This window comes from Chlorocebus sabaeus, chromosome 7 (assembly GCF_047675955.1).
Source record: "Chlorocebus sabaeus isolate Y175 chromosome 7, mChlSab1.0.hap1, whole genome shotgun sequence".
Lineage (NCBI taxonomy): Eukaryota > Metazoa > Chordata > Mammalia > Primates > Cercopithecidae > Chlorocebus > Chlorocebus sabaeus.
This window is the reverse complement of record NC_132910.1, coordinates 38,761,040-38,882,753: the sequence shown is the minus strand read 5'-3', so window position 1 is coordinate 38,882,753 and position 121,714 is coordinate 38,761,040. Positions and strand designations below refer to the sequence as shown.

Sequence of the window (121,714 nt, the reverse complement as noted above, 5' to 3'; positions counted from 1 at the left end):
CTATTTGATCATCTTTTCTTTGATTCAATTGATACAGTGTTATCACCTTTAAAATACAGGGTACAACTTAGGCTTAATATTCCTAGTCAATAAAAAGATACTATGTTTTAAAGAATCTAGGCCAGGCGCAGTGGCTCACGCCTGTAATCCCAGCACTTTGGGAGGCCAAGGCAGGCAGTTCATGAGGTCAGGAGATTGAAACCATCCTGGCTAAACATGGTGAAACCCCATCTCTACTGAAAATACAAAACAAAATTAGCCGGGCTTTGTGGCGGGCCCCTGTATTCCCAACTACTCAGGAGGCTGAGGCAGGAGAATGGCGTGAACCTGGGAGGCAGAGCTTGCAGTGAGCCGAGAGTGCGCCACTGCACTCCAGTCTGGGAAACAGAGTGAGACTCTGTCTCAAAAACAAAAACATAAAAAAGAATCTAGAGGCAGGCATGGTAGCTCATACCTGTAATCCCAGCACTTTGGAAGGCCAAGGCAGGTGGATCACCTGAGGTCAGGAGTGGGAGACTAGCCTGGCCAAAATTGCAAAACCCCATCTCTACTGAAAATACAAAACTTAGCCAGGCGTGGTGGTGTGCACCTGTGGTCCCAGCTACTTGGGAGGCTGAGGCAGGAGAATCGCTTGAACCTAGGAGGCAGAGGTTGCAGTGAGCTGAGATCATGCCACTGCACTTCAGCCTGAGCAACAGAGCAAGACTCCCTTAAAAAAAAAAAAAAATCTAGGGAATAAAAGTTCAATTACCCTCCAAAATACTACTCAAATGGTATTCACTGCCCCATTATTGAGAAATATATTTAAATATCTTTTCTTAATAATTTACAAAAGAATTGTATGAAAAAGCTGAAGACTAAAGAAAAAGCATGATCCTGTAATACCCTCCACAGTAGGTGTGATTACAACATAAGGGGATGAATTTTGAACAAACTTGTCAGAAAGTATATGCTTCTTTCAAACAGCTTCCCAGGGGGGAGGTGCACTGTATCAGTAATGTTGCTCATACCACAAATGAGGACACTTCTGAGACCCAGTAAGGCTTGGATAAGTGATTCTCAAATGGGGGTTAAAATGAACCACAGGTAAAACGGAGCCCTCCCTAAGGAGAGATAACCAGGACCTCCAGCCCAATGTATAATTTGAAACAAACGCATATTAAAGATGAATATTCTTAATTATTATTCATATTAATGTCACAGGACCATTGAGTGTCACTTTTGCAGCCACAAACCTCTATGGTCAGTGGTGCCTTTGCCCAAGTTTTGCTCAGGCCCACTGGGCTTGGTAGGCTACACTCAGCTCACGCTACCAGCTTGGACCTCATGCCTTCCAAGGGTCAGCCAGGCACGGAGTGGTGAAGGGTGTGTGACTGAGTGTGGGGTCCAGCTACTGTGCACAGCCAGACACGCTGACTACAGTGGGGCGGGCAGCTCCAGGTGCCAGCACAGGCACTAGCTTCCTGTGAAATTGTGACCAAACCAGGAGTACTGTAAGCAGCTTCCACAGCTGGCACTGGGGAACGCGGTGGCACCCAGAAGCTTCGAGATGCCAGGAACCACAGAGCCCCAAAGAAGGAGTCACAGCCCTGGCTCAGGGAGCTCCTAGGTCTGGGATCTCTGAAGGGTCACAGCTCTTCTCTCCGTCTCTCTTCCCTCCTTCTCATCGCCTGCAACACAGTGAGCAAGGGACGTGTTTCAGCCCTACAATTTGGCAGGTCCTGAGTTCTTGTCCCACGTCCAGGAAGAAGGAGGCATATGGTCAAGCAGAGGGTGAGCAACGTGAAGAGGTGCTTTATTGAGTGACAGAACAGCTCAGAGGAGACCCACAGTGGGTAGCTCCTCTCCACAGGCAACAGGCAGGTTCATCCCAACATCTGTTCAGCTCTTAGCAGAGAAGAAACCTACAGTGGGTAGCTCCTCTCAGCAGGCAGGTTGTCCCAACATCTGCCCAAATCTGGCTGAGTCCAGGGTTTCTATGGGCTTCAGAGGGGAGGAGGTATGTGCTAATTGGTCCATGGATGGCCATGGGTGGGTCCATATAAAGCACCATAAGTTCTCACTCTGGTCCACAGAACTGGCAACATGGCCCCCAGGCCTCAGACCATCTGTGGCCTGAAGGTAGGGTTTCACCAGCGACCCGCCCCTTTCCACCCAGAAGCCTATCTGCCTCCTGCCAACATTAACCTGCTCTCCACAGTGCCCACAGTGCCCAGGTCGTTCATGCCGTGGGGTACCTACAGGTTAGCATCAAGCTGCCTTGAGCACGTGCTCCACCTGCCTCCCATGCTCATCAGCACCCAAAGTCTGGAGGGGACCAAGGTGGCAGGGGGCTGGCCTGTCAGCACTGCCCCAAGCATGCACACATCTGGGCGGGCTGTGATAGCACCGGGGCCGGGCCTCAACTTTGCTCCAAAATCAGAACAGGTGCCCGTAGTGGGGAGAGACCAGGCAGCAGGAGCATGCACTTCTGAGTCTGCTGAAGCATGGGGGCTTCCTGGGCCCCTGAGAGTGCAGGGATGCCCGGGTCCCCAGCTGCAGCTGGGCAGCTGCAGTTACAGGGGCTGCTGCCTGCTCCTGGCCCCCAAGAGAACAGGGATGCACAGGTCCAGAGCCGTGGCTGGGCAGCCACAGCTGCACTCGGAAGCACAAGACTCCAGCCCTGCCAACTCAGAAAGGGGATGGGGCTTCTGCCTGTTTCAGCTCCTGCCAGCTCCTTGAAGCACATAGCCCCAGTCACGCCTCCCTCGCTGTAGCCAGTGTGATGGCAGTGGCCACTCCAGAAAGGCCCCCACTGCCATTAATATCCAAATACATATTTAAACTAATTAGAATTAATTTTGTTTATTCATTTTTAATAATATTAAAGGAAAGCATGAAAAATTTTTTAAAAGTTTAATCAAAATGGCCATGTGTTAAATCTGCTAAATAGTCATTCCCAACCTGTAATATTAAAACTCAGTTTTTCTCCAATGGTGTATGCTAATAAACATAATTTAGTAGTATATTATAAATATTATTTAGGCTAATTTCAATGAAATAATTTAGTATTATAAATCAGATTGCTAGCCAGGCATGGTGGCTCATGTCTGTAATCCCAGCACTTTGGGGGGCTGAAGTGGGCAGATCACTTGAGGTCAGGAATTTGAGACCAGCCTGGCCAACATGGTGAAACCCCATAAATACAAAAATTAGGTGGGCATGTTAGCTCCCACCTGTAATCCCAGTTACTCCAGAGGCTGAGGCAAGAGAATCACTCAAACCTGGAAGGAGGAGGTTGCAGTGAGCCGCGATCACACCACTGTACTCCAGTCTGGGCAACAGAGTGAGACTACATCTCAAAAAATAATAATAAAATAAGAAGCAAAATAAATTAGATTGCTTACACAAAGGTATGTAACACTTTTTTTTTTTTTTTTTTTTAGAGTTTCACTCTTTCACCCAGGCTGGAGTGCTGTGTTGCAGTCTCAGCTCACTGCAAACTCCACCTCCTGGGTTCAAGTGATTCTCCTGCCTCAGCCTCCTAAGTAGCTGGGATTACAGGCACCTGCCACCACTCCCAGCTAGTTTTGTATTTTTAGTAGAGATGGAGTTTCACCAGGTTGGCCAGGTTGGTCTCAAACTCCTGACCTCAGGTAATCTGCCCGCCTTGGCCTCCTAAAGTGCTGGGATTACAGGCATGAGCCACTGTGCCTAGCCAATACATTTTTTAAACACGTTGAGATGGATAATACTAAAATTGCGGTTGTTGATTGGAGTGATATACAACAAATGTGTAGTTATTTATTGGATAATCTCATCATTAGAGCTCTGAGCATATTACTACTTGTAATAAATAAAAGAAAGTTCTTTATCACAGGTTTTAATTTTTTCTTAAAGTGGTATCACAGTTATTAATTTTCTAGGAAGTTATCATTGAAACATATGACATGTAATTTGGAAAAGTTATATCCAAACCCATATTTCAAGAACTTTCTCATCATATCTTCGATTCAGAAATAAAGATCCAATGAAAAGACCTCTTCTCTGTGTGGCTCTTCCTGAATACTTGGGCAGCTTCCACAGCTATGGACACCAAAGCAAAAAGTGGGCAACAGCCAGGTCATTTTACATGTTGGATTGATGTGATTTAGAGTACGGAGAGACTTGGGTGGGAGCAGAGGAGTCCTAAAGAAAACTGCCCATTATCCTAAATATTTATTGGATATTTATCTATTGATCATCTCTGTGGTTTTCTATTTGTTGGTTGGTTGGCTGGTTTTATGTTTGTTTTTTGAGTTTTTTTTTCTGTTTTCTCCAGATTCTAAGGTCTACTGACAAAAGGAGTGTTTGACTGAAAGAGGCCAACTAATATCCATTTAAGCTGGGTCTTCTCTCTAGTCTTTACAAATCCAAAGACATCTTAGAGGCCAAAAAAATGGGAGAGGGGAGGGACATTTCAAGAGTATAACCTCAGAGTCAGAGAGACCTAGATTCGCATATTATGAACCATAGAACATTCGACAAATGACAGGCATACCTTGTTTTACAGCACTTGATTTTATTGCATGTCACAGATATTGTGCTTTTTACAAATTGAAGCTTTATGGTAACCCTTCATTGAACAAGTCCATCCACACAATTTTCCTAAAGCTCGCTTCATGTCTCTGTGTCATATTTTGGTAATTCTCACAATATTTCGAACCTTTTCATTATTATTATATCTGTTCAGATGATCTGTGATCAGTGATCTTTGATGTTACTATTGTAATTGTTTTAGGACACCAAAAACCGCATATCTGAATAAAACAGCAAACTGAATCAATAAGCATCAAGTGTCTGACTGCTCCACCAACAGGTTGTCTCCCTACAACCCTCTCACCCGCTCCCCATAATCGAGCCTCCTGTTTCCTGAAACCCAGCAATATTCAAGTTAGGCCAATTAATAACCCTACAGTGGTCTCTGAGTGTTCAAGTGAAAAGAAGACTCAAATGTGTTTCACGTTAAATCAAAAGCTAGAAATGATTAAACTTAAGGCATGTTGAAAGCCAAGATAGGCTGAAAGCTAGGCCTCTTGCATCTACAGTTAGCCAAGTTGTGAATGCAAAGGAAACATTACTGAAAGAAATTAAAAGTTCTATGCCAATGAACACACAAATGATAAGAAAGTGAAACAGCCTTATTGTTGATATGAAGAAAGTTTTAGTCTGGATAAATCTAACCAGCCACAATATTCCCTTCAACCAAAGCCTAATCCAGTTCAAGACCGAACTCTCTTTAATTCTGTGAACGCTGAGAGAGGTGAGGAAGCTGCAGAAGAAAAGTTTGAAGCTAGTGGAAATTGGTTCCTGAGGTTTAAGGAAAGAAGTCAGCTCCATCAGATAAACAAGTGCAAGGTAAACTGGTTTCTTGAAATGGAATCTACTTCTAGTGAAGATGCCGGGAAGATATTTAAATGAAAACAAGGATTTAGAATATTCCATAAACTTAGTTTATAAAATAGCAGTAGGGTTTGAGAGCATTGACTCCAATTTTGAAAGTACTACTTTGAATTTATAGATTCATTATTGAAAAAAAAAAATGCGTCATTGCACACAAGCTAATGGCTAAATTTCCCCAGCTCTAAAATTCAGATTTTGGAGTCAAACTGGGAAGTCTTCTATCTCAGGATGACAAGAAAACTATGGGAAATACCACTGTTAGCAGGTGGGGCAATCATTTCTGTATATTTTTCCTCAGTATTCTTTAGAGTGAAAGTGAGCATTCTGCACTAGCCTGTGTAATTGCTAAGTGTCACGGTGGTCTTTCATTCCTAATCTGCTGGGATACTACAGAGTCAGCCTAACAAATTCAGGCCTCTTACTGATGACTGATTAACATATAGTAATGGCTGTCATTCACTAAGTATGTTTGTATGCAAGACGTGCTTTTATATATCTCATTTACTCTTGTGCTTTTTACTCTTATGAATGACTCTGTGCTTTATATATATCTCATTTACTCTTCAGAGCAACCAAGCTGCTATTACATCCATTTTACAGATGAGGTAACTGAGACCTCAGGAGAGGTTAAGTAATTAACCAAATACCACATAGCTCATTAAAAGCTTGGTAGGAATTCAAATGCCTTTTTTTTTTTTTTTAAACTATTATACTTTAAGTTCTAGGGTACATGTGCACAACGTGCAGGTTTGTTACATATGTATATATGTGCCATGTTGGTGTGCTGCACCCATTAACTCGTCATTTACATTAGGTATATCTCCTAATGCTATCCTTTCCCCCAACCCCCTCCCCACAATAGGACCCGGTGTGTGATGTTTCCCTTCCTGTGTCCAAGTGACCTCATTGTTCAGTTCCCACCTGGGAGTGAGAACATGTCAAACGCCTTCTTTTAGCAGCTGCAATCTATTGCCTGCTAATTAGGTATTTACCTAATTGTATGAAAGGGAAGTGTTATTAATGTTGTGATTCAAAATCAGGAGTTTTGATCTTTTTGAATTTATCTAATGGTTCAGAACTGATAGGCTTTTCTTTTTTGCCCTACGGAAGAAGAAGAAGGCTAATTGCTCTGGCTGGGACTCCCAGTTAAAAAAAAAAAAAAAAAAAAAGGTCGGTGATGACAGCCTAGGTTTAAATTCAACTCTACATTTACACTATGACCTCAAGTGGTTTGCTTAATTTCTCTTAATTCTTTATTTCTTCATTCATATAACATAGATTTCTATTGAACCTACTGCTTAAAGTTATTGAGAAGATAAAATGAAATGTGTTATGCGAAGCACTTAGCATATGCCTGGACATAGCAAGTGTTCAAGACATTGATGAAAGATCCCTATTCTTCTGGTTCAAGTTAGCGTTTTTGAACACTAAAAAAGAAAGAAAGAAAGAAAGACCCCTTTATCCTCATCTTTTTTTTTTTTTTTTTTTTTAATACTGTTTCAACTTCTGGGAAGGCTGCATGAAATTAAGATGTCCCACACAGGTTGGGTGCGGTAGCTCACACCTGTAATCCCAGCACTTTGGGAGGCCAAGGCTGGTGGATCGGTTGAGCCCATGAGTTCAAGACCAGCCTCTACCAGGGTAGGGAGACCCTGCCTCTACCAAAAATACAAAAATTCGCTAGTCTCATAATCCAGTCTCAAAATAAATAAAAATTTTTTTAAAAACAGATGTCCCAAGTACAAAATATTTTAAACCCTGCCAATGAAAGATATTTTTTAAAACCACAAATACATAAAATCACATAACCGTCAGATTAGAAGCTAATCTGTGTTCTGTGAACAATTTTAATTGTAAACATCTAGTGTATTGTTCACAAAATCATTCACGTTACAACCATCATTCACAAGACTATTCACATCACTCACATTCTATTAGTGTTAATTAAAATTTACGTAGAGTTGAATAGTTGATAAAGCAATGTGCTTTCTATTAACTCGTTTGAACTTCACAAGAATCCTGTAGGGTAAGTATTAGTTATCTCAATTTTACAAATTAAGAAACATGTTCAGAGAGATGAAGTCACACACACATAAGGGATTCAGGTATGACTGCTTCCAAATGCTGTGTTCTTTCCCTTAACCAATGAAACCTTTATCAACTGTAGGTTAAAACTACCAAGTTTTTTTTTTATTAATAGAACGGAATGAGAAATAGCATAGCCAGGCTGCGTGCGATGGCTCACGCCTGTAATCCCAGCACTTCCGGAGACCGAGGCAGGTGGAACACGAGATCAAGAGATTGAGACCATCCTGGCCAACATGGTGAAACCCCGTCTCTACTAACTACAAAAATTAGCTGGGTGTGGTGGCACATGCCTGTAGTCCCAGCTCCTCGGGAGGCTGAGGCAGGAGAATCACTCGAACCTGGGAGGTGGCGGTTGCAGTGAGCCAAGATTTCGCCACTGCACTCCAGCCTGGAGACAGAGTGAGACTCCTTCTCCAAAAAAAAAAGAAAAGAAAAGAAAAGAAAAAGAAATAGCATAGCCAGAGCCTCAATATATGAAAGTCAATATAGTTGAAACACTTCTTATACTAGATCACCATGTAAGATGTGTAATTTATTCCTGTAGGTGTTGAACAAAAAAAATTGATAAACACTGACCATATGTGTAGCCCCAGTTACACTTTTACTCGCTGTATAGACTTTAAAGTTGATCTAACAGATTTATTCATTTATAGTATGGGGTATAAATATATCCTTATTCTACTTTTCTTCTCTATTTCCTAGGAGGCTTTTCAAAATCAAATGAAATAATATATGTGGAAAAACACTTGGTAAACTTTCTATACAAGTGTTTCGTAAATTTGGATTTGGAGGCTATCCAAAAAACGTTGTAGATGATATTCTGAATTCAAAGAATTCCACAATAGAGCTCACATTTGTGAGGCTGCCACTATCCCTTCATCCCCTATAACAACGTATGGCTGCTTAAGTAAGAGGGACCATTGAGTATGAACTATTTGTGAACTTCGATTTTCTTTGTGATCTTTCTGGCTCTTAAATATAAAAGTTGACCACTGGCACACAACGAAGTCTCTTCCCAAGCACTGGCGTGTCTTGCGCAAAACCCACATTCAATGTCTGTGAAAAATGAATTGGAAAAAATTGCTTACAATACCATTATTAAGCTCTTACTGCACACAAGCCCTAGTTAGGTCTTTTCTTCCCTTAATCAATCTCTAGAATTTTTTCAAGTCACCAGTTAACATATACTGAACACCCATTTATATAGGCTACAAAACGAAATGTTACATAGGTAATCTTTAGGCTAAATGATTTGCTATTTATTTATTTATTCACTTGAATAAAGATAAAATTCCTAAAGTACAATGTATATTTTTTCTTTTCAAACTCTGATAGGTCAAGTGAAAAATGATTATTCAAATATACTCTTCTTTCTTGTGGAAACAGTCCCTTTAATACGGTAACAATTTTTCCAGGCGCTTGATTATAGCTGTCCTTGAACAGACAAAATTTCCCGTCTTCAGAAATCGTGCTTAGTTCAAACTAAAATGTGATGTAGCGTAATTTTTCAGCTGGAAGCAGAACGCTTGCTCTTTTCAAGATCCTTTAAGATAGGAATCTACATTTGCATCCTCTATCTAGTTTTTGTTTTTTAAGACAAAGTCTGGCCTTTTCACCCAGGTTGGAGTGCAGCGGTACGATCTTCGCGCACTGTAGCCTCGACCTCCTGGGCTCAAGCTATTCTCGTGCCTCAGTCTCGAGTAGCTGGAACTATATGCACGCGCCACTACTCCTGGCTAATTACCAAAAAAATAAAAAAATAAGAGACCACGGGTCTCCCTATGTTGTTCAGGCTGATCTCGAACTCCTGGGGTCAAGCGATTCTCCCTCCAGGGCTTCGCAAAGTGCCAGGATTACAGGCGAAAGCCGCCACGCCCAGCGGCACCCCTATCTAGCGATAAGCAACCTTCAACTTTGAAAGAAGCATCTGGTTTGCGGATACTGTCGGTTATCCTTGGAATTTATCCAGTTTAGGAAAACAAGTGAGCAGCTAACCCTCCACGGCCGGCTCACGACACCGGGAGAAAGTGGGTAAAAGATAGTCGCGGCCACACATCGTTTGGGGGCTGCGCGAAGCAGAACTAGGAAGCTTTGCTCGGGTCTGGACTTCGTCCCTCCCAGATCTCTGAGCGAGCAAGCACTGCAGCCCGAGCCAATTGCGAAAGACCAACAAAGCCCAGCCCAGCGGAAGGAACGGTTTCGGAGTTGTTTTTCTTTGATAGGGGAGCTCTTCCTTGCTCTCGCCCCTACTCTTTCTGGTGTTAGATCGAGCAACCCTCTAAAAGCAGTTTAGAGTGGTTGGAAAAGACACACCAAACGCTCCCAGCAACAAAAAGGATGAAATTCCTTCTGGACCTCCTCCTGCTTCTCCCCTTACTCATCGTCTGCTGCCTAGAGTCCTTCGTGAAGCTTTTTATTCCTAAGAGGAGAAAATCAGTCGCCGGTGAAATCGTGCTGATTACAGGAGCTGGGCATGGAATTGGGAGACTGACTGCCTATGAATTTGCTAAACTTAAAAGCAAGCTGGTTCTCTGGGATATAAATAAGGTAACAGTGCTTACTATGTTTTACTCTGTGGACATGTCTGCATTTTGCTGGCAACCACCCTTTACGGCATCTCTGTAAAGCAGGGAGGAAAAAAAAATTAGTATTGCCATTTTGCAGATGGGAGGGCATGAATTAATATGTTGTATGATCACATGATAAACAGACCTAGAGGTTATAAGAGTCCCAGTTACTGCCCCGTTGTAAATTGATCCCCATTTTTGCCCTAAGGATAACTCATAATTTTCTCCTGAACCTGATTTCATTGATCCCTCTATTTTAAACATAGGGAAAAAGTAATTGTTTTAGCTATATATTAAAAGACTAAGAAGCTTGTACCTATTAAGAGAAAGTCCTAGGCTACTTGCTGTTAATGAGATAAGTGGTTTAAAAGATTATACTCAACAGAAAGCAATGCTACATTGCCATAGTTATTGCCAAGAGTAATTTTCCGGGAGGCTGAGGTGGGAGGTTGCTTGAGCCTGGGAGGTGGAGGCTGCAGTGTAAACATCCCACTGCACTCCAGCCTGGGTGACAGAGTGAGACCCTGTCTCAAGTTTTTTTAAAAAGCATTTTTTATTGGCGCACGCCTCTAATCCCAGCACTTTGGGAAGCCCGAGGAGGGCGCATCATGAGGTCAGGAGATCGAGACCATCCTGGCTAACACAGTGAAACCCCGTCTCTACTAAAAATACAAAAAATTAGCCTGGCGTGTGACAGGCGCCTGTAGTCCCAGCTACTGGGGAGGCTGAGGCGGGAGAATGGCCTGATCCTGGGAAGCAGAGCTTGCGGTGAGCCGAGATCGGGCCACTGCACTCCAGCCTGGGGGACAGAGCAAGACTCCGTCTCAACAACAACAATAAAAAAGCATTTTTTAAAAATCACGTTTGACCTGTGATACTGAAGGAGTGGCGGGAAAGCAACTTTTAGTAAAAACAATAAATAGAAAAAAAACTTTCAATGTAATTTTTTATCCAGTACAAGTTTAGGTGTAGCTTAGGGAAGAGGACCTAGACTCTAACCTTTTATGTGACCTTTGGTAGATGAACAAAGGTGTTTCTGTAAGATACCTGATGGCCTGAAACATTACCCATTACACACTAGTTGACATGCAATGCTGTAAATAATAATTCAAAGGATGTGAAGTTAAATGAGAGTTAACCCAGTGAATGGCTGATTAAGACAGCAATCAACAAATACTGTCCACTGCTTAGACATTAGTGACAGAGTGACAAACAGAAAATAAGGTTCCATGACCTCAGTCTAGTAGGGAAAATTGACATTAAGTAATTACAAGTGCAGGCTGGACAGGGTGGCTCACATTTTTAATACCAGCACTTTTGGAGGCCGAGGCGGGCAGATCACCTGAGGTCATGAGTTCAAGACCAGCCTGGCTGACATGGTGACACCCATTTCTACTAAAAATACAAAAAGTTAGTTGAGCATGGTGGCATGCGCTTGTAATCCCAGCTACTCAGGAAGCTGAGGCAGGAGAATTGCTTGAATTTGGGAGGCGGAGGTTGCAGTGAGCCAAGATTACGCCATTGTGCTCCAGCTTGGGCAACAAGAGCGAAACTGCATCTCAAAAATAAATAAATAAATAAATAAATAAAATAAATAAAAAATAAGTAATTACAAGTGCAATGAAAAATACAACCTAGGCCCAGCCTGGACCAGCATGGTCAAGATCTGGCATGGTGATATAGTCAGACACATCTGCGTTCTCATTTTTTAATTAGGTAACTTACTCAACTTTTCCACAGCTTTAGTTCCTTTTCTGCAAAATGGATAAAATAACAATACCTACCTCAAAAGGCTGGGAGTGTGATAAGAGATAATGCACACAAAGCATTTAGCACAGTGGCCGGTATAAGGTAAACACTGGAGTGTTAGTTCTTACTGTTCCTTGACAAAGTAGTGGTTTAAGCTAAAATTTAAATATATGTAAGAGTTAGTTAGCTTAATGACTTCCAATGTCCAGTGCTGGTTTGTACAAAATTTTCTCTGATCTTCAGTGACATGTATTTATCCAACAAATGTTTATTGAGCATCTATTATCTGTTAGGCACTGTTCTGATGCAGAACTGAGGATATAGCACTGAGGAAGACATGAGCCTCATGAGCTAGGGGCAGTATGCCACACTGTATAATAAAATGTTTAATTGTTAGATGGTGTTAAGCATAAAGAAAAAAATAAAAGATATTTAGCAGATTAAAGACTGTATATGGTAGGGAGGGTAGGAGGGGAGTATTGACTTTACAGAGGTGGCCAGAAAGGCCCCACTGAAGTGGAGACAATTGAGTCAAGATCAGAAGAAGCTGAGAGCACAGTGAGTCCTGCAGGGAAGGATCAGCAAATACAAAGCCTGGCATACACTGAGGGAAGGGAGAGAAGCACAAGAAAGGTCTAGATCTACTCTGTGCAACACAATGGTAGGTAGTAACCCCTAACCTCCTGTGGCTCTTGAGCCTTTGAAAATGTGGCCAGTCTGAATTGAGATGGACTGTGGGTGGAAATACACACTGGATTGTGCAGACTTAGTATGAAGAAAAGAATGTAGAATTTGTGTTAAGAATTTTTATATAGATTACATGTTGAAATGATAATTACTTAGATACATTGGGTTAAATAAAATATGCCACTAGATTTCTTTCTTTTTTTTTTTTTTTTTTTGATGTGACTACTGGAAAGATTGAAATGATGTACATGGCTTACATTATATTTCTATGAGACAGTACTGGTCTAGAGATTTAGGGGGCTGGAGTTGCAGATGATAAAATTTCCTGTACTTTGGCATTTTACTCTGGGGAGTCAATGAAGGGTTTTGAGGGTAATTCCTATTGAAGAGGATCCTCTGGCTGCTGGGCTTAGAAGAGATGTAAGAGGAGAAAAGATGGAAGGAGCAAGTAAAGTAAGAGACGACTGTGATAATCCAGGCATGAGATGACATTATGGGGACTGTTGGACCAGGTTGGGAGCAGCAGAAATTGGGAGTAATGGTCAGAAAAATTGAGGACAATGTAGTGAGTTTTTATGAGGTTAAATTAGTTTAATTTAAATAATCTATCTTTTATTTTGAGATTATATCCTTCCTACTTTTTTGTGGGTAAAATATATATTTGTTAATGAAATTACAGTGATAACATATGAGGGTCATTTTGTTAGTTTTGAGGGTCCTTATTTGACCAAAAGTTTGGCAATCTTAGTTCAGTATACACACCCCACTCTATTTTTCTTGCCGTTTTATAGATTTGAAATTATAGAAGTCTAAGAACCACTAAACCTGATTGGGGAAGGACAGGGTGGGAGTTTGGAGCAGTCCAGGTAGCAGAAACTGGAGATGTGAAGCTCTTGGGCTGGTGAATACCTGGAGAATGAGGAAGAAGGTGGAGTGGTGTTTGATTGTTATGAGATCTAGCTGGAAGGGCAGGGAGGGGTCAAACGGAGGGCCCTTTCACCTAGAGTACAAAGACAATCCCTTAGATTTGTCCACGTAATAAGGATAGCAATGTCCACATGTACTAAATGTTAATTTAGGGAAGAATTAATGGTGGTGTCAGCTTTGTTGTTCCACTGAGACTGATACTGGGAGTTATTCATTCTGCTTTATGATAATCTATCACTTCTTGACTGTTCTCATTCCCATGCCTGGTTAGAATAGTTTGTAGCCAGGCATGGTGGCATGCTCCAGTAGCCCCAGCTACTCAGGAGGCTGAAGCAGCAGGATTGCTTGAGGCCAGGATTTCTGGACTGTGGTGCGCTCTGCATGTCCGCATAAGTTCACAATCAATATGGTAACCTCCTGGCAGTGGGCATGAAGGAGACCAAGTTGTCTAAGGAGGGGTGAACCCACCCAGGTTGGAAATGGAACAGGTCAGAGCTCCGGTGCTGTTCAGTAGTGGGATGAGGACTGTGAATAGCCACTGCACTCAACCTGGGCAACAAGGAGACCCTTTCTCCTAAAATACTAGTTTGGAAAGAAAAATTTACAGTAAGTGGTATGCATATAGTGTATGCTCAAAGACTGTTTATTGAATGAAAAACTGAATTAATGAATAACTGAAAAATTAATGGGAGGAATTTAAAAATTTTAGTAATCAAGATAATGGGTGTAAAGGTCTTAGTTGTAGCAATAGACAAACATATTTGAAAAACCAAGGGAAATCTTGAAGAGTTATGAGCGATTTTACTGTGCTGCAAAACATTTTAAAGGAAGAATTCATTTTTTCCTGAAGATCTGCTTATTTTTTATTTCTTACCAACTATCTACAGGGCATTGTCCAGAATTTTTTCTGGAGGAATTCAGAACTTAAATGTGTTGCACTGGCAAGGCACGGTGGCTCGTACCTATAATCCCAGCACTTTGGGAGGCCAAGATGGGTGGATCACTTGAGGCCAGGAGTTCAAGACCAGCCTGGGCAACATGGTAAAACCCTGTTTCTCCTAAGAATATAAAAATTAGACGGGTATGGTGGCGCATGCCTGTAATCCCAGCTACTAGGGAGGCTGAGGCAGGAGAATCACTTGAACCAGTGAGGCAGAGGCTGCAGTGAGCTGAGATCGCATGACTGCACTCCAGGCTGGGTAACAGAGCAAGACTCTATCTCAGAAAAAAAAAAAAAAAAAAAAAGGTTGCACAATTCAGAAGGTGTGGAAAGCAGACCAACCTAAATGAGGAAGACCAAGTAAACAGGGCAAAAGTGAGACAGCAGATGTGAAAGAAGGGTATCTTTGCCTCCACATAGTGGAGTGGTGGTTAGTCGCTTGGTGGTTACAGAAAGCCAGTCGGTAATAAGCAAATCTCTTATTAAATGGGAAATAAATTTTTATTTTAAAATTTGTTCATGTAGGGAAATATATTTGTCCAAAAAAGAGAAGACCCAATCAATACAATATACTTTTTTTTTTTTTTTTTTTTTGAGATGGAGTCTTGCACTATTGCCCAGGCTGGAGGGTAGTGGCAAAATCTCGGCTTGTTGCAACCTCTGCCTCCCCGGTGCAAGCGATTCTCCTGCCTCAGCCTCCCAAGTAGCTAGGATTACAGGTGCCCACCACCACACCCAGCTAATTTGTTATATTTTTAGTAGAGGCAGGGTTTCACTGTATTGGCCAAGCTGTTCCTGAACTCCTGACCTTGTGATCTGCCCGCCTCAGCCTCCCAAAGTGCTGGGATTACAGGTGTAAGCCACTGCGCCTGGCCAGTACAATATACTTTAAAAAAACTTTTTAAAATGTGGTAAAATATATGACATAACACACCATTTTAACCATTTGTGAGTGTACAGTTTAGTGGCCTTAAGTACCTTTACCTCATTATGCAGTGATCTCTTCTATTTCTCTCCAGAAATTTTTTGTCTCTTCCCAAGCTGAAACTCTACCCATTAAAATGATATATCTCCCCAGCCCTCTCTCTCCCCAGGGCCTGGCAACAATCATTCTATTTTCTGTCTGTATGAATATGATACTCTGGGTACTTCATGTAAGTACACTCATGTGGTATTTGTGTCCGGCTTATTTCATTTGGCATAATGTTCTCAAGGTTGACATGTAGCATGTGTCCGAAATTCATTCCATTTTAAGACTGAATAATATTCTATCATATGTGTATACAACATTAATAAAATGTACTTGTAAAAGGAAATGCTAAAAGCTGCTGGTAAAGTATAGGAGAGCAAAATAAACTTTACCTGAGATGTTGATGTGCCTTGAGGAATAAGAGTTCCTCATGAGAGTATACTACAGTTTGTGAGGGAGATTTCAGTAAAAGAAAAATTATCGGGGGAACCCGCTCCCAATATTTCAATGTAGGTTCTTTCTATTTTCCATAAGTGTCGGCCAGCTGAGAAATAAAGAGAGACAGTATAAAGAGAGGAATTTTACAGCTGGGCCACTGGGAGTGACATCACATATCAAAATTAGCTAATTTTTGATCTATGCCCTGTTGAGAATTCCACATTTGGGTGAAATTGGCTTGCCAATCATTAACAAAATGAGCCGTTTGAATAGATTGGTATAATGCCACTCCGGCAGTGGTGGCCAGTGCAGTGACTGTAATTAGGCCCATGATCACGGCGATTAAAGTGAAAACAAATCTCTTAGATCTTTTGAGAATTCATTGTAACACTTCATTAATTAAATGTACTGAGGGGGAAGATTCCCAAGGTCTGGGTAGAGTTACCAGTATCCAGATTCCTTCTCAAGCTCAAAGCAACATTACACTTTTCCTGGAGTCAAAACGGGAGTTAACGAAAGTGTATAAATGACAATTAATGCATTGGACAGTTTGATTGTTTGTCCAAATTTTGATATTTCCCACTAACAGCATGTAAGAAGGCATAACACAACTCTGTTAGGGATAGTCAGGCTGGAGGTAAACAAAGCAGAAGGTTTGAATCTACGTTGATGCTGAGGGAGGGAGCGGTGGTGGCAACACCTGATGTTCTCTGCCGTAAAGAAGCAATCCCAGGTGCCCATGGATGCCAAAGAGGCAGAGGGTCATACCTGGGTCGAGAAGAATTATCATAATGCCAATCAGAGTCCCATAAAGGTTGATCAGCATCATAAAGAGGAAGAGGGTTCAAAGGGGATTTATCATGGGATGCAGAATCATGGATGTGAGAGGTGGTAGTGGGGACAATAGACAGAAAAGTTTCCCCTTCCCACACTCACAGTCTGGACATGGGAATAGCCAATTTCCAAAGTTCTGGGTGTTCTGGGCTCAGAATGGGGAATATCATATGAGACCTGGGGCCGGGGAGAGTAATGACCTTTTCTTCCCATTTTAAGGGAAAGAATGAGCCGAACCTCCTATGTAAAGTAGGATGATGATCCTCATCCTCCCAATAAGAAATTAAAAAGTAGTCTCCAGGCATTCCCTTCCGCCAGAGGAGCAATTGTTTTTTAAATAGTCCTTTGGTGCCCAGTCTATTACTAAACCATATGAGCCATGTTTTAATACTACTGCATGTGAGTTAACGCCATCTTCCCAAATTAAAGTTTTAGATGGACCCTCAAAATTTTTAGAACATGGTTTATCCTACAGGTTTATATTGAAAGTATGGGGTATCTCCTATTACTCCCCTTTTCATTTGTCTTAAAGGAGAAAGGGAGAGGCTGGAGACCAAATGTCCTTATTCCCCTGTGTCTAATCTCTCTGGAAGATAAGCAGCCCAGACTTGAGTTTCTAGATGGATACAACCAGGTGCATGTCCGAGGCACAGAGGAGGGTATTTATAACCCATAGTAACATTGAATGCAGTGCCTTCTTCTCCTGGCTGAGCAGGGCAACGGTCATCTGTAGCTCTAGACATCCACACACTATCATTAGTATAGACTTCTGCAGGAGCATCCACCCAGGTGAGAGATCGAATAAGTGCAGGAAAAGGCACATAAGCTCAATAAGAATAATTTTGTGTAGCAGGTAAATCAATTTGAGGGGAAACTGGTGAGACAGAATGTATAATGAGGAGAATTATTAAATAAAACTTATTGTAAGCAAGATCCAGTGGTGAAGGAGGAAGAGAAGAACCAGGGGATGTTGTTTTCAGGCTAATAGAAATGGTGAGATTTTTAGGTTCGTAAGGAGAAAAAGGAAGGTAATTAGAAGTGAGATTAGTTAGAGGGGTCTCTGTTGCCATTAGGGAGGATTGAACCAGACCCATTTTGATTTGGCATGCCAGTTTCTGAGGAGTCAGCACAGATCTCACCAGGTATGAGGGCGGTCTCTGACATGGACATCTTTTCCCTGTGGTTTTCATTGTCAGTATTCACATGAAGTTTAAGTCTTCCAGTGGGCACCCAGATAGGGGATTGATGATCTCCTGGCAAAACACAAGCATACCCTCTTCCCCATGTTATAATTGTTCTGGGTTACCAGGTAGTGGTCTGGGAATTAAAGGCAAAGAATTAGGTAGTAAATTTAGAGGAATGGAACTACAGAGATTGACCGCCCCACCCCCTACTGTGGAGGTGGACAAGCATTGTACTGAGACAGAAGAAGAGGCTGGGACCCATCTGGGTTGACTGTAGGGAAATTTGTTTGTGCTGGGGGCTGTGTTGGGACTCCTTGAAGTGGAAACATAACATTGATCTGAGTCTGAGGTGTCCCATTTGATATCGGGGGCTGAGACTGGCCCCACTTCCCGTTTCCCTGGTTCTGTGGCAAGGGGTTTCCATCTATATCAGACTTAGAGCGGCAAGTACTTGCCCTATGTTTACCTTCACGACAACGAGGGCAAACAGTAGCAGGAGCATTTGGCCGTGTTTGTTGAGCCGGCTTGGCCACTTTTAAGTTTTTAACAGTGCAATTTTTTTGAGTATGACCAAGTTCACCACAATTAAAGCAGGCTCCAAGAAAAGAATCAGTCGAGCCAGTTTGATTGCCATCCTTCATGGCCTGTGCCCACAGAATAGCTTTGTGAGTCTCTAATTCAAAGCCTTCACAAGCTTTAATATATGCAGGCAACACCTCATAATCAGGTAAATTTTGTCGTTGGACGGAACACATGGCCATTTTACTCATGATTCGCATTCTCAAAAGCTAACATATGAAGGAGAATACCTTGAGTGTGCTCATCAGAGACAGAATTTTGAACAGCATCTTGTAATTTAGCCAAAAAATCAGATTATAATTCATTGTGACCCTGTTTAACAGTAGTAAAAGAAACAGGAACTTGGCCTGGGGCACATAATTTATCCAAAGCTCTCACTCATACATACCTTTTTTTACTTGTTCCATGGTGAGAGCATCAAAGCCTAATTGGGTAGTAGTGTCAGAGCGATGATCAGAGCCTGTGAGCTGAGCCTGAGTAATTAGAATGCCATCAGCCCGATTTAGCTGAGCCTGCAGACGGGCCTCCTCTGACCACCAGGTACAGAATTGTAAATGCTGAGATGAAGTTAGAACAGCTTTTGCCAAAAGGTCCCAGTCTAAAGGAAGCAAAATGACCTCAGTACAAAGAGTGTGTAAATTCATTTTAACATATGGAGAAGTAGGATCATGCTGAGTACAAGCATCCTTGAATTCTTTTAAAAAGGTAAAATTAAGCAGCACATATCAATGCACTTATACCCCTTGAGCATTAGGAGGTTCCAGCGTGACTGGATAATCCCACACCTCTAATCCGCTTGTTTCTTGTTTTGGCGTAATGAGCATTGCATGGAAGTTTCAACAACAGGCACATGAGACGGAGTCAGCATAGAAGTGACAGGAAAAGTATGTGTAGATAAGGGAAACTGAGGTTGAGGAGGTCAGACCAGTATGAGAGCATGAGAAAGGGGCATTGGGGGAGCAGAAGAGGCAGAAGTATACTGCTGATTATTGTCCCAATCCTGTGCAGCCAGAGTGGCAGGGCATCCATGCGTGAAGAAGGGTACAGAGAAGAAGGTTGAGTGGGTGGCAAAGTGACCGGTTGAGGGACCGAAATGACAAGAGGGTGAGGGGCTGAGGTAGATGGGGGAGGGCCTGCACAATTACAGGTAAATTGTAGTTTGGTCCCAGAGCCATTAGATGGCTCTGGAGGCAAAGACTGCAAAGGTTTAGAGAGGGAAGAGTTAGCATAGATATCGTCCCGGGCTGTCCGAGTTGGGGCCGTGGTAGCTACAAGTACCGGCTCTTCATGAAAAGAAATAAGATCATCAGGGGGTGACATTAAGCCAGAGTCACCAGAGTTAAATATTGAATTCTTAACATTGTCAGGTGGGGGAGGAGTAGACAAAGGGAGAGGCTGAGCAGATAACGAAGGCCAAATGGGACAGGAAAGCTGAAGAAGAGATAGTGGGTCACCAGATTCAGAAAATTGTGGTAACTGCAGGGGGTCACGGGATTGGTATGTCATTAGGACGGCACGTACCAAGGCCCAATCACCCCAGTGATGGGAACATTATTTCCTGTCGGGACCAGTTTCCAGAATTTTGTACCAACACAATCCCATAGTTCCAGGAAACCAAGGACAGTGTTCCTTCACTGCCCTGAATAGGGTGACCATATTTTCCATGGGCACTCGCACTCCCCCTGTTTTAACAGGAGTTTAATATAGCAGAGATAAGCATAATGTTTAGACAGCACGTGACCCAAAGTTACCCCGGACAATACACAGACAATTCACCAATCGTCAGGGAGCTGAACAAGCATTTCTGTGAACTGGACCGATGAATGTTTCTCCACACCTACCAAAGGGAATTGGGTTCCCACATGCTTAGGAAAAAGAAAACCATGTTGGCATGCCAGATATTGGGGGAACCTGCCCCCAATATTTCAACGTAGTTTCTTTCTATTTTCCATAAGTGTCGGCTGGCTGAGAAATAAAGAGAGACTGTATAAAGAGAGGAATTTTACAGCTGGGCCACCGGGGGTGACATCACATATTGGTAGGACCGTGATGCCCACCTGAGCTGCAAAACCAGCAAGTTTTTATTAAGAGTTTCAGGCCGGGCGCAGTGGCTCACGCCTGTAATCCCAGCACTTTGGGAAGCTGAGGCAGGCAGATCACGAGGTCAGGAGATCGAGACACGGTGAAACCCCGTCTCTACTAAAAATACAAAAAATTAGCCAGGCGTGGTGAAGGGCGCCTGTAGTCCCAGCTACTCGGGAGGCTGAGGCAGGAGAATGACGTGAACCTGGGAGGCGGAGCTTGCAGTGAGCCAAGATGATGCCACTTCATTCCAGCCTGGGCGACAGAGCCAGACTCCCTCTCAAAAAAAAAAAAAAAAAAAAAAAAAGGGGTTTCAAAAGGGGAGGGGCTGTAAGAACACAGAGTAGGTACTAAGATCACATGCTTCAAAGAGCAAAAAGCAGACCTACTGATAAGGATCTATGTTCAGCAGTGCACGTATTTTCTTGATAAACATCTTAAACAACAGAAAACAGGGTTTGAGAGCAGAGAACCCATCTGGCCACAAATTTACCAAGGTGGAGTTTTTCCCCATCCTAATAAGCCTGAGGGTACTGCAGGAGACCAGGGCGTATCTCAGTCCTTATCTCAACCTCCTAGGACAGACATTCCCACAGCAGCCATTTATAGACCTCCCCTGAGGAACGCATTCCTTTCCCAGGGTATTAATGTTAATATTCCTTGCTAGCAAAAGAATTTAGTGATGTCTCTCCTACTTGCACGTTGTTTATAGGCTCTCTGCAAGAAGAAAAATATGGCTCTTTTTGCCTGACCCTGCAGGCAGTCAGACCTTATGATTGTCTTCCCTTGTTCCCTAAAAATCGCTGTTATTCTGTTCTTTTTCAAGGTGCACTGATTTCATATTGTTCAAACATATATGTTTTATAATTAATTTGTACAGTTAACACAATTGTTACAGTGGTCCTGAGGTGATGTACATCCTCAACTTACGAAGATAACAGGATTAAGAGATTACAGGCATAAGAAATTATAGAAGTATTATTTGGGAACTGATAAATGTTCATCTTAAAATGAAATCTTTACAATTTATGTTCCTCTGCCGCAGCTCCAGCTGGTCCCTCCGTTCAGGGTCCCTGACTTCCCGCAACAGAAAAAGAACTTGTTTCCCTTTATTATGATAACAGGCTCACTATACAAGCTACTAATTCTCCCCACAGCTGTCCAGACTTGGCCTTTCTGCAACATGCTGTTTACAAATGTGTACACTGATTCACCATCCTCTCTGTGGATAAATGTACGAGTCCTCCTAGGATCTGCCCATTTGTGCATTAGCGGACAATTATTAGGTTGATGCAAAAGTAATTGCTGTTTTTGCCATTATTTTAATGGCAAATTAATACTTGGCCTGCAGAGTACACAAACTAGATCTTAATCCAAAATATCTTTTGAGACATTCTCTTAAAAGTTAAAAAAAAAAAAAAAAAAGACAAAAATTGGCCAAAGGCAAACAAAGATAACAACAACAACAACAAAACCCAATGGTATGATCCTAAACTTAAGTTGACTCAACATCAGTGCCCCAAATTGGACTCATCACCCCCTTTCCTCAAATTTGCTGTCATCTCTGTCTGACATGTGGCAGCGTGATCTTGCCAGCTACCAAAACTAGAAACCAAAGATGTCCGATGTGTCTCCTCCCCACCCTTCCTCATCTACTCACCAAGTCTTACTGATTTTACCTCCTAAACATTTTTTCTACTAGTGCCACAATTCAAGTTTGTGTCATCTATTACCTGAATCACTGTAACTGCCTCTCAGTTTTTTTCTTCCTCCAGTGTTGACCCCTAAAATCCAGCCTCCATACATCAGCCAGAATAATCAATACGACACATAAACCTGACTCTATAATTTAATCAGTGGCTCCCCATTCACTTTTTGATAAATCTTAATATGACATGTGGGATCTTAATCTGAACTTCTGCTGGCCTTGAACTTTATGATCCATCCAACAACAATGATCCTACTAGTGGTTTCCACATGACCAGTCTCCTCTCTGTCATTGCCCACACCCTGCCTGATGTGTCCTTTCACCCTGGGGAAAGTAAGTGAAAGGGCATGGCAAACCACTGCTAGAATTGTATTGTGTGCCCCTCTGTGTTCCCATAACTCCCTGTATTGAACTCTGTTGTGATACTCATCACAATGTATTAGGTTGAAACTGCCAATATTGAATCCTTTATTATCAAAACAATAACAGTATTATGTGGTCCCACTTAACTATGATACTTAGGTTTCTTTCTACTACCCCAAGGAGAACTCCTCCGGGTCAGTACTCTACTTCATTCATTTTTGTGTCAAGGTTTTTCTAAGCTCAGTGAATATGACTTTCACATTAAAATGCTAAAAGAATGAATGGTTTAATGAACTGTAGTTAACTCATTATTTATTTTGCAGCCAGTAAACCGACATCCATGAATAGTTTTTAATGACATGGAAAAAAGCTTAGTCTTATATTTTTTAAAAAACCTGATATGGAACACACACAGATACTGACATTCACAAAGTATTTAAAGTTCATAAATGTAAAAACTAGTATTTTAAGATTTTTATCTTCTTTTAAGAAGCTTGCCTTAAATTCAGTTCCAAGTAAAAGAAGCTAGTCAAAATACTAAAAGCAAAATGTGCCTGTATACCTGCCAAAAATGTGTTGTTACAATCTTGCCCAATTCAAATGGAAAAAATCTCACTACTTTTTAAAAATTATTTTTAATTATTTTCAGCTGTCGATACAATATGCTCATATCAATTATTACCTTGCCCTCTTTGTTGCTTTTTCTAGCATGGACTGGAGGAAACAGCTGCCAAATGCAAGGGACTGGGTGCCAAGGTTTATACCTTTGTGGTAGACTGCAGCAACCGAGAAGATATTTACAGCTCGGCAAAGAAGGTGAAATGTTGTGTTTAGTTAGAATCATATCATGTTAGAGCTAGGAGGTGTTTTGGAAATGATCCAGTCTGTACATGATATAGCTGAAGTAACTGAGAAATGTTATTTGACCAAGGTTATAGAACTAGCTCATAGCAAACCCAAAACTAGAACCGAAAGCTGAAGTTCTCAAATATTAGTATGTTCTGGAATTTTCTAGGGAATTGTTAAAAAAAATATACACTCTTGGGCTCCACTTCCAGAGGTTTCCTTTCAGTAGTTTGAGGGCAGGGCCTCAAATGTACCCTATCCACCCTCCATCCCATGCACCTTCACCTCACCCATGATTCTCGTATAGGTAACTATCCTTGGATGACACTTGCAGAATCGCTGACAGGATCTTTTGAAGCCCATTCATAGAATTGAGTTAGAAAGTTACAATAAAGCTATTCTTTATCAGGTTTTTAGTGTAGATAGATCTATTTCTTTTCTTTTCTCTTCTTTTTTTTTTTTTTGAGATGGGGGTCTCACTTTGTCACCCAGGTTGGAGTGCAGGGGCATGATCTTGTTTCATTGCAACCTCCACCTCCCAGAATCAAGCAATCCTCCCACCTCAGCCTCCCAAGTAGCGGGGTCCACGGGTGTGTGCCACCACGCCCAGCTAATATTTTGTATTTTTGGTAGAAAACGGAGGTTCACCATGTTGCCTAGGCTGATCTTGAACTCCTGAGCTCAGGGGATCCACCCACCACAGCCTCCCAAAGTGCTGGGATTATAGGCGTGAACCACACTCCCAGCAGATCTATTTCTATAAAGCATTATTTGCCTCTTCTAGATACAATTGAGAGGTGCTATATATAGTGGGGTTTCACTCTGAATGCATTCTCACTTGTACCTGTTAACTAAATACCTTAATGGGAGCAAGGTCATCAGAATTACCTGGGCTGATTCCTTAAAATACACATTCCTGGACCTTACCCCTGGATATTCTAATTCAGTGCAGTACAAAGAGTCTGATTCAGCCAGACGTGAGAACCTCTATGTTTATGGAATTTTAGATTTGAGTTCTTTTTTTTTTGAAATGGAGTCTCGCTCTGTCGCCCAGGCTGGAGTGCAGTGGCGTGATCCCAGCTCACTTCAAGCTCCACCTCGTGGGTTCACAAGCAATTCTCCTGCCTCAGTCTCCCAAGTAGCTGTGATTACAGGCACGTGCCATCGTGCCTGGCTAATTTTTGTGTTTTTGTAAAGATGGGGTTTCACTGTGTTGGCCAGGCTGGTCTGGTCTCGAACTCCTGACCTCAAGTGATCCACCCTCTTTGGCTTCCCAAAGTGCTGGGATTACAGGCATGAGCCACCACACCCGGCCTGAGTTCTTTTTCTTTTTCTTTTTCTTTTTTCTTTCTTTTTTTTTTTTTTTAGATAGAGTCTAGCTCTAGCTCTGTTGCCCAGGCTCAAGCTCCACCTCCCGGATTCACCCCATTCTCCTGCCTCAGCCTCCCAAGTAGCTGGGATTACAGGTGCCCATCACCATTCCTGGCTAATTTTTTTGTATTTTTAGTAGAGATAGGATTTCACCGTGTTAACTAGGATGGTCTTGATCTCCTGACCTTGTGATCCACCCGCCTCGGCCTCCGAAAGTGCTGGGATTACAGGCGTGAGCCACTGCACCTGGCCCATTTTCAGGTATTTTGAAGTAGCTATTTTGATGTGGCCATTTTAGTATCAGAACTTTTTTTCTTTTGGAGACAGTCTTGCTCTGTTGCCCAGGCTGGAGTGTAGTGGTATAATCTTGGCTCACTGCAACCTCTTCCTCCTGGGTTCATGCAATTCTCCTGCCTCAGCCTCTCGAGTAGCTGAGATTACAGGCGCCTGCCACAACACATGGCTAATTTTTGTATTTTTAGTAGAGAGGAGGTTTTACTGCCAGGCTGGTCTGGAACTTCTGACCTCAGGTGATCCACCCACCTTGGCCTCCCAAAGTGCTGGGATTACAGGCATGAGGCACTGCGCCCGGCCTATCAGAACATTTTTATGCCACCAAAAGAATTAAATTCTCAGCTTGCTTTCACTATTAAGAAATATACAAATCCCAGTGCTTTGGGAGGCCAAGGCGGGCAGGTCACCTGAAGTCAGGAGTTCAAGACCAGCCTGGCCAACATGATGAAACCCTGTCTCTATAAAAATACAAAAATTAGCTGGGCATGATGGCGGGTGCCTGTAATCCCAGCTACTTTGGAGGTTGAGGTGGGAGAATCACTTGAACCCGGGGGACAGAGGTTGTAGTGAGCTGAGATCACACCACTGCACTCCAGCCTGGATGACAGAGCAAGATCTCAAAAAAAAAAAAAAAATACATATATATATACACACACACACACACACACACACATATATACACACACACATACATATATATACACACAAAACATGTTCTTATTTGGGATAGCTAAAAATTAAAATAATTGAACCCTTGGAGATAGAGAGTAGAAGGATGGTTACCAGAGGCTGGGAAGGGTAGAGATGGTGTAGGGAAGAAGTAGGGATGGTTAATGGGTACCAAAAAATAGAACAAATAGGCTACTCTGGTTGCACTGCCTGTGAGTTAGCCCTGCTCTGCAAGGAGCAGCCATAAAGAATCTTTTGTTAGTAAAAAAAAATTAATAATAATAATTTAATTGTACATTTTAAAATAACTAAAAGAGTATACTTGTATTGTTTGTAACGCAAAGGATAAATGCTTGAGGGGATGGATACCTGATTTACCCTGATGTGATAATTATGTACTGCATGCCTGTATCAAAATGTCTCATGTAACCCTGAATATATACACTACTACGTACCCACAAAAATTTAAAAACAAAATTAATACAAAAAAAAAAAGAAATACAAAACAGACATTCATATCCTGGGGAGATAATAGGCAATGATGAAGAAAGGGTCAAGAGTGTCTGGGAAAATCCTTTGATAATATGAAATAGTATATAGGTATAAATGGTGTTGATCCGGGCTCAAAAAACTTAGCTTGACACTTCACTAATGTAAATATAATCTGACGAAATTCAATTCTGACTGTATATAGATGTGAGGCACCCTGCCCAGCCTACAAATAGTCTTTACAAATAGTCTTTACAATCCAGTGGATGCCTTCTATTGCTCTTAGCAGCTAGTCTTGTTCTTTTGTTTATATTTTCTCAGCTGAAATCATTTCACCAATGATAGCTGCAACAACCTTTGAAATCTGGCCATAAGGTTTTACATAAGCCCTTCCACATAACCATTTTAATTTCTCAAATGCTCTTTCTTCTGGATCAATACCAAAATAGAATTTTCAAGAGAAAACACACATAGCATGCATATATACCAGAAAAACACACGTATGTATTTTTATATTATTTACCTCATTTATATTTCTATATTTTGTTGTTTTGTTTTGTTTTTTGGGTTTTTTTTTTTTTTTTTTTGGAGACAAAATCTCGCTCTGTCACCCAGGCTGGAGTGCAGTGGCACAATCTCGGCTCACTGCAACCTCCACCTCCTGGGTTCAAGCGATTCTCCTGCCTCAGCCTCTTGAGTAGCTGGGATTACAGGCGGGCACCACCATGCCCGGCTAATTTTTGTATTTTTAGTAGAGATAGGGTTTCACCATGTGTTTCAGGCTGGTCTCCAATTCCTGACCTCAAATGCCTGCCTCGGCCTCCCAAATGCTGGAATTAGAGGCGTGAGCCACCTCAGTTGGCCAATATTTCTATATTAAGTACCCTCATAGACACCTGAGCAGGTCAAGAAGAGACCCTTAAATCATGTTACTTGTAGACAAGTATAAATGATTTTAAAATAATGATGATAGTAATAGCAGTTTACTGTGTGTATTAGATACAGTGTTAACTCCTTTACATGCATTATTTCATTTGTTTCCACAATGACTCACAAGGAACTTGTATTAGTATCTCTATTTTGCAGAGGAAGAATTGAAGTTTTAAGAGGTTAGGTAACTTGGTCAAGGTCCAACAGATAGTGAATGGCAGAGCCAAAACTCAAGGTTCAAGAAAACCACTCTTCACCCTTAAGCCTACTGCCACCTAATGGAGAGCAATTGAACAATAGAACAGAAAATAAATAGAAATAAAGAAATAGAAAATGTGGCCAGCCTAATAGTGTAATCAGTTTTCCACAATTCTTCACAGTAGTCCCTGATTTTGCCACGTTCATTTAACTTTTATTTTTTGAAACAGAGTTTTGCTCTTGTTGCCCAGGCCAGAGTGCAACGGCGCGATCTCGGCTCACCACAACTTCTGCCTCTCGGGTTCAAGTGATTCTCCTGCCTCAGCCTCCCGAGTAGCTGAGATTATAGGTGCCTGCCACCATGCCCAGCTAATTTTGTACTTTTAGCAGAGACAGGATTTCTCCATGTTGGTCATGCTGGTCTCGAACTCCCGACCTCAGGTGATCCACCCGCCTCAGCCTCCCAAAGTGCTGGGATTACAGGCGTGAGCCACCAGACCCGGCCTAATTTAACTTTTTTTGCTTACCTTTTGAAGTAATGTTTTTAAAAAAATGCTACTTAGCCAAATGCCTCTTGAACTATGGTCAACAGAACAAAGTCAAGAGACTAAATTGCAAAAGAAAATTTCCACCTGATACACTTGAAGATATATCTATTTTGGACATAAGTGCGTAAAATAAAAAGAATTTTTTCCCCTGTTGACACATGGATTACAAAATCACTTTTATCCAGATCTAGCAGAAAAATACATACTCCTTTAATAGTCATTGCATACAAGACCGGGAATGGTGATTCATGCCTGTTATCCCAGCACTTTGGGAGGCTGAGGCAGGCAGATCACTTGAGATCAGGAGTTCGAGACTAGCCTAGCCAACACGGTGAAATCCAATCTCTACTAAAAATACAAAAATTAGCCAGGTGTGGCGTGGTGGCATGCACCTTCAGTTCCTGCTATTCCGGAGACTGAGGCAGGAGAATTGCTTGAACCCGGGAGGTGGAGGTTGCAGTGAGCCAAGATTTTGGCCACTATACTGCACCCTGGGCAACAGAGCAAGAATCTGTCTTCAAAAAAAAAAAAAGCCGTTGTGTGTAAACTTACCCTCATACCTCTTAATTAATTTACTTTTCTTATTTTATTTTTTGAAGGTGAAGGCAGAAATTGGAGATGTTAGTATTTTAGTAAATAATGCTGGTGTAGTCTATACATCAGATTTATTTGCTACACAAGATGCTCAGATTGAAAAGACTTTTGAAGTTAATATACTTGCACATTTTTGGGTGAGTATGGTTTCTTTTACAAAAATATTCCTTTTGAAAATCCCAAAGATTAAAGTGGGGCTTTCAGCAGACATAAGGAAGTATTAAATCCATGCTCAAGTTTTCTCCAGGCACCAGGAATAACATTATACAAAGAGATCATTTTTCATGCTATCACCAAATTCTATCATTCTTCCTCACTTACAATATTAATAATAATAATAAATTAATAAGAAATGTCAGGTATTGTATAGGTTTTAATTCTAAGCTAGGTTCTCACATTTCTGTGTGATCCTATTTAGAGATAAAGAAAGGAGTTGAGGACCATCTGAGTCATTGTCTGTGATTTTATAAAGGTGAATCCAGTTTGCTTTTAGATTGTCCTTTTTCTTTTTTAGACAGGGTCTCACTCTGTTGCCAAGGCTGGAGTACAGTGATGCGATCTCATCTCACTGCAGCCCCAACTTCCCAGGCTCAAGTGATCCTCCCACCTCAGCACCCCCAAGTAGCTAGGACTACAGGCATTAACACGCCCAGCTAATTTTTGTATTTTTAGTAGAGATGGGGTTTCACCATGTTGCCCAGGCTGGTGTTGAACTCCTGGACTCAAGTGATCCACCTACCTCGGCCTCCCAAAGTGCTTGGATTACAGCATGAGCCACTCCCCCTGGCTTTCAGATTTGCATTAGGCTCAGGCCTCATGTTATTTCCTGGCCCTAAAATTGCAAACCTTATTGTGAACCTCACCATTGAAGGTCTTAAGTTATATATATGTACATATGCTGTGTGTGTTTCTGAAGTCTTCAAATATTGCCTAAATAGCCAGTTCTTAAAAAGGCCCCTCAAAGATTTCTTGGATGAGAGTTTGGGATGACTAATCTCAAAAGAATATTGGGATTGATAAAAATGCAGTATTATTGTATGTTAACATTCCCAAGTTTTTGACATATATCTTTATATGTTTGTGTTTGTTCAAATATAAGTTACTGTCTCTTTTGTTGTTGTTGTTGTTTTGAGACAGGGTCTCTCTGTGTTGCCCAGCCTGGAGTGCAGTGATGTGATTTTGGCTCACTGCAGCCTCAGCTTCCTGGGCTCAAATGATCTTCCCACCTTAGCCTCCCTAGTAGCTGGGACTACAGGCGTACACCACCATGCCCGGGAAGTTTTTGTATTTTTTGTGGCGATGAGGTTTTGCCATGTTGTACAGGCTGATCTTGAGCTCCTGGGTTCAAGCAGTCCTTCTGCCTCAGCCTCCCAAAGTGCTGGGATTACAGGTGTGAGCCACTGCACTTGGCTGGGTATTATCTTGTTTGTTTCTTCATCCCAAGCATCCATTACAAGAGGTAGAGGGCTGGGGAACATAAAAATTTAGAAATTTTTTTTTTTTTTTTTTAGACAGAGTCTCACTCTGTTGCCCAGGCCAGAGTGCAGTGGCATGATCTCGGCTCATTGCAACCTCCGCCACCCGGGTTCAAGTGATTCTCCTGCATCAGCCTCCCCAGTAGCTGGGATTACAGGCACCTGCCACCATGCCCAGCTAATTTTTGCATTTTTAGTAGAGATGGGGTTTCACCATGTTGGCCAGGCTGGTCTTGAACTCCTGACCTCAAGTGATCTGCCCGACTTGGCTTCCCAAAGTGCTGGAATTATAGGCATGAGCCACCACACCTGGCTGAATTTAGCAATTTAAATGAGATGGACTCTCAAAGCTTTCAGTGGCCATTGTTTTGCTCAGGTTTTCTAATGTGGGCATCATATCCAGTCCCCTTATTGTTGCTGCATTTGTCATTTAGTTTATGTTTTTTTCATTTATGCCAGGATTCATGTTAAAAAATATACTTCTGTTTCAAAGTATTCCCAAGGGCTCTGTGAGTCTGAAATACAGTATTTTTTTTTCTCTTTTAATAAAAACTATTTGTAGACTACAAAGGCATTTCTTCCTGCAATGATGAAGAATAACCATGGCCATGTTGTCACTGTGGCTTCGGCAGCTGGACATATTTCGGTCCCCTTCTTACTGGCTTACTGGTATGTGAACATGTGTTTCCTTCATTGGTTCTTATGCTTACCTTGTGTGTGATATTTCTTACCCTGTCTAATGAGAACTCTTTGTATAATCATAATAGACTTGAAATTGTCCAGTCTATTATTGAGAGTTGTCAAAAAACAAGCAGAAAGAGTTGCATAAAGTCTCTTGTCTAACAACATTATCAACCATTAATCCCCTTCTAGAAGACCCTGCTAGAGGTGGCAGCCAGAAATTTATTCAGTTATGAGCCAACCACTTTTAAAACATTTCTCGTCTCTTTTAACAGCAAGAAATTACAAAACAAGAACAATAATTAGTATTATTAACAATTGTAACAAAATTTAATATTAATAATTTTTAATATTAACAAAAATGGGTAAATTTTTGCAGAAATGAAATCAGAGTGAGAGAAAGAGAATATTAGGCATAGTTTGGTGATTTTTTTTTTTTTTTTGAGACGGAGTCTCACTCTGTCTCCCAGGCTGGAGTGCAGTGGTGCAATCTCGGCTCACTGCAAGCTCCGCCTCCCGGGTTCACGCCATTCTCCTGCCTCAGCCTCCCGAGTAGCTGGGACTGCAGGCGCCCGCCAACATGCCCGGCTACTTTTTTTGTATTTTTATAGAGACTGCGTTTCGCCGTGTTAGCCAGGATGGTCTGGATCTCCTGACCTCGTGATCCGCCCACCTTGGCCTCCCAAAGTGCTGGGATTACAGGCATGAGCCACCGCACCTGGCCCGGTGATTTGTTTCTATACAACTTGCATTTGCAAGGGTATATAACAAACTGTTTTACTCTAATCACACCTAAAAAGTGGTTATTCTTAGGTAATGACGAGACAAGTAATTAAGTGATCTTTATTTTGTTCTTTTTGCTCATCTATATTTTCTTTCTTCCTTCCTTTCCTTCTTTCTCTTTTTTTTTTCTGAACATATATTTTCAAATATTAGTTTTCTAATAGTGGGATTTTAAACATGGAAAGAATCCAAACAAGGGAATTGGTTTTTTTAAAAATTTTCATGATTATCCGTTTAAAAAACATGCTCTTGTAATAACTGAAAACTTGAAATAGCAGTTCACAGTGACCCTATACTTCACTGGGGAGATCAGTGAGGCCACTGTATCTAGGATGATTCTACTGGTTACACACACCTTACCAATTCTTGGCTGTATTTTATGTTTTATTGAACACTTATTGTATGTTTAAGCAAATAATAACTTTTAAAATGTTAAATGATTGTGTAAATATATATGCATATATAATGTAATGCTCAAATTTGTTTTCTCCTTTGGAATTAAATATCTAAATTCTAAAAACATGGATATAGTTGTATATGTAGCTATAGATATGTATACAAATATGTAGACACAGGCATAGGTGAGTAATTTGTTTTTATTCAACTTGCATTTGCAAGGATATATAACAAACTGTTTAATCACACCTAAAAAGTGGTTATTCTTAGGTAATGGCAAAACAAGTAATTAAGTGATTTTTATTTTTTTCCTTTTGCTTATCTATCTTTCCTTTCTTCCTTCCTTTCTTTCCTTCATTCTCTTTCTTTTCTTTCTGAACATGTATTTTCATATACTAGTTTTCTAATAGTTTTTAAAATAAATACAGACTTGGGATCGGGCATGGTGACTCGTGCCTATAATCCCAGCATTTTGGGGGGCCAAGAAGGGTAGATCACCTGGGGTCAGGAGTTCGAGACCAGCCTGGCCAACATGGTGAAACCCCTATCTACCCCCATCTCTACCAAAAAATACAAAAATTAGCTGGGTGTTTTGACATACACCTGTAGTCCCAGCTACTCGGGAGGCTGAAGCAGGAGAACTGCTTGAACCTGGGAGGCAGAGATTGCAGTGAGCTGAGATCGTGCCATTGCACTCCAGCCTGGGCGATAGAGTGAGACTCAGTCTCAAAAATAAATAAACAAATAATAAATATAGATTTGGACTGAATTTTCAGAAAAAAAAAAAAAAGATGAAATAACTGGTGAAGCAGTCACAGAACAGACCTATGGTGTCAAGATTGTATATTGTCTCTTTTAGAGCCAGTTTAAGTTAGGTGATTACCACCAGCTATCAAGGGCTAATAAAATATGACATTTATTTCAATTCCTTGATGAAAGATAGTTACAGGTGCTGTCACCCTCCCTCAATCCCAGCCCCTGCAACTACTACACAACACCCTCCCAGCTCACCCCCAGCCGCTTATCTTAGTTACCAGGCACTGAGATAGGCAAAGAGGATCAGAGAACCCTGCAGGGCAGTGAGCTCTGTCATGCTGCTTCTTCTGTTTGCATAATAAACACTATAACTCTTTGGGTTCAGCCTTCATTCTGTTTAACTGTGCGTTTCACATTGAAAACCAAGCGAAAAATGTGCTTTTTGTGAGAAAGAAATTTATCTTCGTGATTAGTGGTGATGTTTTCAGCAGAAATAAAGGTTTTCATAAGGTACTGTCAAAGCAGTGATGCCACACACAGTTGTGCAGATTGTGCACTACACAATTCTACCATGCCGTATTCATATTGGGGTCCTTCAGACTTGAAGGATTTTTCCAACGGATGGAGGTAAAATTGCTTGAGGAGCGAAGTGGCTTTTTTTTTTTTAAACAGTTTCGCGCTGTTGCCAGGCTTGAGTGCAGTGGCGTGATCTTGGCTCACTGCAACCTCCACCTCCCAGGTTCAAGCAATTCTCCTGCCTCAGCCTCCCGAGTAGCTGGGACTACAGGCACCCGCCACCACGCCTGGCCAATTTTTCTTAACTTTTTTTTTTTGTTTGTTTTTTGTTTTTTTAGTAGAGACAGGGTTTCACTGTGTTAGCCAGGATGGTCTGGATCTCCTGACCTCGTGATCCACCCACCTTGGCCTCCCAAAGTGCTGGGATTACCGGCGTGAGCCACCTTGCCCAGCCGAGAAGTGGCTTTTAAGAAACCACACAAGGGTGCCATTTGGGCTAACATGCAGGGTGGCAACCACAAAAGCGGTTTGTACACTTCCAGCTTTGTGACAGAGCTGTGCTTTGGTAGCCCTTAGAGAACTCCTCTTCAGAATGCTCAGCTATCACTGACCTGAATTATTGCAATCTGTGATCCTTACTGACCACAGTTATCTTCAACTCTGTCAGCTCTGGTTTTTGCTCAGCATCTAATCAATGATAGGACTTTTACAGAGATGTGCTAAAGATTACTGCCAGCAGAAAGCAGTGTTTATCAGATACTGTTATTAACAATTGGGCAATTAAACTGAGACACTGCTTTTTAAAACATTTAAACATTTTTTATTGACACATGACGTACATTTATAAGAATGAAGAAATCGGCCGGGCGCGGTGTCTCACGCCTATAATCCCAGCACTTTGGGAGGCCGAGGCAGGCGAATTACGAGGTCAGGAGATCCAGACCATCCTGGCTAACATGATGAAACCCCATCTCTACTAAAAACACAAAAAATTAGCCAGGCATGGTGGCAGGCACCTGTAGTCCCAGCTACTTGGGAGGCTGAGACAGGAGAATAGCGTGAACCCCAGAGGCAGAGCTGGCAGTGAGCCGAGATCGCGCCACTGCACTACAGCCTGGGCGACAGAGTGAGACTCTGTCTCAAAAAAAAAAAAAAAAAAAAAAAAAAGAGTGAAGAAATCATAAGTCTGCAGCTCAATGAGTTACTACAAAGTGGATACATCCATTTAACTACCATGCAGGTCAAAAAATTAGAACATTACAGGACCCCAGAACCCCCTCTTGAAATCCTTCCCAACCACCAATCTCTCCTTCCTTCCCAAAGGTAACCACCATGTTAACTTATAACACCTTAGATTAATTTTGCCTATTTTTGATCTTTATGTCCATGGAATCACAATATATTTGTGAGATTTAGCCATGTTGTGGTTAGTAGCTATAGTGTGATCATTTTCATGGCTGCATAGTGTTGTATCATGTGACCAATTTATTTGTCCATTCTATTATTTATGAACATTTGGGTTGTTTCCAGTAAAAATATTATTTCTGAATGGCATTATGAATGTTGACTCAATCACTCACCAGCTGTGTGACCTTAGACAAGTTACTCTACTCTGTGCTTCATTTGCCTCATCTGTAAAATAGGTTAATAATAATATCTAGGCCAGGTGCGGTGGCTCACGCTTGTAATCCCAGCACTTTGGGAGACTGAGGCGAGCAGATCACGTGGTCAAGCGATTGAGACCATCCTGGCCAACATAGTGAAACCCCGTCTCTACTAAAAAATACAAAAAAGATTAGCCGGGCGTGGTGGTGCATGCCTGTAGTCCCAGCTACTCGGGAGGCTGAGGCAGGGGAATCGCTAGAACCCAGGAGGCAGAGGTTACAGTAGGCTGAGATCGCACCACTGCACTCCAGCCTGGCGACAGAGCGAGACTTTGTCTCACAAAAATAAATAAATAAATAAATAAATAAATAAATAAATAATATCTAACTTATTAGAATGATGTAAGGTTTAAATCATACACTGTATTGGACTTAGCATAAAATCTGAAATCTTGCAAGTGTTCAATAACAGGAGGTTGCCTGTTGGTATTACGTTTCAATTCCACTTCCTGATATTCACACAAAACAGGGAGGTTCCACCTCTAATTTTAGCTTCCAGAATGCTTTGCCCCAATGGAATTCATCATATATGCTCTGACGCCTAATTGTTGGGATGAAATGAGAGGGAAAATAAGATTATTGATTATTTTCCCGGTAATTCAGCCCTCACATATCATTGTCCTGAGTTACTACAGCCACAGAAAATAATCTATTCTAGCTGTAGTCGCCTATCTTAGGAAAAAATATTTTAATTTCTTTTTAAAGTTATAGTTCAGCAGTTTTAATGATTATTATGAAGAATGCAAGATAAAAGAACTGCATGTATGGTGTGGGAGGGTGAATATTTTGATTCTATTCTAAGTTTTTTTTTGCTGCTTGCTAAGTAATTTGTTCACAAGTATTTTGATTTTCAAAAGAAAACAGTTAGCTGGCTAATATATTCTGTCAACCCAAATAGCCAGTTTATAAACATGAAAAGTTACCAGTATGGAAATGCTCAGCAAAACTGAGTCCTGAACATTAGCTTGTAATAAAATGTTATTTAAAAGAATAATTTGGGCCCAGGCATGGTGGCTCACACCTGTAATCCCCCAGGCTTTGGGAGACCAAAGCAGGAGGATCGCTTGAGCTCAGGAGTTCAAGACTAGCTTGGGTAACATAGCGAGATCTCATCTCTACAAAAAATATTTTAAATTAGCTAAGTGTGGTGGTGCGTGCTTGTAGTCCCAGCTACGCAGGAGGCTGAGGTGGGAGGATAGCTTGAGCCCAGGAATTGAAGGCAGCAGTGAGCCATGATTTCTCCACTGCACTCCAGCCTGGGCAACAAAGTAAGACCTCAACACAAAAAGAAAAAGAAAAAAGAAGAATTTGGAATAAGAAACACTAACTCAGACAATTTTTTTCAGCCCTCCAAGACATCTGAATAATTTAGACTATTTCTAATATGAAGGAATTTGATGTAATATTACAAAGTGCAGGGGGCAAAAATCTCACTTTTAGCTTTCATATATACATATACGTCTTTCTATATATAGGTACACCCTAAAGTTTAACAATATGTTATTCCTTTTACACACTCAAGAGCATTAACTCTGAGTTTCAATATATTCTTGCATTTTTGGTCACTTAAGTAAAATCAGAAAATACAGTTTAGTAAAAGAAAAAACTAAATTTATGGATAGTCTCACCATGCAGAAATGTTACCGCAAAGGAGTTCCGATCCAGACCCCGAGAGAGGGTTCTTGGATCTCACGCAAGAAAGAATTCAGGGTGAGTCCACAGTGCAAAGTGAAAGCAAGTTTATTAAGAAAGTAAAGGAATAAAAGAATGGCTACTCCATAGACAGAGCAGCCCTGAGGGCCACTGGTTGCCCATTTTTATGGTTATTTCTTGTTGATATGCTAAAAAAAGGGGTTCATTATTCATGCCTCCCCTTTTTAGACCATATAGGGTAACCTCCTGATGTTGCCATGGCATTTGTAAACTGTCATGCCCTGGTGGGAGTGTAGCAGTGAGGACAACCAGAGGTCACTCTCGTGGCCATTTTGGTTTTAGTGGGTTTTAGCCAGCTCCTTTACTGTAACCTGTTTTATCAGCAAGGTCTTTATGAACTGTATTTTGTACTGACCTCTTATCTCATCCTGTGACTTAGAATGCGTTAACTGTCTGGGAATGCAGTCCAGTAGGTTTCAGCTTCATTTTACCCAGCTCCTATTCAAGATGGAGTTGTTCTGGTTCACATGCCTCTGACATTTCCCCCTTCCCTTTTATAAGAGAACCCTTAATCCTAAGGGTTGCAGAGGGATGAAAATCCATCTTTTGTAACTTCTTCAGGCTGAATGGGGCCATGATATTCCTGCCTAACTATTAGGGCCTCTTGTGTTCAGGGTAGAAGAGCTTAGTCAGAAAGCATCAGTATGGCAAGGGCCATTCATGACTTGAGTTTTGACAAGAGGTGATATCTGGGAGATTAATAAGTATTTAGTTTAAGAAAAAATTTAGTAAGCCTGTCCTGTGTTCCTATACAAAGGGTATAATAGCAATATATTTCATAAGAGTAAAGCAAAATAAGTAGTTATTCCAAGTAAACTAAATTAGAGGGCTTTCCATGAACTGGGCAACTGTTGAGACGAAGCTGATGTGGGGTTGCTAGCTGATTGCAGTGTGCCTAGAATTTTTCATTACCCATCCCTCTTGTTTCTTCTGAGCAGCAGTTAGAGATTCCTGGTTGGTTTACAGGAATAAACAGGGTTAGCCTAAATTGCAGAAACAAACTTAAAAACAACTGAGACTAGAATTTAATAACAAGTGTACTATGGTTCTTGAAATATAATATTCTCTCTCCAGTTTCCCATTTGTATTAAAGACAAATTATGGTAAGACTGATTTGCTTTATTATACTTGGTCTGATTATTTGTATAAAGTGCAGTGAGAATATTTTTCACATAGACTTTTTAATTGGCTTTGATGGAACTCTGTTTTATAAGGAATCTCAGGTAAGACTTTTTAAAGCTGAGCCCTGCCATGGGTTTGTACCCTTAAATACCTATGAGTTGGGTAAAACACTTTCCTTTTGGGGTCCCAAGATAACTTGGGCCTCCTGGACCTGTGAGAAAGTGACATTCTTTACTTACTATAGGTCAGAAACCCTGTACAGGGACTGTGTAGGCAAGGTATGAGGCCAGTTTCCCATAGGGCTTTTATTGGCTTTACAAGTCAAGTTTGATTCCTTAAAGGAAAGCACACCATTCCAGTCAAAGCCTTGGTGAAATAACCAATTTCTCCAAGTGTCCTGTTACAAAAGAAAACAGATTTTTATTGCACTTATGCAAATAACTATACCATAAGTTAAGAATACTTACAATTAGTTTCCAAATTCTGGAGAAATCAGGTAGAGAGAAACAAATATGTTTCAAATTTTGTTCATAGGAGTATATTTTACTTAATTGCTACAAACTGTAAATAACTTAAAAGAAGTTTCTTTGACTTTGAAAAATAAAACAAAGGATCAGCAATATTTTAAGCAAAGTTTAAAAAATTAGTTTTATATTGGTTCAGTTAATTCAGTTAACTCCTATTCTACTTGTTATTCATGAATATTCTAGCTTTTTATGAGAGTTTTGAAAGTTGTTTTCTTTATTTTAATGTTACAATTTCTAAAGTTATTAGAAACCTGCATTTAAGAATACCTGCTAGAGTTCTATAGTTGATTATAAACCACCTTTTAAAGAGGATTAAAACAAGACAACAATTGTCTGTGGATGATAAAAAGCTTTAGGACAGCCACTATTAAAGCCACAATTGATAAGGAAATTTGGTTACTTTTGTGGCACACAAAATTTTCCATAACAATTATAATTATTAGTAACATACACTAAGTCATATTAGAATTAAAGGAGTTTCTTATAACTTTGGAACATATACCAATAACATATTTATGCAAATATAGTCCAAAGAAAGCAAAACACTGTTTCACATTTGATAATGCTTCCTGGATGATTTTTATACCAAATAAGTAAAATTTCACCTTTGCATTAATGTATTATTAATGTTAAACCCAATTTTTAATAAAACCTTAGAGACACATTAACCTAATTTTAATGTTTAATCATAAGGTAAGATTTTTATAAACCTTTATAACCCTTTACATTTTTTTGTGAAAGAGCAGATAAGTCCTTTAAGAAAAACCTGTTGTGCTTTCATTCCAATGTTTAATTTATGGAAAAACTGAATAATACCCCTTTAACTTTAGCCAATATGTTCATACACAGAATCTCTTACAATTAATTTTTGTAAACTTTCCACAAAGGCCAGGCGCAGTGGCTCACGCCTGTATATCCTGGTACTTTGGGAGGCCAAGCTGGATGGATCACCTGAGGTCAGGAGTTTGAGACCAGCCTGATCAACATGGAGAAACCCTGTCTCTACTAAAAATACAAAATTAGCCAGGCATGGTGGCACATGCCTGTAATCCCAGCTACTTGGGAAGCTGAGACAGAAGAATTGCTTGAACCCGGGAAGTGGAGGTTACGTTGAGTCAAGATGACGCCATTGCACTCCAGCCTGGGCAACAAGAGCGAAACTCCATCTAAAAAAAAGCCTTCCACAGCTTCTTTAAAAAAAATTTTTTTTCACTTAACACAATCTTTTAACACTTTAATCTAGGCAGAAAATTATCCACATTCCTATGCCTTCTTATAATTTTTTTTTCTTTACCAAAAACACATTTCACCTTTTTTATACACTTTGCATGTAAAACTGTTTCTTCAGTGGTCTTAATTACACCAGGCAGGACACACCAGGCAGAAGTGCAGATAAGGGCTGACTCTCCAGCATAGCCAGGGGGCATGGCTAATTCCACATGTCCTGGACGCCTTATCTAGAATCTGATGGCTTTAAGGTAGGTAAATAGAACAATTTTCAAAAGTTAAAGAAACAGTTTGACCTTAAAGGATTTAGCAAATCTGATATCTGACCTTAATTTAGACCAAATGTCTACATTTTTAAGACATTTTGTTTTACCAATAAACTTTAAAACTGTCTTTATTTTCAAAAGATTACTAAAGTCACATGAACAAAAAGGCATTAAAGTTTCTATTTTTCTGACAAAATATTTGATTTATGCACTTATTTTTCTAAGTCAATTAGAGCTTTTTAATATATAAACATACACTATAAATAGAAGATTCAGCACTTATATGGTTTTTCGTTTGCCAGTTTCTTTTCCTTTTTTCCTTTTTTTTTTTGAGACAGAGTTTCGCTTTTGTCACCCAGGCTGGAGTGCCGTGGCATGATCTTGGCTCACTGCAATCTCTGCCTCCCAGGTTCAAGTGATTGTCATGTCTCAGCCTCCTGAGTAGCTGGGATTACAGGCGTCCACCACCAACCCCAGCTAATTTTTGTATTTTTAGTAGAGACGGGGTTTCCCCATGTTGGCCAGGCTGTTCTTGAACTCCTGACCTCAAGTGATCTGCCCACCTCAGCCTCCCAAAGTGCTGGGATTACAGGCATGAGCCACCTCGCCCCACCATTTGCCAATTTCTTAATTGGATGACTGGCTTCAGGGTGGTGCCCTTGGAGGAACAGGGCCGGGAGAGCATGCGTTTCTAGGGCTAAATAAGTAGCAAATAAGCAGCTGAAGGCAAAGACAGATCTCCACAATTAAAGGTGCCATTTTATACTGGATCCTGCATCCCCAAAAGGAGGGAAATACTACAGAAGAAGACAGTGCAGTGCTTTTACCGACTCTGCATTTCATTACAAGGCAACCTAAAGCCAATCAGCCCATTTTGTAATCAGCCCATCCTCATGAGAGTCTCATCTCCCAGTGAGGGGTGAGGATGTTGCCTTATCTTCCAGGTGGCCAAGAGCATGCTTCTCTGATCCAAGTGTGCAGAGTCAAGTATCCCTCCATACTACTGTTAACCACCCCTTAAAGTATATATCCTACCTAGTTATTACACACCAAAACTCTCTCATAATGCAGAGTACTTGCTGATACCCCCGAAACTCAAAACCGTCAGATAACACAATGCAAAACAGAACAGTCTTTGATTTTGAGAGGGATCTATCTGCTTTTAATTCTTGGGGTTTCATGAGGAAAACAGAGGGGTTTTTTTTCCCCCCAAAACGAGGTCTGTGGTACCTCCTTTGTTTTTCCCAAGGAGTCCCAAGCTACCAGAAGTTATCTGCGGGCCTTTCATGTGAGCATTAAGAGTAACAAGACAAAAAAAAAAAAAAAAACAGAAAAATAATTCAGTTGACTGAGAAGAAAAAACCTTTTTCCAGCAAAACAAGTTTCAAGAAGAAAAACATAAAGCCCTTTTAAATATATCTATAGCTTGTTCCACTTTTAAGTAAGCTGACCTTTAACCATAGTGCTCTTTAAAGAAGAAATCCTTTCAGAGCTCTTATTACCTGACTTTAGCCATGCCAAGCGGCCAGTATTTCCAGCTTCTGAACTTTACCAAAGGTAAACTCCTAGGTGCTTAGAGAAAGGAAAATTGAAGACAGTCCATGGAGGAGAAGAGAATAGACAGGGTCACGCATATATTAAATCAGTAACAACTTACTTCCTAGGTGGGGAATTGAACCTAGACTACCACTGTGAAAGTGCAAAACCTTAGCTACTGAGCTACAGGACTGGACAGTGTCAATTTGTTTTCTCAGAAGGAATCTAGATTAGTTAATTTGGAGCTTGCAAAGGCTTTTAACTATTTAATATGATTTTCAGAGCTGGCTATGACATGAACTTTAAAATTCTTGTTCCCTGGAAGACGGAGCCCAAGGGAAGGTACTGCCATACGGTTAAAAGATCAAGCTCCCACGGACATAAAACTTTGGCCTCCCAAAGTGCTGGGATTACAGGCGTGAGCCACTGCACCCGGCCTAACCCTGTAAATCTTAGAAGGGACTCTAACCCTCCTAAGTCAGGCCTCTAACTCGAGTTCAGTCAAGCGTCCTTGCCTTTTATTAAGATGGACTTGTAACTCACTGTGTCTTAGGAGAGACTGTAACTCCCCTAAGTTGGGGCTCTAACCCAGTCCCATTCTTTACCCAGGTGTCAGCCCACTGGTGTGCGCGGATTGTTTTCCTTTGGGCGGGGAACCTCTTCAGTATCCTGCAGTCTATGGTCCGCCAGAAATATGTTACAAGACCCCAACACTTACCCAAAGGTAGCCGTAGGGTCAGGGTTTCTGCACTGTAGCCCCTTCGTGGTTGCCAGAAAGACGTTACCAGAAAGGGGTCGCAATCCAGACCCCAAGAGAGGGTTCTTGGATCTCATGCAAGAAGGAATTCAGGGTGCAAGGTGAAAAAAAGTTTGTTTATTTATTTATGAGACAGAGTCTCGCTCTGTCGCCCAGGCTGGAATGCAGTGGCCAATCTCGGCTCACTGCAAGCTCCGCCTCCCAGGTTCAGGCCATTCTCCTGCCTCAGCCTCCCGAGTAGCTGGGACTACAGTTGCCCACCGCCACGTCTGGCTAATTTTTTGTGTTTTTAGTAGAGAAGAGGTTTCACCGTGTTAGCCAGATAGTCACTACAGTTGCCCACCACCACGTCTGGCTAATTTTTTGTGTTTTTAGTAGAGAAGAGGTTTCACTGTGTTAGCCAGATAGTCTCAATCTCCTGACCTCGTGATCTGCCCGCCTCAGCCTCCCAAAGTGCTGGGATTACAGGCGTGAGCCACGCGCTGGGCCAAAAGCAAGTTTATTAAGAAAGTAAAGGAATAAAAGAATGGCTACTCAGTAGACAGAGCAGCCCGGGGGTCTGCTGGTTGCCCGTTTTTATGTTTTTTTTTTTATAATATGCTAAACAAGGTGTGGATTATTCATGCCTCCCCTTTTTACACCGTATGGGGTAACTTCCTGATGTTGCCAGGGCATTTGTGAACTGTTATGGCGCTGGTGGGAATGTAGCAGTGAGGACGACCAGAGGTCACTTTTGTGGCCATTTTGATTTTGGTGGGTTTTGGCGGGTTTGGTTTTTGTGGCTCCTTTATTGCAATCTGTTTTATTAGCAAGGTCTGAAGGTCTTTGTGACCTGTATTTTGTACTGACCTCCTATCTCATCTTGTGACTTAGAATGCCTTAACTATCTGGGAACGCAGCCCAGTTGGTTTCAGTCTTATTTTACCCAGCTCCTATTTAAGATGGAGTTGCTCTGGTTTACACGACTCTGACAAAATAATCATGATATGCATGTTATAATTTTTAAGGATATTTTAAATGCAAACATAGTTATGCATTGAAAAAATCTATATGTAATTTTGGCTTTTAATTTAAAATATTTACATATTAATAAATATATATTGTGTGCAACATCATTTTCTATTTCTGCATGGGATACCACTGCACATACATGCCACTAGTTTTCAATTTATTCATTATCATTGATATTTTGTCAGGACTCTTTAAGTTGCAAGGAACAAAAAACTTAAACTGCCCCAAAGAGGAATTTTTTGGCTCTGTAATTAAAGCCTCAACAGGCTCTCTTCCTCTGATGCCCAGGTATCTACCAAAAGTTCCAGGGTTAAACCCTTTAAATTCCAAGTCCAGCAGGAGGAGGAAAAAAACATCACTTCAACAATGGCTTCAAACGTTCTTGTTCTAGAGGTCAGTGACTAGACTAACCCAGAGCCAGTCACTGTATGCATTTGGTGACAGTGGTATTACCAGAACAGGGGGATACAAATGCTGATGGGAAAAAACAACAGCTGTCCATTACAGACGTTTCACATTATTCCCAACTATTTGCTTTAATGAACTGTACCCCATGGACTATCCTTGAACATAAATCTTTGGAGACATGATTGATAATTTCCTTGGGATAAACACTGGATCTAAGAGCATGGTATACTTTTAATGAATTTGATACCTTTTGCCAAATTACCTTCCAGAAAAGGCTACCAGTTAACCTGTGCTTTGAAAAGTAGAAAGCTGTGGAAAGAAAGTTTTTATCATTTTTTTAAAAGTTTGACATATATTGAATGAAGATTTAAAAAGAAAAGATTGCTAGATTCAATTCTATGAGGTGAAAAATCTGTACATTGAAAAAAAACTCATAAAAATTTCTTCATATCCTTATAATTACTGCTAGGCAAGAATTCTGTCTTGTTTTACTTTGCTTTTATATGTATTATTCCTAATGTAAATCATTTTTATATGCCTATATCTACTGGTATTTTTATATTAAGATTTTTCCATGAATGCCCTTTAGCCATTTATCTATTAGAGTACTGTCTTATTTTGCTATAAAAGTTGCCACATATTAACCTTATCTTTGTCTTATATGTTGCAAATGCTTTACCAGTTTGTCACTTGCCTTTTAATTTGCTTGGAGTTCATAAAGTTTAGAGCATATCATATATAAACCTGGTTTGTTACCCACCTGTAAAACCTGATTCTACCACTTTGTATTGTATCTTTAGGCAAATTTGATAACCCCTCTTTACCTCAGTTTCATCTTTGGTAAATGAGGATCATCATATATTTTATAGGGGTGTTATGAAGATTCAATGAAATAATTATTTAGAATAGGCCAGGTACTGTGACTCACACTTACAATCCCAGTGCCTTGAGAGACTGAGGCAAGAGTATGACTTGAACCCAGGAGTTTGAGACCAACCTATGCAATGTAGCAAGACCCGCATCTCTACAATAAAGTAAAATAATTATTCAAGTGTTGTGGCACATGCCTGTAGTCCCAGCTACTTGGGAGGCTGAGGTGATACATTACTTGAGCAGAGAAGTTCCCAGGTTGAAGTGAGCTATGATTGCATCACTGCACTCCAGTCTAGGTGACAGAGAAAGACTCCCCAAAAAACTCCAAAATGCATCAGAATAACTGAGGGCAATGTCTAGCACATAGTAATCTATTTTAGATATGATTTTTATTTATGTTGTTTTTCGGTATACAGAACCTTTTAATCTCATATAATTTAATCTAGCAATCTTTCTTTTAAGCCTTCTGTATTAGTCCACTCTCACCCTGCTATAAATAACTGCCTAAGACTGAGCAATTTATAAAGGAAAGAGGTTCATGCATGACTGGGGAGGCCTCAGGAAACTTACAATTATGGAGGAAGGGGAAGCAGGCATGTCTTACATGGCAGCAGGAGACAGAGAGAGAGAGATTGAGAGATTGAGATTAAGAGCAAGAGATGAACTGCCAAACACTTATAAAACCATCAGATCTTGTGAGAACTCCTTCACTATCATGAGAACAGCATGGGGAAAACTGCCCCCATGATCCAGTCACCTCCCACGAGTGCCCTCCCTCAACATGTGGCGAATACAATTTGGACTAGTGCCCTCCCTCAGCATGTGGCAAATACAATTTGGACTACAATTGTTGATGAGATTTGGGTGGGGACACAGCCAAACCATATCACCTTCAATATGTGCCTAAGCTTTTTATAAAAAGGTAAGAGAGACATTTCCACAGCTTTCTGTCTTCCACAGCATAGATTAACTGGCCAGAATTCATAGCTACTTTGTGTAATTGCTAATTCATACAGATTTAACAGAATAAAAGATTATCTGATAATTAATGCCACTGAATTGTACACTTAAAATGGTTAAAATGACAAATTTTACATGATATATATTATACCACAATTTTTAAGTTAATAATATATCAAAAACCATTTAATTGTACATTAAGTGAATGCTTTGTATGATATATGAATTTATATCTCAATAAAGCCCTTTTTTTAAATTTAAAAAAAACCTGAGAAAGTAATGTCAATTTAGAGTAAGTAATTTCACTACTATTTCCAAATGAAAGAGCTGTTACAGTAAGAAACGCTTTGCATTGTGATTCATTCATTTGACAAATATTCATTGAGCACCTAAGAGCCAAGCACTGTGCTAGGCCCTGGAGATTCACTGGTGACCAAAACAGTCATGGAGCTTATAGGAGAGGTGTGGGGGACAGATATTTTAAAAAACTTAATCTCGCCCAGGCGCGGTGACTCACGCCTGTAATCCTAGCACTTTGGGAGGCCGAGGCGGGCGGATCACAAGATCAGGAGATCGAGCCCATCCTGGCTAACATGGTAAAACCCCATCTCTACTAAAAATACAAAAAAATTAGCCGGGCATGTTGGCGGGTGCCCGTAGTCCCTGCTACTTGGGAGGCTGAGGCAGGAGAATGGCGTGAACCCAGGAGGCGGAGCTTGTAGTGAGCCGAGATTGCACCACTGCACTTCAGCCTGGGAGACAGAGCAAGACTCTGTCTCAAAAAAAAAAAAAAAATTAATCTCAATTAAGTGTTCAGTTACAAATCTGAGATAGATACTGTCATAGAAAACTGATAATTACTATATAATGAGAAAATAATTTAGACAGGGGGTTAGCAAAGGCCTCTTTGAGGAAGTGAAGCTGTGACTTAAAAGAAGAATAGGATTTATCCAGGAAAAGTTTTCAGCAGATTCTGTGAACATCTTAAAGTAAATAAGAAAGAGCTTATAGTGACGCTGAATTTTGTGGAACAACAACAAAAACAAATATTCTGCTAATTTTCTTTAAAAGGCTCTTTAAGGAAATGGTCTTATTCCATAAGTGATGCTAAGATGCAGTAAATCTTCTGTGTCAGTGCTTCTTAGACTTTAATGTGCCTACAGATTTACCTGAGAATCTTGTGAGATGTAGGCTCTGATGCAGTCGGTCTGGACTGGGGCCTGAGATTCAGGGAATGGCCACATTGCTCTGCAGAGGACCATGCTGAACTGAGGAAAAAAGGCAGACATTTCAGAATTCTGGAATTATTTTGTAAACTCTCTATTTTCAGTTCAAGCAAGTTTGCTGCTGTTGGATATCATAAAGCTTTGACAGATGAACTGGCTGCCTTGCAAATAACTGGAGTCAAAACAACATGTCTCTGTCCTAATTTTGTAAACACTGGCTTCATCAAAAATCCAAGTACAAGGTAAGTTGAGAAATTGAGACAAAAGGATTGGTGGTTGCCATGAATACCAGCCATTCTATGGGTTTTCCTAAATGTTTTAATCCCTGAAACACCTGATATTTAATGCTCTTAGTTCATTTTGATTTCAGCTTCTGTAGATTGTGGGAAAACAGGTGGAAAGCCAAAAAGAGAGAAAGCAAGGGAGAGTGACTAAAAAAGTAAATATGAATGACATAGGTAAACTTGCGAACTCTTCCTTTTTTCTTCTCCTGAGTAATGATTCACAGGCATAAATATACAAACATGTCATCAGGTGTGCTTGGGAACTATGTAGGGGCCTCACCCTCAGATATGTTGACTTACTGGGTTTGGTTGGGGTAGGGTAGTGGCAGGGAAGGGGGCCTGGAACTCTACGTTTAAAAAAGGTGATTATCATAGGTGATTCTGATAGAGATAACCCAGGACCACATGTGAAAAACACTTCCCTTTGGTAATCTAGAGATTAGCCTCCAAAAGGAGTACCAGATCATATTCTTTCCATGGTTAAAAAATAAAATTATAAAGGATTAATTTGAAGATAATTTTTAATGTTTTCTCTTTTTAGAAATAGCTTTAATGTCTTTGTAAACATAATGCATACTTATTTGTTTAAATGCCAATGTTACTGAAAAATACAAAGCAAAAAGTTTCTTTTTTAATCTCCTTAAAACCCTCTATCAAGTGGAAACCACTCTTAAAATTTTGATGAACATCCTTCTAGACTTCTCTGAATTTTATATAACTGGCGTATGTTACACATAGGGTCCTGGAAGCAGCAAGTATACTGCATACTTCCCTCAGCATTATGTTATAGACATCTAATAAAGTACAGAGCATTATAATAAATTGTATTGATTATTGGGAGCAATAGCATCTCCTAGTGATGATTTTAGGGTTGTTTTTAGTGTTCTGGATTTTTACAGCAAATCAGCAATAAGCATGCTTGGGCACACATATTTTCACTTTTGGATAATTATCTCCTTCAGGTAAATTCATAAAGGGGGATTACTGAGCCAAAGGGTATATAACTTGTAAATATTCCTACATATTGCCAAACTCCCCTCCAGAAATGCTGCACTGATTTGCACTCCTACCCACAGTGCAGGGAGAGCACCTTACTCTACTTTTTCACCAGTCTGCTTTCTGTGACTCTTTTAATCACTGCCAATCCAATACACGAAGAATCATCTTTCTTTTTACCCTGATGACTAGCTACATTCATGTTTGCATACGATTTTTGGACATTTGACTTCTTTTATGAATTGCCTGTTTTCGTGGCATCAGCTCACTTTTTGCTATTGAGCTCTAGAGTTGTTTTTGTTTTTGTTTGTTTTTTGGGTTTTTTGAGACAGAGTTTCACTCTGTCGCCCAGGTTGGGGTACAGTGGCGCAATCTCGGCTCGCTGCCACCTCAACCTCCCAGGTTCAAGCGAGTCTCATGCCTCAGCTTCCCGAGTATCTGGGATTACAGGCACGCACCACCACGCCCGGCTAATTTCTGTATTTTTAATAGAGTCGGGGTTTCGCCATGTTGGTCGGGCTGTTCCCAAACTCCAGGCCACAAGTGATCCGCCCGCTTTGGGGACCTCCCAAAGTGCTGGGATTACAGGCGTGAGCCACCACACCCAGCTGAGCTCTAGAGATTTTTAATTGATACATAAGAAAGAATTCTTCATACATTTGAGAAGCCCCTTTATATATCACATACATTTTTTTCCCCAGTTTTTTTTGTTTGTTTGCTTTTAAACCTATTTTCATTTAGTTTTACATTAAAATTTTCTTAGGGATTTTTTTCTCATGGCCTTTAGGTTCTGTGAGGTGTATAGAAAGGTCTTTCTCATTCCGAGCTTATGAAAATATTTACCATATTTTTTCTAGCATATATTTTATGGTTGCATTTTTCATACTTAAATCATTGCCCCACCCAAATTTATTTTGATTTAAGAAGGTCACAGTATAGTTTGTTTTTTCCAAATAGTTAATGAGTTTTCTGTACTATTTATTAAATAACATCATTTTCTTCACTGATATTAAATTCATATAAGTTTGCATGCTTACTTGGATAGACTTTTGGATTCTCAATTTTATTGTAATGATGAGATTCAATTTTGCTTAGTTGTGTTTTGGTTTTGAGACAGGGTCTCACTTAGGCTGAAGTGCAGTGGTGTGATCCTGGCTCACTGTAACCTTGAACTGGGCTCGAGCAGCCCTCCACCTCAGCCTCCTGAGTAGGACTACAGTGTGTGCCACCATGCCCAGCTAATTTTTTTTTTTTTTTTTTTGAGAACCAGGGTTTTGCTGTTTGCCCAGGCTGGTCTCGAAGTGGCCTTGAGCAATTCTCCCACCTCCACCTCACCTCCCAAAGTGCCAGGATTATAAGCATGAGTCACTGCATCCAGCCAAGATTCAATTTTTAAGTTTTATTCTGCCCCCTCAAACTTCCCCATCTTTCCCCCGATTCAACTGTCTTTGTTGAAAATGTATTTAAAATTAATGAAAAATATTCAGTGTGGCCACTTGAAGGGTTAACAGGTTCTAATTTTTTCCTTTTTTTTTTTTTTTTTAATTTTTTTTTGAGACAGGGATTCACTCTGTCACCCAGGCTGGATGCAGTGGCACAATCACAACTGACTGCAGCCTTGACCTCCTGGGCTCAAGCAGTTCTCCCACCTCAGCCTCCCCAGCACCTGGGACCATACAGGCATGTGTCCCCACACCTGGCTAATTTTTAAATTTCTTGTAGAGACAGGGTCTCCCTGTGTTGCACAGGCTGGGCTCACGGGCTCCTTGAACTCAATTGAAACTCCTGGGCTCAAGTCATCCTCCCAACTTCAGCCTCTTGAAGTGCTGGGATTACAGGCATGAGTCACCACACCCAGCCCAACAGGTTCTATTTTGTTTTATTTTATTTAGTAGAGACGGGGTTTCTCCATATTGGTCAGGCTCGTCTCGAACTCCTGACAGGTGATCCACGGCCCCCAGGTTCTATTTTAAATACACTTAATTTAAGTCATCCCACAGGGAAGCAGAACAAAAAGCCAACATTAGACAGAAGTTTGGGAGCTGTGCAAAGATCTCAAGGCCTCTAAGAATCTATCAAATAGTCTTTAAAATCTATTTTTAATACACAATTTTGTTAGAAAATAAAAGTAAGAGTATTTATTTTAGAGGTCAATGTTTAAATTTATCAATATTAAACAAGAAAACCCTAACTGGAGTCTGAAGAGAGAAGAAAAGGGACAGATAAGTTTTTTAGGTTGGGAAATGGATCTGAGGAATGAGAGTGGTGAGGATAAGCTTCAGTAAAACTGAAAGCAGATGTTGAAGATAAAACTTGCCAGTTTCCTCAATTTCTTTTTCAGTATGTGGATACTAAAATAACATATTTAGCAGATGTTGAAGATAAAACTTGCCAGTTTCCTCAATTTCTTTTTCAGTATGTGGATACTAAAATAACATATTTGAGTCAAGTTTTTAAGTCATACTGTCTTTCAGTAGTTAAAAACAGACATCCTATTTTCAAAAGTTATAATTGAATTTTTTAACCTTGCCTCCTTGACAAGACCGCACAGAGCTGACCTTAATGTGGGCTCCAGTGCCCTCTCCTGACACAACTTACTAGGGCCATTAAAAAAGAATTAGGAAGCCCACTCTGGGGGAAAAGTGTGAACAGAGGCTAAGATGATTCTAGGCTGAATATAAACCTGACCAAGGAAGGGCCTAGAAATTGGTCTTGGCATATGAACCTCTTTGAGGCTAAGCTAGTACTAAAGTAGACTCCAAAGATGAAGTTAGTTTTAATATAGAAACTTAGTACTTCTAATTAGAAGAGAGAACGTATTCCTCATTAAATACCTGTTTACATGTCAGACACCAAATAAAATGTCATTTTCTTAAACCTCACAACAGTACTTTGGGGGAGATGTTATTAGTCCTTCTTCAATAGATGAGAGATGTCTGAGGTTTAGAGAAATTAAGTAACTTGCCCAGTTACTGAGATTCAGATTAAGCTACATAGGCCGTTCTGAAGAAAGAAAATTGAACCAATCTCTAAATGGCTGAATTATAAATATTTTGTTTCATATTAATGTTGGAACTTAAATTCTGTTTGAGAGCATATCTAAGATGTAGTTATTGGTTCTTACATTTACACAGCTAACACACTGCAAAGAAACTGTTTACTAGAAAGGTATAGTACAGCATAATCTGGATTTATTGGAATTAAATGTAAATCAGGTGTTCCGATTATTTTTTTAAGCTCAGTTATTTTTGTTAAATAAACTTGAATTTCAATAAATAGTTAAAAAAAAATTTTAAATATATACATATATATATATATATATATATATTTTTTTTTTTTTTTTTTTTTCTTTTAGAGACAAGGTCTTGCTTTGTTCCCCAGGCTGATCTTGCCTCAGTGTCCCAAGTAACTGGGCTGTAGGCGTGAGCTGCCCACCCAGCTTAGCACACTTTTAATCTTTGCCAGTATGATAGGAAAAAAACAGTACTTCCATGTTATATTAATATGATCTTTTTATCATTAAATGGACCAACAATAATATTTTCATTCATTTAATTATTTATTTATGTTTGAGACAGGGTCTCGCTCTGTTGCCCAGGCTAGAGTGCGGTGGCATGATCCCAGCTAACTGCAGCCTCCACCTCCTGGATCAAGCTGATTCTCCTGCCTCAGCCTCCCAAGTAGCTGGGATTACAGGTGCATGCCACCATGCCCAGCTAATTTTTGTATTTTTAGTAGAGACGGGGCTTTTGCCCTGTTGGCCAGGCTGGTCTCAAACTCCTGGCCTCAAGCGATCCGCCTGCCTCAGCCTCCCAAAATGTTGGGATTACAGTCGTGAGCCACCGCACCCAGTCCTTCCTTTTATATTTAATAAGTCCTACTATCTTTGCTACTCCATTTTGATTATATAAATTAGACTGCATTATACAAATGCTTATAAAACAGGTTGAAGAAATGCCCTTCTGTTCCTAGTTTATTGAGTGTTTTTACCACAAAGGAACATTGTATCATGTCAAATGTGTGTTTGATGCCTACTGAGATGATCGTTTAGGTTTTTTCCCTTCATTTTATTAAAATGGTATATTTCATTGTTTTGTGTATGGTGAGCTGCTTTGTATTCCTGGGATAATGACGTGTAGTTCTTTTAATATAATGCTAGATTTAATTTGCTAATCCTTTGTTGAGGATTTTTGCATCTATATTCCTAAGAGATACTGGTCAGTAGTTTTCATGTGATCTCTTACTCTATTTGTTGTATCGGGTTAATTCTGGACTCAGAGAATGAGTTAAGAATTTCCTCCTCTTCTATTTTTTTGGAAGAATTTGAGAAGGATTGGTGTTAATTCTTTTTTAAACATTGGGTAGAATTCATTATGAAGCCATCTAGTCCTGGACTTTTCTTTCCTGGAAGTTTTTTGATTTCTGATTCAGTCTCTTATTAAAGATCTCGGATTTTCTGTTTTTCCTTGAGTCAGTTTTGGTAGTTTGTGTATTCCTGAGAGTTTGTATATTTCATGTGTTTCTAATTTGTTGGCCTGCAATTGTCCTCATATTCCCTTATAATCTTACTTATTTCTGTAAGGTCAACAGGAATGTCCCTGCCTTCATTCCTGGTTTTAGTAGTTTGAGTCTTCTCTATTTTTGCCTTGGTCAGTGTAGCTAAAGGTTTGCTAATTTTGTTTATCTTTTTAAAGAACCTATTTTCAGTTTCATTGATTCTGTAGTTTTTCTGTTCTCTATTTCATTCATTTGTGCTTCAGTCTTTTTTTCCTGCTTGCTTTGGGTTTGTTTTGTTTTTATTTTTAGTTTCTTTAGAAACTAAAAATTCTTAATGTGGAATTTCACTTTATTGATTTGAGATCTTTTTATTTTTTTAATGCAGGCATTTGCAGCTATAAATTTGCCTCTGAGCACTGCTTTCACTGCACCTCATAGGTCTTTATTTATTTATTTTTATTTTTTGAGATAGGGCCTCACTGTGTCACCCAGGCTGGAGGGCCAGTGGTGCAGTCATAACTCATTGCGGCCTCTACCTTCCTGGGCTCGAGCAATCCTCCTGCCTCAGCCTCCTGAGTAGCTAGGACAAGTGCGTGCCACCACACTCAGCTAATTTTTAAAAATTGTTTGTAGAGACAGGGTCTCACTCGGTTGTCCAGGCTGGTCTCAAACTCCTGGGCTCAAGCATTCTTCCTGCCTTGGCCTCCAAAGTGCTGGGATTATGGACTTGAGCCACTATGCTATTCACCTCTAAGTATTTTCTAATTTCTTGTGATTTCTCATTTGTCTCATTGTTTATTTAGGGGTACTGTTTAATTTCTATATATTTGTGAGTTTTCCAGTTTTCCTTCTGTTATTTTCTGATTTATCTCCATTGTAGTCAGAGAATATAGTTTGTATAATTTTAATCTTTTAAAACATATTGAGATTTGCTTTGTGGTCTGATGTATGGTCTATCTGGGAGAAAATTTTCCATGTGTTCTTGAGAATAATGTGTATTCTGCTGTTGTTGGGATGGTGTGTTTTACATGTATCTGTTAGGTATAGTTGATTTATAGTGTTATTCAAGTCTTCTATTTCTTGGGGTCTTCCCTTCTTGGGACGTATTGTCTAGTTCTTCAATATGTTGTTGAAAGTGGAAATTAAAGTCCCTAACTATTATTGTTGAAACTGTCTTACGTCTCCCTCTCTTTAATTCTGACGGGTTTGCTTCATGTATAATATTTTGGGGATCTCTTGTTAGCTACATAAGCAATTTTTAGTTAAATGTGTTTTTCCTGAAATAAGTTATCTCTTTCCAACTAATGATAGAAACAATGCCGCATAACCTGAATTTATTAGATTAGGTGTAATTGAGTGTTCTGATCATTTTGGGGGCACCCAAGATTTATTTCTGTTGAACATAGTTTTAAAATATCTAATTTCCCATCTGTAATGTACATAACACAATTTATTTTTTCTCTAAAAATTTAAGAGTTTGTATGTGTGTGTCACAGAAAGATACTAGTTTTTATTGACTAGTACCATAAAAAGATGTTATATAAGAAAATGCCTCATGTAACATTTGTGTAGTGTAACTGTGTAAAGTGCTTGTATACATACATTTCCATTTAACCATCATATTCCCAGTGGAGTGCTGGTGCTGGCTTGTATAGTAGTACTCATTCAATGATGTCATGTAGATAGTTTAAAATTAGTTGTTGTGGGAATATTTACACTGTGGAAATCAACAAATGCTACCAAACTGGGATTTTTGTCCCCTAGAGAGCCAGTGGTTAAACATTTGCCACTGCACCACTGCACTATCCTTATTTTTCAGATTAGGAAATAACAAAAACAAACCTGAGATTTAAAGAGTTGAGGCCAGGCGTGGTGGCTCACTCCTGTAATCCCAGCACTTTGGGAGGCCGAGACAGGAGGATTACCTGAGGTCAGGGGTTCGAGACCAGCCTGGCCAACATGGTGAAACGCCATCTCTACTAAAAATACAAAACTTAGCTGGTCATGGTGGCACACGCCTATAATCCCAGCTACTTGGGAGGCTGAGGCAGGAGAATTGCTTGAGCTTGGGAGGCAGAGACTGCAGTGAGCTGAGATCGTGCCATAGCACTCCAGCTTGGCGGATAGAGCGAGACTCTGTCATAAAAAAAGGAGTTGAAATGTTTTCCCCAAAATTACTCATTACTTAAGTGGTTAAAGTAGGTCATCAAATACAATCCTTCAGACTGAAAAAACTCTTTCCCCCTCAGTATTTCTCTACCCCAACATGCAGTCTCCTTTCCCACCCCAGCAGATTGGCCTGAAGTGTTTTTGGATAGTTTCTACAAAATCCATTAAGAAGATTTGTTTAATAGGATTTGTAACTCTCATTAACTTTAGCATGTCAGGAGAAAAAATGTTTCCACATACTGACATTTTAATAAGATATTATTTTGCTAAAAAATTGAGTTTTTTCTGAAAGCCTTTTCTTTTGGCTTTTAAAATTATGATATTGAACAGTCATTATATTTCAATGAGAAGTTATCTGACAGGGGCTAAAAACCTTAGGTAAAGAAATCAGGTACACTAGAAAAGTGTGGTGAATGCAGCACCGCTTGATAGGTAGGTTAGCAAGGCCACAGTGTGGATGAGAGAGTGCTCTATTTACACAGATGTTTATAAGCTTTCATGGAACTTGAGAATATTGAAGTCTGGTAGCAATGTGCTACAAAGTGAATTTCCCTCTAAATGCTTTTCAAGGCATAGCATCCTTCAGTTTCTGGATTCATCCTCCTTGATATCCCTACCTGTTTACGCTGCAAGCTTCCATTGCCTTTGATGTTTTGCTTCCGTTAGGCCAAAAGCCATTGATTTCATTATTACATCTCCTCTCCTGTCGAATCTCCAAGATTTTCACATGTAATACTATTGCTTCAAGGTCCCATGATGAACACAATATTCTAATAAATGAATGAACTGTACTGAGAATTAAAGCTTATATATTTTAAAGCTCTACTCTCCTTCATGGATCCAATAATCATGCTCACTTTTAAATACAATATTATACTTCTCAGTTGTCCCAATTTTACTTCAAAACATGTATTTTTTTCTGAATGAATTGTTCTTTACTTTTTTCTAAAGAATTTCATCCAATTTTTTTTTTTTGAGATGAGATCTCACCATCTTGCCCAGGCTGGTTTCCAACTCCTGGGCTCAAGTGATCCTCCTGCCTCAGCCTCTCAGAGTGCTAGGATTACAGGCATGAGTCACTCTCCCTGGCACATCCGTATGTCCAGTACTTTTTGTCTCACTTCTTTTTTTTTTTTTTTTTTTTTGTGATGAAATTTCACTTTGTCACCCAGGCTAGGGTGCAGTGGCAAGATCTTGGCTTACTACAATCTCTGCCTCCCGGGTTCAAGTGATTCTCCTGCCTCAGCCTCCCGAGTAGCTGGAATTACAGGTGCCTGCCACCATGCCTGGCTAATTTTGTATTTTTAGTAGAGATGGGGTTTCCCAGGCTGGTCTCAAACTCCTGACCTCAAGTGATCTGCTTGCCTTGACCTCCCAAAGTGCTGGGATTACAGGCATTGAGCACCACGCCTGGCATCTCACTTCTTTTAACTAGACACACACATTAAAAATATGCCTCCCCAAAATGTTGGCCACCCAGATAGTTTAGTGGCATGGCAAATTTCATGAGTACATTTAATTATGTATCATTTTTTTCTAAGTCATTAATAAAATGTTAAAAAAATCTCAGTACCAACTCTTGTGCAGCTCCTCTCTAAGTGCACTTCTGTAACTGATTTTTTTTAAAGCCACTTATCTATTTACTTATTTAGAGACAGGGTCTAGCTCTGTCTCTAAATAAATAAGGCTGGAGTGCAGTAGAACAATCATGGCCCACTGTGGCCTCGACCTCCCAGGCTCAAGGGATCCTCTAGCCTCAGCCTCCTGAGTAGCTAGCATTATAGGAGTGTTCCACCACTCTTGGCTAATTTTCTTTTGTATTTCTTTGTAGAGACACAATTTTGCCATGATGGTTAGGCTGGTCTCGAAATCCTGGGCTCAAGCACTCCACCTGCCTCAGTCTCCCAAAGTGCTGGGATTACAGGCCTGAACCATCACCCCCAGCCTAAAAGCCACTTTTTGGGGGCAACTTGCTAGTCTGTGGTACATATACTTGCGTGATTACACAGCAAAGATGTAACATGGAACTAAGTAACAAAGCCAAAACCTAAGTGCAGGGGCTCACACCTATAATCCCAGCACTTTGGGAGGCCAAGACTGGCAGATCACTTGAGCTCAAGAGTTCAAGACCAGCCTGGGCAGTATGGTGAAACCCCATCTCTACTAAAAATACAAAAAATAACCTGGAGTGGTGGCATACACCTGTAGTCCCAGCTACTTGAGGGGCCAAGGCAGGAGAATCGCTTGAACCCAGTAGGTGGAGGTTACAGTGAGCTGAGATCTCACCACTGCACTCCAGCCTGGGTGATAGAGTGAGACCTTGCCTCAAAAAACAAAAACAAAAACAAACAACAACAAAAAACAAAGACCTAATAAATACAAGCATATCATGTGGAGATGAAGGGTCTAAAGGTGCGCACATACCTGTCATATTCTAATTCCTCTGATGCTTTAGGAATTGTTCACTAAAGAGACTGAGTATATAATAAAACTTTTATAATAGTATCTGATTTTTTTCCCAAGACTGCTTAAAGTTTAAAAGTAAACTTGTCAGACCTAATCTAGCTCAATTATTTTTGAATCTTGGTTACTTCTATAATTCTTATTTGTAGACTTGAAGGGGTGGCCTGCCCCTCCACACCTGTGGGCGTTTCTCGTTAGGTGGAACGAGAGACTTGAGAAAAGAAATGAGTCACAGAGACAAAGTATAGAGAAAGAAAAAGTGGGCCCAGGGGACCAGCGCTCAGCATACAGAGGACCCACGCTGGCACCAGTCTCCTGAGTTCCCTCAGTATTTATTGATCATTATCTTTACCATCTGAGAAAAGGGAAGTGGCAGGATAATAAGATCACAGTAGGGAGAAGGTCAGCAGTAAGACATATGAATAAAGATCTCTGTGACATGAATAAGTTTAAGGAAAAGTGCTGTGCCTTGATATGCATATGCAAACATCTCCATAAACATTTTTAGTGCATAAAGAGCAGCATTGCCACTAGCACGTCCCACCTTCAGCCCTAAGGCGGTTTTCTCCTTTCTCAGTAAATAGAACATACAATCGGGTTTTACACTGAGAAGTTCCATTGCCCAGGGACGGGCAAGAGACAGATGTTTTTCTCTGTCTCAACCGCCAACAGGCCTTCTTTCCTCTTGTACTAGTCCTCCTCAGCACAGACCCTTCACGGGTGTCAGGCTGGGGGACAATCAGGTCTTTCCCTTCCCACGAGGCCATATTTCAGACCATCACATGGGGAGAAACCTTGGACAATACCTAGCTTTCCTAGGCAGAGGTCCCTGGGACCTTTGGCAGTGTGCGTGTCCCTGGGTGCTTGAGATTAAGAGAATGGTGATGACTTTTAACCAGCAAGCTGCCTTCAGGCACTTGTTTAACAAAGCACACCCTGCACAGCCCCAAATCCGTTAAACCTTGAGTCACCACAGCTCATGTCTCTTGCAAGGACAGGGTTGGGGGCAGGGTCACAGATTAACAGCATCTCAAATACAGAACAAAATGGAGTTTCTTATGTCTACTTCTTTCTATATAGACACAGTAACAGTCTGATCTTTCTTTTCCCCACATTTCCCCCTTTTCTTTCAACAAAACCGCCATCATCATCATGGCTCGTTCTCGATGGTTGCTGTCTCTTTGGAACTGTTGGGTATACCTGCACACTAACAGCAAACAGAACAGGCACACAAGGATTCATATGAAATCTACAATAGTAGTACTTCAGATGGTGTTAACCCGAGTGACAGGGTTAAGATTTGCGAGGCCATCAGCAACTCCTGCAATTGCCTCAGTTTCTGGTACCAACACAGAGATCACATACTTCACAAGGTAATAAAATATCACAAAGCACGTGGAGGCAGGGTGAGATCACAGGACCACAGGATGGGGCAAAATTAAAATTAAAATTGCTAATGAAATTTCAGGCACGCATTGTCATTGATAACATCTTATCAGGAAACAGGGTTTGAGAGCAGACAACCTGTCTGACCAAAATTTATTAGGCGGGAATTTCCTCATCCTAATAAGCCTGGGAGCGCTACAGGAGACGGGGGCTTATTTCATCCCTTCAGCTTCGACTGTAAAAGGCGGCAGGCTTCCAAGGCGGTGGTTTATAGGCCTACCCTCAGAGCGCATTCTTTTTCTCAGGGATGTTCCTTGCTGAGAAAAAGAATTCAGCAGTATTTCTCCTATTTGTTAAAGAAAAGAGAAGAAATATGCCTCTGTTCGGGCCAGTTCAAGGTTACCTCCCTTGTTCCCTGAACATCACCGTTATCCTGTTCTGTTTTCAAGACGCCCAGATTTCATATTGTTCAAACACACACGCTCTACAAACAATTCGTGCAGTTAACACAATCATCACAGGGGCCTGAGGTGACATATATCCTCCTCAGCTTACAAAGAAGATGATGGGATGAAGAGATTAAAGTAAAGACAGACATAGGAAATTATAAAAGTATTAATTTGGAGAACTAATAAATGTCCATGGAATCTTCACATTTTATGTTCTTCTGCTGTGGCTTCAGCGGGTCCCTCCGTTCAGAGTCCCTGACTTCCTGCAACATCCTCTCTCCCTTTCCTTTTATATAAATGTGCCATGGCGATGAAGGCTTGTTCGTTCTCTCGATTTTGACGGAGGATTCTCTGACTGGTTTGGAACACTGAAAACAAGCCGATTAAACAGAGACACATAATTCCAAAATTTACTGCAGTAGAGCCCTCAATAGACGTAATCCAAGTCGTGGGGTTTAATCCATAAAGATTTTTTGCCACTTGATCTAATGCCTCAGCTCCAGGCACAATGGATAAGTGAGCTTGAGAGGCTTCAAAAATTTGTTCTTTTAATTTAGAAATGTCTAAAATGAGATTATCTTCTCTTCCCTGTAGATCACATCTAACCATGTCCCAGTGATGTTCAGACTCATTATAAACTTGGGGTGTAATGCAAAAATCTGACGTATTCCAGTCACACTGTAACTGGAAACGATGATCTAAGCTCATGAGCCTATTTGCCATCCAAATGACAGTTTGTCTAAGATCATTAATTTGATTTGCCAATTTTTGATCAATGCCAGATTATGAATTCCACAACCTTGTAGAATTCTTTTGCCAATTGTCAACAAAGCTTACTGTCTGAACAGAAGAGTGCAATGCAACTCCTGCCACAGAGGCTGTAGCTGTGACTGCAATTAATCCCATAATCACTGCAATTAAAGTAAAAATGAATCTTTTGGGTCTATGTAAAATGCCTTTTAATACTTCAGTGAAAATATGGATGGATAGTGAGGCCTCCCATGGTCGGTCCATGGACCCAGGGATCCACATGCCTTCTCTTGCTCTCACTAGCAGAATATGGTGCTGCCAATTAAAAGTCGAAGCAGTACAAGTAAACAATCTGCAATTTTTACAAGTTATAGTTTGGGAGTCTGGTCTAATAACTGTATTTCCTATGACTAACATATAAGGGGGCTTTACACAACTTTGTAAAGGAACTGTTAGACTGGAATTTAGGTTGATAGAATAAAATGGCTTACGAGCTCTTGTTTCTATAGTTTGATCTCCAGACCAAATTCTAAGGCGGTATGAAGCCACAGTAAGCCTCCATAATTTTGGATGTTCAGGACCAAAAACAGCACTTATTTGGTCTTGGAGTAGAGATTCCTTTTTCTCCCCATTCCCAATGGTAAAGACTGTAATTTTTTGTGCTTATGTTCGTCTAAACTTTCTGTTAAGTCACTATCAACAGTTGACTCACTTGTGCACTGGGACAGGATTGAGTTCGTCCTGTGACGTTGTGGTAGAATTGACCTCAAGGGGCCCAATCTATAACAGCTCCGAATTGATTGTTTTGTAATATCGCTGCACTATTGGCCACACATTTTTCCCAAACTAAATCTTTTGATTCTTTGGGAATTTCCTTTGGGCAAGGTCTCCCTTTTGGCCTAAATTTTAATGCTCTTTGATACGAAAAGTCTTGTAAATAGTTTACCTGTGGTTTGAGTGACATTCCACTTACCATGTGATAAGTAAATGTACTGGTGGGACTGACAGTAGGTACTTCTACCAACCAATTTTGGATTGCAGGCATTAAACATCGTGGTGCTCTCCCTAGGGAAATAGGAGGATAACGATACCCAATGGAAATATTTATCATCATTCCTTCTTCCTCCGGTTTGGCAGGGCAACGATCATCTGTGGGACCAGGTACCCATACACTATTATTAACATATACTGTTGGAACCTAGGTTTAGATTCCTTCCTGGGATAGGGGGTCGTCTCGAGAGACCACTCAACATGGGAGTCACAGCAGAGAGATTTATTACTAGCACGCTAGGGTCCTCTGCACAAAGGTGGCAAAGGACCCCGATTGCTTCTTACAGGTAGTTTATATAGGCAAACACCACCGGTTCAAACAAGGCGCGAAATTCAAACAAAGCTTAAAGCGCGAGATTCAAACAAGGCTTAAGGTTCAAAATGATTGGCGAGCAGGGTGTGTCTTTTCTGATTAGTTGGGGTAGGCTAGTTCTCTGATTGGTTGGGGTGGGCTCGTATGAGGGGTTTATCCTGGAATTATTTTTCTGTTTGCGTTCCGGGGATATTGGGTGTTTACTAAGGGGCCATCTGGTGTTGGGTGGGTCTGAGTGGGTTGTTTTTCTAAGTTTCAAAATGGCCTAACTTAAGTTTCTAATTTTTATTAAGTTTCTAATTTTTATTCCTTTCATTCCCTCCTCTTTTTGTCTCAGGAGCTCAATCTTGAGCTTCTTCATCAGTCTTAAGGATCTGATATTGTTGGATCAGGACCATAGCTTGTATTAAGTTTAATCTATTTCTGATTAAGGCTAGCAAGTGGTTAAGGATGCACGGCCCGAAAGTCAGAATGAGCATAAGTAGGATAAGGGGACCTAAGATAGTGGAGATTAAGGTGCTAAACCAAGGGGACTGATTATACCAATTTTCAAACCAATTTTGTTGGGATTCTCTTTCTTTTTTCCGTTTGTCTAATCTTTCTCTCAGTTTTGCCATAGAATCTTTAACTACTCCGGAATGGTCAGCATAAAAGCAACACTGTTCCTTGAGGGCTGCACAGAGCCCGCCCTCTTTTAGAAAGACAATTTCTAGTCCTCTCCGGTTTTGCAACACAACCTCAGACAGAGAAGTCAGAGACTCTTCAAGTTTTGTGATAGAGTGCTCTATGGCTCTAAGGTCTTCGTCCATAGCTGCTCTGAGCTGTTGCAGATGGTAGCTACCCTTCACTAAGGCTGCTGTTCCGGTCCCAACCCCGGCTGCTACTCCAATTCCTAACATAACAGCGAGGGTAAGGGAAACAGGTTCTCTCTTTGGTCTAATATGAGTTTTCTGCTCAAATTGAAAGTCAAAGGAGTCTCCGGAGTGATAGTATACCCGGGGGACAAGCTGTACTAACACACAGTAGTCTGTGCTGCTATTAAAGACAGCTGTGGATACACAAGGAGTGAGTCCAGTGTTGCAAGCCCACCAGTCCGCCCCGGAGGGGATTAAATAGTGAGTGGAGCTAGGTACTTTCATGGTAACACTACAGAGATGCTGATGACTAGGGGGCACTTGGCCTATACAGGTTCCTGTCCCGGAAACCTCAGCTAGGGTCAGTTTCTTATGCTGTTCCCATACACATCCAGTAGGATTGGTGGAACTAGAAAAGCTATTAGTGGAGGCAACGCCTTCATAATAAGGGGGGCCTGTAGCCAGGCATAGCCAGCAAGAAGAGGTGGATTCTGGCTTTGTCTGGTTCAAGGCAAAATAGGCGCCCTTTATGAGATTTAAGAGTCTGTCACCCAGCCCTGGGGCGAGGGGCTGGTGGGTGACGTTAGGGGAGGCAGGTTTCAGAGGCGGGGGAGTGCCCTGAGGGACTTTTGGCTGCTGAGGAGGCTGAGGGGCTTTTGGCTTAGGAGGCTGAGGGGCTTTTAATAAAACCTGGTTCGGCCCTATTGCGACAGGGGCTTCGATGGGGCTTACTATTAGCTGAATTCTGATAGGGACCCCAAACAATGGCTTTTGGTATAAATACAGGCCCCATATTAACCCTAATGTCCAACGGGTATCAGATTTTGCCACTGTTTCAAATTTGATACGGACCAGGTTGCAATTGGCTGAATACCGAGATCTGGTGCAGGGCTGGACATAGGACATGGTTATGTACCAGGGTTTTGTGGCCCATTTCCATTTCCCATCATTAGTGGTTACACAAGACCAACTATAGCAAAATAGGGAGGTTATATCTCCACAGGTCTTTTTCATTTCTCCTGTCCGGAACCCGGGGCAGGCATAGAACCCGTTTTGGCTTATGGACACCCTTCTAGCCTGCTTTCTCCATTCTCCCCCTTCCATATCATCTACCATTGCTATTTTATCTAGGTTGAAATAGAGGTCTGGGAACCAAGTCCCTACAGGAGCAACATGTGAGGTCTCATTTAGGACTTCATGGGTGTTATAATGAGTTATTCTCCAGGTTAGGTTAAAGGGTTGATGGGGGTTTCTACCATTAGTGACGCAGGGAAAGAGAACTAGGAGTAAGTAAGGGATTAGGTGCGAGAGAGTCTTATCTTGAGTGGGTCCTCGGAGCGACGGAGACTCCATGTCCCGGGTGGTGTTGGTCCGGGCGTCTCTGGAGCAGCCTTGGCGTGGGATGCGTGGATCCAAGTGGCGATTCCGTCAACCTTTATGGCTGTGGGCGTGGTTAGGAGAACAACGTAGGGTCCTTTCCATCGGGGCTCCAATCCTTGAGAACGGTGTCGTCTTACATAGACGGAGTCCCCCACCTGGAAGGGGTGGCTGGTCTGTGGATGTCCTGGCTGGTACAGTTCTGCCAAGGGGGCCCAGATTTGGGCCTGTACTACTTGTAGTCCTTTTAGCCAGGCCTGTAGGTCAGTCTTAGGGTTGGAGGGAGAAAAAGAGTCAAGCAGGGTGGACAAAGGGGGAGGTCCTCCATAGAGGATTTCATATGGAGTGAGCCCAAAGCGATTAGGTGTATTTCGGGCTCTTAAAAGGGCTAGAGATAGGAGGCGTCTCCAATCTTTTAGGCCAGTCTCTAAGGTCAATTTAGTAAGGGTCTCTTTTATTGTTCTATTCATTCTTTCTACCTGTCCTGAGCTCTGGGGTCTATAAGCACAATGCAATTTCCAATTAATCCCCAGTATCCTGGCTAGCCCCTGACTTACCTGAGAAACGAAGGCCGGCCCGTTGTCTGACCCAATTACCTTGGGAAGTCCAAATCTAGGAAAGATTTCTTCTAGAATCTTCTTGGCTGCTATGTGTGCCATTTCTTGTCGGGTGGGGTAGGCTTCTACCCATCCTGAAAAGGTATCTACAAACACCAGTAAGTACTTATACCCTCCATAGTGAGGTTTTACTTCAGTGAAGTCCACTTCCCAATAAGTCCCTGGGCGGCTGCCACGGGTTCGTACCCCCGCTGGCACTCGAGCAGCCCCAGCGTTCACCTGCTGACAGACCTTGCAGGCAGAAGTCACCTGTTCTATTAGAGTACTTGCCTTAGGACTTAGAAAGTCAGTTTTTTCAATCAGCATTTTTAACTTCTGGCTACCTAAGTGTGTCCAGGCGTGCATCTGCTGGATCATAGCCACGGCTTCTTTTTGTGGGAGGACTGTCTTCCCTTCTTTTTCCCAGTTCTTGGTGTCCTTGTTTTCTATAGCTCCTATGGCTCTTGCCTCTTCCTGGTCTTCTGGGGTGTAGGTGTGTCCATCCTGGTCGGTTTTGTCGGGTTCTGAGGCTAAGGTTAGTACTTCTGCCATGGCTGCCTGCTTGGCCACGTGGTCCGCCTGTCTGTTTCCCACTGCAACTGGGTCCTGTCCTTTCTGATGTCCGGGACAGTGGATTATGGCTACTTCTCGTGGGAGGAAGAGGGCTTTTAATAAGGCAATTATTTCAGCTTTGTTCTTGATTTCTTTCCCCTCTGATGTTAGGAGACCTCTTCTTTCATAAATACTTCCATGGGTATGAGCCGTTGCAAAAGCATATCGGCTATCTGTATAAATATTAGCCTTTTTCCCCTTGGACAGCTCTAGGGCCTTTGTTAGTGCTATTAGCTCAGCCTTTTGTGCAGACGTGCCAGGGGGCAGTGACTGTGCCCAAATGGTGGTGTGGCCATCTACCACTGCCGCTCCCGCCCTCCGGGTACCTGAGTCAAGATAGCTGCTGCCGTCTGTATACCATGTGTGGTCCGCGTCTGGGAGTTCTGTGTCCTTGAGGTCCTCCCGCATTCCGTGGGTTTCTGCCAACACCTGCCGACAGTCGTGAGGGCTCAGTTGGTCTTCTGGTAGCGGCAGCAGTGTTGCAGGGTTCAGGGTGACCGGAGGGCCAAACCGGACGTGGTCTGTGTCCAATAGGAGGGCCTGGTAGTGGGTCAAGCGTGCGTTGGTAATCCACCGGTCTGGGGGCTGTCGCACTATGGCCTCTAGAGCATGTGGAGTAATAACAGTCAATGGCTGCCCAAGGGTTAACTTAGCAGAGTCTTTGACTAACATAGCGGTGGCTGCCATGATGCGGAGACACGGGGGCCAACCGGCTGCTACAGGATCTAGCTTTTTAGACAGATACGCTACCGGTCTCTTCCAGGGCCCCAATTTCTGGGTTAAGACCCCTTTTGCAATTCCTTGCCTCTCATCTAGGAAGAGGGTGAAAGGTTTTGAGGTATCCGGTAACCCAAGGGCTGGGGCAGAGAGGAGTGCTTTCTTTAGAGTCTCAAAAGCCAATTGATGTTCCTCCTGCCAGGTAAAAGGGGTGCTTCCCTTGGTGAGGGTATAAAGGGGGGCGGCCAGTTCAACGAAACCGGGTATCCACAAGCGACAGAACCCAGCAGTTCCCAGGATTTCACGCACCTCTCTGGGATTCCGGGGCGGTGGAATGCGAGCCACAGTCTCTATGCACCCAGGGGTGAGCCACCTTTTCCCCTCACTCAGTATGTACCCCAGGTAGGTTACCTTGGTCTGACAAATTTGTGCCTTCTTGGTGTATGCCCGGTATCCTTTCTCACCCAGTTCCTGGAGTAGATGCCTAGTACCTTGCATGCAGGCTTCCTTTGTGGGGGCCGCCAGGAGGAGGTCATCTACATACTGGAGCAAGGTCACTCCTGGATGCTGGGTCCGGAAGTCGGTTAGGTCCCGGTGGAGAACCTCATCGAAGAGAGTGGGAGAGTTCTTGAACCCTTAGGGAAGTCGGGTCCAGGTCAATTGGCCTGAGATTCCTCTCTCAGGGTCTTTCCACTCAAAGGCAAAGAGTTCCTGGCTTTGGGGGGCCAGGGGTAAACAAAAGAAGGCATCTTTTAAGTCCAGTGCTGTATACCAGCTGTAGTCTGGTTTTAAGGTACTGAGCAAGTTGTAAGGATTGGGGACCGTGGGATGGATATCCACAGTTCTTTTGTTAATTTCTCTCAAATCTTGGACGGGCCTGTAATCCTGGGTACCAGGCTTTTTTACTGGCAGAAGAGGAGTATTCCAGGGTGAGCGACAAGGTCACAAAACTCCAAGTTCTAGAAATTTGATAATGTGCTGCCGAATACCCATATGAGCCTCTCGGCTCATGGGATATTGTTTGATAGACACAGGCACCGCCGTGGGCTTTAGATCAATTATAATTGGGGCTTGACACTTGGCCCGCCCAAGTCCTCCCGTTCCTCTTGTTCTTTCGCTAGCCTGGCCTCCCTTTCCTCGGGGGTTTCTCTCTTATTATACACTTTTTCTGCCTCTCTAACCAATTCCTGTAATTCATAGGTCTGAATCCCATCTAATCTTTGGAGCTTCTAAGGCAAGGAGGGTGGACTGGGATGAGGAAGGGGTTTGGAGGAAGGGTTTCACCCAAGAAGGAGGGTTTTGGACCAGGTCCTCCCAGGTGATTATGTAGGCCACCTGGTCCGGGTGACCGCGTGGCCCAGGATCCATCACTTTTGCTTTAACCTGCAAGATAATTGAGAGGGCAAAGGTTCTGTTTCGGGGCCACTCCACATGGAGGGTGGGCCAGTCAGACGAGCAAAAAGTTTGCCAGCGTCCTTTACGGACTTCTACTGAGAGACTGTGGGCTCGTGCCCAAACGTCAGGGAAGTGAGTCAGAGTCAGGGTTAAAGGTGTCGTTAGTGCCTGTCCCATTTCGTCCAGAGACTCGTTCACACACAACCACACAATGACAGTCACATAAACAGAGACCAGACAAATACAGAGGAGCCGCGCGGCAGGAGAGTGGCGCCACAAATTTACAAAGGATTCAGATGGCAGGGGCGACCTGCCTACGGATTTGAGGAGGCTGACAGAGTTGTCAGCCTTCCTCCGGACAAACGCCAGGGCGTTTCAGATGGCAGGGGCGACCTGCCTACAGATTTGAGGAGGCTGACAGAATCGTCAGCCTTCCTCCAGACAACCACCAGGGCGTCCCCCGGGGTGCAAGTGGGAAGGTGCCGGACACGTCTGTCCCCCTTCCACACTCAGTTCAAACGGAGTACTCCCCAGAGTAGCCGGCAAGACAGACAGAAGACAAAATGAAACGAAAGTACCTGGTCGAGTCCGTCCGTTCGTTCAGTCGGCGGTCGGTGGCCTGGGCCAAACGGGTCTCCGCCGGAGGGGTCGAGGGTCCTCGGACGACCCCAAATCCCGGACGGGCCCCCAAATGTTGGAACCTAGGTTTAGATTCCTTCCTGGGATAGGGGGTCGTCTCGAGAGACCACTCAACATGGGAGTCACAGCAGAGAGATTTATTACTAGCACGCTAGGGTCCTCTGCACAAAGGTGGCAAAGGACCCTGATTGCTTCTTACAGGTAGTTTATATAGGCAAACACCACCGGTTCAAACAAGGTGCGAAATTCAAACAAAGCTTAAGGCGCGAGATTCAAACAAGGCTTAAGGTTCAAAATGATTGGCGAGCAGGGTGTGTCTTTTCTGATTGGTTGGGGTAGGCTAGTTCTCTGATTGGTTGGGGTGGGCTCGTATGAGGGGTTTTTCCTGGAATTATTTTTCTGTTTGCGTTCTGGGGATATTGGGTGTTTACTAAGGGGCCATCTGGTGTTGGGTGGGTCTGAGTGGCCATCTGGTGTTGGGTAGGTCTGAGTGGGTTGTTTTTCTAAGTTTCAAAATGGCCTAACTTAAGTTTCTAATTTTTATTAAGTTTCTAATTTTTATTCCTTTCAATACTTCAATAGGATTATCCATCCATGTGACTGCCTGAATTAAGGGCAGGAAAGGCACCTAGGCCTAGTAGGTATAATTAGCTGCAGCTGCTCCTGCAGGCATGGGGAAACTTACCACCATTGATACAATCATTAAAGCTGCAAGCAGCATATTTTCTGGGGTTTGTGTCACCTTTGTGCTCACTAGGCTTTTTCCAGCTTCTTTAATTGTGCCCAGGTTGGCAGCTCCGCCTTCTTGGTACATGGCGACTTCATCTGTTCTTCTGATACTACCACTTTGTTCATCTTACGCGTCAATGGTGCTCGATTGCGCTGTTTCCGTCTCCGTGGAGGCACTTTTCTTTGCATCTCCGATGGGTTCATTGTAGAACTTCAAATGTTTAGTGGGTATCCAAACAGGAAGCTGATTTTCTCCTGGTGAAACACAAGCAAAACCTCTTCCCCAGGTTATCACCTTCCCTATTTCCCATGTCTTATTTTTGTTGTCTTTCCACCAAATCAGTTTTCCTTCATGTGGGCTGTTCTTTTTACCAGTAAGATGTTGTTCTACAGAAGTAGTAGTCTGACTTCTATAAATGTTTAAAAAATTTAAAGTATAGAGTGCTAGATTAAGTTGCATCTGAGGAGTGGTACACTCTTTACTGTCTCCCCCTTCTTTTTGTTTAATTAACTGAGTTTTGAGTGTTCTATTAGTTCTTTCAACATGACCTGTCCTTGGGAATTAGAAGGAATTCCTATTGTATGTGTAATTTTCCACTGATTTAAGAATTTTTGTAAAGCTTTACTACAATATCCTGGTCCATTGTCAGTTTTAATTTTTTCTGGAACTCCCATTACAGCAAAACAAGATAATGAATGTTTTTTAATATGGGAAGTACTTTCTCCTGTCTGGCAGGTTGCCCATATGAAATGTGAATAAGTATCAACTGCTACATGAACATATGATAATTTTGCAAATGAAGGTACCTGTGTAACATCCATTTGCTGTAATGCGTTAGGACACAGACCTCTGGGATTATCTCCTGCCTCTTAAGTGGGCAGGTGTAGGACTTAACATTGGGTGCAGTGTTGTACAATATTTTTGCCTGTTTCCATGTGACATCAAATTTGTTTTGTTTTTGTTTTTGTTTTTGTTTTTTGAGACGGAGTCTCGCTCTGCCGCCCGGGCTGGAGTGCAGTGGCCGGATCTCGGCTCACTGCAAGCTCCGCCTCCCGGGTTTTTGCCATTCTCCTGCCTCAGCCTCCCGAGTAGCTGGGACTACAGGCGCCCGCCACCTTGCCCGGCTATTTTTTTGTATTTTTTAGTAGAGATGGGGTTTCACTGTGTTAGCCAGGATGGTCTTGATCTCCTGACCTCGTGATCCGCCCGTCTCGGCCTCCCAAAGTGCTGGGATTACAGGCTTGAGCCACCGCACCCGGCCTCAAATTTGTTTTTTAACCCTGCTGCATTTACGTGAGTTAAAGCATGAAGTTCTTTTGCTTTTATGAATGCAGATGATACTAGTAAGTCAGCTTGTTCATTTGCTTTAGTTAAAGGTCCTGGTAAATTAGTGTGTGCTCGAATATGAGTAATATAAAATGGGAAATTCCTTTTTCTTACAGTTTGTTATAATAAATTGAACAGCTGGTTTAACTGATCATCCATGCTATATTTAATTAGAGCTGTCTCAACATCCCTTGTAGCCTGTACTACATATGCAGAATCTGATACAATATTAACAGGTTGATTACAATCTTGTAACACTGTAATGACTGCAACCAACTCTGCCCTTTGAGCCGATTGATATTGAGTTTTGATTACTCGCTCTTTTGGCCCTGTGTAAGCCGCTTTTCCATTGCTGGAACCATCAGTAAATACTGTCAGAGCATTTTCTAAAGGTTCATGTCTGGTAATTTTAGGTAAAATCCAAGTCATCAATTTTAAAAACTGGAAGATTTTTGGTTTTGGGTAATGATTATCAATAATTCCCACAAAATCAGCAAGACCAATCTGCCATGCACCAGAATTGATAAAGGCTTGTCTAAATTGTTCCTTGGTTAAAGGAAGAACTATTTTGTCTCGGTCATTTCCACACAATTTTATTATTTATAATCCTGCCTGACCAATTAATGTAGCTATTTGATCCAAGTACAGCATAAAAGTCTTAATTGTACTGTGAGGAAGGAACAACCACTCCACAAGATCAGTGTTTTGAACAATGATGCCTGTTGGAGAATGTGCAGTAGCAAAATTCAAAAGTTGGACTGGGGCTAAGGGATTCTATTCTACTTATTTGCACTGACTGAATTTTTTCTTCCACTAATTTAATTTCTTTTATTGCCTCTGGAGTTAATATTCTTTTACTATTTAAGTCTGGGTCTCCTCTTAGGATAGAGAACAAATTTGACATGGCATAAGTAGGAATGCCTAGAGTTGGCCAAATCCAATTAATATTGCCTAGCAATTTCTGAAAGTCATTTAATGTTTTTAATGTGTCTTATTTCTATTTTTTCTGGCTTAATTTTTCTAATTTCTATCTGCATCCCTAAATAATGAAAAGGAGTAGAGGTCTGAATCTTATCAGATGCTATTGTTAGTCCTGCGTTGGCAACCTCTGCTTGCAGAAATGTGTAACAGTCAATTAATTTGTCTCATTTCTGCAGCACATAAAATATCATCAATATAGTGAATGATATAACAATCTGAAAATTTGTCTCTAACTGGTTGAAGAACTTGACCTACAAAAGTTTGACAGATAGTTGGACTATTAAGCATTCCCTGAGGTAACACTTTCCACTGAAACCTGGTGGCTGGTTCTTTATTATTTACAGCTGGTATAGTAAAAGCAAATTTTTCACAATCCTGCTCTGCCAGAGGAATGGTAAAAAAGCAGTCCTTCAGATCAATTAGAATTAAAGGCCAGTGTTTTGGAATCATGGCTGGGGAGGGCAGTCCGGGTTGAAGAGGCCCCATGGGTTGAATTACAGCATTTATGGCTCTTAAGTTGGTTAACATACGCCATCTGCCTGATTTTTTCTGAATTACAAATACAGGAGAATTCCAGGGTGAGAATGAAGGTTCAGTGTGTCCCTTTTCTAATTGTTCCTTTGCTAATAAATGTAAAGCCTCCAGTTTTTGTTTTGGTAGCGGCCACTGATTTACCCATACTTGTTTTTCTGTTTTCCAGGTTAATGGAATGGGTTTAGGAGGCTCTATAGCGGCCACCCCTAAAAAGGATACCCTATTCCTTTTCTTTCTTGATTTTCCTCAGTCTCAATTGGGACTTTAATGCCATTTTCATTTTTTCCCAATCCCTTTCCTGGTATATATCCCATCTTAGTCATGATTTTTTGACTTGTGGGGCTGTATAATGGAGCTGGCATAATGATTTCTGCACCTCATTGGTTTTTTTTTGTTTGTTTGTTTGTTTTTTTGAGACGGAGTCTCACTCTGTCGCCCAGTCTGGAGTGCAGTGGCGCGATCTCGGCTCACTGCAAGCTCCGCCTCCCGGGTTCACGCCATTCTCCTGCCTCAGCCTCCTGAGTAGCTGGGACTACAGGCACCCGCCACCGCGCCCGGCTAATTTTTTCTATTTTTTGTAGAGACGGGGTTTCACCATGGTCTCGATCTCCTGACCTTGTGATCCGCCCGCCTCGGCCTCCCAAAGTGCTGGGATTACAGGCGTGAGCCACCACGCCCGGCCAACCTCATTGTTGTAATAAATCTCGACCCCATAGATTAACAGGAATAGAAGTAATCATTGGCTGAACAGTACTTTCTTGATTATCTGGCCCTAAACAATGTAAAATCATAGTACTTTGATACACTTCTGAAGCTGTGCCTACATCAACAAGTCTTGTAACAGCCTTTTGTTTAGGCCAATTTTTTCACCACTGATTTAAAGCAATGACAGAGACATCTGCTCCAGTGTCTACCAACCCTTCAAACTGTTTTCCTTGAATAATGGCCTTACAGACAGGTCTGCTTTCAGAGACCTGACTTGCCCAATATGCAGCCTTTCCTGCCGGATCAGTGCTTCCAAACCCTGCTGTTCTTTTTATTTCACTGTTTCCAACTCTAACATAAGGCAGGAGTAATAATTGAGCAATCCTGTCTCCTGGACTGGCACTCCAAGGAATTGAGGAACTAATAACCAATTGAATTTCACCTTTATAGTCTGAATCAGCCACACCAGTATGAATTTGAACTCCCTTTAGATTTAAACTTGATCTTCCTAAGATTAGTCCTACAGTCCCCTCAGGCAATGGGCCGTATACCCCTGTGGGGATTTTTCGTGGAGGCTCCCCTGGAAGCAGAGAGACTGCTTGTATGGTGCATAAATCTACTGCTGCACTGCCGCTTGTGGTGGGGGATAATTGCTGTATTGTGATAACTGGCTTATTCCCTGAGGCACTGGTGACAGTGGGGGTTGTTGTTCCTGAAAACCCTGAGGAACAAAGGGCTGAATTGGGAATGCCCCAGTTTGTTGCGGGGCCTGAGGCTGGCCCCTCCACTCATTTCCGACAGTGGTTGCCCATTTTCATCAAATTTAGAACGACATTGATGACCCCAATGTTTTCCCTTTTTACATCTTGGACATAGGCCAGGTGGCTCTTTATCTGTTGTTGTAGTAGCTTGAGTAGTTACATTTTGTTTATCTGAGACTAGGCAATTCTTTTTTAAATGACCGATTTGACCACAGTTATAACATTTTCCCCCAAATGTTCTAACTTGTCCTCCTAAAGCAACTCCTGTGATTGCTTGAGCCATAGGCATAGCTTTATGCAAAGCTCCTGCAATTCCATCACAGGCTTTAAGGTACTCTGAGAGTATATCTGATCCTGCCGGACGCTTCCTTTTAATGGCTTAATGGCCGATTGGCAATCAGGATTGGCGTTTTCATATGCCATTAACTCCACTATGACCTTACGGGCATTCTCATCAGTAATTGACTTTTGAGCAGCATCTTGAAGCCTTGCTACAAAATCAGGATAGGGCTCTTTAGAGCCTTGTCTTATTGTATTAAAGGAGGGGCAGGCGGTTCCTGGGTCTTGGATTTTCTCCCAGGCCCTAAGGCAGATAGCCCTAATTTGCTCAATGGCCTCATTTTGCATTATTACTTGTTGACTAGCAGTGCTCCAATTTTGACCTGTTCCCAATAGTTGATCTACGTCTATGTTAATTGGAAGATTGGCAGTCCTATGTCTTCGGACCTGTTCTTGTGCCCCATCAATCCACTAAGTCTTAAATTGTAAAAATTGAGAGGGTGAGAGTGATGATTTTGCCAGAATCTCCCAATCATAAGGAATGAGTCTGTGTCCATGAGCAACTAAGTCTTAAATTGTAAAAATTGAGAGGGTGAGAGTGATGATTTTGCCAGAATCTCCCAATCATAAGGAATGAGTCTGTGTCCATGAGCAATGGAATCTAATAATGTTCTCACATAAGGAGAGTTGGGTCCACACTGTTTTACTCCCTCTTTCATTTCTTTTAGCATTTTTATAGAAAAGGACTCATATCTGGCTTCAGCTACGGGAGGCTCTCCCTCTTGGGCCCCTGCTCCAGATGGTCTTGATTCTAATATTACTGGGAATTGCCATGCTTCAATATCTCCTTGTTTTCTTGCCTCATCAATAATTTTATGTAATGCACTACCCTGTCCACTAGGCGGTGCTGTAGGATTAAGTCTCATGGTGAGTAGCTGAGGCTATAGCGCCCTGCCCTGTGGCGCTGGAAACATTCCTGGCTGTCCATATGGATTTTCTGGGGGCAGTCAATACTGAAATTCAACTGGTGGCCAGTATTGATAGGCTACTGGCAGCTGGGTCTTACTTTCTATCGGCTGATATTGTGGACACTGTATTTGGATTGGCATTGCCATGACAGAGACTCTATCTTTTTCTATTTGATCTTCTTTTGGAGTTTGTACTTGTTTAACCTGCATTTGAGGTTGTAAAGTTACAGGCATCTGAGATGCTGTAAGAGGAGTTGGCCATTGTGGGTTAGACTCTGATGGCTCTGCTAATTCTGGACCTTTTTCTTCTAATTTTAACGTTTCAGGATATATCACCTCCTGTAATTGATTATCGTCAGCATTTTGCATTGACCGAGCCATTACCGGCTCTGCTACACATTTACAATGTGAACTTTCCATTCTTTTCCGGGATTCTATCCCTGCCTCTTTTTCACAATCTACTGCACAGCTTTCAGCGACATAAGAAACTGAAACAGGCCAGGCGTGGTGGCTCAAGCCTGTAATCCCAGCACTTTGGGAGGCCGAGATGAGTGGATCACGAGGTCAGGAGATCGACACCATCCTGGCTAACACGGTGAAACCCCGTCTCTACTAAAAAATACAAAAAAAATTAGCCGGGCGAGGTGGCGGGCGCCTGTAGTCCCAGCTTCTCAGGAGGCTGAGGCAGGAGAATGGCGTGGACCAGGGAGGCGGAGCTTGCAGTGAGCTGAGATCAGGCCACTGCACTCCAGCCTGGGAGACAGAGCGAGACTCCGTCTCAAAAAAAAAAAAAAAGAAACTGAAATGCTATCTTCTTCTGTTTGAAACGGTTCTAAAGCTATTTTAATAATGACCCAATCATTCCATACTGTAAGTGGGATGATTTTACCTTCCCTATTTGCTTGTTTTAATTCTTTGCCAATTTTTTCCCAGTCTTTTAGATATCAAGTTCCCTGTTCTGGAAACTATGGGCAAAATTGTTCTATTGTTTGAAATAGCATAATTAGATTTTTGGTAGAGACTTTAACTCCCCTTTTTTTGCAATAAGAGGTGTATTTACTTTTAGTTTGCCCCGTTGTTACCCTAGGTTCTTCCGAGTGCACAAGCTTACCACTAGGCTGACTGTAGACGTACTCAGGAGTCTCTTGTCGACTTTTCCTCAATGACCACTCTCGAGCGTACCTTCACCCTAGAGAAAAGCACCCACGTTGGGCACCAGATGAAGGGGTGGCCTGCCCCTCCACACCTGTGGGCGTTTCTCATTAGGTGAAACAAGAGACTTGAGAAAAGAAATGAGGCACAGAGACAAAGTGTAGAGAAAGAAAAAGCGGGCCCAGGGGACCGGTGCTCAGCATACAGAGGACCCACGCCGGCACCAGTCTCTGAGTTCCCTCAGTATTTATTGATCATTATCTTTACCATCTGAGAAAAAGGAAGTGGCAGGATAATAAGATCACAGTAGGGAGAAGGTCAGCAGTAAGACATATGAATAAAGATCTCTGTGACATGAATAAGTTTAAGGAAAAGTGCTGTGCCTTGATATGCATATGCAAACATATCCATAAACTTTTTTAGTGCATAAAGAGCAGCATTGCCACTAGCAAGTCCCACCTTCAGCCCTAGGGCGGTTTTCTCCTTTCTCTGTAAATAGAACATACAATCAGGTTTTACACCGAGATGTTCCATTGCCCAGGGACGGGCAGGAGACAGATGCTTTTCTCTGCCTCAACTGCCAAGAGGCCTTCTTTCCTCTTGTACTAGTCCTCCTCAGCACAGACCCTTCACGGGTGTCAGGCTGGGGGACAATCAGGTCTTTCCCTTCCCACGAGGCCATATTTCAGACCATCACATGGGGAGAAACCTTGGACAATACCTAGCTTTCCTAGGCAGAGGTCCCTGGGACCTTCCACCGTGTATGTGTTCCTGGGTGCTTGAGATTAAGAGAATGGTGATGACTTTTAACCAGCAAGCTGCCATCAGGCACTTGTTTAACAAAGCACACCCTGCACAGCCCCAAATCCTTTAAACCTTGAGTCACCACAGCCATGTCTCTTGCAAGGTCAGGGTTGGGAGTAGGGTTACAGATTAACAGCGTCTCAAATACAGAACAAAATGGAGTCTCTTATGTCTACTTCTTTCTATATAGACCCAGTAGCAGTCTGATCTCTCTTTCTTTTCCCCACATAGAATAGGAATTATAATATTACCTTCGTAAGGTTATTGTCAAACTTCAATGGAATGACCTATGTAGAAAGTTTAGCACAGTTTGTGGTAAACCATAAGCACTAAGTGAATGATTGTTATTATCAGTGGTAAAGTAGCTGCTATTTCTGAGCACCTATACCAGGCTAGACACTACAAATCAGTTATGTTATGGTGTCTGTGCCGTACTAAAGCTGTTTGTTAGCACCAAACTAAAGCTGAAGCTTTGGTGAAGTATTCTGTTTCTGAAGACTGCCTCTGATTTCAGTTTAGGACCCGCTCTGGAACCTGAGGAAGTAGTAAACAGGCTGATGAATGGGATTCTGACTGAGCAGAAAATGATTTTTATTCCATCTTCTGTAGCTTTCTTAACAACATTGGAAAGGTAAGTGACAGTTACGTTTTTCAGCCTTAGAAATGAAAGGTAAAGTAAAAATTATCTATTACATTTTTTGCTGACATTTAAAATCAGGCAGTTGATAAAGTACAGTTAAATGGAATTGACTTAATAAAAATAACAGGCTGAATAAAGATGTCATCAGTTTTTTTAAACCACGTGTGTTAATCATTGAGGCAAGACTGATACAGCTCCTGGGTGAATGAACTGAGTAATTTCCACGCATTTTTACTTTTTGTAAAGAAAGAAATTTGTGTATTTCTGTAAGTCTTGTCTTATAAATGAATGACTCTGAAGAAGGACAGTTTTTAAACATCTTTACATAATGGAATCATAGAACAATGATACTAAAGGAGACCAGATTTAGGTTTTACATATTTATTTAAAGATACAACAGATAATCATTGAGCTTTTGTTTTGTGCAAAATCATACTGACGTATATGAATTGCTATTTTTTTTTTTTTATAATATTAGAAATCCTTGAGCCTTGCTTCTTTCAATGTGGTTCTTGGACTAGCAGCATCAGTATTACCTGGAAATTTGTTAGAAATATAGACTCTCCTCATCTCTTGAATCAGAATTTGAATCAGAATCAATAAGTTCTCCTAGATGATTTGTATGCATATTAAAATTTGAGCAGCACCTCTTTGGAGCAGTAACTCTCAACTTTGGTGCACACTGGAATTCACCTGGGAGGTTTAAGAAATGCCGGTGCCTGAGACCAACTCCCCTAAATTCTGATTGACTTGGTTTGGAGTGTGGCCTAGGCTTTGAGAGATAAAACAACTTTCTAGGTGATTCAGTTATCCAGCCAAGATTGGAAACCACTGGTTTCACGAATGTCTCATCATAGCACACTGCTTCATTCCTCATCTGGGAAAACTGTGTGGCAATGAGGCTGGCCACATAGGAGGGGAAAGGAGAGAGGTGCCTTAGGACAGCTGGGAGAAAAAGCCTCTTGCTGCTTGTCCTAGACTGGGCTTCTCCAAATCAGTGGGATATCATGATTACTTGGGAAGTCTATTTAAAAATAGATCCCTGGATCTCACTTCTAAAGATTTTAACATGGATGTTTGAGTTGGACCAGAAATCTGTATTTTAATAGGCAGCTGCCACAGACAGTGGTCCAGAGATTATATTTTGAGAATTATTGATGCAAAGAGCAAAAAACTCAAGAGATGAAAAGCGTGACATATGTTAAGCTTTCTTACCCCTTCTGCCAAAAACTATGGTGAACATGCCTTGGAGGTTTAGGTAGTAAAGCTCAAGGATCTCTTTGGTGAGTAACCAGGTTAAAACCTATGATGTTTCTGGCATTGTACTTGTCACATTACATAAGTATGCACTCAGTGATCACAGCGCTTTAGAATATAACCCTGTGAAAGAAGGCATTTCGCCTATTTTTCATCACTGTGTGCTCTGCATTTTGAAGAGTGCCTGACAACAAAATGTTTGTTGATTGAATAAATTAATTCTAGTTTCTAGACCTTTAAACATAAAGACTCAAAGTGTGTGCTCTGGAGTTGAATGAAGCTCTGGAGTTGAATGTGTTTGTGTGACTTGCTTGCAACATGAACATGGATGAGTTATTTTTAACTTATCTGAAGTTCAGTTTCTTTATCTGTAACATAGAGAAAACAATTGGACTGTATAGGGCTGAGATGAATAAATAAAATAATGCTCTTAAAGTACTCAGGGCTGGGTGCAGTGGCTCATGCCTATAATCCCAGCACTTTGAGAGGCTGAGGCAGGAGGATCGCTTGAGGTCAGGAGTTCAAGACAAGCCTGGGAAACATAATAAGACCTTGTCTCTACTAGAAATCAAAAACATTAGCCAGGCATGTTGGAACATACCTGTAGTACCAGCTACTCGGGAGGCTGAAGTGGGAGAATTTCTTGAGCCCAGGAAGTCGAGGCTGCAGTAAACCATGCTCGTGCCACTGCACTCCCTCTTGAGCAACAGAAAAGCAAGCCAAGACCCTATCTCAAAAAAATAAAATAAAAAGTACTCAGTACACTGTAAGTACTCAATAAATGTTATATGCCACTGTTATTATAACTACTATTGTTATTATCATTGCCCTAATTCTTGTTATGAGGTCACATTGGTGTCATATTTCCAAACTATTACTATGTTGATTTATATATTCTGTGTTGTTTTCTCCCAGACCCACTGGAATGTGACAAGTCCCTAAATGTTCTAAGTGTAGTGTCTGGAGAAAAAAGATGAGATCTACTAGTGTCTGTCGCTGTTTAAGACATTTTTTTTTTTTTTCGGAGGGGGTGGGAGATGGAGTCTCACTCTGTTGCCTAGGCTGTAGTGCAGTGGCTCGATCTCGACTCACTGCAACCTCCTCCTCTCAGGTTCAAGCAATTATCCTGCCTTAGTCTCCCGAGTAGCTGGGACTACAGGTACCTGCCACCATGCCTGGCTAATTTTTTGTATTTTTAGTAGAGACGGAGTTTCACCATGTTAGCCAGGATGATCTCCATCTCCTGACCTGGTGATCCGCCCGCCTCGGCCTCCCAAAGTGCTGGGATTACAGGTGTGAGCCACGGCTCCCGGCCAAGACATTTTATTTAATATAGTAACACATTGATTCCACAAAAGAACACTGAGGGATAAGTGTTAATTTTTCCATTTACACGTGAGGAATTTAAACTAAAAGGTTAAATAATTGGTTGAGCATTATGCTCAAAACCAAATGCATTGTCTGCATTTTTATTTAGCAGTTCTACTTCCCCAGTCTCTTAGTGGAACATTTTAATAATATTCTGCATTATAAAGTATAAAATTAGTTCCTATTCTCATTTCCTTTTTAATGTCGGGTTTCTTTTTGTAAAGTCTTTAGTATCTCAACTATTCAGTTCGTATACCTCCTCTCTTAGATCTTTTGTTTCAAAAACTGACTACTTCAGGTTCTTCTACTCTAAAGAAGGCTAAGCCTTCTTTTCCATTTGAAAACGAAAGAGATTTAATGAGAAAGAATATATAGTAGTGACTCAGATTTAAGGTGCTTAATCTTATTTAAGATGAACACGATGATACATGATAACTTCAAAGTATTTCTAAAGAGGGTATTCTACAAATGCACTTAATATTAATTTTCTAATTATTTTCATATATTTTTCTTTTAGGATCCTTCCGGAGCGCTTCCTGGCAGTTTTAAAAAGAAAAATCAATATTAAGTTTGATGCAGTTATTGGATATAAAATGAAAGCACAATAAGTGCCTAGTTTTCCGAAAACTGATTTACCAAGTTTAGGTTGATTCATCTAATAGTGTCAGAATTTTAATGTTTGAACTTTTGTTTTTTCTAATTATCCCCATTTCTCCAATATCACCTTTGAGGCTTTGGCAGTCTTCATTTACTACCACTTGTTCTTTAGCTAAAAGCTGATTACATATGATGTAAACCGAGAAATACCTTTAGAGGTGACTTTAAGGAAAATGAAGAAAAAGAACCTAAATGACTTTATTAAAATAATTTCTAAGATTATTTGTGGCTCACCTGAAGGCTTTGCAAAATTTCTACCGTAACTTTATTTAACATATATTTTTATTTTTGATCGCACTTAAATTTTGTGTGATTTGTGTTTCTTTTTCTGTTCTACATAAAATCAGAAAATTCAAGCTCTCTAAATATAATGAAGGACTATATCTTGTGGTATTTCACAATGAATATCATGAGCTCTCAATGGGTAGGTTTCATCCTACCCATTACCACTCTGTTTCCTGAGAGATACCTCACAGTCCAATGCCAGACATTTCTGCACAGGGAAGCTAGAGGTGGATACACATGTTGCAAGTATAAAAGCATCATTGGGATTTAAGGAGAATTGAGAGAATGTATCCACAAATGGCAGCAATAATAAATAGATCACACTTAAACTTTTTGTGTTTTCATATTTTTGTTCCTAAACAGAACATGACTTAACCTTCAAATTAAAGGAAAACAAATTGTGTAATCTTTTTTTAAAAACTGGAAATTTCTTGGATGTGAGGCTCACTGAGATGGGACTATAAGATCAGATCTATAAATTTTAAAATTTAGTAGCTTAGGTTTCTTCTACTAAAGAAAAATATTTTCAAGACTATATCAAACATGTCTGGATACAGTGGCTCACGCCTGCGTCCCAGCACTTTGAGAGGTCGAGGTGGGTAGATCACAAGGTCAGGAGTTTGAGACCAGCCTGGCCAACATGGTGAAACCCCATCTCTACTAAAAATACAAAAATTAGCTGGGCATAGGCCAGGCTCAGTGGCTCACGCCTATAGTCCCAGCACTTTGAGAGGCCGAGGTGGGCAGATCGCGGGGTCAGGAAATTGAGACCATTCTGGCCAACATGGTGAAACCCCATTTCTACTAAAAATCCACAAACAGCTGGGTGTGGTGGTGGGCGCTTGTAGTCCCAGCCACTCAGGAGGCTGAGGCAGGAGAATTGCTTGAACCCAGGAGGTGGACGTTGCAGTGAGCCAAAATGGTGCCACTGCACTCCAGCCTGGAGACAGAGGGTGACTCAGTCTCAAAAAAATAAAAAATAATAAAAAATTAAATAAATAAATAAATTAGCTGGGTGTGGTGGCAGGTGCTTATAATCCCAGCTACTCAGGAGGTTGCGCCAGGAGAATCATTTGAATCCCGGAGGCGGAGGTTGCAGTGAGCCAAGATTGTGCCACTGCACTCAAGTCTGGGCAACAGCGCAAGACTCCATCTCAAAAAAAAAAAAGAAAAAGAAAAAAAAGGCTATGTCAAACACGTAACACATGAAGAACTTTAATCCTTTTATCAGAAAGTTCATATTCGGAAAAAACATAAGGCAAAATCCTTTAACATCCTGTTAAGTGTAGCAAATGAGCTACATTTAGGGTCAGAAAATTTTTGGAGAAAGATTTTGATCCAGATTTTAAGCAGAAACTAATATTTATTCAACATATGTCAGTTACTGTCCTAAACACTTAACTTACATCAATTGACCCATTCAACAAGTTAAGTAATATCATCAGTGTCATCAGAAATTATAAGGGTCCTATGGTAATATGTTTAAGGAAGGTTATGCTACGGATTCCGTAACACATAAGATATTTCTCAGAAAGCATCATTTCTACAGTAAATTTCTCCCTCATTCCCATCAATTACCTTCTAACTCAGAGAATCAAAATACCATTGCTGTTGGACTATAGTTTGCATTTAGTTAGTGTAAATACATATGGGTCAAAAATTCTTGTCTCCCAAACATTATATTTGAATAATATAACTTAGATTCCTCTCCATACATCAGCTATACTCTACTAGCACTCTAGGGTTGAATATCCACAGAATTTCTAGATTATAACACCTATCCTGGTAACAGAAATTACTCTAGAAAGTGGAGAGCCTATTACACGCAGCTTCTAACTCACTTTGAAATAGATTTAATTGTTTATTCTTCTGTTTAAATTATACTTGTTCCAGACTGCTCGCCACCCGCCAGTGAAGTAGACTAGGAGAAAGCCTTTAGCAAACTTTAGTAAGATAATCGAGACCCAAATATACTGACAACTTTTCCTGAGAAACATATTTTGGCTCCTAAAACACTTGTCATAAATAAACATTTGGATGTACTTTAGCATTAACCATTATGAGAAATATGCTTGCATTACTTCTTTCAACGTTATGAGGGCAAATGGTAGTGTGCCCCATTTATTGAATGTTAACCATGGGTCAGGCACAGTTTGCCACTTAGTCCCTCAGCAGTCCTGTGCAGAAGGCATTGTTAGAAGGCACTGAACTAGCTATGAACACAGCAGTAGTAGCAGAAATCCAGAAGAACCTTGTAGTCTATAGCCCTTACTCTAGAGGAAAGATGAATGACTATAGTATCATGGGGATTTTGAATTTTGTTCTCTACATTAAAAAAAAAAAAAAAGTAGAAGAAGAAGCAGCTTGCTCTAACTCACCAACATTAGGCAATTAGCCCTGTGTCTCAAAGTCTGAAAACTTGTCAATGTTATTTGAATGAAGTTTACCCTAACTCTGATTTCACTTCTCAGCAGTTTAGTGGGAAAATTCATCTTGGTCATCAATCGAGCTAGTTCTGAGAGACATACTAAAATCAAAGAGCTTTAGGTTGTCTTCAGGTAAATGGGGAATGATTTCTCATTTTCAACGAGTATGATATTCCGTGGTCCTGAACCAGGGGATTCATTGATAGCTGGAACTACAGGTGCACAACACCATGCCTGGCTAATTTTTTGTTGTTGTTGAGGTGAGGTCTCACCATCTTGCCCAGACTAGTCTTTTATTTATTTATTTTTATTTTTATTTATTTATTTTTTGAGACGGAGTCTTACTCCGTCACCAGGCTGGAGTGCAGTGGTGCAATCTCAGCTCACTGCAACCTCCACCTCTCAGGCTGAAGAGATTCTCCTGCCTCAGCCTCCTGAGTAGCAGGGACTACAGGTGTGTGCCACCACGCCCGGCTAATTTTATATTTTTAGTAGAGATAGGGTTTCACCATGTTGGCCAGGATGGTCCCTATCCTTTGACCTCATGATCTGCCTGCTCTGCCTCCCAAAGTGCTGGGATTACAGGCGTGAGCCACCGTGCCCCACCCAGGCTGGTCTTGAACTCCTAGGTTCAGGTGATCCTCTTGCCTCATCCTCCCAAAGTGCTGAAATTACAGGTGTGAGCCACCATGCCCAGCCTAATCTTTTTCTTTATTTTTGTTAGACTAAGTAACCATCCCCAAGACACATAATCACCCAATTCTCAGAGGTCAAAATGAAAGGAAAGACTTTCAAGGCAACTAGAGAGAAGGGGCAGGTCACCTACAAAGGGAATCTCATCAGGCTAACAGTGGACCTTTCAGCAGAAAACCTACAAGCCAGAAGATATTGGGGGCCTATATTCAGCACTCTTAAAGAAAAGAAATTCCAATGAATAATTTTATACCCAGCCAAACTAAGCTTCATAAGTGAAGGAGAATTAAGATCTTTTTCAGACAAGCAAATGCTAAGGGAATTTATTACCACCAGGCCTGCCTTATAAGAGGTCCTGAAGAGAGTGCTAAATGTGGAAAAGATAGACCATTACCATCCACTACAAAATCACACTTAGGTACACAGACCATTGACACTACTAAGCAACTGCACAAGCAAGTCCACAAAATAACCAGTTAACAGCAAAACGAGAGGATTAAATCCACACATATCAATATTAAACTTGAATGTAAATGGGCTAAATGCCCCCGTTAAAAGGCATGGAGTGGGAAGTTGGATAAAGAAGCAAAACTCAATGACACAGTGTCTTCAAGAGACCTTTCCCACCTGCAATGACACCCATAGACTCAAAGTAAAGGGATGGAGAAAAATCTACCAAGCAAATGGAAAACCAAAAATCAGAGGTTGCTCTTCTAATTTCAGGCAAAACACTTTAAACAAACAAAGACCAAAAAAGACAAAGAAGGACATTATGTAATGGGAATAAGAAGACCTAACTATCCTAAATATGCTCCCAACACAGGAGCACATGCAGATTCATTAAACAAGTTATTAGAAACCTATGAAGAGACTTAGATAACCACAAAATAATAGTGGGAGACATTAACACCCAACTGACAATATTAGACACATCATTAAGGCAGAAAACTAACAAAAGATTTTTCAGGACCTGAACTCAACACTGACCATATGGGCCTAAGAGATACCTACAGAACTCTCCACCCACGAACAACAGAATATACATTCTTCTCATTTGCACATGGCACATACTCTAAAATCAGCCACATAATTGGACATAGAACAATCCTCAGCAAATTAAAAAAAAAAAAACCTGAAATCTTACCAAGCATATTCTTGAACCACAACATAATTAGTATAGAAATCAATACTAAGAAAATTGTCCAAATCCATATTATTACATGAAAATTGAACAAACTGCTCCTGAATGACTTTTTGGTAAACAATCAAATTAAAGCAGAAATCAAGCAATACTTTGAAATTAATGAGAACAAAGGTACAAAATACCAGAATATCTGGAACTCAGCTAAACCAATGTTAAGAGGGAAGCTTATGGTGCAAAATGCCCAATCAAAAAGTTAGAAAGATCTCAAATTAACAACTGAACATCACATGTAGAGGAACTAGAGAAACGAGGGCAAACCAACCCCAAAGCTAGCAGAATAAAATAAATAACCAAAATCAGAGCTGAAATGAAGGAAATTGAGATGCAAAAAAGCCATACAAAAGATCAGCGAATCCAAGAATTGGTTCTTTGAAAGAATAAATGAGATAGATAGACCACATAGCTAGACTAATGAAAAAAGAGAAGATCCAAATAAACACAATCAGCAATGACAAAGGGTAACCACTAACCCCACAGAAATACAAAAAACCCTCAGAGACTACTGTGAATACTCCTATGCACACAAGTTGCAAAACCTAGAAGAAATGGATAAATTCCTGAAAATACAACCTCCCAAGATTGAACCAGGAAGAAATTGAATCCCTGACCAGACCAATAAGGAGTTCCAGAATTGAGTCAGTAATAATCCAACAACAAGAAAAAGCACAGGACCAGACAGAATCACAGCCAAATTCTGCCAGATGTACTAAGAGCTGGTACCATTCATACTGAAACTATTCCAAAAAATTGAGGAGGAGGGACTCCTCCCTAACTCATTCAATGAGGCCAGCATCATCCTGATACCAAAACCTGGCAGAGACACCACAAAAATGAAAACTTCAGGCCAATATCCTTGATGAATATAGATGTAAAAATTCTCAACAAAATACCAGTAAACTGAACTCAGCAGCACATCAAAAACCTAATCCACCACAATCAAGTAGGCTTTATCCCTGGGATACAAGGTTGGTTCAGCATATGCAAATCAATAAATATGATTCATCACGTAAACAAAACTAAAAACAAAAACTACATAATAATCTCAATAAATGCAGAAAAGGCTTTCAATAAAATTCAACATCTCTTCATGTAAAAAACTCTCAACACACTAGGCATTGAAGGAACATACTTCAAAATAATAGAGCCATCTATGAAAAACCTACAGCCAATACAATACTGAATGGGCAAAAGCTAGAAGTATTCCCCTTGAAAACTGGCACAAAACAAGGATGCCCTCTCTCACAACTATTCTACACAGTACTGGAAACCCTAGCCAGAGCAACCAGGCAAGAGGAAGAAATGAAAGGTGTCCATATAGGAAAAGAGGAAGTCAAACTCTGCCTGTTTGCAGGTGAGATACAATTCTATATCTAGGAAAATCCCATAATCTCTGCCCAAAAGCTCCTTGATCTGTGATATGGTTAGACTTTGCGTCCCCACCCAATGTCATCTTGAATTGTAATCCCCATGTGTCGAGGGAAAGACCAGGTGGAAGTAATTGAATGACAGAGTCAGTTTCTCCCATGCTGTTATGATAGTGAGTTCTCACGAGATCGAATGGTTTTATCAGGGGTACTTCCCCCTTTGCTGCGCACTTCTCCTTCCTGTTGTGTGCCTTGTGAAAAAGGTGCCTTTCTCCCACTTTGCCTTCTACCATGATTGTGAGTTTCCCCAGGCCTCTCCAGCCATGATGAACTGTGAGTCAACTAAACCTTATTTTCTTTATAAATTGCTCAGTCTTGGGTGGTTCTTTATAGCAGTATGAAAACCAACTAATAAAACCTAATAAACAACTTTAGCAATGCTTCAGGATACAAAATCAATGTGCAAAAGTCAGTAGCATTCATATACATAAACAACATCCAAGCAGAGAGCCAAATCAAGAAGCAATCCCGTTCACAATAGCCATGAAAAGAATAAAATACCTAAGAATAAAAGTAACTAGGAAATTGAAAGATCTCTACAATGAGAATTACAAACACTGCTCAAAGAAATCAGAAATGACACAAACAAATGGAAAAATATTCCATGCTCATGAGTGAGAAGAAATCAATATTGTTAAAATGGCCATACTGCCCAAAGCAATTTATAGACTTAATGCTACTCCTATCAAACTACCAATGACATTCTTCACAAAATTAGAAAAAAAGCTATTTTAAAATTCATATGGAGGGCAGGCATGGTAGCTCACACCTGTTATCCTAGCACTTTGGGAGGCCGAGGCAGGCGAATCACAAGGTCAGGAGTTCAAGACCAGCCTGGTCAACATGGTGAAACCCCGCCAGGTGTGGTGGCGAGCACCTGTAATCCCAGCTACTCAAGAAACTGAGGCAGGAGAATCGCTTGATCCCAGGTGGCGGAGTACAGTGAGCCAAGATCAAGTCACTGCACTTCAGCCTGAGCAACAGAGGGAGACTCCATCTCAAAAAAACAAAACAAAACAAAAAAACCATGGATGGAGCTGGAGGCCATTAGCCTAAGCAAACTAACACAGGAACAGAAAACCAAATACCATATGTTCTCACTTATACATAGGAGCTAAACATCAAGTACATATAGACACAAAGAAGGGAACAACAGACACAGGGGCCTACTTGAGGACGGAGGGTGGTAGGAGGGTGAAGATCGAAAAACTATCATTGGGTATTATGCTTATTACCTGGGTGACAAAATAATCTGCACACTAAACCCCCATGTCATGCAATTTACCTATATAACAAACCTGCATGTGTACTCTTGAACCTAAAAATAAAAGTTAAAAAAGATATATGAGATCATGTCATGCTTCAGGCTCAAAATCCTCCATTAATTTCTCATCTGAAACTTAAAGCTAACGTCCTTACTGTGACTTTACAAGGCCATATGTAATCCAGCCTTTTGTCCCTACAATTACCCACTACCTTACTACCTGTATAAATCAGGCTTCTCCAGAGAAGCAGTAGGAGATTGTGTATGCACACATTTATATATATGCACAGCACACACACGCACACACACACACACGGACAGTACTTCAAGAAATTCTGAAGTACAGATGTACTTCAAGAAATTGAGGAGTTGGCTTAAATGATTGTGGGAGGCTAGCAGGTCTGAGATCTGTATGGTAGCCTAGAAAGCTGTAAACTCTTAGGTGGGAACTGATGGTGCAATGTTGAGGCAGAACCTCTTTTTACTCAGGGAAACCTCAGTTTTGCTTTCACAACCTTCCAACTAATTGGTTAAGTTGCGATTATAATTCTTTATAATCCGCATTATAAAGAATAATTTCCTTTAGTTAAATACTATTGAATATAGCTGTTAACCTCATCTACAATACCTTCACAACAACACCTAGATTAGTGTTTGATTGGATAACTGGGGACTATAGCCTAGTCAGGTTGACCCGTAAAACTAACTGTCGCACTAGCCTCACCCTCATTCAATTCCTCCAGCTACATAGGTCCCCTTGGTGCTCCTCAACCCCCCAGGCATGTTTCTATTTCAAGGCCTTAGTATATTACTGTTCACTCTCTCTAGATGCTCTTCCTCCAGATATCTACATAGCTAGCTCCTTCTTTCTTTTAAGTCTTTTTGCTTAGTTCTTTCTTTTGAGGTCTTCTTAGTCTATAGGCAAAACTGCAACCCTACCCCACACAGCCACACCCTACAAGATTCCATTTCTCCCTCTGTTCTCTATTTTTTTCCTTAGCACGTATCACTGTGGAGCATTCTATATATTTTGTTTATTTATCTTCTTTATTGTCTACATTGACCCTAGAGTGTTCGTTTCCCAAGGGAACAGTTTTGTTTTCATCTATTTTGTTCACTGGTATTACCCAAACACCTGGAATAGTCTCTGAAACAAACCAAGTGTTTTCTATATATTTAATAAATAAATGCCTATGTATCGTATTATTCTGTTTCCTTAATGTCTCGTTTGCCACCACCCTCATTCAGGCCACTGTGACTTCTGGGCTAGAGGATGGCGATGATGATGATGATGATTTTGAGACAGGGTCTCACTCCTAGGCCCAGGCCTAGAGTGCAGTGGCACAATCTCGGCTGACTGCCACCTCCACTTTCTAAGCTCAAGTGATCCTCCCGCCTTAGCCTCCTAAGTAGCTGGGACTATAGGCATGTGCCAGCATGCCCCGCTACTTTTTGTAATTTTTGTAGAGATGGGGGTCTCACTATGTTGCCCAGGCTGGTCTTGACCTCCTGAGCTCAAACGATCCACCCACCTCGGCCTTTCAAACTGCTGAGATTATAGGTGTGAGCCACTGCACCCAGCCTGGTCTAGATTAATGAAAAGCTTCCTAACTGGTCTCCCTCCATCTATTCTTGTCCTCCCTTCAATGCATTCTCCAAACTGCAGCATTCCTGGGGTGTGCATCTGATGGTATCGGTTCCCTGCTCAATACCTTTCACTAGCCCTTACTGATCCTATGCTCTGAGTGACTGAGCCTTTGCTAAGTTCTCTAACTTCTCTCTACCCGACACCCTGATTCCAAGACAGAACTTCTTTTTTATTTTTGTTGTTTTTTGTTTTTCTTTTTTTGAGACAGGGTCACTCTGTCAGATTAGAGTGCAGTGGCACAATCTCAGCTCACTGCAACCTCCGACTCCCAGATTCAAGTGATTCTTGTGCCTCAGCCTCCTGAGTAGCTGGGACTACAGGCGCATGTCACCATGCCTGGCTAATTTTTATATTTTAGTAGAGACGGGGTTCCACCACGTTGCCTAGGCTGGTCTTGAACTCCTGGCCTTAAGTGATCCACCTATCTCAGCCTCCCAAAGTGCTGGGATTACAGGCCTGAGCCACCGTGCCCAGCCAGAACTTCTTATTCCTTGACCTCACCACAATCCCTCACCTCCTAGTGTTGGTATACATAGTTTTCTATATATGGAACACTCTTATCTCCTTCATCACCCGGCTTACTCCTCTCATCTTCAGGGCCCCATTTATAGCTCACCTCCCACTTCCATCCTCAGGGCTGGGTAATTTGCCCTTCCTGTGAACTCCTGTTGCTCCTTATATGCAGCTGTCATAACAGTTTGCATCAGTCAGAGAGTACAAGAGGTAAAAGGACAAGAGATTTCTGTCTTCTTAAGGAAATGGGAAGCCCGAAAACCGAGGTAATCACTGTAGACTAATTTGGCTGTAAAATATGGAAGACAGGATGATCTTGTTGAATATTTTTATAACGGGAGAGATCTGAAAATATCTGAAAACAAAAGAGACAACTTTTTGGCAGGAAGAGTTTGGAATAAACAGAGGAAGAAGAATGAGGAGAACAAGAAAAGAAAGATTGAGAACCAGACTATAGAGATTGGGACTCTTTCTTTGGTACTACAAGGAGGATTGGTATGGAGGGATGAAGCAAGAGGTTTTATAAACCAAAACATGCCAACGCTCTGCATGTAATATGAGTTTGGGGTTTGCGTATTTGGATAGGGGTTTTGGACCCTCAAGGAGAGGTTTATATGTCTTTTAAGAATACCTAATACTGCGTTATCAGTTTGGCAGTACATATGAATAGAACCCTTGACAATGAACTAATGAACCCCACCAAGAAGGAAAATAAAAGAGTATGTATTTGAAGAAATTATATCCCCAAACCTCTACTTATCAGATTACTACAGTTAGCCTAAACAAACAGTAGATTAATGTGCATAATTTCCATAACTTCCTCACTTTATGATCTTCAGAGAAACGATGGCTTAGTGTTGACCCTTTGTACAAAGATAATTATTCTTACCTGAATAAAGATAATTACATTTCTAAAACTGGTAGGCAGATGGCTCTCAAAAGGGACATTAATGAAAGAAAAAAAAAAAGCAGACAAAAATTTAGAAAATGTCTTATTTTAATAAGATTCTAAATGCTATGGATGATTTTAACTTAGTTGAGAAAATTTTACTGAAAGCATCTCATCCTAAAATGTGAGTGAAAGACAAATTAATGATAAATTTAAGATACCTTCATTCTTATCAGTGGGAAACTGACCTAAAATGAGATCAAAGCAAATTAAACATTTTTATTTGTTATGAAAATCTGTTGAAATGAAGCCAATGATGTCACAAAGAGATACAAACAAAAAGTCTCTAAAACTTAGGGAAAAAAATCAAGGGGGAGCCAGGCGCAGTGGCTCACGCCTGTAATCCCAACACTTTGGGAGGCCGAGGTGGGTCAATCACTTGAGGTCAGGATTTCGAGACCAGCCTGGCCAACATGGCGAAACCCCATCTCTACTAAAAATACAAAAATCAGCTGAGCATGGCGGCAGGCGCCTGTAATCCCAGCTACTCAGGAGGCTGAGGCAAGAGACTCACTTGAACCCAGGAGGCGGAGGTTGCAATGAGCTGAGATTGCGCCACTGCACTCCAGTCTGATGACAGAGCAAGAATCTGTCTCAAAAACAAACAAAACAACAACAACAACAACAACAAAATCAAGGGACAAAGTGTAAGTTTCTAGCATTGTTGGGACAAATATGAACCCTGTAATTGAGGAACATGAACATTCTGTCCCATAGGAAACAAGCAAAAAAAAAAAAAGCTCACTATGTCTCACATGAAATAAAATTTCTCAGCAACCAAACTATTTGAGAACAATGTTAAGAAGTGTTGTTCACTGTCTCAAAGATTCTTAATTCTTGCATAATACAAATCTCCCAGTGGGTAAAATAATCTAGATTCCACTGTAAATTTTAAAACCGCCTTTCAAAACTGCATCAGTACTGTATTGACTTAGATAGCATTAGTCCCCTGGTCTGGCCCCCTCTGAGCAAGCTGGATATTCAAATTATAGGCATTCAATCTGAAAACAGATGCCTGCACTGTAGCCCAGCGTGAAGTCTGATCTAAAGCACCTATGTTAATATTTAATAGCTCCATATACATGTCACAGCAAACCTGCATGCAGAATGATATAACCAAGTATTATTTTTTTTTTTGCCATAAATGTATCCAAGGTTCAAACTTAAAGAACCAATCACATTGTCTCCAATATAATATAAGTATAGGCCAGGTCTCAACCTTAGTTGAGGCTACTCACATTTGGGCTAAATAATTCTTGGTTTCAATGCACAGGGCTTTCCTATGAATTGTAAAGTGTTCAGCAGCTTCCCTGGCCTCTACGCATTAGATAGATGACAGTGGAATGCCTGAATTGTGGCAACAAACAATGTCTCCAGACATGCCAAAATGTACCCTGTGGAACAAAAGTAACCCCTAATTGAGAACCACCGATCTAAGTTAAAAGTTGAGGCTCCAGAATCAGGCTTCCTGGGTTTAAATCCTCACTCCACCTCTTACCAGTTGTTACTTTACGCTTACAAGTAAGTTACCTAACTTGCCTGTACATCAGTTTCCCCATCTGTACAATGTAGATTTTAATAGCACCTACCTCAGATGTATCTTGTGAAGATTAAACAAGTTGATATGTAAAGCCCTTAAATCAGTCCATGGTATATAGTGATTAACACATTCGAATTCTTACTATAATTATTATTTGATTTATATAACCATTCACTACTTGCAAAACTATTTCATAAACATATTATCTTATTTGATCCTTAGAGCCACTTTTTGTGTTGGCGTATGAGAGAAGGTTGAGGTTGTTATGTGTTCTGAAGGTCTATGTTGGGTAATGTATGCTTTTTAAAAAAAATATCTATTTTCCAGTTAAGGAAAATGTAGCACGGAGAAAATAAACAGGATTGCTGGAAATCACACACACGTAACACACAATTTACATTTTACCTATTTTTTAATGTACAGATCAGTAGCATCAGGCACATTCACATTGTTGTACAACCACTACCACCATGTTCCTGTGGAGCTTTTCTCATCGCAACTGAAACTCCATACACATTAAACAATAACTCCCCATTCCTTTTCTCCTCATCCCCTAGTAATCACCTTACTGCTTTCTGTCTCTCTCTGTGCATTTGACTACTCTAAGTACCTCATATACATGGAGTCATACAATATTTATACTTCCGCATCTGGCTTATTTCACTTAGCATAATGTCTTTAAGGTTCATCTATCTAGTAATATGTGTCAGAATTTCCTTCCTTTCTAAGGCTGAGTAATATTCCATTGTATGTATATATCATATTTTATCTGTTTATCTGTTGATGAATACTAGGGTTGTTCCCACTTCTTGGCTATTGGAAGTTGCTATAGGCTGCATGTGTTCCTTCAAAATTCATATTATGAAATCCTACCCCCCAGTGTGATGGTTTTAGGAAGTGAGACCTTTGGGAGGTCATGAGAGTTCTGCCATGGGAATAATTGCCCTTAGACAAGAGAACATGGAGGGTTTCCTTCCTCCTTCTGCCACTTGAGGTGACAGTGAAATGACAGCCATCTATAAACCAGGAAGCCAGCTCTTACCAGACAAAGAATATACCAGTGCCTTGATCTTGGACTTCTTGTGAGAAATAAGTTTTTGTAATTTATAAACCAGCTAGTCAATGGTAATTTGTTACAGCAACAGACAAAGACAGAAGCCACCCCACTTTAAAGTTGAGATTTCCGATTCCTGGTCTAATGCTCTTTCCAGTATTACCACAAAAGGCACTGATGGTTCTATACCCTAAAGTGTCCCCCAAACTCAAGAGATTTTCAGGGAAATGGTCATCGTATGTAAAATAATTAGCCAATTGAAATATTGATGCTCAGCTTTTGTGAATAAATGAATCATATAGCTAAGCTGGGTTCATTCAGACTTTATTTAAGTTTCTTTAAGCTTATCTCTACATTCTCCTTTTCCCTATTTAAAAAGGAAACAGTTTCCAGAAAGATAACAACAGATCATTAGCTGATGCAGTATCTCCAGAATTATTTTTCTTTTTTTTTTTTTTTTTTTTTAGACCAGACCTTGTTCTGTTGCCTAGGCTGGAGTGCAGTGGTGCAAGTGGTGCAATCACAGCTCACTGCACCACAAACTCCTAGACTCAAGCAATCCTCCTGCCTCTGGGACTACAGACACATGCCACCACATCCAGTTCATTTTTTTCTAAAGTGTTTTTTTGATTTTTTGTTGTTTTTTTTTTTGAGACAGGGTCTTAGTATGTTGCCCAGGCTGGTCTCGAACTCCCGGGCTCAAGCAATCCTCTGCCTCAGCCTCCCAAAGTGCTGGGATTACAGATGTGAGCCACTGCACCTGGCCCCTAGAATTGTTTTTAGAGGTGAAACTTCAAGGTGAAATATAGTACATAACTGCTTTTCAGATAAACAAGTCCAGAGAGCACATTCTCTTGGGTTCTCTTGATGTGAGCTAAGCTACTGCTAGCACTTGGCATCACTTCAAAAACCTGAGGTGTTTCCAACACCTTAGGACACGTGAACAAGGCCTGCTTCCAAAGCTGGCTTCTATCTGGTAGTCCCATTAACACCGGGGCACACCTCTTCCCTGGAGCTCTGTGTACAGAGTACCTCCTCCCTAGGACTATACAAGGACTGAACCAGAAGGAAGAGGACAGGGCAGAGCCATGAACATCATCCTGGAAATCCTTCTGCTTCTGATCACCATCATCTACTCCTACTTGGAGTCGTTGGTAAAGTTTTTCATTCCTCGGAGGAGAAAATCTGTGGCTGGGGAGATTGTTTTCATTACTGGAGCTGGGCACGGAATAGGCAGGCAGACTGCCTATGAATTTGCAAAACGACAGAGCATACTGGTTCTGTGGGATATTAATAAGGTAATGTATACATCTGCCAACCTTTTAAAGTCACAGAGTAAGATAAGCATTTTAAGAATTCTTTGAATTACCATCTACTTATCTTTGTAATTTTGTTTTTCAAAGTTTGATAAATTCCCTGGTGCCTTAGTCTGTACATGCATCAGGTTAGTTAGATGAAGAGAATGTAATTGAGAACTAAGCAGCGATTTTTATGACATGGTGTGCAGGTTGATAGCAAAGACTCAGGAGCCAGGCTCCTTCCCAGCTGCTAAATGAGGCAAGTCACGTATTATCTCTCAGCCTGTTTTCTTGGTTCTGAAGTGGGGATAATAACTTAGGAGATGGGCAAGAACGAGATCTGAAAATTATAGCTAATAGGCTGAATCTGGCCAGTGGGCAGCCTGTTGAACTAAGAATGAGTTTTACATTTTGAAAGGTCACCAAACAAAAGTCAAACAAAGAAGAACATGCAACAGAAACCTTTAGTGCCTCCCCTCATACACATACAACACAATCCTAAAATATTTACTATCTGACCATTTACAGAAAATGTTTGCCAGTCCCTAGGCAAAAGGATTAAATAAGTAATATTTTCAGTACTTAGCACACGGTAAACAATACCTGGCACATGATAAACAATAACTGTGTTAAATAAAATATGTGTGCAGTGAGTCAGGCTTTCCCTTGGACATCAGCAGTTTTCCTATGTTCTTATTTGTAAACACCTACATGAACAACCCCAGATAAAACTGAAGTAACTGAAATCTTGTATCTTTTACTGTTAACTTGTAAATTCTGGTAAGGCCATGAAAATATACACAGAAAAGTGTTTACAGGATGTTAGGATTGGAAAAATTGTGAAGTACTTCTTGAGAATCACGTTTTCCACAAATTACAGTGAGGTTTTAATTACCATTATATTATTTCTTTCTCATGTTCTTTGCTGTCATGTTCAGTTGAAACCTAAAATGTCTCTTAAACTTAGAGAATTAATTCTTTTTTGTTTTTTTCTGAATAGTGAAGAATGCTATTCAAAAAAGCTAGTACATTTTTATTTAACAGATATGAGCATTTATATAATAGATGAGTTGATGTATATAAAAATGATTTGCCATCTGTTTGGTCTTTGAAGAAATTTGAATGAACTTTCTGGAAGATACCAAGAATTTGCAAATCGAGAAAATTGCTGCCTGCTGTTCTTAGGCATTTGTCCAAAAACCTAAATAAGGATAAGTCTATGAAAAGGGCTTGATGAAATCTAACCTTCAAATCTCTTTCCAGATGTGTATTTTTGGGGAAAGGACCATACTTATTAAGTTTTTTTTTAATTTTAAAATTTCCAGAGACAAGAGAAAAGTAAATTAGAAAGAAGTCGTATTAAAAATGACTTAAGGGCGGGTGCAGTGGGTTACACCCGTAATCCCAGCACTTTGGGAGGCCGAGGTGGGCAGATTACTGGAGCCCAGGAGTTCGAGACCAGCCTGGGCAACACAGCAAAACCTCCACCTCTACAAAAAATACAAATATTAGCTGGGTTTGGTGATGCGCACCCATAGTCCCAGCTACTCAGGGGGCTGAGGTGGGAGGATCATTTCAGTTCAGGAAGCCAAGGTTGCAATGAGCTATGATGACATCATTGTACTCCAACCTGGGCGATAGAGCCAGGTACTATCTGAAAAAAAAAAAAAAAAAAAAAAAAAGACTTAAGAATGGGTAACCCAACATCAAAAATTCTCTTTGAATCATTAAATTTTATGGTTAAACATTTAAGCTACTGAATGATTCACTCTAAGGCTGTAATGTAACTCAGATCTCCTTTAGGCGAGGAAGACGCTATCTGAGTTTTCACCATAACTGGCTCCTTTTGCCCTATGAGATGAGAGACACAGTAGCAGTTTGGCCCTTACGCAATCTAAACTGTTGCTTTGGGAATACAGTTCAAAAAACACACTGGAATTTAAGCTAAAGCAAGTGTTTTGCTAACAAAAAGACAAGGCATTACATTTTGCAATTTTGCAATTATCTAGCTCAGTTACAAAACTGAATAATTAATTCTTCAATCAAAACATCTGATGAATGCTCTGGTTACTAATGCTCTCTACTGACCTAGAAACAGATGAGGGAGTATGGTGTGGTTTGTGCAATCTGGCAGTGAGCAAGCTACCATCTAAGTCAGTGAAAGACTCTCCTATCCTTTTTTTAATCTTCTGCAATCCCACAAAAGGCTAATTGAGGGGATACTGACTTTGCGACTGGGTCCTAACATCCATGTTTGGGGAGTTCAGACTGCTGCTCCAGGGTTTAGCTTACAGTCGTGAAATACAAAGGACCCAGAGACCACTCGTTAGAGGATTGCCCTAAATAGTAGCAACACCACTGTCATCCAAATACGCAAAGAATAGGGCTTCCTTGCCTGTTCGTCACAGAGAAGAGTTTACCGATTGTGAGATGGAAAAGTATAATTTTTTTTTTTAATTTATTTATTATTATTAAACTTCAAGTTGTAGGGTACATGTGCACAACGTGCAGGTTTGCTACATATGCATACTTGTGCCATGTTGGTGTGCTGCACCCATCAACTCGTCATTTACATCAGGTATAACTCCCAATGCAATCCCTCCCCCCTCCCCCCTCCCCATGATAGGCCCCGGTGTGTGATGTTCCCCTTCCCGAGTCCAAGTGATCTCATTGTTCAGTTCCCGCCTATGAGTGAGAACATGCGGTGTTTGGTTTTCTGTTCTTGTGATAGTTTGCTGAGAATGATGGTTTCCAGCTGCATCCATGTCCCTACAAAGGACACAAACTCATCCTTTTTTATGGCTGCATAGTATTCCATGGTGTATATGTGCCACATTTTCTTAATCCAATCTGTCACTGATGGACATTTGGGTTGATTCCAAGTCTTTGCTATTGTGAATAGTGCTGCAATAAACATACGTGTGCATGTGTCTTTATAGCAGCATAATTTATAACCCTTTGGGTATATACCTAGTAATGGGATGGCTGGGTCATATGGTACATCTAGTTCTAGATCCTTGAGGAATTGCCATACTGTTTTCCATATGGAAAAGTATAATTTTTAAAACCTTATAATCTTTTCTATAAAAGTCACCTGATGTCAAAACTTGAAAAGAATTCTAATTTTCCAGAAATGTGAGTCAAGGAACATTAGGGCAATTTTATCTTAAGAAAGAGGCCTTTGAATTTAGGCTGAAAGTAAATTGCTCTGTCTCCATGTCCTATAGTTATGGGCAAGGTTGGTACATAAATGAGAAATCGATCCAGTGGCCTTGCTCATCTCACTCCCAAACACCTGAAGAATGTAATATTATATCTCCTAGAGTAGCAGCATGGTCTCCCTATGAAAGTCCTTCTATAAGAGCCTTCTTTCCCCTTCCCTCCTAGGACGATGAGCCAGAATCATTGAGAAAAGTATGATGGGCAGAGGCATATAGTTTACCGTTACCACTAGTTTAGAATTGCTACTTAGCACTTTATTGCTTATTACATAGTTGATGCTCAACAAATGTATGATAAATTAATGGCTGAGTTTTTCTTTCTTCTCCAAATTCATCTTCCATGGCACCATGAAGAGCAATGTTTTTCAAGAATGCTCTTTAAGGTTTGAAAGCAGCCTGCTTTAGAGAAACTGCCTACTGTACAGCCTCCAACCAAGAGGAATAACTGGAAAAAGCATGAAGGGATTTTGTTTTGTTTTGTTTGCTTTGGTTTTAATATGAGCATTCCCTGGCAGAAAAGCCGGGGGTAATCTCGTTGCAACTAGGCAATCACTCTCAAGAAATTTTCTAAAAAATAAGGAGGCCAATTTTTATTTTATTTTATTTTATTTTATTTTATTTTGAGACGAATTCCCACTCTGTCACCCAGATTGGAGTGCAATGGAATGATTTCAGCTCACTGCAACCTCCGCCTCCCGGGTTCAAGTGATTCTCCTGTCTAAACTTCCCGAGTAGCTGGGATTACAGGCCCCCCACCACCATGCACGGTTAATTTTTTGTATTTTTAGTAGACATGGGGTTTCACCATGCTGGCCAGGCTGGTCTCAAACTCCTGACCTCAAGTGATCCACCCTCCTCGGCCTCCCAAAGTGCTGGGATTACAGGCGTGAGCCACTGCACCCGACCCAGGAGGCCAATTTTTAAAAGATTAACTATCTTCATGTCCAAAATGAATGTTAATTGTTCATTTTGGGCATGAATGTCAATTTTTTTTTTTTTTTTTTTTTTTGGAGACAGAGTCTCACGTTGTTGCCTAGGCTGGAGTGCAGTTTGCCTAGGCTGGAGTCCAGTAGCACTGTCTCCACTCACTGCAACTTCTTCCTCCCAAGCTCAAGCAATTCTCCTGCCTCAGCCTCCCAAGTAGCTGGGATTACAGGCCCACACCATCAGGCCTGGTTAATTTTGCATCAGGCCTGGCTAATTTTCAATAGAGACGGGGTTTCACCATGTTGGCCAGGCTGGTCTTGAACTCCTAACCTCGTGATCCGCCCTCCTCGGCCAATCAGAGTGCTGGGATTACAGGCGTGAGCCACCGCGCCAAGCCGAATGTTAATTCTTTTAAAAATTTTTCTTCTCCAATGTCTTCTCCACTTTTTTTTCGGAATTTGTTTCTTCCAATTACAGCGTGGTGTGGAGGAAACTGCAGCTGAGTGCCGAAAACTAGGCGTCACTGCGCATGCGTATGTGGTAGACTGCAGCAACAGAGAAGAAATCTATCGCTCTCTAAATCAGGTGAGACTTCAGGTTCACAAATTTCTTCAGATGATTTTGTTTCCTACGACGCTGACATGGAAAATGAGAAAGTTCTTTATGACTGCCTGATTTAAATGAATTTTAGCTGCTAACTGAAGTAGTTATGTGACCAAGGAAGGATATATACTTTTTTTCTTGTATGTAATCCACTCAGCTCTGCCCATTATTATTATTGATATTATTAATCAATTTCATTCTGATCAGAAGTGTGAGCAGTGACACAGAGTGACTGACAAAAGATTTATCATAAGGGAATATGGATCACTTCCTAGTTTTGTTTTAGTCCTATTAACTTTGCAGTAATTCTGCCTTCTCTTTACTTATTTCCCTTGTGAGATTTTATTTTGCTGTTAATGTAGTCTTCTATAGAAAATGTAATATTAATAATTATTATCACAATTATTTTAAAAGAGTAAATATCAAATAATCACAATGAACTAAGCACTCCAACAAACTTTACATTTTTTAATCAAATCCCTACAATAACCCTGTAAACTTCATTTTTCAAATGAGCAAATTATGACTCACAGAGGTTAAATCAGACTAAGGTCATGTAGTTAGTAGGTTATGAAACCAGGATTACCCAACCAGCACTTTAGACCAGGTGCGGTGGTTCACACATGTAATCCCAGCACTTTGTGAGGCCAGCGTGGAAGGATCACATGAGACCAAGAGCTCGAGACCAGCCTGGGCAATGTAGTGAAACTCTATCTCAAAAAAAAAAAAAAAAAAAAAATTAAAGAAAACCACTTTTTTAAAAAATGAGCACTTTAAAAATATTTGATCAGAACTTATATAGTAATTTATCAACATAAATGTTAATTTCACTTTACTGAGAAACTTGCAAAACATGATGTGCTGGGTATTGAAATTTAGATGTTAAAAGAACAGTTTATCCCACCTTTATGACAGTGCTCCGCTGGCCTCCACTATTTGAGCTCAACAGTCCATCTTGCCTGAACTCTGAGAGACCTCATACAGTAGAAGAAAGACTCTAATCTCTGCACTATGTTGGTCCCAAAACTTTGAGTTTGTATAACACACCCAATGAATGTATTCTTTCCATTTCAAAAGGTGAAGAAAGAAGTAGGTGATGTGACAATCGTGGTGAATAATGCTGGGACAGTATATCCAGCCGATCTTCGCAGCACCAAGGATGAAGAGATTACCAAGACATTTGAGGTCAACATCCTAGGACATTTTTGGGTGAGTGTGAGTCAGAAACATTTCTGATTTGTGCACCTTCTCTTAAGATACATGACACTTATAACGGACAGGATACTTCTGGACCGGAAGGATACTTCTGGACAGGAAACTGGCCAGATCTTTGCCTGAATCAAGAATCATCAAATTTGTTTGGGTAGAAGAGCCACAGAGTCTCTGACACAAGGACACAGAATTCAAGTGGACACAACACGCCAGAATGTAAGCTACTTGGTCTGTCTTGTCCACCAGTATCTGACACAAAGCTTGGCATGTACCAAGAATTCAACAAATGTTTGTGGAGGTTTGTTAAGGGTTGTCAATGTACATCTTTTCAATGCTCTCAGTTGTGACCTCATTTTTTCCCCTCCACACCATGATTTTGTAATGTGTCCTCATTTTGTGGAATTTTAGAATGGGAAGGACATCAGAAGTAATTACGTGGATGTATATAGGGTCGAGGACACTTTTGGATGAGACTCTGAGGCAAGTTCTAGATCCATGGGACGCTAGAACTGAGAAATCAGCTACACAGACCTCATATAATTGGTTAGTTTTGTGGAAGATGGAAATATCAACTTCAGCTGCCTTTGTATAGAAATTTTTATGATTAATCTTCCAGTGCCTCAATATTAGTGTAGAATCTAGGGCAAATCTGGATTCTGGAAGAAAGAAGAAGAAAAAAGAGATGTGTCCCCCTTACCTTTACCAGCTCCTCACATATGTGAATTGACTCCCATGCCCACCAAACTACATGGAGACCTCATGTATGAGTTACCTATAGCTGCATAACAAATTATACAAAACTTAGTGGTTTAAAGCAACAATATATGTTCATCCTCTCACAGTTTCTGTGGGTTGGGAATTTGGAGGTAGCTTGGGTTGGGAGTTCTAGTTCTATGAATTTGCATAGGATTTACTACATTCTTATAAAATTTTATCGATGTTTCTCACAAAAGAGGTATTTGGAAAAAAAGAAAGACTTGTTTCCTGTAACATCAACATATAATATACAATATTACAAATAGGGAGATAGTGAATTCAATCACGATGCATAAGTGTGGTGTAGAACACTCAGCTTACACTACTCAACTGCCTTAATACAGTTACACAAGATTTCACTCTTTCAATTAGAATGATAAAGCCCCAAACCAAAAAATTACATGACACTAAATTATCATAAGGAATTATTTTACTTCTGAAAACTCTGAATTTTTCCCTTAATATTGTTTAGATGACATATCCAAAAAAGGATCTATTTGATTCCTTCTGAAGGGAAGGATGGGGAATACTGAGATTAGTGTTGGCATGGGGTATACCATACCAATAAATTTGTATCTTTATTTCTATCATTTGTATAGAATTAATCATGGAATGCTTGGAAGTATTTTATTTCAGTTTATAAGTTCTCTCAAATGCCTTTCTATCTTAACAAAAATAAAACTATCTAATTTGGAAACCTAACACCTATGTCATTGTTTTTCTTCTTTCTACAATGATCCTTAAGATCACAAAAGCACTTCTTCCATCGATGATAGAGAGAAATCATGGCCACATCATCACGGTGGCTTCAGTGTGTGGCCATGAAGTGATTCCTTACCTCATCCCATATTGGTAAGTATCACATGCCAGCCATGTTATATATTTTTACACTTTGAAGGGAGCATTACACTTCACATTGTTACCGGTGGAGGGTGTCCTGGTTCTTGGCATCTTGAACAAAGAATTGGACAAAACACACCAACATGCCAGGAAAGAACGAAGCAACAAAAGCAGAGATCTACTGAAAATGAAAGTATGCTTCACAGGGTGGGAGTGGGCCCAAGCACAGGGGCTCAAGAGCCCATTACAGAATTTTCTGGGGTTTAAATACCCTCTAGAGGTTTCCACTGGTTACTCGGTGTACACCCTATGTAAATGAAGAGGATGAATTAAATTTACAAAGTCGTTTACTCAGTGTACACCCCATGTAAATGGAGAGGATATTTCCTGTCATAGCTGAAGTGTTTCCATTTGATTTAGTTCTAGGAAGTCAGCATGAATCGGCCTTATGTTCCCTGCCTCCAGACCCTATTCTCCTGCCTCAAGATGGCAATGCTCGGAGCAGAGTGATTTGGGTTAACAGGATATAAATTTACAGTAGTTTAGAATGAAGTTTTTAAATGACTTTTTCTAAAGCAATGAAACTGGGTTGTAATTATTTTTAAAATACTTTTAGATTTCTGCAAATTCTTCTGTAGAACAATGAGAGAAAACAGTAATGCCAAGCATGTTTCCATTGTTTCCTCCACAGACTAAGAAGCAAAACCTACAGAAGCTAAAAAGAACACATGTCTATGTCATGGCCTTGGTGCCCAAAATAAGACAATCAGAGTGGTCCCTGGATCAAAACATTTTACAGTGTGCTTGTGCCATGAACATGTGTGTGTGTGTGTGAGAGAGAGAGAGAGAGAGAAAGAGAGAGAGAGAGAGAGAGAAACAACTCTACCTGACTAAAAGTTGCAGATACCACACTCCACGCACCACCAAAGACTTAAAGGGAAGGAGGTGGGAGGCCCTAAGGATATACTACTGTATTTGCCAAATATCCTTTCCTGTAAACTCTTCTCCAGATCCTCATAATAAAATCAAGAGGCCAAAGTGGCAACCATTATCAAGAGAAAAACCATCAACTCAGTTATTGAGAGAGAAAGGAGAAATGAGCAGCATCCTACAGAAGTCTGTCAACACAGACATCAATTTTGTAGAATTACTAAATATGTTTTTCCTGATTCATATTTTTCAAAATAAAAGCAATAAAAACTGATTAGAAAACAGTTTGAAGATTCAACGGAAAAGCCTTACATGTAGGATGGAAAACTGAATATTAAGCCAATCAATAGAGTTATTTTTGTTCTTTTGCTATCGTTGTTTAAGAAATGAGATACGTTCACAATTCTGCTTAATCGTATAAGAAAATGAAAATGAATTGCCATTTATACTGTCAGAAAAATCACAAGTGACTGATTTTTGGCTTCTACTTGTTCTTTTTTTTTTTTTTTGAGATGGAGTCTCGCTCTGTCCCCCAAGCTGGAGTGCAGTGGCGTGATCTCGGCTCACTGCAAGCTCCACCTCCCGGGTTCATGCCATTCTCCTGCCTCAGCCTCCCGAGTAGCTGGGATTACAGGAGCCCGCCACCACACCTGGCTAATTTATTTTTGTATTTTTAGCAGAGACGGGGTTTCACCATGTTAGCCAGGATCTACTTGTTCTTAAGTCAAATGATACCGCCTTCTCACAGAAAACTGAGGATTGGTTTCACTCTCCCTTAGCTAACAATGCTTAATAATTCTCTTACAGTTCCAGCAAATTTGCTGCTGTTGGCTTTCACAGAGGTCTGACATCAGAACTTCAAGCTTTGGGAAAAACTGGTATCAAAACCTCATGTCTCTGCCCAGTTTTTGTGAATACTGGGTTCACCAAAAATCCAAGCACAAGGTAAGGTCAAAATCAAGTTAGAATGAGACTGTGGTATGATAAATTGATATGAAAACTAATGAGAAATGTTTAGGCAGGCCAACTAATAGAAACAAAATGAAACAGGAAGATTATTTTTTCTTATTAATATTATTATCTTGAAATTAAAGGAATAAAGGGGAAAAACATTAGGGACTAGCAGGAATGATCAGCTACCAATGAACTGGGATATTTATTTGTGTCCGGGAAAAAGCTTAACACACACTCAGGTGCCAAGAGTAAGTGGGAAGTGCGAATGGGGCAAGGGGGGCTGGAGAGGTGTGCTTAAGGGAATGGCGAGAGTCTCCTCTCCTGGACACCACACCCACAAAATCAATGATACCTAACATGCCCCCCTTCTATTAGCGGTTCATCCTCTTCAAACAGAGCATAGAAAGGTATAGGTACTTATGCCTCTTTTATGTCTTCCACAGCACTGGCCACAATGTTAACATAAGGCACCCAAACATTTTCCAAACTTGTCTCATCCTAAGAATTATTGCTTGTGCTTCCTTAAAAAATAAAGTTCATAGGCTCGTCCTTAGGAATTTCTAAGGAAATTCTGATCCAGTAGACTAGGATTAATTCCAAGAATTAGGAGTTTTGTTTTGTTTTGTCTTACAACCATACCAGATGAGAATAGAGGCAGGTTTGGAAAACTTTCATATGTTCAATAGGGCAAGCTTGTAGTCCCAGAGACCAGGGAAGCTAAGGCGAGAGGAAGGCAGGAGTTCGAGGCTGTAGTGCACTATGATTGCACCTGTGAATAGCCATTGCACTCCAACCTGGGCAACACAGTGAGACCTCTGTCTCTAAATACACACACACACACACACACACATGCACGCACACACGCACACAATCTCTATATACATTTGATCGCTGTTACCACCCTGTCTTTAAAATGCAAATGTTCCAAGGACCAGCAAATAAATTGAGTCTCTGGCTCCTTAGTCAAGGTGAATTTCTGCAAGAACCCTTGTCTCTGGTGAGAGAGGATTTGAGACCATGAGAGAGGAAAAATTAGTCCTGAAAAGAGAAGAAAAAAGCAGGAAGGTGTGGATAAGGCCTGAAAATTAAGCCATCTGCTTAACAAATTTTTCTAATCCTCGTATATATTCTGCTGCAGATTAACAAAATATACTAAGCTTAATGATTCAAAACCATTTTTTTACCGGAAGGGAACTAGTCCTAAACATATTCATTCAAATGAACTAAACAATTCTCTGTTGAGTGCCGCCTCATTTGAGGATACTGACTCTTACAGCCTGAGTTAGCTGTGTGGTCTCTGCAGCTGGAGTCTCTCCCTGCCACTGGAGTCCTTCAGGGTGTTAGACCATAGGTACTGTTGATTAAAAAAAAAAAAATAAGTTTTCGTTTTTGTTTTTGTTTTGAGACAGAGTCTCGCTTTGTCACCCAGGCTGGAGTGCAGTGGCTCAATCTCGGCTCACCGCAACCTCTGCCTTCCGGGTTCAAGTGATTCTCCTTCCTCAGCCTCCTGAGTATTTGGGATTACAGGCACGCACCACCACACCTGGCTAATTTTTGTTTATTGTTTTGTTTTTTTTTTTTTTTTGAGACGGAGTCTCGCTCTGTCGCCCAGGCTGGAGTGCAGTGACCGGATCTCGGCTCACTGCGAGCTCCGCCTCCCGGGTTTACGCCATTCTCCTGCCTCAGCCTCCCAAGTAGCTGGGACTACAGGCGCCCACCACCTCGCCCGGCTAGTTTTTGATAGTTTTAGTAGAGACGGGGTTTCACCGTGTTCGCCAGGATGGTCTCGATCTCCTGACCTCGTGATCCGCCTGTCTCGGCCTCCCAAAGTGCTGGGATTACAGGCTTGAGCCACCACGCCCGGCAATTTTTGTATTTTTAGTAGAGACAGAGTTTCGCCATGTTGGCCAGGCTGGTCTCGAACTCCTGACCTCAGGTGATCTGCCTGCCTCGGCCTCCTAAAATGCTGGGATTACAGGCGTGAGCCACCACAACCGGCCAAAAAAATAAGTTTTTAAAGAATTAAAGGTGTTGATTTTCTTTAGAAGCCTTACTGAAGACTACAGAGGGAGGCCTGTAGCCTGAGAGCAGCCTTTTAGAGAGGTTCAGCTGGACTGCTCTGGTACTGGGGGCCATGTGCTCCATCCTGTATTGTCTTCAAAGCATCTTTCCAGAGAGCTGCACATTGTCACAGAGTCAGGGACTTTGTGAAATTATGCTGACAAGCAGAAGTGAGCAAACATGGCTTCTTACATTTGCTCTGTTGTCTCACAGTACTTAATAAGTATGTGATATGTAAGTAAATACTGTAGTACTGTTGCAACTCCTGACTGTTTTCTTAGACAAGAAATTGGGCCCAATTTTTAGGAATTGGTAGGAATTGGACCTTCTTGGTAGGCTTTCAGGCTTGGCGTACCATGAGCTTTCCTAAGGGTATCCTGCCACTCTTGGGGAAGGCATAATAGATGAGAAGAGTAAAGATAGTGGAACTCTGGGTATAGGGTTCCCGGGGGCTAACTTAGGGGCAGACACAGGCAATGCTAAAGATTTGGGATTGGTTTTATAGAGGTTGCTGGATTGTGAATTTCCTTAGTCAGGTCTAAGGCATTGATATGTAATGTCACACTTGGCTCCGAGGCTGGGTTGTTGGATCCATATAGATGATATCAGGGAGGGAAAGGGCAGAACATAGTAATTTAGAAATGTATTGACTTGTATTACTCTGTTGGCTTTGCTATTCAATGCAGTGGAGAAGTGAATCACATACTAATCTGCAGTAAACCACAGATCATCCCAGGGAATGGAGTTTTAACATTCACTGGTTCCCTAACTCCTTGCCCAGCCTTTACATTCACTGGCTGTTGAGTCCACGCCTAGACATCTTAATTTGAATACAACATTTTAAATCCATTTATGTTTTAATTTTCTGTCATCATCTTGCACTAACAGGCAATTCTTCACTAAGCCTATGTTTATGAATATTTCTCAAGAATACATGTACACGGCCTTCAGTATAAGGAAAGTCATACCTCCAGTTGTCATATTCCTTGGGCGCCTCTTAAATTCTCATTAAACTGCAGGATAGGCAAGTCAGAGGTGAATCTCAAATATGAAATTCTTACCAGAAAGGGGTCCCAATCCAGACCCCAAGAGAGGGTTCTTAGATTTCTCCTAAGAAGCAATTTGGGGCAAGGCCACAGTGCAAAGCAAAAGCAAGCTTATTAGGAAAGTAAAGGAGTAGAGAATGGCTACTCCACGGAGGAGAATGGCTACTCCACGGAGAAGAATGGCTGGGGCTGCTCCACCGAGGATATTTAGTTACTTCTTGATTATATGCTAAACAAGGGGTGGATTATTCATGAGTTTTCCGGGAAAGGAGTGAGCAATTCCCAGAACTGAGATTTCCTCCCCTTTTCAGACCATATCGGGTAACTTCCTGCCATTGCCATGGTATTTGTAAACTGTCATAGGGCTGACAGAAGTGTCTCTTAGCATGCTAATTAATATATTATAGTTAGCTTATAATGAGCAGTGAGGACAACCAGAGGTCACTTTCATCACCATCTTGGTTTTGGTGGGTTTTGGCCAGCTTCTTTACTGCACCCTATTTTATCAGCAAGATCTTTATGACCTGAATCTTGTGCCAACCTCCTATATCATCCTGTGACAAAGAATGCTTTAGCTTCCTGGGAATGAAGCCCAGGAGGTGTCAGCCTTCTTTTACCCAGGCCCTATTCAAGATGGAGTTGCTCTGATTTAAACGCCTCTGACAAAATGATGACCTCAAAACAATCCAGCTTTATGGAATACCTCCACAAGAAAGAAAGTATACTTAGCTATAGAATTTTCTCCTTGCATCCAACAGGCTTTGAGATGTCAGATCTTTCCTTCCTGTCCCATGATTAATCCTAGCTGTTCCTCTTTCTTGCGCGGCTCCTCTACTCCTTACCGTCTAATGCCTCTCCACCATTTTGATATTTTGACTAAGTGAGCTATGAAACACACCTACTGGATATGAAAGTATAAGTTTCTGATAACAAAACATCAACATGGGATGTGGAGGAAGTGGGTAGGGTGGCATTAATGTAGCAAATCCTGGAATATTTTAAATCTTCATTCTAAATTTAGTAAAAATATAGGATAATTTTCCTACCATCATTTACTTATGAAATTAAAATTTTAGAAAATAAAAATAAACTTTTCCTCTTTTTAATCACAGATTATGGCCTGTATTGGAGACAGAAGAAGTTGTAAGAAGTCTGATAGATGGAATACTTACCAATAAGAAAATGATTTTTGTTCCATCATATATCAATATCTTTCTGATACTAAAGAAGTAAGTACAGCACAGAACACCTAAATACTGAAACACCAATAGAGCTTTTTTTTTTTTTTTTTGAGACAGAGTCTTACTCTGTCACCCTAACTGGATTGCAGTGGCACAATCTTGGCTCACTGCAACCTCCACCTCCTGGGTTCAAGCCATTCTCGTGCCTCAGATCCCTATGTAACTGGGACTACAGGTGTGTGCTACCACACCACACCCAGCTAATTTTTGTATTTTGTGATAGAGATGGGGTTTCCCCGTGCTGGCCAGGCTGGGCTCGAACTCCTGACCTCAAGTTATCCTCCTGTCTTGGCCTCCCAAAGTGCTGGGATTACAGGCATTAGCCACCGTGCCTGGCCCAGTAGAGCTATTATTATGGAGAATCTTTCAGTTGTGAAAATTGGCATGGAAACTCTCCATCCTTGGGGAGAACAGTTTCCTCTTGGGGAGAAGTTTCCTCTGTTCTTTTCCTACCCAGTCTATAAAAAGAGAATGATTCATTTTCTCTACCAAATCTACCGTCTCTGCGCAAACTTTGCTGAAGACTATTCTAACTAAAGGAAACACAGTTTAAAAAGAATGCAATATAGTGAAGTAGTTAATAATAAAGACTCCATTTTTAAAAGCCTGTTAGAAGCTTGGTTGGGATTGCACTGAATCTATAGATCAATTGGGGGGAATTGACATATCAACAATATTGAGTTTTCGAATCCAAGAACATAATATCTATTTTTTAAATCTTCTTCAAAATCTTTAAATCTTTAAATTGTATTTTGTAATTTTTGATGTTTAAGTCTTGCACATATTTTATCAGATTTATTCCAAAGTATTTCATGAGTTCTTTTTTTTTTTTTTTTTTTTGAGACAGAGTTTCGCCCTTGTTGCCCAAGCTAGAGTGCAGTGGTGTGATCTTGGCTCACTGCAACTTAGGACGCCTGGCTTCAAGCAATTCTCCTGCCTCAGCCTCCCAAGTAGCTGGGCTTACAAGCACCTGTCCCCTCACCCAACTAATTTTTTGAATTTGTAGTAGAGATGGGGTTTCACCATGTTGGCCAGGCTGGTCTCGAACTCCTGACCTCATGTGATCCACCTGCCTCAGCCTCCTAAAGTGCTGGAATTACAGGCATGAGCCATCATGCCCAGCCCTATTTCACGGTTTTTGATGCTAATGCAAATGGAATTTTTAAAAAAATTTATATTTACCATTGTTTGTTGTCAGTATATATTGGATTTTTGTAATTTGATCTCATATTTTGCAATCTTGCTAAAATGCTAAACTTTTTGTTTGCTAAACTCAGTAAGTTTTTGTTTGTTTGTTTGTTTGTTTTGTTTTGTTTTGTTTTGTTTGGTAGATTCCTGAGCCTCTGATTTTCTTTTGGGAAAGCTTTTAATTACAAATTTAATTTCTTTAATAGCTACATGGCAATTCAATTTACTTATTAATTCTTGGTAATGTGTGTCTTTCAAGGAACTTGTCCATTTCATCTAATTTGTAGAATTTCTTTGGCATAAATTTGTACATAACGTTCCCTTTTTATCCTTTTAATGTCTTTAGAATGTCTTGTTTATTTATTTATTTATTATTTTTATTTATTTATTTATTTTTTGAGATAGAGTCTTGCTCTGTTGCCCAAGCTGGAGTGCAGTAGCAAGATCTCGGTCACTGCAATCTCTCCCTCCTGGATTCACGCCATCCTCCTGCCTCAGCCTCCCGAGTAGCTGGGACTACAGGCACCTGCCACCATGTCCAGCTAATTTTTATTTTTTTCAATTTTTTTAGTAGAGACGGGGTTTTACCCCATTAGCCGGGATGGTCTCCATCTCCTGCCCTTGTGATCTGCCTGCCTCAGCCTCCCAAAGTGCTGGAATTACAGGTGTGACCCACCGCACCCAGCCTATGTATTTATTTAGTAGAGACGGTCTCGCTTTGTTGCCCAAGCAACAAAGGTTTTGAATGCCTGGCCTCAAGCAATCCTCCTGCCTTGGCCTCCCAAAGTGCTGAGATTACAGGCATGAGCCACTGCACCTGGCCAAATGAATATGGTGATATCTTCTTTATAAGGATGCCATAAGAATAAAACAATATAATAGAAACAAAGCTCCTGTCACTGAAAAGGTATAGACTTCAAATGTTAAAATCTTAGAGAATAGAATTTATATGAAATAGCAACAGCAACAATTCCCAGAGGATATACTCTCTCAGCTTTCTTCTGAGGAGCAGTTTATAAACTGAAATTGTATCAGTGAGAAGATAACTATACTAACTTCATAAGCCCTTGGACCTTTTTGAAACAAATCCATATAAATTATGAACAAACTTGAAATAGAACAATTTGAAAACAGGGTACAAACTTCATTGGTGTATCAATTTCAGTATTTTGTTTAAGCTTAAATAGACTGACTTGAGATAACATAAGGAGAACCTTGACCCCCAAGCAACATCATCTCAAGAGTTGACTAGGCCGGGTGTGGTGTCTCATGCCTGTAATCCCAGCACTTTGGGAGGCCAAGGCAGGCAGATCACTTGAAGTCAGGAGTTCGAGACCAGCCTGACCAACATGGTGAAACCCCTGCTCTACTAAAAATACAAAAATTAGTAGGTATGGTGGTCTGTGCCTGTAATACCAGGCACTCTCAGGAGAATTGCTTGAATCCGGGAGGCAGAGGTTGAAGTGAGGCGAGATCGTGCCACTGCACTCCAGCCTGGGAGACAGAAGACTCTGTCTTGGAAAAATAAATTTAAAAAAAAAAAAGAAAAAAAAAAAAAAAGAGTTGACTAAATTAGTGTCTTGGTACTAAGCACTGTAGAAAGTGAGTTTCATGGAACACCTACTCTCTTGGGGCCTAAAGCAAGTCATATTAATATTGAAAATTACATGCATATGTACATGCATATACATGCATATGACCAAGGGGATAAAAACATTTATTCTGCCTGAGTTGGAGAATAGTATCCCAGTAAAATAAACAACAGTCTCAAAGTCTTTTGTATCCTTTGAAGCTGTCATGGTGGTTTGTAACTAGGCAACAGGTATGTATTGTTAATTTTCTTTGCATTTAATTCCTTTTACAGAGAGACAACATTTTATGAGCAGATGCAATTACTAGCATGAAGGTTTCTTTGTGAGGGTAAAAGGCCCACATGAGCTCTCTTCTTATCCTTGTCCTTCTTTCAGCCAGATCTTCCCTGCCCGTTTGCTCATTCCCCCATCTTTCACCTACCTACCCCCAAAACAAGGAAGTAAATCTTGCATTAGTCAACAATACCAAAGTGATTTTCAATATGACTTTCTTTGCAGAATATGTTATTTCTGCCTCTTTACATTCACATACTCTCTTCCTTTTTTTTTTCTTTTTTTTTTTTTTCAGATGGAGTCTTGCTCTGTTGCCCAGGCTGGAGTGCAGTGGCTTGATCTCAGCTCACTGCAACCTCCACCTCCTGGGTTCAAGAGATTCTCCTGCCTCAGCCTCCTGAATAGCTGGGATTACAGGCATGAGCCACCATGCCTGGCTAATTTTTTTGTATTTTTAGTAGAGACAGGGTTTCACCATGTTGGTTAAGCTGGTCTCAAACTCCTGACCTCATTATCTGCCCACCTCTGCCTCCCAAAGTGCTGGGTTACAGGTCTGAGCCACTGGGCAGGCCACTCTCTTCCTTTCATCTGCCTACTCATCTCTTATGCATTCCTGGACATCAGTTGTCCTTTTGAAGCTTTCCTCCACTATCCGAACCCATGTGAATCCTCCTTCCAGTTATAGCCCTTAATTCTAGATGGCTGATATTTTTCAATAATTGTTTTAAGATGACCATTTTAGCCTCTCAGCTAAACAATAAGTTCCTCAAAGACAAGAGCTGTTTTTTAAGTACTTTAGTTCACCTTATTATAGAGTGCGGAATAGATACTCAGTAAATAGTAAAGGAGAGGTGAACGCTTGCATGGAATGGATTCTGGTGGTGTCTCTTGGTGAGATTTTAGCATCAAGATTAATCAGCAATTTCAGCAATGAGCTCAGACCTCCATTTTAGATCTTTACTCATATCAGATAAGAGAGTGAGAAGAGTGGTATGTATCAGTGCTTTATTTATATTTGCATGCAATTTGAACTATGAATATTACAAAGGTGCACACATAGGTTCAGACAGATTGATTTTAAATGACCAAAGATGAACTGTGGTAAGCGTATCTTAGGAGGCACTCCCTGGAGAGGGAATGTTCCCGAAAACATTTTCAGAGGGACAAACCATATGAAATTCAGTAAAACATAAATCATGAAGAAAACTGATTACTCTCTTTTTGACATGAAATGAGAAGTTTAATGCATGGTTACAATTACTAATGTATTCTGCTGCAAGACATTAATAAAGTTACTTTTTTGCAGGCTAGAATGTCTTGATGCTGTAATCAGAACACACTTTTTTTCCTTTTCTTCCAGCTTCAAATGCAGATTCATAATTGGGCTGACTTCTAATAATTGCAATGTTTTCTGCCTTGGGCTTGCAGCAGAAGCTTGACAAAACAGTGTTTGTTTAGGCAATAATTTATTTTTTATTTTTTACTTTTTTTGAGATAGAGTTTCATTCTTGTCGCCCAGCTGGAGTGCAATGGCATGATCTTGGCTCACTGCAACCTCCGTGTTTAGGCAATAATTTAGACTTTATCTTGCTTGTGATTATTATGGCAATTACTGTAGCCACAAGGCATAATTTTACTGTCTCATTTAAATTTTATGAATTTGAATTTTTTTACACTTTTCCTAATGAAGTCCACTATGAAGTTATGTCAAAAAAAAAAAAAAAAAAAAAAGAAAAGAAAGATGCACACATAAAAGAGAGGTGATTGCAAAGGAAGTAAAGAAGAACGAAGGAAAATTAAACACAAACCAGATAACTCTCAGTGTATTCTAAATGACCAAAAAAAGAACTCTATTGTCAAATATTTTAAACTGAAAATTTTTCAATTTTTTTTTCTTTTTTGTACAGGTTTCTTCCTGAACGCGCCTCAGCATTTTTAAATCGTATGCAGAATATTCAATTTGAAGCAGTGGTTGGCAACAAAATCAAAATGAAATGAATAAATAAGCTCCAGCCAGTGTTGTATGCATGATAATGATATGAATAGTTTAGAATCAATGCTGCAAAGCTTTATTTCACATTTTTTCAGTCCTGTTAATATGAAAAACATTGGTTTGGCACTAACAGCAGAGAAATGATCAAGATTAATTACCTGTCTTCCTGTTTCTCAAGAATATTAATGTAGTTTTTAATAGGTCTGTTTTTCCTTTCATGCCTCTTAAAAACTTCTGTGCTTACATAAGCATACTTAAAAGGGTTTCTTTAAAATATTTTATTTTTCCATTTAAAGGTGGACAAAAGCTACCTCCCTAAGAGTAAATACAAAGATAACTTTTTTACACAGGGAAGGTTCAAAACTGTTAAAGTAGCATTCCAATCTGTAGCCACGCCACGGAATATCAACAAGAACACCGAATGAGTGCACAGCTAAGAGAACAAGCTTCAGCAGGCAGCTTTATCTCCACCTGGACAGACTTTAAGATTCAGCATTTAAAAGATTTCCCTAGCCTCTTCCTTTTTCATCAACCTGAAACGGTGCAACTCTATTCTGGACTTTATTACTTGATTCTGTCTTCTGTATAACTCTTAAGTCCACCAAAAGTGGACCCTCTATATTTCCTCCCTTTTTATAATCTTATAAGATACATTATGAAAGGTGACCGACTGTATTTTAAATCTGAGAATTTTAAGTTCTAGTCCCATGATAACCTCTTTCTTTGTAGTTTATGCTTACATATATCCTTGGTCCCAGAGCTGTTTAGACAATTTTAGGCTCAAAAATTAAAGCTAACACAGGAAAAGGAACTGTACTGGCTCTTACATACCTAACAATGGATCCAAGAGAAGGAAGGGAAGAAAGAAAGGTTTTTTTGTTTTTTGTTGTTTTTTGTTTTTTGTTTGTTTGTTTGTTTTGAGATGGAGTCTCGCTCTGTCTCCCAGGCTGGAGTGCAATGGGACGATCTCAGCTCACTGCAAGCTCCGCCTCCCAGGTTCATGCCATTCTCCTGCCTCAGCCTCCCGAGTTGCTGAGACTACAGGCGCCCGCCACCTCGCCTGGCTAATTTTTTGTATTTTTCGTAGAGATGCGGTTTCACCATGTTAGCCAAGATGGTCTCGATCTCCTGACCTCGTGATCCACCCTCCTCGCCCTCCCAAAGTGCTAGGATTACAGGCATGAGCCACCAGCCCAGCCTTTTTTTTTTTTTTTTTAACAGAAAGAATAATCTGACTCCCACTACATCAAGACTAATCTTGTTCTGTGTGTTTTTCACATGTATTATAGAATGCTTTTGCATGGACTATCCTCTTGTTTTTATTGAAAACAAATGATTTTTTAAAAGTGACTAACAAAAACAATTGACTAAAAGTAAATATGTCATTATGCTTTAAAAAAGTAACCTCTTGTAGTTATAAAATAAAATGTTTGACTTCTAATCTCTGTCTCTGTGAGTGTCCTTCAAGAACCACGGATATGGATAGTAAATAGCTAGATCTGGCAGATATTAAATGAATCCGGGGTTTTCTCCACTCTGGTTTCTTTGACAGCAGGAGTGCCGGTTTATCAACTGAAACTTACTGAGTCCTTTCTATTGTGACATTGAGCATAGTGCTATTGTTTCAAATTTTTTTTCTTAGTCACTGGCAATAATTTTTTTCATAATATTCTTTTAATTTCTTGCCTTATAATCAAGAAATTTATGAGTAAAATGTATTATTTTTAAAGTATGGTTACAAAAATTCAAAAGAGAAACATGGAAAGTAAAAAATAGAAGCTTACCCCCAGCAATCCCATTTCCCAGAGGTCACACCGTCAATGCACAATCTTCCAGTCTTTTTCTGATGCATATGCACGACAAATACATTATATTCTTATTGCATGGGTCACATCAGTAGGTTCATGCCATACATTATGTTCTGTAACCTGCTTTTTTAACTTACCAACTTATCACAAACAGCTCTTTGTTTAAGTGTAGAGAATTCAACTTTTTTTTTTAATGAGTACACAGTACTAGAATAGTACTCTAACATTCCCTTTTGATAGGCACTTAGGATGTTTCCAATATTTCTTAGTTCATCTATTTATATATTAATTTAACAAATGCTTACTGAGTGCCCTCAAAGTTCTAGGCCCAGGGAAACATCTATGAATAAGGCAAACTCCTTGTCTTAACAGAGCTCACGTTCTAGTAGGTGGGACAAACAATAAGGGGACTGCAAATATGAGAGCGAGCATTTAAAGCCGTAGAGTCAGGGAAGAGCACTCTGAGAAAGAACATTTTGAGGAAGAACTATTACCATACACAGGCAACTAAAAAATATTTTATTATATACATATTGACAAAAATAAAAACTTCTTAAATCCCAGTGTTAAGTTCAAAGCAGAAAACTTATTTTAATTCCATTTTGGTTTTAATCTTTTATGAATGAAGTTCAGAGAAATGTGGGAGCAAAATATTCATCTCTCTTTGCCCGTTTTCTTGCATATTCTGAGTGTAGCTCTCCTCCTTAAAAGTTCCACCTGCATGCAGGCGTGGGGACTCATGCCTGTAATCCCAGCACTTTGGAAGGCCGAGGTGGGTGGATCACCTGAGGTCAGGGGTTCGAGACCAGCCTGGCCAACATGGCAAAACCCTGTCTCTATTAAATACACAAAAATTAGCTAGGCATGGCGGTGCATGCCTGTAATCCCAGCTACTCAGGAAGCTGAGGCAGGAGAATCGCTTGTACCTGGGAGGCGGAGGTTGCAGTGAGTCGAGATCACTCTACTGCACTCCAACCTGGGCAACAGAGTAAGACTGCATCTCAAAAAATAAAATAAAATAAAATAAAATAAAATAAAATAAAATAAAATAAAATAAAATAGCTTCACCTGAGCTTCCAAATGTTTTCCTAAGACAATCTTCATCTATAATTCTCCCTAACAGCCCTCTCTTCCACCAAAATCCCAGTTCCAGGGCTACTGCTAGGGTGTGCAGATCACCAGGCAAAATATTTTTTGGCAGGGCTTCTGTCTATATAAACGCTTTTATTAAAGATGCTTTATAAAATGTATAGGTCCATGTGCATGCAGTATAGTGATTTATTGATAAAGATTTAGAATAATAGGAAGATTTGTTTATTTATTGTCCAATCAGTACATGTAAAGATTCTTCTTTGTATCCCGGTACTATCTCTTTGGTCCAGGAATCATTTCTTTTTTATCAAATGAGCCATTCCTAGCTAATTTCATATCTTTTACCACAAGAAAGGGTAGCAATGCTGTTATTATTCATAATGCCGTGGCTCTTTGTAACATATTTGTATTAAAATAATATGAATCTTCACCCCTTTCCAATACCCTGCTGCCATTTATTTAATCTTGGCTACATTATGCCTTTTGACATTGCATCATCCATTGTGCTACCCATGAATACTGGGTATCACTCAGAGTCAATCACTCAAAGATAGTTACTGGTACAACACAGTACAATACGGTACAATTGTTACTGGCACAATATTTGATGATTATCACAAATTCAAGTCTTACCCAGGATATCCATACGAGAAAACATGAATGATTTGTTGTTTATTGTTCATGTTAAATTTATCATTTAGAATGTTATAGCATCACCTAGAACAACACATCTTTCAACTGTGTCTTGTCTTGACCTTTTTAGGCCATCATCATTATATTTCTAGAATTGATCTCTGCCACTCTTGACTTCACCCTACCTCCCATACACCACCAGCAGCAGAGAAGGGATTGTGGACAGAACAAAATGAGCAGTCCCATTTGCACAAGGAATGTCTGTCCCTCCTCTAGGAAAGCTTAACATTGACCAGGGAGAAGAGAACACAACATCATCCCATCAATCAGAAAGACACACTGGTGTGAAGACGCAATAGTCTTAAAAGCCCTCAGAAGAGATAAGTGCAGCCACCACCCCCCACCTCCCAACACACACACACACACAAGGACTGCCTGACCCATGGCATAGAACCTGCAGAGGGGATAAGGTGATTTTCCTGAATGCCATTGGCAAGCGGGGTAAGGACATCTGATGTCACCCTGCAGCCCTTGGATGTCATATAGCAGAAGTGGCATCATACTCAGAACATAGTGCGAGTGGACGCATGGGTCAACACATGTGGCTTGAGCAGTGGACCTTAGATAGCTCACAACCCTAAATTAGATCTATGCCCAGGGTGAGGGGGAATTATCCAAAATCAGCATGTCAGCATCATTCTGGCAGCCAAATTTCATGTAATCCTGCAAAAGAAATACTTTGCCAACCAGAAGTAGCTATCTGCTCTCCAGGCCACCCTCCTGAAACTAAAGCCTGGAAACAAGACCCCAGGATGATCCTATAGTTACAAGTTGCAGAGCTCCCCAGGACATCTGGTCAACCTTTATATACAGGGAGAGAAAGGGAGAGGACCCCAGAGAGAAACAACAGAGCAGGCATCAGAAGAGGACTTGGAAAATTGCAAAGAGGGCACTCCAAAGAATAAGGCTCTCTGAGGCACAGGACTGGGGTAAGGCCCCCACTTGCTCAGATCTAAGGGTGGCATAGGTACAGCCAATCTTCAAATGTATTCAAAGCTTAAAGGAGTAGCAGAGTAAATGCACGGTTGAAGAGAAAATGTTTGGTTAGTTTCTAATCTAAATCTTATATGATCTATGTAATAAATGTTTGCAAAGATGGAATGAACATCTAACATTAAAGCTTCGCATTTACACAGGCCATGAGTCCCGAAACACCCATCCCAGGATTGCGCTATGCACTTGCAGCATGGCTGCAGCATGAGAGGCAGGTTGGAAATATAAACTGTTGCAACCCATCTCAAACTTACAAAATCAGAATCTGCATTTTTAAAAAACTCCTAGGTAATTCGTATGTTTTAGAGGCATCTTTTTTTTATAACATTAACTTCGAATTTAGTGCAGCATTATGTGAACTGGGCTGTTCTGAACATGTGATAATTACAACAAATTTAACAGTTACCTTTGTGTTTATTTCTTCACAAATTACGTGCGAAACCATAAGGGGGAAGCACCAATCCCTGTCCTAAGGGTGCTCTCACGCTTTCTACTATGTGCTTCCTCTTGTGTCTAAAAGTTTTCAGACAGCTCATGACATTTTCTATTCAGCTCTTCAAATCTGTCAAGTGTTTTGCCGAAAACCCCTTCTTTATCTGATTGGATGTATTACATCTGATCAAATTTGCCTGTCAGCTGCTTGCAGCAAGGGTGGAATTACAGGAAAATTAAGTGGGAACTTACTTGTATTTGATGGGAACTTTTATAGTAAAAATAATCACAGTGAAATCAAAGCAAGTACATTCTGACTTACCTAGAGTGCAATCACGTCCCATTCAAGCTAACTTCACAAACCCAGTGAGCAGCTAGAGAATATTCATAAATTCACATCAAAACACTTCTGAAAAGTGAAGTCATTTATCAATTATCCTCCAGTAATGATCCATTATCTCAATAGAGATCTTCTTACTTTTAAATGTGAGGCTAACGTATAAATTAAGACAAATATTCCCAAACAACACGGAAAACCAAATTGTCTGTTCCCACATCTAATTCCAATAACTAGGATTTTTCACTTTGTTTTTGTTCTTTTTGAGACAGAGTCTCACTTTGTCACCCAGGCTGGAGTGCAGTGGTGTGATCTTGGCTCACTGCAGTCTCCACCTCCCAGGTTCAAGCGATTCTCCAGCCTCAACCTCCTGAGTAGCTGGGTTTACAGGCATGCACCACTACGCCCAGCTAATTTTTGTACTTTTAGTAGAGACAGGGTTTCACTATGTTGGCCAGACTGGTCTCGAACTCCTGGCCTCCAGTGATCCGCCCACCTCAGCCTCCTGAAGTACTGAGATTACAGGCGTGAGTCACCACACCCAGCCCTGGATTTTTTCACTTTCTGTTCTTTCTGTTTCTCAACACCTCTTTCCTTCTGATGGCTCTTTACTAACTAGTTCAGACTTCATTCAATTAATTGGACGCATTTCATCCTCTACTTCTCTTCCATTGTACTCTTTTCAGCCTTCTCTTTCTAAGCTTCTCCCCACATTCTAATCTAGTCTGGAAACATAGCCTATTTTTCAGTCACCAGAACTATCCTATATTACCTATGTAGCAGGAAAAAAAAAAAAAAAAAAAAAAAAAAAAAACCACTTGATGTTGAATTCAATTGGAATGATGTGATTTAAATATTTCAAACAATATTTCAGTTCCAGTATACCTTATTATCTAACAATATTGCAAATTTGAGAGTATTTTTTTCTATGCTTGTGAATTTAATATAGAAATATTCAAGATAAACGTACTACAACAACTCATAGACTTTTTCAAGCAATAACAAGGCTTTTTCTATAATTCATTCAAGAAAAGATATTCACTCAGCAACTTTGATAGGAAATACATGATGCTAGAATGTAGAGAAATCAGAGAGGAAGATGTGATCCTCACTTTAAAGATGTTTACAACAGACCAGCGAACCCAGTCTGTTTCTAAATAACAACTCACTCAAAGAAAAATAGGGTTAGTCCCTTTGAAAAGTTGCTAACCATGTGTTTTGTGAAGAGATAGCATGATTAATTTTGGGCGACAGGGCAAATCTTTGCTGAGGAGATGCAATTAAAGATATTAAAGAAGAGGAGGTGCAAGAACATGCCACAGGGAGCAAACGTGTATGTTGGCAAAAAATGTTTTAGAAGTTGTGTGTTTGTAGCATGGTAAGTCATCCAGGGTCAACATGGATCATGTGCCTGGGAATCTGGGGGAATAACAGCTTGGAAAAGATGTTTGGGGCCCAATAGTACAGAGTTTTGAAAAACATGTTGAGAGATTTGGATTTTATTGAGGCAAGGTATGAAAGAATAGAGTACATAAAACCAATGAGATCAGATCTGCGGTTGAGAAAGACAAAACTAGCACTGAAGTGGAGGATAGAGCACAGAAGAAAATAGTAAGTTATAAAATAACCAATTTATAACTAAAGATAAATATATGTATGCTATTAAATTTCACAATACAGGCATATATACAGTCACAGTACAAAACTATGCAAAATTTCAAATTGTTATAAGTACATTTATCTGAGCCATGTATTTAATAGTTATCTATAGATTATCTATTATTGACCATGGAAAAAGTGAAGTTAACATATTATAGCTGGTATTTATTGATTACTTTCTACCCACCTTTAGTTCAGAAAGGATTTCCAGTGCTTACAAGAGTGTCCAAAATTATAAAGTGCACAAGTCTTGAGGCAACAAGAGAGTACAGCATAGTGATGAGTTCTCAGATTTTGAACTAAATATAAGGGGGGCAAAATACAATATTGAAATAACCATTGCATGTAAACAGAATTACCATACGATCCAGCAATTTCACTTCTGGGTATACACCCAAAGGAATTGAAAAGAAAACTCAAACAGATATTGGTACACCCACATTCACAGCAGCATTATTCACAGCAGCCAAAAAGTGGAAATAACCCAAGTATCCATCAATGGATGAATAGATAAACAAAATGTGGCATATACATACAGTGGAATACTATCCAGCTTTAAACAAGAGGAAAATTCTGACACCATGCTACAACATGGATGAACCTTGAGGACTTTATGCTAAGTGAAATGAGCTAGTCAGAAAAGTACAAAGTATAAACAGTGTATGATCCCACTTACACGAGGTATCTAGAGTAATCAAATACACAGAGACGGAAAGCAGAATGGTGGTTTCAAGGGCTGAGCGGAGTGGAGAATGGGAAGTTATTATTTAATGGGTACAGAGTATCAGTTTAGGAAGATGAAAAAGTTGTAGAGATGGATGGTGGTGATGGCTGCAAAATGTGAATGTATTTGATACTACTGAACTTTACACTTAAAAATAGTTAAAATGGTAAACTGTATATCATGTATATTTCACTATAATTTTTTTTTTTTTAAATGCAATCCTTTTCTGTTGCCCAGGCTGGATTTCAGTGGCACAATCTCGGCTCACTGCAACTTCTGTCTCAGGGATTCAGCGATTCTCTTGCCTCAGCCTCCTGAGTACCTGGGATTACAGGTGCCTGCCACCATGCCTGGCTAATTTTTTTTTGCATTTTTAGTAGACACAGGGTTTCACCATGTTGGCCAGGCTGGTCTCAAGGTCTCAGACTCCTGACATCAGGTGATTCGCCCATCTTGGCCTCCCAAAGTGCTGGGATTGCAGGCATGAGCCACCATGCCTGGCCCATAATTTTTAAATGTTTAAATTTTTTTTTTTTAAACAAGGTCTTGCTCTGTTGCCAGGCTGGAGTGCAGTGGCTCCATCACAGTTCACAGCAAGCTCGACCTCCTGGGTTCAAGCAGTCCTCCCACCTCAGCCTCTTGAGTACCTGGGACCACAGGTGCACACCACCAAGCCCAGCTAATCTTTTGCATTTTTTTGTAGAGAGGAGATCTTGTCATGTTGTTCAGGCTGATCTCAAACTCCTGGGCTCAAGCAGTCCTCCCATTGACCCCCCAAAGTGCTGGGATTACAGGCCTGAGCCACCAGGCCCTGCCAATGTTTAAATTTTTAAAAAGAACCATACCACCTAAATTATTCTTAATCTTAATGGCTGCATATAATTGTATTATATTCATCTATTGTATTGTATTGTTGCCACGCTGGAGTGCAGTGGCTCCATCTGTGGGCTATGCTAGGCGGAAACTGATGATATAAAAAGAATTTTTTTTTTTTTTTTTGAGACGGAGTCTCTGTCACCCAGGCTGGAGTGCACTGGCGGGATCTGGGCTCACTGCAAGCTCCGCCTCCCACGTTCACGCCATTCTCCTGCCTCAGCCACCTGAATGGCTGTGACTACAGGCGCCTGCCACCACGCCTGGCTAGTTTTTTGGATTTTTAGTGGAGACGGGGTTCTACCATGTTAGCCAGGATGGTCTCGATCTTCTGACCTCGTGATCTGCACACCGCAGCCTCCCAAAGTGCTGGGATTACAGGCATGAGCCACCATGCCTGGTCTAAAAATAATCTTTAAATGTCCAATGAGAATAGAAATTATATGCTCCATTAATCAATATGATATAAAGGGATTTAATCCTTTCAAACATTGGCAAACACATGTAGGTAAACACATAATCCTTTCAAACATTGGCAAACACATACAGGCAAACACATAATACTTTCAAACATTGGCAAACACTTATTCTCTGATACACTTTCCTGCAAACCTTACATGCATTTAATAATTTAATCATCACAAAAAATCCTGTGAGGTAGGGATTGTTTTAAACTGGCTACAATTTAAAAATAAGCAACTGTAAAGTGTCAATACCTTGTCATCCAAGGCCACACAGCCAAGGAATAAATGGTGGAGCTGTCAGTCCAGCTACAGTGTCCATGGTCTTAATCATCCACCTAGAAGTCCTCTCATGTGAGGAGGTTGTATTTTTCAGTTCCTCCCAGTTTTTCTATGACTTTTTTGGCTGATTTTCTCAGTCTCTT

The 121,714-nt window shown here is 40.7% G+C and overlaps 2 protein-coding genes across 2 annotated transcripts; both read left to right on the top strand.

The window, feature by feature from the left end:
- The first annotated feature begins 9,509 nt into the window (after nucleotides 1-9,509).
- Nucleotides 9,510-79,696, top strand: HSD17B11 (hydroxysteroid 17-beta dehydrogenase 11). Its single transcript, XM_007999187.3, has 7 exons — nucleotides 9,510-10,056; nucleotides 23,246-23,353; nucleotides 28,482-28,613; nucleotides 30,514-30,620; nucleotides 46,478-46,615; nucleotides 75,675-75,791; nucleotides 78,943-79,696. Exons 1-7 carry the CDS (start codon nucleotides 9,847-9,849, stop codon nucleotides 79,031-79,033), a joined length of 903 nt encoding a protein of 300 aa, XP_007997378.1. The 5' UTR covers nucleotides 9,510-9,846; the 3' UTR covers nucleotides 79,034-79,696.
- A 12,962-nt stretch (nucleotides 79,697-92,658) lies between these two features.
- HSD17B13 (hydroxysteroid 17-beta dehydrogenase 13) lies at nucleotides 92,659-113,576 on the top strand. The gene is made up of 7 exons (XM_007999186.3): nucleotides 92,659-93,380; nucleotides 98,006-98,113; nucleotides 99,209-99,340; nucleotides 100,845-100,951; nucleotides 102,677-102,814; nucleotides 107,043-107,159; nucleotides 112,132-113,576. Exons 1-7 carry the CDS (start codon nucleotides 93,171-93,173, stop codon nucleotides 112,220-112,222), a joined length of 903 nt encoding a protein of 300 aa, XP_007997377.3. The 5' UTR covers nucleotides 92,659-93,170; the 3' UTR covers nucleotides 112,223-113,576.
- Nucleotides 113,577-121,714: the final 8,138 nt, after the last annotated feature.

What these genes read in the sequence shown, in the direction of transcription:
- HSD17B11 (XM_007999187.3), top strand. Translation starts at nt 9,847, where the DNA reads ATGAAATTCCTTCTGGACCTCCTCCTGCTTCTCCCCTTACTCATCGTC. An exon ending in ATATACTTGCACATTTTTGG is followed by an intron (nt 28,614 to 30,513) that starts GTGAGTATGGTT and finishes AACTATTTGTAG; the next exon opens with ACTACAAAGGCATTTCTTCC. An exon ending in ATCAAAAATCCAAGTACAAG is followed by an intron (nt 46,616 to 75,674) that starts GTAAGTTGAGAA and finishes CTCTGATTTCAG; the next exon opens with TTTAGGACCCGCTCTGGAAC.
- HSD17B13 (XM_007999186.3), top strand. Translation starts at nt 93,171, where the DNA reads ATGAACATCATCCTGGAAATCCTTCTGCTTCTGATCACCATCATCTAC. An exon ending in ACATCCTAGGACATTTTTGG is followed by an intron (nt 99,341 to 100,844) that starts GTGAGTGTGAGT and finishes ATGATCCTTAAG; the next exon opens with ATCACAAAAGCACTTCTTCC. An exon ending in ATCTTTCTGATACTAAAGAA is followed by an intron (nt 107,160 to 112,131) that starts GTAAGTACAGCA and finishes TTTTTTGTACAG; the next exon opens with GTTTCTTCCTGAACGCGCCT.